The following is a 138353-nucleotide window of genomic DNA, read 5'->3' on the forward strand; positions in this document are numbered from 1 at the left end:
TGGCCTTGAACTCACAGTCTTTCTGCATCACACTCCGGGGTAGCCGGAGATTACAGGTATATACTACTCCGCCCGAAACCATATATACTCTGAGGAGAGGCACCTCTCTGTGTTTGGATATGTCTAGGAATCTAATTCTGGGTGTGTGCTCGGGTCTGTATGGACATGAGTATCTATGGGTGCAGTGGAGTGAGCACACACAGGGGTTGTGTGCACGTGTCAGAGTGAAGAGATCTGTGAGTACAGCTCATTCATTCACGGTGACGGCCGGCCCAGTCAGAGCGTGCTCCCTAGGTTTGGTTGTTCGTCTTGTCATTGTTTTATTTTTCTGTTTGTTTGTTTTCTTTTGTTTGACACAGGGTTCCTCTCTGTAGCCCTGACTGTCCTGGAACTTGCTCTGCAGTGCAGATTGGTCTCGAACTCACAGAGATCCCCTGCTTCTGCCTCCGAGTGCTGGGATTAAAGGCATGTACCGCCACTGCCTGGCTGGTTTGGTCGGGTTTTTTTTGTTTGTTTGTTTTTGTTTTTGTTTTGTTTTGTTTTGTTTTAAAGATTTATTTATTTATGTATTTATTTGTGTATTTATTTATTATATATAAGTACACTGTGGTTGTCCTCAGACACACCAGAAGAGGTAGGTCATCAGATCCCATTACAGATGGTTGTGAGCCACCATGTGTTTGCTGGGAATTGAACTCAGGACCTCTGGAAGAGCAGTCGGTGCTCTTAACCGCTGAGCTGTCTCTCCAACCCCTAGTTGTTCTTATGAGCACCTCTGGGATGCTATAGAAAGGTCTCTGGGGGGGGGGGTTGGGGGTTTAGCTCAGTGGTAGAGCACTTGCCTAGCAAGCGCAAGGTCCTGGGTTCGGTCCCCAGCTCTGAAAAAAAAAAAAAAAAAAAGAAAGGTCTCTGGGGCTGGAGAGATGGTTTAGCAGTTAAGAGCACTGACTGCTCTTCCAGAGGTCCTGAGTTCAATTCCCAGAAACCACATGGCGGCTCACAACCATCTGTAATGTGACCGGATTGTCCTCTTCTGGTGTGTCTGAAGACAGCTACAGTGTACTTATATAAAATAAAATAAATAAATCTTTAAAAGAAAGAAAGAAAGAAAGATCGATCTCTGGATATCACTCTCTCAGGTTCCTGCATCATCAACTCTGAGAGCCCGGGTGCAGGGGGACACAAGTGGGTGAAGGCTGGGCATGGCTCGGGGTGTGAACATTTGTGCTGTTCAGGATTGGTGGTCATGGTCTCCACTCTACTGCCAATGAGCTATGTGATGCCAGGCAGCTTGTGTTGTTCCTGTACCCTGGGTTTCCCTTCAGCGGCTGAGGTGAGGTGTGAACACTGCCCCCTGTAACGTTCTGTGAACCTGACTGCTATAAGTATGTTCCTTCCTTTTCCTGCCCAGAGCCTGGCAGTACTCCATTAGCAACCCTGACTGTGCCTGTCCAACCCTCCTGACAGAGCTTCTGAAAGCCCCACCTCCTCCTGCACTTCCTGCCTGCTGAGCTCAGCGCCTCGCCTTGCAGGCCCCACCGCTGCCACCACACATCTGGGCTCAGGCTCCGTGAGGGGACCACAGTGGGCGCCTGCGTGGTTAGCATTTCCACTGACTCAGCATCTCCAGGGGTGGAGGTGGGAAATCCCAGGCTCATCCCGGGTTAGATGGGGCCACAGGTCTATGGCTACAATACCTACTCCAAGGGGAAGCCCATCCTCACGGACGGAGGGTCTTAAGCTGCTTCCTTTCTAACCCCAACATACCCTACAGCCCTTTGCTTCCTCCTCTGAAGTTCATCCGAACTCAATTGTTTTTGCCCCTTTAGACCCTGAATATAAAGCAAACCTTTCCATCCCTTAATGCCCACCCCCACTCCCTACAGACCCTGTCCTCTGCTACGGATCCCAATAATGAAAATAGCAGCAAATCTCTCTCCTCTCATGTGCCAGACCTCGGCTAAGCATTCTCACAGATGTTGATGACTCTCCTTTAACAAAGCTACAGATGCAGCTGCCGCATCTCACCTCGCAGATGTGCAAATGGGATTAGAGATAAGAAGTAGATTTGAACCAGGCCTGCTGTGTTCAGATGCCCAGGAGGCCGAGACTGGAGGACGGTCTCAGTAAGCAGAGGCAAGGGGGATCTCTGAGTTCAAAGCCGGCCTGGTCTACACAGGGAGTTCCAAGACAGCCGGGGCTACATAGTTGAGAACCTATCTTTATAAAAGAAAGTTCTAGGTCTGCTTCTGCTATGGGCCAGCCTGAGCAACTTAGTGAGATGTGGTCTGGTTTTTGTTTTGTTTTGAGGCAAGGTTTCTCTGTGTAGCCGTGGCTGTCCTAGAACTCACTCTGTAGAGCAGGCTGGCCTCAACTCATAGCGATCCACTTGGCCCTGCCTCCTGAGTGCTGGGATTAAAGGCCACAGGCCTCCACCACCAGGCATGTGTGTGTACACCTGCACAAATTTACATATCGCACACACATACACACACATACATAAACACACACACACACACACACACACACACACACACACCACCACCACCACCACCACCACCACCACCACCACCACCACCACCACCACATTTTCTGGAAGTGTGGCTCAGTGGAAGAGCATTAGCCTAGAATATACAAACTCTAGGTTCAATATCTATTTTTTAAAAAAATGTTGGAGGGCCATGGAGGGATGGCTCAGAGGGTAAAGGTGCTTACCACCAAGACGGACAATCTTAGTTTGAGTCCCTCAAAACCCATGCTGTGGAAGGAGATAAGTAACTCCATGAATTGTTCTCTGAGTTCCACACATTCACCGCGGCATTTACAACTATGCCTGTGTACACGCCCCGCACACATGCATACAAACAAATTAAGTTTCTTAAAAGTCTACTTAAAGTTATAAAGCTGGAGCAGGGAGCAGGGAGCAGAGAGAGGGAGCAGGGATCTGAGCCTTTCCAGCCTCCTGGAGTGCAAGAGGACTCACTGATTCTACTTCTGTAGAAACGAGGACAGAGCAGAAGGAGTTAATTTAGCACAGGGTTGGGGAGTGGTGTTCTATCCCCTCCTCCCAGTGCAGACAGAGGTTCTACAGCCTAGGAATGCTAGGCCCAGGCACTGGAAAAAGCTGACCACTGAGGCTTGGTCAGTAGCCACGTCGCGGGCTCCACGACTATGGAGGAGGGTCCCTAGCTCTCTCCAGCTTTCTGGGGTCTCAGCCAAGGAAATAGGGGGGTGGGGACACGAACGAGGTCCCGTAAACCCCAGGCCTGATTCTGGGCGCGCCTAGCCTGGCCTCCCTCCCGCCAGCCAGCCGCAGGCGCCCCTTCCAGGGCAGCTCTGGGCACGCAAGGTCCCGCCTTGCCCCGCTCACCCGCGGGCTCACCTGGCTGGGGAAGCGGGACGGGCGGGCCCGGGCGCAGGGCCAGGCCAGGAGTGCGGCGGTGCAGTCCAGTGGCCAGCGCCTCCGCAGCCGCCGAGCCCTCGCGGCCTCCCTCCTCCTCCAGCCTGGCGGGCTGGCCCAGCTGTGTTCCATTAGCCTCTTGGCAGGCCCCCAGCCCCTTGGAACCGCCCTCTTCCCTCTCCAGGAGCGCCCGGCAGTCCCGGCAGGCGTGCGCTGCGGTGCGGCACTCAGTCTAGAGAACTCGGGACGCGGAAAAGCTGGGGACACCGCAGACTGGCAGGGAGAGATCGAGGATTCCCCTATGGGTCTGGACCCCTGGCCCTGCTTCCCATAGCTGGCGGCCTTGGGGCTGCCAGGATTGCTCAGTGAAAGGCTCCCCGGGCCGTTGGTAAGTGGGCCAGCACTGGACTGCTTCTTCCTCTGAGCTGAAAGGGCATTTTCTGCTACTGACTTGCTATGTGATCTTCAAGTGGCAAACCCTCTCTGAGGGCTTCAGTGCTCTGCTCTACGGTGGGGCGGTCTGGAAACGTCATGCTGGTCCTGCTGTCTCTGCCTCCATCTGTGTCTGTGTGGAGGGGGGCGGGGTCTCCTTGGAAGCATCTTTCTAGCTTATCCAACTATGGCCCTCCACTCAGTCTGAGGCCTGGGAGTGGGAGCCAGAAGCGAACATGTTGAGCACATCTATGTTGACGCCTCCACACGCACCCACATGCACCCACATGCTGCTTATAACCGGCTACCTTTCCATTGGCTGTCAGGAAAGGATGGTCAGGCTGGGACTGGAGAGTGGGAGATGCATACCCCTAGGATGGAGATGACTGGGGTGGGGGCACAGATCCATCCCAAGGAGGAGGGAAGAAGAACCCACTCCCATGTGTGTGTGTGTGTGTGTGTGTGTGTGTGTGTGTGTGTGTGTGTGTGTGTGAAGGGAGCTTTTATTCTGTATCCAGCCATAAGGGAGACAAGTTAGCATGGCACTGTAGAAAATCGGACTTGCAGTGCTCACAGGCTGGCTCTGGACAGCGATGTGTATGTAAACTCTGGGCTCATCAGTTCTCATGTCTCTTAGCATGCCTGTCTGCAGCTAGGTTTGAGTGCAGAGTCCCGGCACCTATGTGCCTGTGCGCCTACGTGTATTGTGCCGACACACATGGCTCCGTGTACTCGTGATCTGCCTGTCCTGGAAGGGGCCAGATGATATATGGCTCTGCTGGCCACTTGCTGAGCCTGCATTGATTTATCTGTGCCCATCCATCAGGGTTTAATAAAACGAAAAGACGAGCATCCATCAGCGGGAAAGGTTGGCAACAAGGTCCTGAGCCTGGGTGACCTGCTCTCCCGCCCCTGTGCACTCAAGGGGAAACTTTCTTGGCCCCTACAGAGCCCTGTGATCCCTGCCAAGAGACTCCGTCCAGTCTTCAGCCCCTGACCTTGTGGGTGCCTGGCAGGGCTACCTGTGCTTAGCTGAGCTCAGGGCTCCAGGTCCTGGGCCACTGTGCGCCAGGGCAGAACGCAGCCGTCAGAGCTCCGGGGTTCGTCCGAGCATTTTGATAAATTGCCCATGCTCAAGGCCCCTCTCTCTCCCTGCCTCTGTGGTCTTTTAGAACCCTCTAGACCTCTTCTCAACCCAGCGCCAAAGCTCTCCACACAGCCAGAAGCTGCCTGGAACTTGCTTCTGTGTTTCAGTCATTCTTCCTCCCAGGCTGGTGGGTGTCTGGGGCATACCGGTGGTTAAATATTTCCTTTATTACCACTGCCCAGATTCTCACCCCAGGCCTGTGTGGGGCCCCTGAGAGGAACTGAGGCCAAGCCCTTACCCCTGCAGTGCCTGGTGTGTGGGCCCCATAGAAGGCTGTCACTTACCCACACTATTGGGCACACTGAAGCTATCCCCCCCCCTCCATGTCCATGTCTCTGTTTTGTCAGGTGCTGAGGCTGTAGCTGATCTCTCTGGACCAACATGTTGGTATCCTGGGCTCCCGGCCTATGGGTGCTTGGGCTCTGGGCCACCTTCAGCCATGGAACAAATATAGGTGAGTTGACACAGACCTACATCTGGCTCGCTGAGGTGCTGGGGTCTTTACACATGTGACCATGTATAGCTTAGTCATGTGGCACTTATGGGTAAGTGTGGGGGAGGAGCTCAGGTTAGCTCAGGTGGTGTTTGCATACTTGAGCCTGTGTGAGTGAGCTGGTGTGTGTGTGTGTGTGTGTATGTGTGTGTGTGTGTGTGTGTGTGTGTGTGTGTGTATCTCTAGTTTTGCAACTTGAGAAGCTCTGTACATGCATTTGCATGTATGTACTCTTGGGTCTCTGGGCAGTGGGGAGCTCTCCCTCCTCAGCACATCCTTGTATTTCTTGCTAATTAGCAAGATGGGAAAGAGCAGGAACTATACTCTCTCTACAAAAGGCAACACTTCCACTTCCCTGAAGCTGCCCAGCCTCTCTGTTCTTTCTCACGGTAACGGCTCCATCCTCCAGCCAGAGGCTCCTCCTTTGCATCAGCCTGGGTCTCTGATCACTGCCCACCCCGAGGCTCAGCCTCTGGACAGGGAGAGGGTGCAGCTTTCCAGGGCCCAAAGCCAAGGGAAATTGACCAGGCAATCTGCCTGGCCTTGCTGGGTGCCCTCTGGGCTCGGCGGTAGCTGCACCACCTAGCCAGGAAGGAGCCGGACTGCTAGGGCCCATGTCCAGGTATCCAGGGTGTGTAGGACTGCTAGTGTATGTACATGTATGTGTGTGTGTGTACACCCGTGTGTGTCTGTGTATGTGTGTACATGTTTTTCTGTGTGTGTGTGTGTGTGTGTGTGTGTGTGTGTGTGTGTATACGTGTTTTTCTGTGTGTATGTTGAGAGTTTTTCCCTCCTCTCCCTCACTGGGTCCCCTAGAGGGCCTCGGGCAGAGAATTTCAACATCTGTAAGGAATCTGGGCCCATTGCCAAGGGTGAGTCACCCATTGCCTTGGAGATGCTCAAGACAGTGATGGTCTTTCCGGCCAGACTTGGGGGTGGAGATTCCTGTGGGTCACTGTGCCCAGGGACACGGAGCTCTATCTTTCAACTGGGCTGGGCAGGGAGTTGGAAGGTGACTTGATCGACTTGGTCCAGCTTTCCCATCAGCTTTGCTGGGAGGGCCGTTTGATCTTAGCTCCTGTCTGTTTGACGTAACACCCCCATCAACATTTCTGGGGACACAGCCTCAGGGAGAAGCCACTAAGCTGTCCCTTTGGGACTTTAAACTTGTGCCCTGGTTCAAAAGCTGGCACCACTTTAATACGCTTTGCCTGGAGCCTAAGCTTGGTGGTGTCCTTGACCTGTGAGCCCCTCAGTCTCTCCGGTTCTTTTTGTCCTGTCACTAGCTGGGTATGCAGGGGTGGAGGGGAAGCCATTGGAATTTCTACTTTGAATGTGGGGCGTAGAACACCACCCATTGCCTAGTGCACGTGGCAGCCCCGGGGGCACGGGTATGCATAGTTCATGCGAGTGTAGTCATGTATACACTGTGCGTGTAACACCAAGGTGCCCAAAGCTCACTTCCTCTGTCCCTACCCAGGCATAATACTAGGAGGAACGTGTACATGTGCACGGCTCCCCACTGTCTGGGCTCTGAACCACCTAACATTTCTTGTTTCTTTCACTACCTGTCACGGCTCCTGCCCCAACTGGGGGCACTGGGAGACCTGGCTCCCGGGGCTCTGGACACGTTCTGCTGTTGATTCACTCAGTGGCTTTGGGGCAGTCACAGATCTCAGCCCTCCCTGCTATGTGTGGGGGGGTCTTCCTGTGTAGCCACAGATCTCAGCCCTCCCTGCTATGTGCGGGGGGGGGGGGCTTCCTGTGTAGCCAGGGTCAGAGGCCAAGTGTGAGCATAGCCTCAAGGCAGACTAGGTTAAAGGTGCAGAAGGAAAACTATGGACATGTCCCCTCCTGAGATCCCCAGGAGCCCTGCTGGGCAGTCACCCTCCTGCGTTCCTAATGCTAGGGGCCAACTCTGTCCCAGGTGAGCGCTGCCCAACTTCACAGGAAGAAGGACTCAAGCTGGAACACAGCAGTGACCCGTCAACCAACATGACTGGTGAGTGCGGCCCCTTGCCAGCCCTGACCCACTTCCTGGAGTCTCCCGTGCCCCTTACCTGCTTCTCCTCTGATGTCCCGAAGGCTTCAACCTAATCCGCAGGCTGAACCTTATGAAGACATCCGCCATCAAAAAGATCCGCAACCCCAAGGGGCCTCTCATCTTGCGACTGGGGGCTGCCCCACTGACCCAAGCAACTCGGTAAAGGACTCTGGGAGGCCGCTGGAGTTCATACTGACCACAGCCATAACCCCCTGCGACTCTGGGTGTGAGGTCCAAGGCCAGGGCCTCTCTAGAGGCTGTTTTGGGCACTTCCCTGCCAAAAGTCTGCCTATTGTCCTCCATTGGGCTTGCAGGGTTGGCTTTGTGTGTGTGTGCGGTGTCTGGAAACCCAGCCTGGCTCTCGCTGGTAATGGCAAAGCCATGTTTAAATCTCACGGTCACCATGAGAACCCCAGGGTGGTATCAAGAGCCTGTGTCTATGTAAGTCTGGCTCCTGCTGGCCAATGTCTCCTTGTAGCTGTGTTCATACAGAACCCTTGGTCTTTTTCTCAGCATTATTCCTTCACGCCAGGCCTGTGCAGCCCAGGCTGGTTTCTTCAGGAGCCCCCTTTGCCAAAGTTGGAATGTAATGCTGAGATAGAAAAAGATTTAAGTTATTTATTATGCGTACGTGTTGTGCCTGCATGTTATGTCTGTGCGCCACATGCATGCACTGCCTATAGAGGCCAGAAGGGGGCATTAGATCTCCTGAGGCTCCAGTTACAGATGGTTACAAGATGCTCTGTGGGTGCTGGTGATCGAACCCTGGTTTTCAGGCTCTTAATGACCGAGCCATCTCTCCAGTCCTCTGAGATGATAATTCAATTCTGTTCATGCTCCTCTGCCCCACTGGACCCCAGGAGACTTCACGGGGACAAGCTTTCCCACCACTGGCTTTCCCAGCAGGCGGCCAACCCTTAGCACCCAGAAGGTGCTCAGTGAATATGCTAGGATGAATGTGTGTATGTTTGGGGCGTGAGAACTCAGCAGGCTCATCAATCCTCAGAGTGCCCTCTCTTCTCCACTATAGACGAGTGTTCCCTCGGGGCCTCCCCGAGGAGTTTGCCCTGGTCCTGACGGTCCTTCTGAAGAAACACACCTTCCGGAATACATGGTACTTATTCCAAGTGACTGACGCAAATGGGTACCCACAGGTGAGTCCACCCCTTCCTTCCCCCAGTCCTCGGGCAATGGTTCTATTAGTCTAACTCAGCTTCTATTCGAACTTGTGGTTCCTGGGCTTCTCTGCTCCATCGAGAGACCGCCTACCCCCAGCGCCCGACACACGCTCTCAGAATGCCCTCCGCTGTGACCCAGCTAGCTTTCTCCCCTCCTGTGAGACGAGCTTGAGGCCCCAGCTTGGCCAAGCTATGTCTCTGGAGTTCTGAATCTCTGTCCTTTCTCTTTTCCAATTTGTCACAGGTCTCCTTGGAAGTCAACAGCCAGGAGCGGACTCTAGAGCTCCGGGCACAGGGCCAAGATGGTGACTTTGTGTCCTGCATCTTCCCAGTGCCTCAGCTCTTCGATCTGCGTTGGCACAAGCTGATGCTGAGCGTGGCAAGCCGTGTGGCCTCTGTGCATGTGGACTGCGTCTCGGCTTCCTCCCAGCCTCTGGGGCCCCGGCAGCCCATCCGGCCTGGGGGACATGTGTTTCTGGGCTTGGACGCTGAGCAGGGCAAGCCGGTTTCAGTGAGTACTGGGTCCTAGTTTCTGCTCCCGCCTCTCAGGGAGCCTTGAGCTCCTGAGGGTGTACTTCAGAGGCCTCATTTGGAGCCATCGCCTTTCTAGGTAGCCTAACCAAGCTAACCCGACATTCGAAGCCCTCTGCCATCTGGGTTCTATAGGTCTCCAGCATATTCCTCTCATCTCTCTACTGAGCACTGTGGTCAAGTCTGATGGTCGCCTACTAAATTTGCATATTTGCACCTTTGCTCATGCTTTCCCCTTTACTTGCAATGCTTTTCCTTGTACATTCATTTGCAGGATGGGCTCAGTTTGAATGGAGCCCCCTCTTCCTGACTACCTCTTCCATCTTCCTCTGGGAATATAGTCTCCCCCTCCCCTCCCTTCCCTCTCCCTCCCCCCTCTCCCTCTCCCTCCTCCCCCTCCCTCTCCCCTCCCCATCCCTCTCCCCTCCTCCTTCTCTCTCTCTCCACCTCTCTCTTTCCACCTCTCTCTCTACCTCTCCCTCCCTCCCCTCCTCCTCCTCCTCCTTCTCTCTCCCTCTCCCTCTCCCTCTCCCTTTCCCCTTCCCTCCCTCTCCTTCTCCCTCTCCCTTTCCTTCTCCCTCTCCCTCCTTCTCTCTCTTCCTCTCCACCTCTCTCTCTCTCCACCTCTCTCTTTCCCTCCCCTCCCCTCCCCACCTCCTCCTGCTCCTCCTTCTCTCTCTCTCTCTCTCTCTCTCTCTCTCTCTCCATCTCTTTCCATTCCTTCCCTCCCTCCCTCCCTCCTCTCTCTACTTTTGGCAACAGCTCTATTCTTGATGGCCTCCCCCCCGACCAACCTGGAAAGACCCTAAAGTCCAATCCTGGGGCGAAGACGTCTTTGAGCTTCTTTGGGGACCGTGGAAGAACTATTTGATCATCTGAAATAAGATGAACTTGTGTGTCCCCTGCAGTTTGACCTTCAGCAGGCGCACATCTACTGTGACCCGGAGCTGGTGCTGGAGGAAGGCTGCTGTGAGATCTTACCGGGAGGGGTGAGTAGCTGGCTCCTAGCACACGCTGTGCTGGAGAGGGGGCAGCCTGCACAGGGATGGCAGAGGTCTGAGGATGCATCTGCCTCTGTACTGACCCCGACTGCTTTTCTCCCATATTGAGCAGTGTCCCCCAGAGACCTCCAAGTCACGCCGGGACACCCAGAGTAATGAGCTCATTGAGATCAATCCTCAGACCGAGGGCAAGGTCTACACCCGCTGCTTCTGCTTGGAAGAACCTCATAACAGCAAGGTGGGTGAGCAGGGGAGACGCAGGGGAGACTGTTCCACCCCTAACCTGGCTGAGGCCTGCACCAGGTTCAGCTGAGCATGTGCCTAGGCTGGGGGAAGACCCCTGAAGATGGACTCACTGTAGGTCTTACCTGATGGAACTCAGGGAGACAGAGAGAGGACCCATAGGGTAACCCTGTGCCTTCTACTTGTTGTCACTGAGCATTATTCTGCTGTATTCCTCACTCTGGCTAGACCATCCTGTGGTGGGCAGGACCCCATTTGCAGTTTCTCTTATACATGGATATCTGGGCCAGGATGCACTGGATTCTGGGCTCCCTCATTTTCCCAGCACCATGGCCAGCTGCCCTGTCCACGCTCAGGTTCTTAGGAGATGGCAGGGACACTTCCTCCTTCCCTCAGCCCCACCCTCAGGCTGGGCAGTGTCCCTGCCTACCCAGGCAGTGTGCCCAGCCTTTGGCTGCAGAAACACAAGATCCCATTGATTCAATGCCTGTTTTCTATGTCATCACATGGGAGGGGGGGAAGGGGTAGCCATGGGGCAGCCTCAGGGGCCTGAGCAAACCCTTCATGATCTGGGAGGTGCCAGATGCCAAACTGAGGGGGTTCCTGGCATCCGTGTGCTCTGCCTGGATGCCCCACTCCAGCATGGACCCCAGAACTGTCTTTCTGTCTGCCCAGGTGGACGCACAGCTGATGGGAAGAAGCAGCCAGAAGGCAGAAAGGGGGACAAAGGTAGAGACAGTGGCTGAGGGGGTGAGCCCACGGTTACCCTCCGTCTGCCCTGCATTCCCTCTATAAAACCCCTGGAAAAGATGCTGTACTCCCACTCTCTTCCTGCCCAGACAGAGCTCGGCTTCTGGTGCCAGCTCTGAGAAGGAAAGAGATTGGACGGGACACAGTACTGGGCATTCTCTCTCTAGAGAGCTGGCTTCTGCCTGCTCTTATGCAGGGGTGAGGAGGGGGTGGGGTTAAAGCAATGTTTGGTCCCAGGCTCCTCTTCTACCCCCATGCCTCCTTTTCCTCAGGCCCACCAGGAGACTGGAGCCAGCGAGGTGAGCCTTTTGTCTGGGTTGGTCTCTAGGACTGTGGGGAGGGAGGTGTCAATGCTAACTCTTTGGATAAAGGTTTGCAGCATGGAGCCTAAAGTGTAGGGGTGATGGATAACTGTGAAGCACCCAACATCCCTAAGGGTCCAACTCTAGGCCTTGTCTGCCCTGGATTGTTGGGTGGAAGTCCAGGAAGCCATTCCTGCTGATTTAGAGGTCAATGGCCGTGGTCATCTTGGGGAAAACCTAAGTCTTTGCTGTGAAACCCTTCTTCAGTGACAGACTGTGTAGCCTTGGGCTTCTAGCTGTTTTACTGTTTCTGTCTCACTTTCTTTTGTTCCTTTTGAAGAGGTGGTGTTTGGGCCTTGAGGGTGTGTGTGTGTGTGTGTGTGTGTGTGTGTGTGTGTGTGTGTGACACTTGTGCTGGGCAGGGCTAATCTCAGAGGCTCAGAGTTGATCTGCGGGTCTGTTCTTTCTTTTCAGTGTCCGCCCTGTGCCCGCAGCGCCCGGGAGAGCAATGTGAGTGAATGAAGGAGCACAGCCAGTCTGGGAGTGGGTGTTGCCTGGAGTGGACTGGAGCTTCCTGGTAGAGGACAAGGGGGCTTTGTTCAATTTCCCATCACTCCCCTGCCTGTTTCCCAGAGCCGTGCTTGTCCCCACCCTTAAGCCCACCGAGCCAGGGCTGCCTTCTAGGCATTGAAATCTCAATGGAGTGTTGTGATCCAGAGTGGTGGCTTGCTTAGGGGATGGGGTGGGGTGGAGTACAGGACTCAAGACCTTGGTTGCTGGTTTCAGCTGTGCAGTTGCCCTCCAGGTCTTAGATCCACTTTGATTGGAAGGTACCATATGCCACCTTGGGGACTTAGAGCAGGGGAGGAACAGCCCAGTGCCACACAGCTCAGAGCCTGGGCATTCTCCTGTCCTCCTCGAAAGCTAGCCTAGCCCAGCCTTCCCACTGGGAGTTGGGAGGACAGGGTTCCATGAGCCGTTTGGTACCTACTGTGCCCCTTCTGTAGGCAGCAAGAGTTACCTTGTTTTCAGCTGTTGAGCTTCATCTATTCATAAAGGGCATGAACCCCCTAATTCTGGGGGGACTTAGAAGTACCCACACTTCTTCCTGCCTGCCTGCCTCTCATTCTCCCATCAAATCCCAGATGTGCTGGGGTTGCCATGGCAACCGAGTGACCATGTTAGCCTAACAATTTGAGGTGGGGCTGGCCAAAAGCAGGCAGGTTGGAGAAAGTCGACCCCTATGTTGGCTTTATTGCCTTGAAAAGCAGAGTACAGCATGCTAATTGGCCAAGGAGGCAGAGTTGGGGGTGGGACTCTGGCCCTGCCATCATGCTGTGTGAACCCAGCTGACTTGCTTGCTCTCTCTGGGCAGCTGGTTGCTCCCTAAAGTTAATATTCTCTTCCTTCTTCTGTTCCCTTAGGTCACACTTGGTCCCCCTGGCCTCAAGGTAAGACCTAGAAGAGAACAGAATTCTCATCTTCCTTGGTGACCTTGGTCCTTCCCACCTTGTGAGCCTCTATAGTACTGTGTTTATAGCAGGACTACTCCAGTGTGCTTAAGCACGTGTTGGAACCAGTGGGTTGTGTGTATAGGGTCCAGAGCTACCCTCTGCTGAGACCCTCTGTGTACCAGGTCTTGTGCCCTGTGACCCATCCTAAAAGGCAAGTGCTCCCCTTGAGCGTCAGGGGAGACTGAGGACTCATTGTGTCAGTCATAGGTTGGAGTGATCGTGTGTGGGTGTACCTGTATGTTCTGGAACACATGTCTGTGCCCATGTGACCACAGGCTGAATGTTGAACCCATATACACCTGCGGGCCTCATGGGCCCCAAGCTTGTGAGTGACGGGTGGGCATGGCTCATGTAGGCGAATGCCGTGCTTCCTTTGCCCGCTGTGAGCGTGCGGGCTCTGCCGGTTGTGGTGCCTACGGCACCCCCTGTCTGCTTTGCTTCTGTCTGGAGACGGCCATTGCATCCATTCTACCTTTATTGGTGAAGAATCAGGGAGGTGACCTGACTCTGCCCCGAGTCCTGTGGTAGCAAGCACAAGGCTTGAGCTCAGGAGACCTGACAATTAGCTGTCATGGGTTTATGTCATCCCGAGGGTCTATGCAGCATGTTCACGTGCCGAGGACATGCTGTGTGTTTGCTAATGTGAATGCCTGTGGGTGTGGGGGAGGGGATACTCCCTGTGTGAGACCCCTTCCCATGCGCCATGTGTGATAAGTGCACGGTGGGGGAGGGGGTAGGAGGAGGGAGTGTGTGTGTGAATGTGTGAGAGTGTGTGTGTGTGTGTGTGTGTGTGTGTGTGTGTGTGTGTGTGCGTGCACTTGCATATTAGGTGGGTGGAGGCAACCAGGAGTGGGGAGCACTTTTTGGAGGCTCCCTTGAGGCACAGTCATCATTCTGGTTTTACCCACAGGGAGGGAAAGGTGACCAAGGCCTGACTGGACCATCAGGCCCCAAGGGAGAGAAGGGAGCACGGGTAAGTGCCCTAACCAGCTCCCGATCAGGGCCTCTCCCGCCTAGCCAGGGCTTGGTGGGATGTAAGCTCGCACCCCCTCATCTCAACGGGGAGTCTGGCCACTTGGACAGGGTGCTGGTGGGGCTAATGTGCAAAAGCTTAATATTCTAGGGACACCTGGGCCTTTCCTAGCAGCAGGTTTTTGTTGACTCCCCCAGAAGGTCCTAGCCCTGACCCGTTCCTTACTCACAGGGCAATGACTGTGTTCGAATCTCCCCAGATGGCCCACTTCAGGTAAGATTGACTTCGAGGGCAGGCTTGTTTCAAGGCTCAGGCAGGGCCATTCTGGTCATTTGACCCCTTCTCCTTTGTCAGTGTGCAGAAGGTCCGAAAGGAGAGAAGGGAGAATCAGGAGACTTGGTAAGCCTGGGACCCGCCACAGGGCAGGATGCATCCTGGGCTAGGCCTCATCATTCATTTGTGTCCCCTCCTCATCTTAGGGACCCTCAGGACTCCCGGGCCCAACAGGCCAGAAGGTAAATAGGCTTATGTTTGGAGGGGTAGGTTACCCGGTGGCCGTACATTCAAGAGGAGGGAAGTAGCTGAGGCCTTCCTGCAGGATGGTGACAGTTGGCAGAATTGACTGCCCTTCCCCAGCCCTTCTAACCTCCTGCCCTGTCCAGATACCCACCACATCTAGAAGGAAATGTCCCCACGCTTGTTGTATGAGTGGCCTGGCTGGTTTGGAAGTTCTTTCTGTTGTCTGCCCTCCTGTGGAAAGAAGAGGCAGAGTCAGGGAGGGAGACTCTGGAAGGCCCTTGCCCCTCCCCCACAGAAACTGTGAGGTTTCTTTTCCTCAGTCCAGCTCCCCCTCTCTTCCTTCTCCAGGGCCAGAAAGGGGAGAAGGGCGATGGAGGCCTCAAAGGACTGCCGGGAAAGCCGGGGCGAGATGTATGTTGCTGGGAACCCTCCCCCTAGGGCCCAGAATGCTAGACTTCTAACTCAGATCCACCCTCCTCCTCCTGGCCAAGGAAGCGAGGCACTGTGTCCCCAGGAGGCACTGTGTCCCAGGAGGCACAGCAAAGGGGTTCAGGTGCTGAACCCGGGCCTCTTGACTTTCAACCTTTGACCTCGTTGGTCTCAGGGCACCAGGTTGGGGTCTGGCATTGGGGGAGGGCAGGTGAGGGGGTACAGGAGGATAATTACCGCTGTCTCAGGGGGGCAGGTGCCAGGATCCTGGTCGTCCCTACCTCAGCCCTCTTTCCCACAGGGTCGGCCAGGAGAGATCTGTGTCATTGGGCCCAAAGGGCAGAAAGTGAGTTGCAGGCCTGGGTGTGGGAAGGGCGTTCAGTAGGGGTAAGGTGGTGCCTCTCTCATACCTATTTATGTGTGTGTGTGCCAGGGAGACCCTGGCTTTGTTGGGCCTGAGGGATTGGCAGGAGAGCCTGGGCCCCCTGGCCTACCCGGACCACCTGGGATAGGACTGCCTGGGACTCCTGTAAGTGTCCCCTCACCTGTCCTGCCACCCTCTCCTGAGACCTTTGTTCCCCCCAGGGTGGGGCTGAGTTGGGGATAAGACCCAGTACCAGGAGTGCAGTTTGGAGGGTGACTTAAGACAAAAGCACTCAGAGGGGTGGATGGGGAGGAGAACAGCCATATAGAAGGGGAGGGGAAGGGGCTAGGGGGCTGATGGACAGTGAACTGGGAAAGGGAATAACATTTGAAATTTAAATAAGAAATACCCAAGTTAATAAAAATGGAAGAAAAAAGAGACAAAACCACTCACCATGCTATAGAGAGAAAACTTGTATCACCCCGTTTCTGCCATCAGGGAGATCCAGGTGGCCCACCAGGCCCTAAAGGAGCAAAGGTAGGCGCAGGAGTGTTGTGGACATGGTGGGGAGGGATGTGTGATTATGCAGCGTGCATGTCAGGAGGTGACCAGGCACTGGGCTGAGAGAGGCCCAGTTCAACCAGGGTTTATGGGGTAGGGGACTGTCTCTACTCCAGTACTAGCTGGAGTGGGGACCTTGGTGAGCAGCTAGTACTGGAACTGTCTGTATGTCTGTCTGTCTGTCTGTATGTATGTATGTATGTATGTATGTATGTATGTATGTCACCTCCTCCTTATTGTACTAGGGAAGGGTACTCAGAGCCCTTGTCATCTCTTATCTTTTTCCAGAGCTAGGCACGCAGGAAGACAGGCGTTAGGAAGAGAGGGTTTATCCAGTGAGTGGTCCTGACAGAGATGGGAGGCTAAGCTGAGGGTCAGAATGAAGGGACAGATGGGCAGAGGTCACATCAGTGGGAGTCTCCCCTTTAACCCGTCTGATTACAGGGCAGCTCTGGAATACCAGGAAAGGAAGGCCCAGGAGGGAAGCCGGTGAGTGACCACAAACAGGGGAGGGCCTTCTTGCTCACCATGCTCAGATCTGTTCCTCCAAAGCCTCCATGGTGAAGGGCTTGGGTCCTCAGCTCCTTCCCGCCATAGCAATCCCTGTGCCTGGTATTAATGCCCCATGCTTTTTTTCACTTTCCCAATAGGGGAAGCCAGGAGTACCCGGGACTAAGGGAGAAAAGGTAGGCTCCATGTCTGGTGGCCCTAGGTTGGGGTGGGAGCAGGTTCTACTCTGAGTAGCAGGGACACTCTGCCCCCACCTCAGGTGACACTTATTACTGTGGAAGGAAGGTTTGTGATCAGATCAGGAGCTTACCTGGGGGGTCAGCCAGATCTAGACCCTACCTCAGGCATCTGCATGGTCTATGAGCATGGAGCGTCATTTAGCTTCTCTCTCAGCCCAAGTCTCATATCTGTCAATGGAACACATGTATCTCACCTGGCTTGCTTTGAGGACATAGTTTCAGGATGTTGGGGACTCCTTTCCTGAATGAATGAATCACTTGGACAGGCAGCCCCTGCAGTTGTCCTGCTGTCTGTCCACTTTGATGATGGGAAACACCAAAAACGGGTGTGACAGGAAAGGCTTTGTCTTTCCTGAGGACTCAGCCCCACCCTAACCACTTGTGGTTCTTGTCTTCTGCTAGGGTGACCCCTGTGAAGTGTGTCCAACGCTGCCCGAAGGGTTCCAGAACTTTGTGGGGCTCCCTGGAAAGCCAGGGCCTAAAGGAGAACCAGGTGATCCTGCTCCAGCCAGGGTGAGTGCCCAAGTGGCCACTGAGAAACATACACAAGACAGACCCCGAGGAAATGGGTGCTTCTCAGTACCACCAAGATTAGACCCAGAGTTGCCTAGATGGGATTTGAACCATAGAGCTTGGGGTGGGGCTAGAGTGTCATCCCAGGTTTCCATGGCAACCTCCCAGCACTTTCCCCCCCAAGAGACTCTACAGTATCTTTTGGACTAGATAGGGTAGAACCATCTCACTGTGAGTGAAGGTTGGCTGGGTTCGGGTATTGGGTAGAGAAAATGAAAGAAAGTAGTCAGGGCAAGGGTTAAGGTCCTCAGCCTCCTCACCTGACTCCTTCATATACCCTGTCTTTCAGGAGGGCCTAGGAACTGTTGGACTGAAAGGTGACCGGGTGTGTAAAGAACTTTCTAATGTGGACATTTAGGTTAAATTTATTTCCCTTTTTGTTATATGGGTTGATGGGCACTGCCTCTGGGATGCTGGCTTTGAATCCCTCAGGAATGGGGCAGTTTAAAGAAAATGTATGTGGTGTGTCACACTGCTATCCTTAAATACAGCTAGAGCATTTGGGCTGTCCCAATATGTCTCATCTTAGCCCACAAATCATTTCTTTTCCTTGCAGGGAGATCCAGGCATCCAAGGAATGAAAGGAGAGAAGGTGAGGGGCCCCTGTGCCCTGGTCCTCGCCTTCCGTCCACCTGAGAGAATTTTGATTGCTCTCTTCCTTCCCTAGGGGGAACCCTGCTCATCCTGCAGTTCAGGTGTTGGGGCCCAGCATCTTGGGCCCTCCACTGGGGTCAATGAAGACATGGGCTCCCCTGTCCATGGTTTACCTGGCCTTCCGGTGAGTGATCTGCCCTGGGCATATTGGTCCTGGCTCTTTGGGTCCCATGTTTTGGGGCAGGGACCAAGAGGAAGCCATGAAGCAGCCTACATCCTGGTGTTTTCCTCCATCCCTGTGCTAGCAACCGCCTAGCAGTCCCTCGTTCCTTTCTCTTGTTGATTGGATGCTGGGAGCTTGGAGGGGTGTCAGGCAAAGGTGCCATAACTCCATCTTGGGGTTTTGTTTCGTTTTAAGGGCAAACCTGGAATTCCCGGGCCAAGAGGCATGAAAGGAGAGAAGGTGAGGCCTGGGCTAGACATCAGGGGCACAGGCAAGGCAGGGGGAGACAGCCCTGGAAGGCAAGCGAGGCAGGGGTCAAACTGCAGCTTCACAGAGAGAGCCATCCACCAGGGCTTCCCCGAGCAGAGGCAAGGAATTTAGATCCAAGAACCTCATGTTCTCCCAGAGAATTCCTTGGTGTTGTATTCTTAATTTAATAATAATCTAAAACGATTAGGCACATCCAAGACTACCTTAAAGCAAAATAATATTTAACTCTCCTTTTCTACTTATCACGTGCCAGGCACTGTTCCAAGCCTTGTGCATGCTTTAATCTCGTTTCATCCTCCCAAGCTTTAGTGGAGTACATTTCTCTACTCTTCCCATTGTCTGGGTGAGGAAAAGGAGACATTCAAAAGGCCCAGAGACGGGGCTGGGGATTTAGCTCAGTGGTAGAGCGCTTACCTAGGAAGCGCAAGGCCCTGGGTTCGGTCCCCAGCTCCGAAAAAAAGAACCAAAAAAAAAAAAAAAGGCCCAGAGACTCTCCCAATGCCTCGTGGGTATTTGAGCATGGGGAAGTCTGGCCCCAGAGTCAATGATCTCCACCGGCCTGTTGGCTAGATTCTGATGCCGGTGTTCACATTTGTGTTCGTGATTGTGCCGGAGACAGAAGCATTGGATCTCTAATAGAGGCTTGCTCAGATGAGGGGCTCTGTGGATGTGAGAGTGCCCAAGTGGGAGACACATTGGGGTGTGTTCAGACTCACAAGGTATTTCTCAAATGGAGTTGTAGTTCCCCTCCCAACGCCTGCTCTCCTTCCGCTCGTGTGTAGTATGTGCGTGTGTGTGCCTATGTGTTCGTGCATGTTACTGAGAGTGAACCAGGATCTAGCGTATGCTTTGCAAGCACTCTACACCGAGTGACATCCCCTGCTCCAAAGAGACCTGAGGAACCCTTACTTTACTCTTTATTATGAGAGAGGGTCTCACTAAGTTGCCCAGGCTGGCTTTGAACTCACAATGTACCTCAGACAGGCCTTGACCTGTGATCCTCTTACCTATCCCTCCTTTTTTTTTTTTTTCCTTTTTTTCGGAGCTGGGGACCGAACTCAGGGCCTTGCGCTTGCTAGGCAAGCGCTCTGCCACTGAGCTAAATCCCCAACCCTCTATCCCTCCTTAAGTAGCTGTCTTAGAGGCCCATGCCACCAAGCGTGACCAGCCTTTCCCATCGCAGCAAATAGCATAACCCGAATCCCCAAAGCCGCCATCGTCCTTCACTCCTCCTTTCCCCACATCATTTCCCCCTTTGTCCAGCCCAGATGCAACTCCTGATGGTTCTGCCCACGTCTCCCTCGGCTCTCCCTGCTTCTCTCCATGTGTGCCACTGGGTCTCCATGGTCTCACTCCCGATGACAGTGACCTCCTCTGGCTTGCATGTGTCTACTGAGGCCCTTCGACAACCCATTTATCACGGAGCAGTTAGTGTGCCTTTGTAGAGAGAACTGTAATGACAGAACTTCCTGCTTACATGCCTTCTGGGACTTGACTCCGTGCCACAGTCCTGCTGGCTCTCATTCTGACCATCCTCCCTCCTCTCTGTGCCTTCCTTTGCTCTAGCCATCAGACCCTCCTTCCACTCTGGAATATGTGGCGACTGTTCCCACCTCCAGACTTCACCCCCATAGAAACACAGAGGGCTTCCTCCCACCACCTTTCAATGGCTGGCCTCATTAACTTCTTTCGGATGATCGTGGTCCTACTTCTGACCACCCAGTATAAATGGCATCCCTTCTTGTCTACATCATTACCTCATTTCCTTCATAGCACTCATCACCGCTTAAGGTTACTCTTTTAAAAGCTCCAGCCATAAAGTGTTTGCCTTGCAAGTGTGAGGACCCGAATTCCCGGCAACCACCTAAAAATTCAACCCTGAAGTCAGCCAACTGAATCGATGGGCTTTGGGGTCAGTGAGGAAAGGGGCGGGAGAGACGGTTCAGTGGTCAAGAGCACTGGCTGCTGTTCCTAGAGGACCCTGGTTCAATTCCCAGCATGCGCATGGCAGCTCATAACTGTTTGTAACTCCAGTTCCAAGGGATCTGACACCCTTACACAGGCATACATTCAGGCACATAAAATAAAAATATAATTTTAAAAAAGCATTTGGAGAGTGATTGAGGAAGATGGCTGATGTCAACACACGTGCACGAGCATACACACACACACGTGAATACACGCACACACACAGAGCTGAGAATATACTTCAGTTGGTAGAGTGCTTGCCTGGCTTAAAGCCCTGAGCTGGATCCCCAGCACAACATAAACTGGGCATGGCGATGCACACCTGAGGCAGGAGGGTCAGAAGTTCAAGGGTCAGAACTTGAACTACATAGCATAGGGTTACTTTTTCTTTTGATAAAAAAGCTTTTCAATTCCCAGCAACCACATGGTGGCTCACAACCATCTGTAAAGAGATCCGATGCCCTCTTCCGGTGTGTCTGAAGACAGCTACAGTGTATTTATATATAATAAATGAATAAATCTTAAAAAAAAAAAGAGGAAACAGGGAAGGCCTGCAGGTACCTAGGCGGACCTTTGGGGTGTCCACTGGCAAGGGAAAGTGAGACTCTGGGACTGGGACTCCTCCCAACTCCCCAGGGAGGCCCTGAACAGTCACAAGCTAAGTTTCTAAAACCAGCTCCCATCCCAGAAGCCCAGGCCCAGCCTCACGCTAGCCAGGCTGAGATCACAGAGTCTTTTCTCCAAGAGCTGTTCATCAAATGCCTTTTGGCCCTGAACACTGGGCTAGGTGCTATGAAGTGAACATCACAGACAAAAATTCCTCCTAGGCCTTGCACACTCAATAGCTTTTTAAAAAAACTGTATTATTACTTTTTAAAAAAGATTTATTGGGGTTGGGGATTTAGCTCAGTGGTAGAGCGCTTGCCTAGCAACTGCAAGGCCCTGGGTTCGGTCCCCAGCTCCAAAAAAAAAAAAAAAAAGAAAAAGAAAAAGAAAAAGAAAAAAGAAAAAAAAAGAAAAAAAAAGATTTATTTATTTAATGTATATGAGTACAGTCACTATCTTCAGACACACCAGAAGAGAACATCAGATCCCATTACAGATGGTTGTGAGCCACCAAGTGGTTGCTGAGATTTGAACTCAGGACCTCTGGAAGAGCAGTCAGTGCTCTTAACCACTGAGCCATCTCTCCAGCCCCCACCCCTGTTTCCTCTTTAACTCTGCTTTCTGCTTGGCCCTCAGGGTAGTTTTGGCGATGCTGGGCCGGCTGGAGTTGCGGTAGGTATAGGGGAACCGAGAGGCTCGGGCTGTGTCTGCACAGGCTAGGTTGGTGCTGAGCAGTGTCTTATGTGACTTCTCATGCAGGGACCACCAGGACCAGTGGGACCGGCTGGTATCAAAGGGGCAAAGGTCAGTCTGGGGCATCCCTTGCTTGTTGCCAGGGCACGCCTCTGAAGATGTCTCTGTTCTGGTCCATTCTACTCCAAATCCTGGGTCCCCTACAGTCTATGGGGTAAATCCTGGCTCTTACAGTAAGGCCTTGCTTCTGTCTTTGCTTCGTCCCCTGCTCTCCTGGGACATCCTTCCCTTGGCAGAGGGTGCCACATCAGAGCTGGCTACATCCTGCAGCTCCAGATCCCAAGCCTCAGGCCGCAGGAACCCCCTTAACCCAATATCCTTGCTCTGCAGGGGGAGCCGTGTGAGCCCTGTGCATCTTTGTCCAAGCTCCAAGATGGGGACACTCAAGTGGTTCACCTGCCCGGCCCAGCTGGAGAGAAGGGAGAGCCTGGGCCCCCGGGCTCCGGGCTGCCTGGGAAGCAGGTAAACTCTGGAGATGGTCATTGGCAGGATGCAAGAAAGCAATGGTCCCCGCAGCCTCTCTAGACTTCCTGGGTAGACGGGCAGAGTGGGATGAGATCAGCACCTCTGCGTCTAGCGCGGTCTGCTTGCATCCTGTATATAAGCTTCCGTCCTGGGACATAGCACGGCACCGCCTCAGCAGAGCTGGGTTCCAAGCTGGGTCCGATTTTTTTTTTTTTAATAAGATCTTTGACTTGGGCAAGTCACTTTTGTTCTCCATCCCTCTGGGTCCTGACCTTAGAGGTGAAGCTCAGTCATGACTTGCGCGAAGCCCTGAGCGGCGCACGAGAGACGCTGGAGAAATGGCAGAGTGGCTGTGGTATGACAGCTGCTGCTCTAATTGTGACAGCAAACACTGGCCCAGCTGAAGAATAGTCTCACAAGAGCTCTGTGGTGCAGATGTCTACACTGTGTTTTCACCCTCGTTTGACAGATGGGGAAACTGAGGCTAGATGAGGGGATAGACAAGGTAACCTGTCTAGGTCATATAGGCGGAAATATCTCCAGTGGTAGACAGGTTCCCTAGCACTGCGGCCACATCCCCTGGGTCTCCCACAGTGCTGGGTACCCAGAGGTGTTCGTCCTGAGGGAACCGGTGCTGAGACCATTTTCTCCTCAGGGTAGAGCTGGAGAGCGTGGACTCAAGGGGCAGAAGGTGAGAGAATGTGACTGGGCATTGAGGTGTGTGGGTACCTGGTCACTGTACAGGCCTCTCTGCCCCCCTCCTTCCTTCCTTCCTTAATCGAAATACTTTTAATGGAATATATTCCCCCCAACTCCTCTCAGATCCTCTCCACCTCCCCACCTATCCAGCTCCATGTGACCCTCCCAACCCCACCCTGCCTCTCTCTGAAACAAACTGCCCCCTTTCCTCGATTGCTCATACCAATCTCCACTCCCTTCTTAGCCCCCAGGCCCCAGAAGGGACTGTGATTTCCTACAGTTCTCAGGGGCACCCTGCCCGCAACTGGGCGACACCTGTCCTCCTTAAACATGACTCCTTACAGGGGGATGCTGGGAATCCAGGAGACCCTGGAACGCCAGGCATCACAGGGCAGCCTGGAATGTCTGGAGAGCCTGGGGTTCGGGGTCCTGCAGGACCAAAAGGAGAAAAGGTCGGTCGGCTAGCCCTGCGTGAGGAGGTTGTTGTGTGGGCAAACAGAAATCAAGAGGCAATTAATGAGTGGTACTACAGGGAGCCTCAGGGAACCCAGGGTACCAGATTCCTCAGGCGCTTTACTGCAGCTTGGAGTAGGGGTGGGGCTCTCAGAGAATGGGGTGGAGGGCTGGGGGCGTGGGGGTGGGGCGCTGGCTTTGCAATGCCCCCAGGCCTGGCAACCAGTCCCAGCTCACAGGCTCCCCTTATCTCTGACCAGGGCGATGGATGCACTGCCTGCCCTAGCCTGCAGGGGGCGTTGACAGATGTATCGGGACTGCCTGGGAAACCAGGTCCCAAAGGAGAGCCAGGTCCTGAAGGTGTGGGTCGGCCCGGTAAACCAGTAAGTGCCATCGGCTCAAACCTCTCACCCTTCCCTGCCTGTGTGTTCTCTATCTGCCCAACACACTAACGGTATCCATGGCTTTCCTTGTACCTTTCAGGGCCAGCCTGGTCTACCAGGAGTTCAAGGGCCTCCAGGACTGAAGGGCACTCAGGTTTGTATGGGAATGGAGCCCCACCCCCACCCCCAGGGTGCTTCTCTGGGAGGAGAAGGAGGAGGAGGGGGAGGGGGGATGAGGAGAGGGGAAGGAAGAAGAAGAAGGAGGGGTAGGAGGAGGGGAAGGAGGAAGAGGAGGAAGAGGAGGAAGAGGGGGAGGAGAAGGGGGATGGGGGGGAGGAGTAGGAGAAAGGGAGGAGGAGGGAGAGGAGGAAGAAGAGGAAGAGGAGGAGGAAGAGGAGGAAGAGGGAAGGAGGAGGGGGAGGAGGAGGGGGAAGAGGAGGGGAAGAGGAAGGAGAGGAGAAGGGGAAGGGGAGGAGGAGTAGGAGAAGGGGAGGAGGAGGGAGAGGAGGAATGAGAGGAGGAAGAGGAGGAAGAGGAGGAAGAGGGGGAGGGGGAGGGGAGGGGGAGGAGGATAGGGACTGTGGGACAAATGAGGGATTCCAGACTCACGGTGAAAGGTGAAAGTAGAGAAGGCTTCAAAGAGGTTGGGGGATGGGCTGAGAATTTCCAGCCAGGGGTTGTTTTACCTCTTCAGGGAGAGCCTGGACCTCCAGGCACCGGTGCTGAGGGACCCCAGGTGAGTGTCTTGCTTCACTCTTGCCTTCCTGCTTGCTTCCAATACTGCCATAGCTGCCAGCTCCCCAATCCAGGGCCACGAGATGCTAAGGGCACAGCTCTGTGGCCAGGGGTCACACAGCAGCCTTGGCCTGGTATCTGTATTGGTCTTTTTCTTTTTCTTTTCTTTTTTTAAATGGAGATAGGCTCTCTCTACATAGCCCTGTCTATCCTGGAACTCACTATGTAGACCAGGCTGCCCTTGAACTCACACAGATCTGCCAGTGCCTCTGCCTCCTGAGTGTTGGGATTAAAGAAAGGCGTATGCCACCATGTCTGCCGGAGCTTGTCTTTGCCCTTATTGCCTTAACCCTTGAGTCTTCTTGGGGAGCTCTCTTGAGTTGGGGTCGGCAGGCACCCTCCCAGATCTGCCAGGGACACAGGTACAAGGGGCAGGCCTTTGGCCACTGTGCCTCAGACTGCCCATTCTGACTTGCAGGGGGAGCCTGGAACCCCAGGTTTGCCTGGCATTCAGGTAGGTCTCCTAGGCCTGGAGGTGGCTGACAGGGGAAGGGGCCATTTTACAGAAGAGATAACCAGATGTGTTTCCATCTGCAGGGGCCCCCCGGACCTCGGGGACCACCTGGCTCAACCGGCGAACACGGTGCCCAGGTGAGTCTCTTCCGCTGTGGTTGTTGGCACCGCAGCATAGGACCTGAGGCTAAGTGACGCCGGTCAGAGGGCTGCCTGAGATCCACACGTACAGCTCACTGCTGGCTTCAGATCGTGCCTCAGCACCCTGTCCACTCCCCACAGGGACCTCCAGGGCCCAAAGGAGCCACAGGACCCATGGGACCTCCTGGTGCTAGTATCTCTGGGCCTCCGGTAAGAGCCTTTCCTAAACAGCCTCTGAGGAAGCTGTTCTTGGGCCCATGACACTGCTGCTGGGGACAGGGCACCGAGCTGAGGCTCCTGTCTCAGCAGCCTGGGGTGGGAGGAGGCAAGCCTTCTGGGCTGTCCTCAGGGAAGGACTTTAAATGATAATATCATAATATATCTCCACCATGTTGTTTCCTTTACTTTCCTCCTCTCTCTCTCTCTCTCTCTCTCTCTCTCTCTCTCTCTCTCTCTCTCTCTGTGTGTGTTTAGGTGCTAGGTACTGAACCCCAGTCCTCTGGAAGAGCAGTAAGTGCTCTTAACTGCTGAGTCATCTCTTAGTATTTTATATATATATATATATATATATATATATATATATATATATATACACACACACACCACACATATATGTATGTATATATATATATATATATATATATATATATATATATATATATATATAAAGAGTCCCCACATCCACTTAAAAAGTCAGATGTGGCCAGGTATGGGGGCAAATGCCTTTAATTCCATCATTCAGGAGACAGGGGCAGCTGGAGCTCTTCAAGTTCAAGGCCAGCTTAGTCTACATAGCCTGTTTCAGGACAGCCAGAGTTATATAGAGAAATCCTGTCTCAAAAACAACCAATTCAGGAGATAGAGGCAGGTGGATCTCTGAGTTCCAGGCTAGCCTGATCTACAGAGTAAGTTCTAGGACAGCTGGAGCTGCATAGAGTCATCCTGCTCAAAAACCCTCTATTACCATCACCAATAACAACAAGCAACGGTCAGATGTGACTGCATGCGCCTGTAACCCCAATCCTGTAATCCCTAGGGCTCACTGGCCAGGCAGCCTAGACTAACTGGAAAGTCCCAGATACCCAAGAGAGACCATCTCTCTCTCTTTCTCTTCTCTCTCTCTTTTTTAAAATGTTTATTTATTTATTATATATAAGTGCACTGTAGCACACACCAGAAGAGGGCATCGGATCCCACTACAGATGGTTGTGAGCCACCATGTGGTTGCTGGGATTTGAACTCAGGACCTCTGGAAGAACAGTCAGTGCTCTTAACCATTGAGCCATCTCTTAAAAACAAACAAACAAACAAACAAACAAACAAACATAAGCCAAGGTAGATGGTTCCTGTGGAACGACAGTCAAAGTTGACTTATGACCTCTCCACATGCATGCACACATACGTGCATACCCATATACATACCTGCAGATGTGCAGATGTGCACGCGCTCACACACAGTGCGCGCGCACACACACACACACACACACACACACACACACAGAGCATTTTCCTTTATTTTTATTTTATGCGTATGAATGTTTTGCTCACGTATGCCTCTGGTGCCTGCAGAGGTCAGAAGGGGGCGTCAGATCCCTGGGGTCTACAGTTGCTAATGGTCCTGAACTACCATGTAGGTGCCGGCACTCTGACCTGGGTCCTTTGCAAGAGCAATAAGTGCTTTTAACTGCTGAGCCTTCTCTCCAGCCCAGTATTTTACTTTTCAGGTCCGCTGTAGTAATTATCCGTATTACCAGAGCACATTCACTCGAGGCGCGCCGAATCAATCTCCATGATTAGCATTTCATCTTCTGATCATTGCTTTGTGTCCAGAGCCCTCAGCCACTCTGCTGTTTGTAAACTGGGGTCACCTTCCTGTTCTGTAGAAGTCTAGAAATTGTTTATCCAAACTAATAGAAATCTGGTTACCATTATCCAGCTGCCTCGGTTTCTCCCTTCCCCTCAGCCTCTAGGAATCACCGCCACACACACACACACACACACACACACACACACACACACACACACACACACCGCTCTGCTTGGAGATCCACAGTTTTAGCTTCTGAATAAAGAGAATATGGTCATACCAATTTTTGGAGCAATGGCCTGCTGAGGCCCTGTGTCCAGTCAGCTCTGAGCCTACAGAAGGGGCGCTGTTGTGATGATTTTTATTGTTTCTAGAGACAGGGACTGACACTCTAAGCCAGAGTTTCCTGGATCTCACTGTGTAGCCCAGGCTCATACTGAACTTTTGGCAACCCTCCTTTCTCAGCGTCCTAAGTGCTGGGGTTGCAGGTATGAGCTGGGATTTTTCATATCCATACCCAAGGAGAGCGAAGGCCAGAGAGCAGATGCTGGAGCTGGGAATTTGAAGCCCACCCCTTTCTGTAAAACCCCGGACCATCCACTGAGTGTCTAAAGGGATGGAAATGCTCTATTCTACTCTGTCCAAGACAATGACTCCCGTGCTTAACAGACCATTGAGCAAATTGCATAGATTAAGTAATAATAAGTGTATTTTCTCATTTTAGTCATCAAAGACCTGTCTAGTAGTCAGCTTCTGCTCCACGTGAACCAACTAGAATTTTACAAAATGATAATTTTAGCCAGAGTCAAAGAAATGCCACCTTTCAGCCAGCCCGTGCCATGCTGGGCCATGGGCAAATGTATAATTTTCCTGAGCTTTTGGTAACGCTGGGAAGGCCCACTGAGCCTTATCCTTTCCCTTTCCTTTGTAGATCCCTAGAGAAATTGTTGTTTGAGTTTGGAGGGCATTGATAGATTCTGCCTGGGGGTGTGCCAAAGCCTGCGGGGTGCAGGGATTTGTCCCAACCTATATGGACCGGTCGGCTGTGCCCAACAGAACTAGACAGTCAGAATCCCTGCCTGTCCCAGGGAGCCCCAGGGTAAAGGTGGAGTTGGAGAATTGTCCCAGGGAGGCTTTGAGCCCGGAATGTAAAGGTAGACTTGTCCTCCAGGAAGGCAGTCACGGGGATGTCTGCAGCAAAGCCACCCCTCTCGGGGCCACAGCACATCTGTGTGTTTGCTCGAGCTTGGTTCCAAATCAGAAGTATTGACAGACCTCTCCTGTTCCACCTCGCCCAGGAGGTCTCCTGGTCTGCCCCACACTCACTAGCTGTGTGTCACCCTCACCAACTGTGTGTCACCCTCACCAACTGTGTGTCACACTCATTGTGTGTCACACTCACTCATTGTGTCATACCAGCTGTGTGTCACACTCACTAATTGTGTCATACCAGCTGTGTGTCACACTCATTGTGTCATACCAGCTGTGTGTCACACTCACTGTGTCACACTCACTAATTGTGTCATACTAGCTGTGTGTCACACTCATTGTGTCATACCAGCTATATGTTACACTCACCAGCTGTGTGTTACACTCACCAGCTGTGTGTCACACTCACCAGCTATGTATCACACTCACTAGTTGTGTGACTTTAGGCATGTGACAGTGTCTCAGAGTTGATAAAGCAAGCTCTGAACTTCCGCTCTCCCATTTCGGGTCACAGCGATAGGGAGAATGTGTGCAAAGAGAAAAAGCAGCGAGTGGGGACACTGGGCCTACAGATCTGGGACCAGGTTTGTGTGCTTGGTCATGTGATCTGAAATTTCTTCTAGCCTCAGTTTCCTCATCTGCAAAACAGAATACCACTGCCCTGCAAGGGCCGGTCTTGGGGGTCCCATTCACTGATCTCTGGTAGTTGCAGACCTATTACGGGGGAGGGTCACACCCTTTCCTCCCTCCCTCCAGCCTCCTCTCCTCAACTCCTGACCAGGATCTCTCCCCTGGAATATGGGCACCAGGGAGCCTGGGGCTACCTCTGTTTGTGCTGTTGTTTGTGTTTAGGCCAAATGACCAAATGACCACTGCCACACAGCCTCACCTGCTGACTCTGGGCCCTTTCCCTTTGGGGCCATGAGGGGCTGAGAGGACAGACTGGACTTCAGGAGCATCACCGAGTACAGTGCCCGGGTAGCAGGGTTCTGTGGCTGGACCCACTTCCCGCTCCCACCCACTCACCTCTGTGTATTTTTTCTCTGCAGGGCCAAAAGGGATCACGAGGAGAGAAAGTAAGTCTCAGGGCCCGGGCTGCTGCTTTCGGGGAATGGGTTCCTAGAGTTCCATAGCCCTATAGTAGCTGTTCAGGGTGGAGGCTGGGTGGAGTCGTCTTGCTGTTCACAAGCTTCCTGATTCCAGGAACTGTGGGTACTCCCTGACTTCATGTAGATGACGATGACTCAGAATTCAACCATGATCCCAGGAGACCAGAGAACACCAAGGCCCCTTTAGCGGACGGCTGTCCTTTCACAGGGAAGCTGTGTCAGAAGATGAGGCAAGGCAGAGGGATGGGGGACCAGGACAGAGGGTACCTTGGACAGTAGGGCTGCTCAGAATGGAGCTGTGAGTACTACAGTGAGATTATGTGGGTAGCAGCTGATGGTGACTTAAGCAGATGACCACTACACACCGTACACGTTCAGTCCCCTGGCACTCTGCCGAGTCAAAGCTCTGACCATCCACACTGGGCAGCTAGGAGCCTCTGGGTTACCCGAAGAAATGACATAGGAGGCTGACCCAGACCTCTCTGTCCCTAAAGCCCATGCCACCTCCCAGGTGAGGTTTTCAGAGGACTCTTGTCTTTGCCACTCAAACCAAGGCTCTTGTCTTGCCAGGGTGAACCGGGAGAGTGTTCCTGTCCTTCTCGAGGAGAGCCCATCTTCTCCGGCATGCCGGTGAGTGGGGCTGAACTTCTTTTCTTGCCTTCCCTGCCCTGTTTTATGTCCCAGCCAGCCCCGTTCCCATGCAGCTCTGCTTGGTGTAGACGTTGCCTATAACCTCTCCCCTTCTTTTGCTGCCCCAACTCCTACCCAGGGTGCTCCGGGACTGTGGATGGGCAGCTCCTCGCAGCCGGGCCCGCAGGTCTGTGTGGCTTGTGTCCTTTGTCTGGCCTCCTGTCGCGGCTTTCCCGCCCTGACACTACTGCCGTCCATGGTGGCAGAGAGCTCTCTCCCCCCCCCCCAACCCTGATTTTTGTCTTCTCTCCCACAGGGTCCCCCAGGTGTCCCCGGACCACCAGGTCCCCCCGGAATGCCTGGATTGCAGGTAAAAGTACTAGGGACTAGAAGAGCGTTTGGAGATTTGGAGCGAGGGCAGGGACCAAGCAGTGGTTGGGTCTCCACCGTGCTGGACCCCGGTGCACTGTTTCCTCTACTCACACACGTGTGCTGTGCTTTCTTAGTGCCATGGCTTCCTAGCACGGTGTGGGGGGCTCACAGACCCCTGGTTTCGGCTCGTTGACGCCCAGCCTCATTTTGAGGAATGTCCTATTGTGTTTTAGACCAGGCACCCCACTAATAGGATCCAAGCCCAGGCCTGGCAGGAGCCCAGGCTCCAAGGCCAAGCTTTATGCTGATTGGTTCAGAGTGCACTGCTGGAACAGCAGTCAGTATGTGCCGGTGGGACGTGCATTTCTGCCTATGTGATCATTTCCATGCACTGTTTTAGATGCTGGGATATAGGGGTGGACCAAGCATTAGTATCCCTGCGAGAGAGACAGACAATAAGTAATAATAATAATAATAATAATAATAATAATGTAATAACAATAATAATAATAAGAGGACGATAACACTAGGTGTCTGGGAATGGATGGTGGGAAAACAGGGAGCCATTTGTGAAAAATATTAAAGAAAAACAAGGGAAGATGACCTAGTCAATAAAGTGCTCGCCATATGACTATAAAGACCTGAATCAGGTCCCTAGCATCCATGTAAAAAGCCAGGCATGACATCCTGTGCCTGTAACCCCAGTGCTGGAGAAGCAGAGAAAAGTGGATCCCTGCTGGGGGCTTCCTGGTCAGCCTGACTAACAGAATTGGTAAGCTTCAGCTTCAGCAAGAAACCCTGTCCCCAAAATTAAGGTGGGAAGCTGGTGAGATGGGTCCACCAATAAAGGCGCTCACATGCGGGCCTGCTGACCTGTCTCCCATCCCCAGATCCCACAAGGTACGAGAGAAGGAAATCCTCAGTTGTCTTCTGACTTCTACACACTTGCTGTGGCATTGTGTGCCTGTGTGCCTGTACACACACACACACACACACACACACACACACACACACACACGGAGGCATGCATTCACATACACAGCACACATGCACACACTCACTCATGCACATACACACACACAAACACATACGTGCACACACAGATTAAATTAAAATAAGGTGGAGAGCAACTGAGGAAGAGACCCAGTGTTAACATCTGGTCTTAACTTGCACATGTGTGCCCATACATGTACATGACTTGCACACACACGTGCACGTAGGCATGAACATGTACACACATGCAAATAAAAGGTGACGTTTGAATCAAAATATAAAGGAAATGCAAGTGGACCTGTTGAGGAGAAAGCACCCCCGGGCAGGAGCACCCCTGGGGAGGAGCACCCCTGGGGAGGAGCACCCCTGAGGAGGAGCACTCCTGAGGAGGAGGATCCCTGAGGAGGAGCACCCCTGAGAAGGAGCACCCCTGGGGAGGAGCACCCCTGGGGAGGAGCACCCCCGGGGAGGAGCATCCCCGGGCAGGAGCACCCCCGGGGAGGAGCACCCCCGGGGAGGAGCACCCCCGGGGAGGAGCACCCCCGAGGAGGAGCACCCCTGGGGAGGAGCACCCCCGGGGAGGAGCACCCCCAGGCAGGAGCACCCCCGGGCAGGAGCACCCCCGGGCAGGAGCACGCCTAGCAGGGAAAGCAGTAGGTGCAGAGGCCTATCAATGATAATGTCCACGATGTCCTCAGGAACACAGAGGCCAGAGATAGTAAGGAAAGAATATCAGGAGGGGCTGAGATCTGTGTCACACTTCCGTCCTCAGAGCTAGGCAGCCTCAGTTTGAGTCTCCTTTCTGCCATGTGCTCTGTGACACTGGGCAAGTTACTTAGCCTCGTCTCCATTCCTTTATCTATGAAATATAGATAATTATAGCACCTGCCTCAGTGGGCTCCTTGTGGGTATTAAATAAGCTTTTGTGTGTAATGCATGTGACATCTTCCCTGGCACACCGTAAATGCCCCGAAGGGTTAGCTATCCCTACAATGTTTACAACTATTACAACCATTCTCGTTCTGTTGGGGCTTTATGTCAACCCCAAGAGGAAGATGGTACTGCTGCCCCTATGTCACACCTGGGACAGCTTAAGCTCTGAGAGGTGCCGTGTCTTGTCCCAGGTCACCCGGCCAGGTATTATAGCTCAGGGCTTTCCCTAGTGGAGCACTTCCTCCTCTCTTCCTCTGCATTTCAGGACAGTCCCTGGGGGAGGGGCTTCCTCCCCAGGGCCCAGAGCCCACACCACGCACTTGGCAGTCCCCGTGCCTGATGAGAAGTGTCCAGGCTTCCCATGCAGTGCCAGCAGCATTCAGTGATCTGTCAGCAGTGGGCATGGAGTTCGCTTGGGGAGGCTGAGTCATTTCAAAGTGACCCATTAACCAGGGGGAGCGGACATAGCGTGAACTGTGCCAAGCCACACTGGGGGAACAAGGAATGGAGAAAGCGCTGAGTGTAATCCCAGGACCCGGAATCCTATCTGATGCCAGTGCCCGCGACCAACCCGGGGCTGCCACAAACAGGCACCTGCCCTGTGCCAGGCTTCCCTGTGCAGGGCGGTGGGGTCGGAGATGGCTGACACTTATTTGCTCGAGACTGCGTTGTCCCGGTGCCTTCATACGGCATTCATCTTGATCCGTTTTCCAGATGAGGTGCCTGAGACACAGAGGCTAAAAATGTGCCCAAGATCTTTAATAACTGGCAGGTAGCAGTCAAACTCGGCTGCATACCCTACTTGTACAGGAGAACATGGATATGTAATTCTATCAGGCTAAGAAAGGATCACACCCTCAGGCTGGAGCCAGCAGCGCAGCACCGAGAGTGGAGCGGTGTAGTAACTGCTGGGGTGTGGCTCGGTTGGCCGGATGCTTGTCTAGTATACAAGAAGCCCTGGGTTGGATCCCCAGTGCCCCATAAAATGATCGAGGTGGCACATGCCTGTAATCCCAGCCCTCAGGCAGTACAGGCAGTGGGATCGGAAGTTCAAAACCGTCCTCAGCTACATAGTGAGTGTAAGGCGTGCATGAGACCAATTATCTGAACAAAAATATTCCAAGCATTACCCACATGTCAGGTACTGTGGACTAGAGGAGGCTGGGCGGTGACCCCGCAGTGGAAGCACCTGCAGTGGATAGGAGGGGGGGCTACTCAGGGGCAGCTGACCTGTTCCAGTGCCGGAAGCTGGGTCTTGAAGGGGAGGTCAGATCTCAGAGCAGGCCCAGGAAATCCCGTCCCAGGAAGAGCAGGCTGGGCAGCGATGCGTTCATTCAACACATATCTAATGTGCTGCTGCTCCTCATGGGGTGCTAGGGATTCGAAATCGAACGCCTTCCCTGCATCAGCAGAGTATCTAATATGCAAATGTGCGTTGTGAACATGCAAGAGAGCCAGAGGCTGGGTGGCAAACCCTTAGCAGGAGAGTCCCGGTACATCCTACCTCTGGGCTGTGCTGTGTCTCTCACAGCACGGTCTCCTGAAGCCGTCTGTACATGATGACTGTCTTACAGAGAAGGAAACGGAGGCACAGAGGGTGGTGAGGACTTGCACCTAGATGGTTCAGTTGGCAAGCATCCAATACTGCCGGGACACCTTTAAGGGATGGGGCACGCTTAGTGGACAAAGGAGGTTGGGAGCCGGTGGCCCTCTCTCGGACTCTCATATGTCTCACTCAACCTACGAGCTTCTCCCAGGCCCTTCATTTCCAGTAAACTCCGATGGTGATTAATGAGAGAGTATGGGGAAGTGACTTAGGATAGCCCACAGCAGTCACCCTATAGAAGACCCTCTGCCCAGCTTCTGACCTGCCGCACAAGGAAATGCTCCCAGAGGAACTACTTTTGAGTAGGGGAACTACTCTGTGCCTCCTTGGCTCCCCGCAGTCCCCAGCCGTGGGAGACCTTGAGGCTGAGGGTAGCCAGAGCTGCCACCCATGCAAGAGCCTGTGACAGGTGGCAGGGCTGTGAGCCCCAGCAAGGAGATCACTAGGCTGGAAGAAGAGTCCGATCTCTTGTTTCTTTTCTGCCTCAGGGAGTGCCTGGACACAACGGTTTGCCAGGACAGCCTGGGCTCACTGCCGAGCTGGTGGGTATCAGCCAGGACGCACTGGCCATCGTCCTTCTTGTCCTTCCCGGGGATGAGCTGGCCAGGCGCTGGGGGTGGGGGGTGTCCTCCTTCACTCCCGGATCTTGAGGCTGGCTGCTCCTCTACGCCGTATGAGCTTCCCCTCCTGACCAGCTAGAACCTGCTTCTGTCTCTTGCAGGGATCCTTACCCATCGAGCAGCATCTCCTCAAGGTAAGAGGGCACAGAGAGGCCTCTGGCAGGTGTCACCAAAGGGGATTCCCACAGCAGGTGCTCAGTTGTCTGCCACCACCAGTAGCAGGCTGAGCCTGCTGTCTCTCGTCCCTCGCTGTGGGGGAAAGTGCTTTCTAAGCAGCTGTCTAAGAGGGCCTGGCTGGAATCCTCTAGGCAACCTTTGCTGAACGAATGCTTAAAGGAAGGCCACAAATGCCCAGCCGCCGAGGAGAGTCGAACTGTAGTCCTGCTAAAGGGCTGTGGTCTGGTCTGGCTGACTGAGTTCTCAGGAGCCCCAAGCTTCCTGTAGAGCCTCCTCTTGCCCTTTCTTAGGCACCTCCAGAAATGACATGAGCTGGGCCATTCATTCCTGCAGGCTGACTTCAAGTTCCTGGGGCTCTCTCAAGAGCACAGCACCCTCAGGATACCTTTGCCCATGAATCCTCCTCTAACGGCTCTCTTGGGCACAGGCTTGTCAGAGTCGTAGACAATATGTCACTCCACTGAGCTTTGGTCAGGGCACAGTATAAGGGCTGCCTGCCCTGCCCCTCTTTGAACCATGGGTGTTTCCAGAAGCCACTGGTGGAGGTGGTTGGGTTAACCTAGCAGCAGCCCTGAGCTGTGGCACAGTGAGGTTGTGGGAAGGAGACTCCAGCTCTTCTCTCCTGGTCTCAGGGTCCTGCCCTCCAGGCAGTGATGGCGTGACTCCAACCCCAGATGGATCACACTTCTAACATCTTACATGTTGGCTTTGTGATCTAGGGCTCCACAAAAGGTCAAACGCAGGAACTGAACTCAGCCTGTAATAGAGGTCAGATGACAGCCAGGGGAGTGGGCCAGGAGACAGTGGCCACCATGTCCACAGCCCAGAGAAAGTGATGACTCTAGATAGAAAGGCAGGGACCAATCCAGGTTTACCTGGACAGATCACTGCCTCATTTGAATATCAGCTTACTTATATCTACTATGTTTTTTTTAAAGATTTTTTTTATTTATATAAGTACACTGTCACTGTCTTCAGACGCACCAGAAGAGAACATCAGATCCCATTACAGATGGTTGTGAGCCACCATGTGGTTGCTGGGAATTGAACTCAGGACCTCTGGAAGAGCAGCCAGTACTCCTAATTGCTGAGCCATCTCTCCAGCCCTCTGCTATGCGTTTAACATAAGCGGCTCACTGTGCCCTGGTGACTGAATGCACCAAGGCCCACTATAATCTGTGGCCTTAGGGGTGCTGTGGAAGTGGTCATTAGTATTAAGTGTTGCTACGAACTGCAAAAGTGAGCTTGAGGCTCCTGCCCTGGGTCCCAGCACCACCCCTGACAGGGAAGCTCCAGGCTCCCAACTGGAACAAGAGACTAGCTTCACTAGTTTTGATGGAGAGGACCAATCGCTTCCATCAGTCTCTCAGAGAGTCTATGACCAAACAAGGCAGAGCCTGATCCAGAGGAGGCCTTTCCTACAAGAAGGACAGTTCAGACCCAGGGACCTGTGGAGCTTGTGACAGTTGGTGAGCTGCAGGCCTGCCCCAGGAATATCCACAGAGGGCCTGCCCCTCCTGTGGCGGTCTCCTGGTGTGCCCAGGCAGAGGTGCTGGCACTGAGGGCCAGCCTTTTCATCCTAGATCCTTGGGGCTTGTCCTCGCCGCGGGTGCAGGTTGCAGGAACAGGCGGGACAGATGGTCCCTCTGCGGGTCCCTCAGCCTCCTCCCACACGCCTGTCTGGAAAGCGCTCTGGCTTGGCCCTACCTGAGCCTCTTCCTGGAGGAGACTCAGAGCCAATGGCTGTGATCGGGTCCCCTGAGGACATTGCAAAGCTGCTGCAGGGGTGTGGCTGGGGAGGGAGTGTGTGAGGGTGAAGGACTGCTGGGCAGGGTGTCTGAGCCCTGCATTCTGTGAGGGCATTCCCCAGGATGCTTTTCCTGTCCATCTGACCGTCTTCTGCCCTTCCCACTTTCCTCATCAGAGCATCTGTGGTGACTGTGCCCAGGGCCAGGCAGCCCATTCAGCCTCCCTTCTGGTGAAAGGAGAAAAGGGGGACCAGGGTGTCCCTGGTGTGCCGGGTTTCAACGACTGTGCCAGGGTAGGAACTGGGCAGAGGCAGACTGGTACAGGAGGGCTCCCTGGTGTAGGAGGGCTCCCTGGTGCAGGCCCTGCCATCACCATCTGGTAGACACTGGGCTGGGATAGCTGGCAAGCCTGGTGTGGTATCGTGTGCGTGCCAGAGGCCTCCTGACCAGCCTTACCTAACAGAGCCTCTCTTGTCTACTACAGTGCTTCATAGAGAGGGAGCGCCCGAGAGCTGAGGAGGCCAGGGTGAGTGGATCCTTGCTTCCCCTCATCCCTCCCTCCTGCCCTGACCTCCTTCTTTCCTCAAATTCATACACACCATGTCCGTCCCCACCCTCAGGGAGACAACAGTGAGGGAGAACCTGGCTGTCCTGGGAGCCCTGGCCTGCCTGGTCCTCCAGGGATGCCTGGCCAAAGAGGAGAAGAGGTAAGACTGAAGAGCAAGCCTTCACCCAGGTAGGGTCTCAGAGACATGGGGTCCATGTATGCCCGGAACACTCCCTACTCCTCTGGGTTCCCCATGACCTGGAGTCCCCCACCTCTCAGCCTCTCTTGGTTCCCCGGCATGCTGGTTCCTGGCTGCTTCCCCTCTTGGCACCCCTCTTCTCCAGGCCTGCTTCCCCACTCAGCAGTTAGATCACGTGTTAGCTTCTCAGTGAGGCCTTCATGTACTACCCTTTCTAAAATGGAAGCTCCCCAAGCTCCCACACCCCTGTACACCCCCCCAAGCTCCTATACCCCATGCACCCCCAAAACTACCACTGCCCACATACTCCAAGCTCCACACCCTGTGCGCCCCCTCTCAAGCTCCCACACCCCACGCATCCCCAAGCCTCTTTGCCTTCATTGCCCTCCTCGACGGCCAACACTGGGCGTATCTACTTCCTTCAGGAACATTCCACAGGTATGAACTGAGCACCGACTATGCGGCAGCCGTGTTCCATTTGTAACTGTTCACCTCGCCTCTAGGACATAAGTGCCATGAAGCGGGGATTTTAATGTTTTGTTTATGGCTATGTTTCCAGCCCCTGGGCTTGTGCCCGGGCACATAATAGCTGCTCAATAAATGTTTGTTGGATGACTGAATGAACTGAATGAAAGACCATTTTAGCATCAGCTAAGTGGTTCTGCTTCGACATCAGCAATTCTCTATGTGCAACTGCAGGGAGTCGGAAAGAGGTGCAGAAACATGGCTATCACAAAACCTCCTCCTCCTCTTCATCTACTTCCTTTGGTCTCTTCCACAGGGTCCACCTGGCATGAGGGGCTCTCCTGGTCTTCCAGGCCCTGTTGTAAGTATCTCTGGTATCCTGGTCTGTTTGAACAGGTCTCAGAAACTCCTAACCCACACACCACTCTGTAGCCAGGCAGGGACACCCACTGCCCTTACCTTCCCCTCATGAGAGCATTTTTTGGGGCTGTGGTCTCCTCCAACTTGGAATACCCTGAGGCACCCTGCTCTGCCCTCAGGGGCATGCGTTTGTGTCCCTCCTCCTCCCTGTTGCATTTAGTACCACACTAGGGACCCAGGTAGCCCCACAGCCAGCATGGTATCTAGTGCACAGCCAGATCTCTCCACTCACCTTAACACTCGTTCCTCCAAGGGTCTGGGATGGTGCCCTTCATAGCTCGGGGGCAGGGGGTCTCTAGGAAGTCTATAAGCACCAGGCTGGGGGTCTCTATCCAGAACCCACAGGGATGTTAGGGAAGCGGGAAAGATGTGACTAGAGAGATGAAAAGGGACAGTAATATGTTCTCTGGAGAAGAAAAATGGAGGCCATGGGGCTACTCGCCTGAGGGGCCTTGGTAGTCAGGTGGTGGGGCAGGGGTGCAAAACCAAAATGAAGCCATGGGGAGCCCTGGGAAGGGTTTCCTGGCTGGGAGGCTGCTGCTATCTCTGCCTGTGGAGGATCCTGCTTAGGGTCACAGTGGCCACCTTCTGCTAAGGTTCCTTCTCCGTGACCTCAAAAAAAAAACTCCCCGCCAAAGCTCCCCAGAGTGACTGCTCTTGTGAGATGTGACCTGCCTGTTTCTCCCACCAGGGCCCCCCAGGTTTTCCTGGTGCTGTTGGCTCCCCCGGATTGCCTGTAAGAACCTAGCAGCACTCCGTCCCCTTTCCTGCCAGCCAGGTCTCTGTGGCTTCTGCTTGTCCCCCCTCCTGTTGTGCCACCTCCTCTACCCATTCCGTGTCCTGGTGTGCTGGTCATTGTCCCCCACCCCCACCCCCTGCAGGCATGGTAGCTAACGACACAGGGTCCCTTAAGTCTCCAGATTTGGCTCTCTGGTCTCTGACTTCTTTCTACGCTCCCTCAGCCGCTCCAGCACTCTTTTTCTCCTACCTTCATACCCTCCATTTTCCTTTTCCTTTCCCTCCAAGCCCACACGTCACTTCCCCTCTGCCCCCCAAAGCCTCTTTTACCTTCTGGCTGGAAGTTGGTGCCTCTAGAAAGGGAGCCACTTTATCTCTCCCGTCTCGCTCCTGCCTCCTGCTTCCCACCACGCTGTGTGGATTGAAGATTTGCTGAAAGTAGTCCTTGGGGCCCTGCCAGGCACCTGGCTCTGTGCCCAGCAGAGACGCCAAAGCTTTAGGGCTTCGCACTGCAGGCTGGCACAGGTCAGCCGCCCTGCTGCCTGGTAGGGCTGTCCAGAGGCGCTCTGGGGATTCACGGGCAGCTCTGTGTGCACCCTTCCCTGCAGCGAGAGGAAACCCAGGGCCTCCTCTTCGTCCCTCTTCCTTGGCTCCATGCCGAGTCTGCTCCAAGGCTGGGCATGTGGTGCCAGCCTGCTGGGTTTCTGGTGTTAGGGCCCTGCCCCACTGTGCCTAAGGCCTCAGGCTGATCCTTCTGCCAGGTGTCGTTAACTGCTCTGTCTTGTCACAGTCATTGTCACAGGTGTGTTTAAATCATAAACCCCCTCCCCATCCTCATTGTTGCTCTCTCCTGGGTCATGGAAGCTAAACCCCTTGTTTGTTGGATTTGTGTTTCCCGGGCTGCCTCCTGCCCTCCCAGGAGTGGTGGTTGAGGCCAGGGGCCAGGCATCCCCGCCCCCTGCCTTTGTCACATTTCCATCTGTTCCCACGTCTTCATCCCTGGCCGGACCATGTCTGTTTCTGCTTGCTTGGGTGAAGGGGCCATCTGTCTGTCTAGCCATCTGTCTTGTGTCATGGAGAGGTTTGGGTAGCACTTCTAGCAGGTACGAGGGAGAAGGGGGTGGCCGAGATGTCTTCAGTGTGGGAGCTGTGGAGGTCAGGGCGAGGAATGAGGGGCTTTGATCGAAACCCATGTCCCCATTCCCTGTTACTGAGTGACATGGAATTGTTCTGGAGAGAGCCCTCTTGTGCCTGTCCCTTGTATCCCTAAAGATGGTGATTTGCACTTGGGTGGGAACTGGGACAGGTAAGTGACATGGTGACACAGAACATCCTTTGCGGGGACACCTATCCTGATGGCCACCCGAAGGAGCACGCATGTCCCTAAAGGTGCATCCCAGACGGCCTCCACAGTGGGACACAGCAGCGTTGGTGACAGGGGTACCCTGTCTGCTGCTCACTGGAATTGTGTGTCTCTGCTGCTGCCTCTCTGGAAGCCATGCCCCTGAGAGGCATCCATATGTTTGGACTGTACCCTGGGTACACCACAGACAGTCACTCTGCCAGGGGCACTGGTTGCCACTTGTGACCTTCGTGCAGAATGGAAAGAGAGGCACATGGCAGGGAAGAGCCTGGGCTAGGTAGGGATTAACCTCCTCTGCGGTTTCTCATGGTTTCTCTCTCTAAGGGTCTTCAAGGGGAGCGAGGCCCCACAGGCCTGACTGGAGACAAGGGAGAACCGGTAAGAAGAGGAGCCTGGTGGAGTTAGCTTGAGGGGCGGCCACTGAGTAGAAGTAGGGAGGTGCCTTCTTTTGAAATCCTCAGCCCCAATCTAGAAGGGCTGAGGGCTACAAAAGAAAGGGCTTCACAGCCCTTGGATCTGAGAAACTGGGTGTCCGTACACCGCTACACCCTGGGAGGAGCACATACAGCTCCAGTTCCTGTATCCCATTGCCCAGGAACCTCTCCTTCCCTCAGCCCGTAGCGCTGGTGAGCCCTCTATGTATGCCTGCTCCTCCCCACCTCACTCTGAGCTTCTTTTTCTGCTCTGCTCCCAGGGCTCCGGTGAGCCTGGGGCTTGTCACCTAGTGGAGAGGACCTGGGTTTGGGAAATGGCCCAGAGTGGGAACTGTGCACAGGTGGGCGGGCACCTGTTGGACGGCAGAGCCAGGTGTTCTGGCTTGGGTCACAGAACTGCTGAGGGCTGGCCCATCATCATGTCTTTCTTTCTTTGTAGGGTCCCCCAGGACAGCCTGGCTACCCGGGTGCCATGGGTCCCCCAGGACTGCCTGTGAGTAAGAGAGCTCTGGTTCTGGGGGTACAGGAGGAGAGCAGGGAATGACTGGTGGCGAGGACAGGGCCAAGCAGGGTGCCCCTCAACTGGGTTCCTGAAGAACATACAGTCTCTGCCAGGCCATCCATGTAGACCCTTACCCCACTTTGGCTCCTTTGGTAATATGGCTGCCCCCACCATTTTGATGGAGGGAAGGACGGAGACACTCTCGGAACACACTTTGAGTCCCAGGTTTGGGAAGAACTGAGATTTGCTTCCCAGGGGGTTTTGGGAGAGAGAGGGAGACACCCTTGCAAAAGCCTCAGGGTGGGTGTGTCCCACTTTCCAGCATCGGCCACAGTGGCAGGTGGGAGGCTCTACTGGCCACCGTCTCTTCTCTCTAGTCCCCTGTTTTGGTGCCCTCAGCCTTCAGGTGCCAGTCTGGGTACCGGCCTCAGCCCCATGTCTTGCATTAACACCACCAAAGGCAGCCACAGAGCTAATTCTGCTGTTGCTCCTCAGGGCATCAAGGGAGAAAGAGGATATGCTGGCCCTGCGGGAGAGAAGGGGGAGTCGGTAAGCTGCAGCTGCAGTGGGTGTGGGTGTAAGGAGAGCTTCAAACGGGGTGTCCCCACCCCGCCACCTTCATCAACTGGACTGGAGATCTTCCCACGAGGAGGAGCCCGCGACCCCTGCTGCCCCTGCCCGAGTCACTCCAGCTGGGGCTCTGCACAGGCTGGTGGCTGTGGCTGTGGAGGCGGAGGCTGTGAGGAGATCCCAGCAGGCTTCTTGCAGAGAAGGCGACTGAGGAGGGGAAGGGGGGGCCCAGTCAGCTGGCAGAATTCCCCTCTCCTGCCAGATCAGGGCCAGGGGCTTCTTTTTTCTATTGAGGCCACCTTCATGGGGGTCCTACGCTGAAGGAAGGAGCTGAGGACTGCTAGCATGTGAGGTCACAGGCTCCTGGGTGACATCATTCTCCCAGAGTCCTTTAACCAGCTGGGGAGTTAGTGGTGGGGGAGCCTGGGCTGGAGCCTGTGTCTCTCTGGTGAGGAACCTCACCCCTCATACCCGGGACCTGCCAAGCAGAACTGGAGCCTTAACTCTCCCTCTCACAAACGTCAGCAAGGCCCCATGGGACTCTGCCAACCCTGCCACCCTCTACTCTGCCACTGAATGGTCTCCTAGGCATGCTGGGTGCTGCGAGTCCCTGGTGGGGGGTGGACTGGGCAAAGGCCCTATGAGACTTGCCCTGTAGCATGAAGCAGATAAAACATGGGTGGATGGATGGATGGGGGAGGGGAGAGAGCGCGAGAGAGAGCGAGAGCGAGAGAGAGAGAGAAGAACGATGAGAGTGGAGAGTCCTGAGCAGAGTGGGGGTGGGGACTGGGGGGCTGGGGTGGTCTGAGGATGCTGTAGAAGAGGGAGAGGGGGTCCCCAAGGAGGAACAGGGGAGAAAGGAGCTGTGCTGTGCCCATAAAGAGCTGGAGGTGATGGGTGGGTCCTGGCAGGAGCAGCTTCGGTTCCCTAAGGGTTCCGGTGATGAACGGTGGGCATCGCAGGCAGGGGAATAGTAATGCACAAGCCTGAGGGTGTGACCCCATAGAGCATGTTCAGAGAACAGCAGTCTGCACAGAGCAAAGCCCAGCAGAGGAGGAGGCTGGGAGAAGGGTGGAAAGCAGGAAAGGGTGGTTGGTGACAGACTACAGGATGCCTGTAAATCCAGCATGAGTGGAAGGCGTACACCTCATTCATTAGACAGAGGGGAGCCATGGCAGGCAGGCTTTTGTGTCAGAGCCAGGCAGAAGAGAGAGAGATTAGCTGATATTTGTTGGCCAGATTGGCTAGGCCAGGAGGTAGCAGGATTAGTTAGCAGCTGGTTCCAGAGAACTGAAGGGCCTGGTGGAGAGGACACTCCCACCTCAGGCTCCGCCTACCCTGGGTCCTCATTCCTCATGTTTCTGAGTGATTGGTTCTGTTCCTTTGGGTCCCCAGGGCCCACCAGGATCTGAAGGCCTTCCAGGTCCCCAAGGTCCAGCGGTGAGTGTGAGCAGGGCATGGAGGGCGGGGGTGTCCTGGTCCCTCCCTGTGGCCTGAGGACAGGAAGATCGGGTTCCATCTGCATTTTTATCTTTGGTGGCAGGGTCCCCGAGGAGAGCGAGGTCCCCAAGGGAGCTCGGGAGAGAAGGGTGATCAGGTAAGCATTGTCTGGGATGTTGTGGGGGGGCGTGGCCCAGAGCCTCGCCTGCTGGCCATCTGGACAGACAGAAGGACATAGCTTGTAGACTTGAGGCTACCCTGACCTGTTCCTCTTTCCACCTGAGTGTGCAGGCAGAGGACTGACCTCCTCACTTCTTCCCCTAGGGATTTCAAGGCCAGCCAGGTTTCCCTGGCCCACCGGTGAGTAAAGACCCAAGCAGCTCCCTGCATGGTGGGCCCACTGGGAGAAGCAGGGCCTGCCGGATGAAGATGAACCTGGGACAGGGAGGCAGGAGGTGGGACAAACAGTCTCGGTGGCTATGATAGATTTCAGGTGCCAGACCTTAGGAGAAAGGTCTGATGGATAGCCACAGAGAGAGGCAGCTAGATGGAACCCACCCGGAAGGAAGGGGAAAGGAGCCCTACTTTCATTCCTGCCCACTTCTTCGTTGATGCAGGGTCCCCCGGGATTCCCAGGCAAAGCTGGAGCTCCTGGCCCACCTGGCCCCCAAGCAGAGAAGGTAAGCCGAACCCCACATCTGTCAATGTCGCAGATTGGAGCCACGCAGCTCCCGTGTGACTCTGTGCTCACCAACAGATGGCTCTGTGGCTGGTCCCATACCCTCTCATAATCCTCTATACCGCCTGCCCCCTTGAATAGCCTGGGCTCCCGTTTGCCAGGAGACTGGTACAAGCAAGATGGGGACAGAGGCACAGGAATGGTAGAGACAGATAACTAGACTGTGACAGGCCAGCTTCAGCCAGCTTTATTTCTCAAGGGAAGAAGGACAAGGAGCCAGGGGATGGATGAACTGCAGCCCTTGAATGGAGGCATACCTGGAGGAGGGGAGTGCCTCACCCTGTAGGCTGTCTCCAAGGACCCAGAAGACACAGGGTCACCTGTAATTTTGTGATAATCTAGGGAAGCAGCCTTGGAGTGCCGCAGGGTGGACCCCAAAACCACATAGATAAGCGAGACTCATAGCCCTGCTGTGGTTTGGAGATGACATCCCTGTTTGGCAGAAGCTGGGGCTCCCTGTGTACTGGGTAGGAGCTGTAGGAGACCCCAAGCTTGATTTCTAAGCACTGGATGGAGGAGAGGTTTACAGGGAGCTGTTATGGTCTGTAGTTTCTGGGAGCCTCTTTTTTCTGAAGCCACACACCACCCTCTCACTGTACAAGTGAGAAAAAACCAGTTGGGAGACCCAAGAGGTGGGAGCCACTCAGGGCACACACAGAGTCTTAGCACACAGAATCTTAGCATCAGAGATGCGTGTCCAACTGTGAGAGACAAGTCCCTCTGCCGCCTCCCCAAGCTAGCACCCATCAGACGTAGGTGGCTGTCAGCTTCCTCTCGTGCCTTCCTTCCCAGGAGGTGTTAGCCAAGCCCTGCTTAGACAGGTCATTGCAGAGAATCCCAAACTGCGGTAAGGAAGCGCTTCATCCCAACTCTCAGCCGGGCTGACATTGGCTGGAACTATGCTGGCCCCTCCTGGCAGATGGTGGTATTGCAATGCCTCTGACTTTCTGCCCTGTAGCTGTGTCCGTTTTCTTTCTGCAGCCCCCACCCCCATCGGGGCGGAGCTTCTCCTCTGCCCTAGGGAAATTGTAACCTTTCCTTCCTTCCAGTCCTCACGCCTATTCTCATCACTGCCCTACTTTGGGTGGCTATATGGCTGTGTTTGCAGGTCGTTTTACAGTCCCCGAGCCTTTTATTAGACAAAAGTTCATGTGCAACCTCATCGAAACTGACACAAGTGAGGAGGCTCTGGATAAGACCTAGAAGAAAATTCTGGAATCTTGCCCTCTGGGCCAGAAACCTACTCTATGCTCCCAGTGTCAAGACTTTCCCCAACAACTCCAAGGATACTGAGAAGCAATTTCAAAGCCACCTGTCTGTTTCTTGACTGTGGGCCACATGTTACTAGGGGCCCCTGCCAGTCCGGTGCCCACCTCCCCAGCCTCATCTCCCAATCCACCTACCTTAAGGGCCCTGACACCCAGGTCAGGCAGGCATGGGACCACTTTCAAATCTCTCCCTCTGTCCTAGGTTCCCTTTTGCTTCCCTCCTGCCACGTCCCAGACCTCCTTCAGAGTCCACCATTGGCAACACTCCTGTGACATTTTCCCTAAGCCCTGGCCGTCATGGGCCTCCACTCCCGATCCCTGAGCTCTGCAGCTCCATCCTTGCAACGCTGAGGTGGTGTGGCATTGCCAATTACTCCAGCAAGCCATGGCCCTCGGGGGACCACGAGACCCCGGAGTACAGACGTCTACACCTTTTCCACCTCAGGGCATCAAAGCCCACATACATGGCATGCTATTGGAGCGATATCAATTAAACACACACACACACACACACACACACACACACACACGTACCAGCCTCTGGGACAACCCTGAGAAGGGGCTGGTTTAAGCAAGCTCTCTCTCCCCATAAAGCCATGAGGGAAAGGGAGCCTTAGCCGACGAGGACATAGGCTCTGAGGAAGACAGCGTGTGGAATACATCAGTTAGCCAGGGTGGAACCAGAGCCAGAGCCAAGTGTCCTGACTCCCAGGGACCCTGGGCACCTGTGGCCCTGATTTTATTGGGTGCTTCTGTTTCAGGGCAGTGAAGGGATGCGAGGTCCCTCAGGCTTGCCTGGTTCCCCTGGACCACCAGGCCCTCCTGGGATTCAGGTGAGTTTGTCCCCTCTGGTCCCAATGGTATGTGGGACAGAGAACCGGTGAGTATGCATGTTGTGGTAACAGTGTGAGTAGGGTAAGAGGTGGAGAGAGCCCTGGGGCTGGGTCCTACTCCAGAGCAGCATTTAGCAACGCCTTTCTCTTGTGTGCAGGGCCCTGCTGGACTGGATGGACTGGATGGGAAAGACGGCAAACCGGGCCTGAGGGTAAGATGGGGCTGGAACAGGAGGCAGGAGCCCTCTCCTCCTGAGGAGGCAAGCTGAGGAGACAGTCACCCTTTGGTCAGGGTATCTGACTCTCCTCTCATGCCGCTCCTCCTCCCAGCTGGCATCAGACCCCGCTGGTCTCTCGCTTCTCCTGATAGACCTAGCCAGGCTAAGTGAATTGGTCTCACCAAATTCAGGATGGTAACAGATATACCACTTAGATCTCCAAACCCGGATAGCTGGAGAAAGTAGACTGTATTCTGGAGAGAATAAGGCTGTAGCTATGTAGGCCTGAGCAGGCCCTGGCTCCTTGGTTGAGTTTTGTCTGGGCAATCAGAGACATGGGAACAAGGCCAAGGGGATGGGGTGGGGGAGGCTATCAAGGTTATTTCCCATCCTTAACCAAAAGAGACAAAACCAGGGCCCACAGAGTGACTGGGACCTGTTCACAGGGCCCAGCCAGTCAGAGGCTGAGTCAGGCTGAGAATTTTCCCTCTGCCCCATCTAAGGTTCCCAGTGAATCCTAGAACCGGAGAAGCAGAGTGGGGTGGAGAGTGAGCTGGGTCAAGACCGAATGAGACCTCCTCAATGCTCCCTTTTCTTTTCCTAGGGGGACCCAGGTCCCGCTGGCCCTCCTGGACTCATGGGACCTCCAGTAAGTTGAGCTGAAGGAAGGAACTGGGGGCTCTGAGCCCCCTCCAGCTCTTCTCAGAGCCTCCATATCCTGCTATAGAGGCCATTGATTTAGCCTGAGCAGGAAAGTGTGGCGGCTTCTCACATCTCCCTGCTTTTCCTTCCAGGGTTTCAAAGGGAAAACAGGGCATCCTGGTCTCCCTGGACCTAAGGTAAGGAGGACTTTTGCTCAACAGGCTTCCCTATTCTCTTCAGGCCCAATACCTGAGACATGGCGGCCCACCCTGGGTTTAGACTGCCACCCGACCGCTGGCTGAGATGCTACTCCAGCATCCTGGCTTCCTGGGGCCACTAGCACCCAGCAGACTGGGTCAGGATGCTGATACCCACCAGCGAAGGGTATCAGAGGCCTCCGGCCAAAGCCAAGACAAGATGGCAAAGCCCCCTTGATCCAGGGTCAGCGTGGGGTGTGGATACTAAGCTATACTACCACCTCTCTCTTTTAGGGTGACTGTGGAAAACCAGGTCCTCCTGGCAGCAGTGGCCGGCCAGGTGCAGAGGTAAGGACTGTGGTTCTGTGGTCACACAGCCTTGGGCTCCACTATGTTTGAGATATAGCCTCTCTCCTGCATTAGAGTGGCCACCTTCTCTCCTCGGCCTTCTGGTGTGAAATTTTGCCCCACGCTGCACATCTTGACAGTTATAACTGGTCCCCTCCCTCAGCGCACAACTGGACAAGCCCCCAAAAGGCAGGCCTGGCCTTTAAGCCCTGGAAGGCTAGAGAGAGTCTAAAGTTTAGAGCTCTGCCCAGCCCTCTGAATCCACCAGAAGCTCTGCTCCTCTCTCTCCTAAAAGCAGCCACAGGTGTGCAGGTCAGTCCGTTTCTGTGTCACCTCTTTCTTTCTAATCCTATAGGGTGAGCCCGGTGCCATGGGACCCCAGGGACGACCAGGACCTCCAGGGCATCTTGTGAGTTAAACTGTTTTTGTCTCTGCTTCTATGAACTGCGATGCCCCCCGGGGGCTGTGGTAAGCTGGTGGTGGCCACAGGAGCCCTAACCATGTGAGGTGTGAGGGCTTCAGACTCATCTAATTAAGTGGCTTTTGTTTCCAACACTTTTTGGGTTTTCTGGGCACATTAACATTTGCTTACCAGACACAAGTCAGTCAGTCAGTAATTAGCGGTCAACATCTGCTCCAAACCAGGGCCAGAGCACAGAGCCAGAGAGTCAAGGGTCCTTGTCCCACAGGACCTCCCTGCAGGCACAGGAAACAAGTGAATGAGGGGTTCAAGGGATGAAGCAATGTTACAGGGAAGAACTTGGGGTGGGGGTGGGGCACGCTCAGGGCAGTGTTTCTCAACCTGTGGGTCATGACCGCTAGTAGGGGGTCATATATCAAATATCCTGCCTATCAGATATTTATGTTCCAATTCATAACAGCAGCAAAATTACAACTGTGGGCTAAAAATGAAAATCATTTCATGGTTTGGGGTCACCACAGCCTGTGGAACTACATTAAAGGGTCACACACGGGGGGAGGGGGATGTTTGCCCGGAAACCGGGAAAGGGAATAACACTCGAAATGTATATAAGAAATACTCAAGTTAATTAAAAAAAAAAATCCCATAGCTCAAAAAAAAAAAAAAAAAAAAAAGGGTCACACACACACACCCCTCCAGCATTAGGGAGGTTGAGAACCACTCACTGCCTTAGCGGGTCCCTTACTGCACTGGGGCCTCAATGAAGGGAGGGGTCAGCTGTTGAGTAGCCAGGGAGAAGAGTCCCAGGCGGAAGGGACACTGACACATAGAACCAAAATCAGCCGGGAGCTGACGTCTGAGGGACCTCAAGAAATCCATCACGCTGGGCATGGGGATGGCTTGAGAAGTGCACGTGGGACCAGAAACGCTAAGCTTGGAAAAGGACACCTCATGGAGAGGTTCAGGAGCCTGGAGCAGGCACACCCAGAGAAGGGCTGGGCAGTGGTGGGTGGGTGGAAGAGAGAGGGGACAGAGGGCTCAGGGCATCTGGGATGTGTTTGCGGGAGCTTGCGCCCTTGGTCTGAAGGGGCTGAGTGGGAGAAAGAGAGAAGCCCAGAAGATCGTCTGGGGCAGCTGGTGGCATTTTTACTGTTAGGGCGAATTGGAGAGAGCATTTATTAAACAATATTGCATTTCCCATCCACTTCTCTCACCAGTGACAGTGTGACGGCTCCAAGCTGATAGGGCTCCGGAGAAAGCGAGTCCGCTGTGTGCTAGTATAGCAGGGCTGTATGGTGTTCAGGAGGCATTTGGGAACATTCAAAGTACTTCACGACAAATAAAAAACAAGGCGGGGGGACGCTCAGGTCCCCGTTTTTATGTATCTCAAGGAGTTCAGAGAACCTGTTCTGGGGAGCTCAGATCCCCAGTAGAGACTCATGGGGGCTGTGGATGAGGACCTACTGGGTTCCTCCTATTCCCATTCTGTTCAGCCCAGGCCCCCTGCTCTGTGCTGGTCCCAGCGATGACTACTCCCACCCCGGAAGTCTTACAGGAGCCCTGGCCCAGAATGTTCTGGGAAGGGGTGTATTGGGATGGGCTCTGTGAAAGACCCCCTGGTAGAAATGGGGTAGAAAGATGAGAAGGGAAGGACCGGTTTCCGGGAGAGAAGGAAGCTAATGCAGTGTAGGAATATTACCGCTGCCTAACCACCCTCTCCTCTCCTTAGGGGCCACAGGGGCCTCCAGGCCAGCCAGGTCCACCTGGGCTCTCCACCATGGTGAGTGGCTCTCTACCACTTACTCTAAGGAAGATATTGACGCTTCTGCTATGGGCTCCTTCCAGACCAAGCCAAAGGGATGAAGAGATGACTTGTTTTCACTCCCTTCCCTTCCTCACCCATCTGTCCTAAAGATCTCTCTTCTGGGATGAGGCAAAGGGCTGGAGAAGTAGCTCAAGGCCATCCTAGGGCCGTGTCACAGCATGCACAGGCATACTATCTGTTCCTGTGGGGCTGGCCCCTGCAACATGGTGAGGGGATCTGGCTTTATGGCCTCTGCTTCTCCTTCTCTCTAGTAATCTTCATCCTGTTTTTTAGGGCCTGAAAGGAGATCGGGGATCCCCTGGAGAAAGGGGCTTGGCCGGCCTCCCAGGCCAGCCTGGCACACCCGGACACCCCGGCCCTCCGGTAAGACTTCACATTGTATAGTCCAGCCCAGGGGAAAGGATCCTTTGGCTCTGCATAGCAACTCCTGAGGTGTTAGAGAAGGAGAGAGGGTGTTAACATAGCAGGGTGTTAGCATCTGGGGATTGTATTGTAACCAGGAGGAGGAGCCTGGCAAGCTGGCACTGAGCCAGCTGCACAGAAGGGCACTTCTGAGGACACACCATCAGCCGGATGCAGGTCCCTTCACGAGGTGTCAGAGAAGCCTTGGTCCATGTGTTGCCCCTGCCCCTGCCCCAGCTGAGCTTGTCAGCAACTACAGAAAGTCTTTGAAAATATCAAGAACCAGAAATACAGAGCTATTACTGTAACTTTCTGAGCTCCTCAGAAGCCAGGCTTGGTCTCAGACCGTTTCACATTCAGAGCGATGCTGTATTGGTCACTGACTGTGCTGAAGTGAGCCTTAGCTTACGTTGGAGGTGTGTTTTGTCTTAATGTGTTCTGCAACAAAGTTTGGAGGGACAGTTGTCCCTGGGCTCTCAGATGAGGAAGTGAGGGTTCAGGGTGGCTGGGTTGATCGCTCTGAATCACGCAGCTAATAAAGGGGAGAGCTGAGATTGATCTCCAGCTTGCTCCATTGCAGATGTTGTACTCCTCAGTCAACCTGCGAGGCATCCCCTCTGTAGATCTAGATGGGCAAACCACAGTGGGTGGAGCTGATTGCTGTCCTCAGGGAAGCAAAGTTTCTGGGAAGCCAAGGAAGGGGACTCGGGTCTCCATGACGGGTTTCCCACCAAACAGACACAGTAGCAAGCTAGGGCTGGTCGTCCCAGATGTGGTGGATAACTCCAGTCATGTGCACATGGTCACTGGGCTCATTTCCCATAGGGCCAGGGGTCAGCACTCCTGCTCACCCTGAACTCCACTCACTGTCCCTGTCTTAGTTAGGGTTTTACTGCTGTGAACAGACACCATGACCAAAACAACTCTTATAGGGACAACATTTCATTGGGGCTACTTACAGGCTCAGAGGTTCAGTCCATTATCACCAAGGCAGGAACTTGGCAGCATCCAGGCAGGCCTGGTGCAGGCAGAGCTGAGAGTTCTACATCTTCATCTGAAGGCTGCGAGCAGGATACTGACCTCCAGGCAACTAGGATGAGGGTCTTAAAGCCCACACCCACAGTGACACACCTACTCCAACAGGGCCACACCTCCTAGTAGTGCCACTCCCTTGGGCCAAGCATGTACAAGTCATCACAGTCCCTGAGGATGCTCTCCCTTCCAGGCTTCCTCTCCCTCTGCAGACTCAGGAGCTGCCAAGGCCCTAGATGTGGCTACCCCTTGTCCAGATTTCTCTTCTCTAGAAGCCCATCAGAAAGTCCTGGGCCAGGGCTCAGGACTGGACAGCTTCTGTTGTGGTGTCATGGGGAAGGGAAGGGAAGGGAAGGGAAGGGAAGGGAAGGGAAGGGAAGGGAAGGGAAGGGAAGGGAAGGGAAGGGAAGGGAAGGGAAGGGAAGAAGAAGGGAAGAAGAGGGGAAGGAAGAAAGGAAGGAGGGAAGGCCAGCTTGTCCTGGCCAGTCTCACTGAGGACAGAGGCCCACAGTTCATGTGGTCCTTCAACAAACATTTAACGCACTCAGAGCCAGGAAATGCATAGATTTCTCAAGAAAAGGCACCTTGCTCTAACTCAGGCAGGCGGGGCTGGGGATGGGGGTGGGAACTGCAGGATCAGGGCTCCTCTGGTGGCGCCACCGAGAGTAGGGCAGGGTGTGTGGCCTGAGAGGCTGTGTTGGGTGACAGCTCATCATGTTTCTAATGCTTTCTGCTTCCTAGGGTGAACCTGGTTCGGATGGTGCAGCTGGCAAAGAGGTACTGTGCTCCTTCTCCCTGTCCCTTGGGGACACTCCTTGGTCCTCACTGAGTTCTGTTCCTCATCCCCTCAGTGAGCACACCACGTGGGCACAGACCACAGAAACTATACCCACAGTTTCTACAGCAAGGAACTCAATCACAGGTCGATTGGAAATATTCAGGGAAAATTTGCAGGTGTACCGAATATACAGAAACTTTTATTTTGGTTTTGTGAGACTTTTTACCCAGGCTGGCCTGGAACTTGATCGCCCAAACTGGCCTCAAACTTATGGTCCTCTTGTTTTAGCCTCCCTAGATCACAGGTGTGTACCACTGCTCCTGGCTTGATTTCTTCCTCCTCCTCCTCTTCCTGTTCTTCCTCTTCTTCCCCCCTCTTCCTCCTCCTCTTCCTCCTCCTCCTCTTCTTCCTCCTCCTCTTCCTCTTCCTCCTCCTCCCCTTCTTCCTCCCCTTCCTCCTCTTCATCCTTTTCCTCTTCTTCCTCTTCCTCCTCTTCCCCATCCTCCCCTTCCTCCTCCCCTTCCTCCTCTTCATCCTTTTCCTCCTCCTCTTCATCTTTTCCTCCTCCTCTTCCTCTCCTCCTCCTCTTCCTCTCCTCCTCCTCTTCCTCTTCCTCCTCCTCCTCTTCCTCCCCTTCCTCTTCCTCTCGTTATTCCCTTAGCAGCACAGCAGGACAGCTCTGTAGCACTTACATTGTGGTAACTATTTCTACGTAATTAGAGATGATGTAAACCACACAGACAGGTGCATTGAGGATATAGCCAAGTATCACACCATTTTGCAAATGGGACCAGAGACACACTTGGGGATCCATAGGAATCCTGGAACCAATCCCCTACAGATCCAAGTGCCAATTACACGCAACAAGCTGATATCTCGTGTTGGTCTAATGGAATTAAGAGACCCGACTTCTAGTCAGAAAGAGACAGTAACAACGACAACTCCAAACAAAAGCTCCCTGGGCCCAGCTCCTGCCAGGCCCTCTGCTATTTCAGACTGGCCTCCCCATTCTGAGGTCTTGTCACATCTGTGATGAGGGACCAGGCCAACACTATCAAACAAGGCCATGCCCCAGGGGACATCAGCCTCCCTCCCAGCTGTCAGTCCCTCTGATTGGTAGGGAAGCTGTCATCCTTTCTCACACAGCCCAGCAGGACACAACCGGGATCTCTGGGTGGGAGAAGGTGGTTTTCCCAATGCACCTCCTCCACCCCACCCTAGGGAGCCTCAGTGAAGCTGCCCAGCCAGACCATGAACTTCCGGTTCTTTTATAGGGACCTCCAGGAAAGCAGGGACTCTATGGACCCCCCGGCCCAAAGGTGAGGGGGCACTGGCTGGGTTTGGGAAGAGGTATTTGGGAACTCCAAGCTGCAACTTAGCCACAAAGGAGGCAGGCCTAGGGTGGCCAATGGGCAGGAAAGAGGGTGTGACCTCACCTGGGACTGTCCCATCTATGGCATGGAAATCTTTTTAATCCCCTACTCGCCCACTCTGGCTCACTCCAGGGCCCCTCTGTGTTGGTCTGGGGTAACCAGAAACCCTCCTACAACGACACTCCCTGTGCTTAGTCACCATGACACTGGAGTGCAGCAAATTTTGAGGAAGACTGGATACAGTGCTTCGAGACCCCAGGAAGTGAGGGAGGAAGACTGCACAAGGGGCAGGAATGTTTCCAGAGGACAGTAGAGGGGGACTCACTGGGGTGCCAAGGCTGGGGAGGGGCATTCCAGACAGCAGATTCAAGCAACATGGTGGAACCAGAGTGACAGGTAGCTAGAGCTGAGGAGACGAGGCTGAGGAAGGTATGAGGAAGACATTGTAATTGGTCTTGAATGAGTCAGGGGTACTTCCTACTGAGGGCATGTGGGAGCCAGGGGCATTTCCCAGCATTCCCAGTGATGCAAGCACTGCCTTCCAGAAGCACTGCTCTGGGAGTGCCGAGGCAGGGGGACCTGCATCATTGTGATTGTAGCCCCGGGGGAGATGCTGGGCACTTGGGGAAGGGGCAGGTTGCTGATACATTGTGACATAGACTTGGAAACAGTTGGTAATAGTGTACTGTGACCTGTCCTAGGGTGACCCAGGACCTGCAGGACAGAAAGGCCAAGCAGGAGAAAAGGGAAGATCTGGCATGCCTGGGGGCCCTGGCAAGAGTGGCTCCATGGGACCGATTGGACCACCGGGTCCTGCGGGAGAGAGAGGCCACCCTGGGTCCCCAGGGCCTGCTGGGAACCCTGGATTGCCTGGTTTGCCAGGCTCTATGGTAAGGGGAGGCCCGCAACCATGGATGGACACCATCCCATAGTACAGGCCCACAATTATTTTAGCAACTCCTTCCGACATTCTGCAGGAAAGAACTTGACTATGGGTGACTCCTAGTTCTTCATGGGAAAGCGGGGAGCTACAGGCGTCCCTCCCACCCCAAACTGTATTTTAGCGTAAGACGTGTATTATTTCGGGCTGGTAGCACGTTGTATTAAGACCCAGCAAGAGGGGGCGGTTGGGGATTTAGCTCAGTGGTAGAGCGCTTGCCTAGCAAGCTCAAGGCCCTGGGTTTGGTCCCCAGCTCCGGGAAAAAAAAAAAGAAAAAAGAGAAAAGAGAAAGACCCAGCAAGAGGCTCTGAGGACCTTTGCCCTCTTCACCTTCCTTTATTTCTGGAAATCAAGTCTATTCACTGGGTAAGTGCCAAGTCTGGACGTCTGACTGAGGCCAGGTTTCTTCTTTTTCCTCAGGGAGACATGGTGAATTATGATGATATCAAGAGGTTTATCAGACAAGAGATCATTAAACTGTTTGATGGTAATTGGCAGCCGGCTGGGTGGCGGTGGGTAATGCTCGCCCTTCCCATTTACTTCCTCACCCAGCCCTGCCTGCAGTTTCCTTGAAGCTTTGTGTCCTCCCCTTCCCACCCCCACACATTACAGACAGCCGGGTTGACAGTCATATGCCCACCTATCCATCAGACCTTCCTTGTCACCTGCTCTGCTTAGAGATAAATCGGTTGTCTTCTGCCCCCGATCCCCACTTGAGCAAAGGAGGTTAAGAAATGAGCCTGTGTGGAGGGAGCTCTGGGAGGAGGGGGAGCAGCGGGCTTGTGTGCTGTGGACTGGGGGGACATGGATGCCGGACATCTGCTTGGCAAAGGGACCAGTCCAGACCAGGTTCAGAAGCCAGGGATGATGGTTAGAGGAAAGAGATGCCAAATCAGATCTGTGCATCTGAAAGATCTACGTGGGAAGGCACACGCAGGCTATGGTACAAGACCTCCTTCAGGAGAACAGCCTGTATCCTCTGTCCTGATGCTCCACCAAAGGCTGTCCCATGCTGGTGGCATATCTGCAGCATCTGCAGCTGCTCTGAGTACCTAGTGACCTGGCCTTTGTCTCTGCTTGCAGAGAGGATGGCTTACTACACCTCTAGGATGCAGTTCCCCATGGAGGTGGCAGCAGCTCCAGGCCGGCCAGGGCCTCCAGGGAAGGATGGCGCCCCAGGGCGGCCAGGTGCTCCAGGGTCACCTGGGCTCCCTGGTCAGATAGGCCGAGAAGGACGCCAGGGTTTGCCAGGAATGAGAGGTAGCTCTACCCTCTGGGTCTCCAGGGAGTCGGGCATGTGCATCTCTCTGAGGGTTGACTGTTGTGAATGTGGTGGTGCGTGCGTGCGTGCGTGCGTGTATGAATGTGTGTGTGGTGTGTGTGTGTGAATGTGTGTGTGGTGTGTGTGAATGTGTGTGTGTATGAATGTGTGTGTGAATGTGTGTGTGTGGTGTGTGTGGTGTGTGTGTGAATGTGTGTGTGTGGTATGTGTGTGGTGTGTGTGAATGTGTGTGTGTATGAATGTGTGTGTGTGAATGTGTGTGGTGTGTGTGTGGTGTGTGTGAATGTGTGTGTGAATGTGTGTGTGTGTGGTGTGTGTGGTGTGTGTGAATGTGTGTGTGTGAATGTGTGTGTGTGGTGTGTGTGTGTGGTGTGTGTGTGTGAATGTGTGTGTGAATGTGTGTGTGTGTGTGAATGTGTGTATGTGTGTGGTGTGTGTGAATGTGTGTGTGTGAATGTGTGTATGTGTGAATGTGTGTGTGTGGTGTGTGTGAATGTGTGTGTGTGAATGTGTGTATGTGTGAATGTGTGTGTGTGGTGTGTGTGAATGTGTGTGTGTGAATGTGTGTATGTGTGAATGTGTGTGTGTGTGTGCGCGCGCGCACATGTGTGTGTGTGTGTGTGTGTATGTGTGTGTGTGAATGTGTGTGTGTGGTGTGTGTGGTGTGTGTGTGAATGTGTGTGTGTGGTATGTGTGTGGTGTGTATGAATGTGTGTGTGTATGAATGTGTGTGTGAATGTGTGTGGTGTGTGTGTGGTGTGTGTGAATGTGTGTGTGAATGTGTGTGTGTGTGGTGTGTGTGGTGTGTGTGAATGTGTGTGTGTGAATGTGTGTGTGTGGTGTGTGGTGTGTGTGTGTGGTGTGTGTGAATGTGTGTGTGTGAATGTGTGTATGTGTGTGGTGTGTGTGAATGTGTGTGTGTGAATGTGTGTATGTGTGAATGTGTGTGTGTGGTGTGTGTGAATGTGTGTGTGTGAATGTGTGTATGTGTGAATGTGTGTGTGTGTGCGCGCGCGCACATGTGTGTGTGTGAATGTGTGTGTGTATGTGTGTGTGTGAATGTGAATGTGTGTGTATGCTTAGCAATCCACATGGCTGTCATTTTTCTGCTTAGAGACAGGACTTAATTTTATTTCTTTTGTCTCAGGATTGCCTGGTACCAAAGGTGATAAGGGAGACATTGGTGTTGGCATTGCAGGAGAAAATGGTCTCCCTGGCCCTCCAGGTAGGAGATTCCAGTCTTGGAGAGCACAAATCCAGAGCCCCCCACCCAATACACACACTTTATGACAACATAATCAGACAGAACACCAAACAATGCCACCCTAATTACTACTTACAGAAATGCTCTCAATTCAAGATACTGGGCTGGGCCTGACAGGGAGGGAGAGAGGCCGAGTCCCCACCTCTGCCCTAAGCTAGGCATGCATGATGTGGTATGGTGGGGACTACATGCACAGGGACCAGAACCCCAGGTCCAAAGCTTGTTTGGCATCCTACTGGTCCTGTGATATTGATGAGGTCACAGAACCCTCAGCATCAGAACGTTGAGGGTAGTCGAATCCTGATGACCTAGCTCTGAGGCCAGCTTCACTCCTTACCCCCCGGCCCCCCAGATATTATTCACGTGTGGCTTTTGGGAAATGGTACAGGCTCAGAAAACTGTTTTTTGGATGCAAGGACGTGTGTATTAGAAGCTCTCGACTCCTTTCCTGGTACAAAGATGCTCCCTATAAATCTAGCCAGAGGTGTGACTGTCCTTGCAAAACCAATGCAGGAAGCAGGCAGGTCTCGAGAAACCATCCTTCAACCTGGCAAACAAGCAAGGATGAAGGTGTCACTTGTCACAACCATTGTCTCTTCTTGTCATCTGGGTCTCCTGATTTCCCTCCTTTGGCTCTTCCCTCTTTAGGTCCTCAAGGGCCTCCAGGTTATGGCAAGATGGGTGCAACCGGGCCAATGGGCCAGCAAGGCATTCCTGGGATCCCTGGCCCCCCGGGGCCCATGGGCCAGCCAGGGAAGGCAGGCCACTGCAACCCCTCAGACTGTTTTGGGGCCATGCCAATGGAGCAGCAGTACCCGCCCATAAAAAGCATGAAGGGGCCTTTTGGTTGAAGCTCCTGCTCGCACTGAGAGGAAGGACTCTACTAGGAATAAATGGCCAAAGCTTACAGGACTCTGACAGGTTGTGAATGTTTGTACTATTCTTGTGTTTGTTGTTTTGTTGTTGTTGCTGTTAATATTTTTTTTAACAATAAAGAAAGAAAACTATCTGTAACCCCACTTCCATGGGGTTCCCCTGGTGCTGCAGCTGTATCTTGTCTGTCATTTGGTCCCAGGGTTATGAAAGGGTGGGTCCCTCAAGGCCTTGTCCCTCAAGGCCCTGCAAGCCCAAGGTTTGTGTTGGGGTACACATAGGCTATCTCTCCATTTGCCCTCTTGCTCAGCCTCGAACCAAAAGCAGGTTTGGAGACTGTGTCCCACTCAGAAAGGCTGTTCCCTATCTGCTTCCTGACTGAACCCCATTCTTCTTTGTGTGACCTAAAGCCGAGCTTGCACCTGGGGAGATGCCACCCACCCAGAGCTGAGGTGGGCTCACCTTCCTGGACACCCTTCGATACACGTAGGCACTTCTTGGCGCACCAGTAATTCACGACTAGAAAACCCACACAGACTCGGGGAGGGGGCGGGGGGCTAGCCTCAGCCCCTGCCTAGGCAGCCAGGAGATGGATGCTTCTCTGGGGAAGGAGATGGAACCTCCAGCCCACGCCCGGCTCTGTCACCAGCTTCCCAGCTTCAGGCAGAGACTTTAGACTTCAAACAGTGCTTGTTATTCAGACGCGCATTTATGCCCACCTCAGGCTGGGCCTTCAGAAATAGCTGGGGTTAGATCATTGAGAAGGGGTCTTAGGTAAGCCATGATTAGATCTAAGCCTGTGGTCCACCAAGTCCACTGGGGGGTTTCCATCTGCTGTGCCCTCCATATGTAAAAAGGGCAGGAAGAAAAGAAAAAGACAATGGATTGAATATTATAGGAACACGCTGTCTCGAGCGTCTTTCTTCTCTGCTCCTCAGATCACTGGTCCTGATGGGCCCGCTGCCCTGGGAGGACGCAACAGGGCAAATCCAGGGGGACTTCCAAAGAAAGTCTATTTTACTGGCTCTGGCTTTCTGGAGGGTTTATTCAAGTTGGAAAAACTTCAAAGGATCACAGAGCAGGCTCAGAAATGTACTCAAAGTCTAGATGTTTATCCAAAGTGCCTGAAGCCTTCAAGCTGCCTGTCACATCTCTCCAGAGCTGGCATTTCAGCAAACTTTTGAACATTCCCTTCTCTGGTTTGGGTACCAGCCTCTGGGTGGCTCTTCAGAACCTTTGCCTTGTTTTTTTTCCTGCCTGAGACAGAGAGGTGTGCCCGTGGCCAGACTATGCTCCCGGGCCCGCCAAGTGCCTCCCACGCTGTTTTTAGATATTCAGGGAGAGTGGGTTTTCTTTGCATCTCTCCTCAGCAGCTCAGTTAACTCTGGTTCTAACAGAAACCATTAAAAGGCAAACACATCCTTGGTGGCGCACTGAAGTCAGGCTTTGGACAGTGGATGGGGACAGATGTTAAAGCACTCCTCTTGGAAGGCAGGCTTCCACTCAGCTCAGCCTATGAGGCAAACTGCTGATGGGTCCCTGTGACCAGGAGCCTGTTGGCTCACCTAGAAAGAAAGAGAAGCAAGGACCAGCTGTTGAATCAAGCAGGTTGGCTCTGAAGGGCAGAGGGGGAGACTGGTTTGGGAGACGTCAAACGAGCAACCTTGGAGGGTTGCTGGGGAGTCAACTCTTGGAAATAGTGGCTTCCTTCGCTTTCTTCCTCAGTCAAATCCATGCTGCTCTCTGGGGATTCTAGGACAGGCTACGGTGAAGCTTTCGAGATTTGAGTGCCTATCTCCCTGGAGTTTGAAATTGCCGTATTTTCTTGGACCATGAAGAACCAGATGGGAAGCCGAGTTTTATAGTCTCTTCTGTGGTCAGCAGAAAAATAAAATCTGTGCATCCTGCTAGTCAGCTCAGGAGCAGGGGAAGCTGCAGGGAAAAGGAGGAGGGGCACAGCCACGGTCCTCAGGCAGCTTCTCACACCCACCCTCCTCTTCTCTCCACTCCTCAGTCTGTCCCAGAGTTTCACAGCAACCCAGAGATCCTTCAGATTGACAAAGTCTGACTTGAGGTCCATTTCCTCTTCCTAGTTTGTGCCAGGAGCTGCACTAGGCTCTGGGGAACCTGAAACAAACTAGACAGATATGGGCCCAGCCACCACGACAACAGAGACAAGTAGTTTATTAAGCGATTACAACAGAGTTGGCTGGTGGGACAGTACCAGGTGGCCGGGGAGGTTCATCGCTGCGGGACCTGACTGTCTAGACAGTTCATCCGGGCACAGGGAACAGCATGTGCCTAGGCCCAGAGATGATTGAGCCCAGCAGGGGGAGAGGAGGGGACACACACAGTGGGGACACAGTGCTTGAGTGTGAGCACCGGTCACACAGTGGGTAGCTGCTGGTGAGTTTTAAACAAAGGTTTGCCTGATGGGGAGTTTGCCAATTGCAGTGTGAAGAATGGACTGGAGAGCCCTTAATTTGAGAAGCCCAAGGCTATTGCATATTTATTCTGCAGAGAGGGAGGGGGAGAGAGGGGGGAGCCATGTTGGATGCCTTTGGAGCTGAAATCTTCCCTTTGTCATAATATTTTCCTTCCACCACACTTAACACAATTCAGCCGCATTCTCCTACACACGAGGTCTGTTAGCCCCTCACAAGAGAGGCTCTTTCTTCCCTTCCGAACTGTTCCCATGGTGCCATAACTTAAGGGGTCAGGGGGCCAAACACATATGTATGCTGTTGCTCTACAAAAACAAACAAAACCCCTGCAAACCTCCCTCCAGTCCACAGAATCCAAAAGGGAATCCAAACTTCAAACCTGGACCTAGTTGGAATCAAAGAGGATTCCATAATGAGGGGGGTGTTGGTACTCCTTCTCAGATTGCCACTTGGGAGCTTGGCACCCAGGCAGGTGACATTGGGGAAAACAGGTCTTCCTCTAGGGGAGGAAGAATTTCCCAGTGGCGAGACCCTCCTTCCATTACCCAGCTCTGCTTCACTTCTGATGGGCAAGCACTCTTCTGAGACCTCCTCCAGAGAGCTCTAAGAAAGGCCGCAAACCAGGCTTTCTCTCCTTCCTGCAGAGCGGAGACAATAACAGGAACGCCACACCCACTTCTGTCTGCCTCAGGTGGTTAAGGTTTGGAACCAAGCTGGTTGTTTTTCGGTCTTTGAAAGATCTCTTTCATCTGCCCCTCCAAAATAAACACACCAGCCTCCCCCCCCAACCCTCCACTATTTGGCTTTGGTTGGTGTCTGGCTGCTTGAGAGAAGACTTGGGTGCACCCTTCTGATCCCTGAATAATGCAGACCTCCAACTGTGAGTTCTCCTGAGCCCTTTATGGAATAAAAGAATGCAAAGAATTTTCTTGAGGTGGACGAGATGGTGAGCTCAGTGGTTGCTGGCCACACGGATGACTTGGTTCTGTCCCTGGGACCCACATGGTAGAAGGAGAGAACTGACTCCCTGAAGTTGTCCTAAGACCCGCGCGCGCACACACACACACACACACACACACACACTAAAATGCAATAATAAGAGTACTATCATAGGTGGTGAGTCATCAGGCACTTAAGGAACCCAGACTAAAGTGCCAGTGGAATGAAGGCGGTGAGTCATATGACCTCACGAAGCAGGCTGGGTGTCACGGTAAATATTCTGGACCTTCAGCCCCATACCTCAGAACCTCGACCTTTTTGAAATTTCACGGTTCAATCCCACCAACGGTTTCTGGAAGACACGATTGGCGGAGACCTGTGTTAGTGAAAGCACCAGTTCTTCACTGGAAATGTGGCATCTCCACTTTTATTTTAGCTTCCTTTTGGGACTTCAAACTTTCAGTCTGGGGCCAGGATGGCTCAGCGAGGAATCACACGTGCCACCAAGCCCGATGGCCCGAGTTTGATCTTTCCAGTCCTGGTGGAAGAACTGACTGTCCTCTGACCTCCACATGCACATGACAACTGCACATGTGTGAGTGAACACACGCACACCATAAAATAAATACAACGTAATAAAAACCTTTGAGTCAAATTCCTGCTCATCGCTGCAGGGAGACATGTTATTTAAGGAATGTTCTGCAGAACTGGTAATCTTCCCCACTCAAGACCAAAGCCAGCAAGGTAAGGGTGACTGAGGTGTCTTCAAGATTTGAAGAGAGGCTATAACAACTGTCACAGAAGACAAAAACTTAGGAAACTGGGAGAGGAGGCGCATACTCCAAGAGGCTGTCATCAAATGAGAACACTTCAGCCAACCATCTTCTGCTTTGGAACTTTAAATGGACCACAGAACTAAAAGGTGAATAGACAACAGTAAATATTCCAACGTGCCCTCCCTTCCTTGCCCATGTTAACGGAAGCTAACTCACAGACACAGTTAGCTATTGCTTGTCTCAAACCGGGTTCTTCTGAACAGTGTCTTTGACTGCAAAATTAAAGAAACTGTAATAGATGTATGTGGCTGCTCTTCCTTGACCGGCCAGAAGAAGGGGGTTTGAACCTAAGGCTTATCTCATTCTGGGGCACTCACACTTCCACTCGCAGGGCTTGAAGGAAGCAGTGTGTCTGCTTTGCCCCTCCCCCACAAGTTTATTTTTCATTTCATTCACTTGGGTGTTTGCCTGTATGCCTGTGCACCCCATGGATGCAGTGCCTTTGGAAGCCAGAAGAGGGCATTGGGTTACCAGAGTTACTCAAACCAGAGTTACAGACAGCTGTGAGCCACTGTGTGGGTGCTGGGAACTGAACCCAGCTCCTGTGGAAGAGCAGAAAGTGCTCTTACCACTGAGCCACCTCATGCTTCACCCCTTCGTGCAAAGTGCGCTGCCCTTCCCTTGTGTTCTGCTTCCCTCAGAAGCTCCCCAACCTCTGGTCTTTCTGGAAAGGAGCTCTAGAAAATGTCTGACTTGAGGCTACCTCATCGAAGGAGTTGGGGTGGTTTTCAGGTTATCTAGTAAGCTGCCAACTGCCAGCTTTTTGGTTTTAGTGTTTAGACGGAGCCTCACTATGTAGCCCAGGAGAGCTTCAGATTTTAAATCTTCCTGGAAAAAGGTGTTACACATCTATAACCTAAGCACTTGGAAAGAGGAGGCAGGAGAGTCAAGAATCCAAGGTCAGCCTTGACTACATCACAACGAAGGCAGCCTGGGCTGTATGAGACCCTAAATGAGGAACCAAAGAAAAGGCCAGATCACCCTCTTACCTCATCCTCCCAAGGGCTGGAGGATGAGGCTCTTTTAAAAATATATGTTCTTAGGGGTTTGGGATTTAGCTCAGTGGTAGAGTGCTTGCCTAGCAAGCGCAAGGCCCTGGGTTCGGTCCCCAGCTCCGAAAAAAAGAAAAAAAATATATGTTCTTTGTTTGTTTTTCAGGAATGGTTTCTTTGTGTAGCCTTGGCTGTCCTGGAACTAACTCTGTAGACCAGGCTGGCCTATAACTCAGAGAGCTGCCTGCCTCTGCCTCCCCAGTGCTGGGATTGAAGGTGAGCACCACCACCACCTGGCTGCCACCTCGCTTTTACACTGCTCTGCTCTAGACCATGAGAGTGGCGCCTACAAATCTCTAATCATTGCCTTAAGCTTGAAGGGACCAACGACTGATTAACTCCATCTTGTCTTCCTGACTTGCCCTGAGTCATGCTCTCTGGCAGTTACCATGGACTCCAGGACTCGAAGGTTCGACTGATAAACATCGTGGGTTTGTAGCCAAAACTCTGCCTTGAGCGGCGGCACCTTTGCTGTTCTGCAGAAGGTTCTGTATAAACTCCCCTGGGATAATGATTACCCAGCCACAGCTGGAGCAAGGCTGCTTGGCCATGTGGCTTTTGCCACCCACCGTTGTTGCTTACATAAACTCAGAGTTCCTCCGTGAATAGAGGAAAGAGGGGGCTGGCTCCTCTTTCTCACCATGACTCCTGTGTGAAATCAACTTCTTTCCTGCGTCAACCACTTTTTCTGTCTTGTCTTTTGGGGTGAGTGGCCAGGCATGATTTATTGAGTCCCCCCACTCCCAGGCCGTACTTCTGGCCTAGAACTCAATATGACATTCATAATAGCATTGAGTTGTTAAAATATTTGGAGCTTGGCCTGAAATCCTGGCTTCTCTATAAATACTTTTTATATTTATTTATTAAACGTGCACAACTGTTTTACTTGTGTCTATGAATATGTACCACATGTGCAGGGTGCTCTTGGAGGTCAGGGGTCAACTCATCTCCCTGAAGCTGAAGTTATGAATAGTGTGAGCCGTCATGTGGAATGCTGGTAACCGTACTGGGATCCTTTGCAAGAGCAATGAGTGCTATTGAGCCATCTCTCCAGAAAGATCCAGACTTTTGTAGACATAGATCTTGCTATGGAGCAGGTTAGCCTTGAACTAGCCATCCTCTTGCCTCAGCCTCCCACATATTGAGACGTCAGCCATGCACCATCATGCCCCAGATCGCCATTTATCTTTTTTATAATAGGGACGTCATGTAGTGTCTCCAGTCCTCTGCTCTTCTATAAATTGATAATAACATTTACCTCAAAGACTGGGCTGTAGTTGAACAATAGGCAGGACTTAGCACAATGTCTCATAGCTAGTAGGCATGCAATGCATGTTGATGATAGCAATAACCATTAAAACTTGATTGATGCCAGGCTCTCCTCTAGGTAGTGAGTACAAACAGAAGAGGTGGAGAGATGGCTCAGCAGGTAAGAGAGTTTGCTGCTTTTCCAGAGGACCCAAGTTCAGTTCTCAGCACCCAGGTCAGTTGACTCCCAACTGCCTGAAAGTCTGTCTCCAAGAGATCTGACGCCCTCTACTGGCCTCCACAGGCACCTGCATTCACACACACACACACACACACAAAGGGAAACATGTAAGCACACGTAACTATGAATAAATCTTTACAAAGGAACAGGAAAAACCTGCAATAAACATGTATATTTTATGATGTGCATCTAAATCCTAAAAGGGGACATTTTATGACAAAACGAAATACAGTGGTACTCCTGATGACCAGGATGTACTTGAAAGACAAGGTGTCTTAGATGTGATGTTAAGGATGCCACTGCTACAAGGTAGTATTTCAAATGAGACCTGGATGATAAGAAAGAAAGAACAGGGAAATGAAGGGGAGAGCGATCTAAATGAAGAGCAGATCCAAAAGTCGCAGGTGGAATGAGCTCGCTTTGTTTTGGGGTGGTGGTCAAGCCAGCATGGCTGGAGTGAACTGAGAAGCACAGCAATGGCGTCAGTGAGGCTGGGGCTAGATCCTGAGGGTCAATAAAGTCATAAGGATGAGTTTAGATTGTATTGAGAATGGTGGAGAACCCTCAGAGGAGTTTGGAGAACAACAATATCTAATTCATATTTTAAGGCAACCATTCAGGCTTCTCAGTGGAGAAGGGAGCATTGGAGTTCAATTAAAGGACATTGGTGGGGAGGCCAGACTACAGAGCGGTCTGGTAGCAATGATAGTTGTGACATGGAGGAAAACCAGATGTGTGTGTGTGTGTGTGTGTGTGTGTGTGTGTAACACACACACACATATATATTTAATGAAAGCAAATGTAGGGGATATGTGGGGAGAGACACAGGATGATCCTGGGTCTTTGGCATGAGTAACTGTGCAGCTTTTGAAGCAGAAGGGATGAGTTTTGTGGAAATGATCAGAAAATTCTTACGCTGGGCTAGACTGTGACACAGTGGCAGAACTGTGGGAAGGGGACTGAGAGGAGTGGTTAATGAGCTGGGAGCAATGAAGGGGTTAAAGGGAGGGTGTCACAGAAGGACTGGATGTGAGAGACCATTGGTCTTTATGAAAGGGTGGCGTAACCCAAAACCTGAGCGTGAGAGGCTGTGATTAGTTCATTTCTAAATTAGCATTGTTTTAACTCGGATTGGAGAAAACTGTGACTCAGGTTAACTCACTTCCTCAGATCATATAACTAGAAACCATTTAAAAAAGAAGACGAACAACAGGATCTGCTCACTAATGCGAGTGCTGAAGGGGGAAAGTGAGCATAGAAATAAGACAGTGGGCTACTGACTGGGTAAGGCTAAGCCAGATCACTAAGGGCCTGGAGCATTAGAGTGAAAATGCTTGTCTTCTTCTGCAGGTATGGATGAGGGATGTAACACGATCAGTACTGGGGGTTTGGAAAGAGCCTGGCTGGGTAACAGCTCAGAACTCTTTTTTATTTAAAAAGTATAGTGTTTTGGCGCCGTAGATACTGGGGACACAATTATAAATAAGCCAGACACAGTTCTTTGTCCACATGAGAGTTTCTGTCATTGTTTGCGGCAGGGCCTCATTATGCAGCCCTGGCTAGCCTGGAACTGTCTATGTAGATATGCTTGCTTCTGCCTGCTGAGACTAAAGGCATGTGTCACCATGCCCAGTCACATGGGACTGTAACTAATCAAATAAGCATGCAAACAAGTTTAGAACCTAAGCCCGGATGTTTGGTAATTTAGGAGCTGGGATTTGACCTACAGAGGGGTCTCTTGTTGAGACCTAGCCATCTACTAACACTGGTTCTAGGCCCTATTCTGCTGTGAACTCACTGTGAATTTAGGCAAATAAGTCATTGCCTTTCTGAGCCTCAGTTTCCCCATTTATAAAGAAAGAAGCGCCATGTCATCTTAATTTTCCTTCTACTTTGGCGGTATGACCTTTCTCCACCGTCCAAAGATCTGTTTAGCATCCAAGTTCTAAATGGCACCTGCATTCCAGGAGAGGGTTAGTTCCCAGTAGCCATGGCAATCGCCTAGGAGTTAAAAATAAAGCGATCACAAAAAGTGACGTAACTAACATGCGTCCGACTTGCCAGGTTATAATATGGCCACCGCAGAAACAACGGCCCTAGTCTCTCCATTAGATAACCAGATCTGACTAGGTCCGAGGTCTGCTCCAGGTCAAGAAAAACAAAACCAAACGCGCCACTACCGCCAACAACACTTCCGTACACTCCTACCGGACCCTCCATCTCTCCTGTTCCCCTGTTAGGTACCCACCCACCGCCTGTGACTTCCGTTTGTTAACCGGTAGATTGACAGCCTGGATGTCCAATTACAAGCGGAACTGACCCAAAGCCCAACGAGAGATGTTGAGAACAGGAAGTTCAGCCCACCACAATTGTATGACGTCATAACCGCCATGGCCAGCTATCCAGACGGGCAGGTGAGTTATAGGCCCCTGCGTCAATATCTGGGCTTTGTCTATAAATCCAATACCGCCCTTCTTTTTTGGCTCTTTCTCCCCACTTGATCCGCGCCCTTCCCACGCAGAGGTTCACCTGAACAATGCCCTGCGTGAGCGAGAAACGAGGACCAGTCCGTCGCGCTCGTTTTACGTCACCGAGGACCACTCAAGGGGTTGTCTGTCTTGCGCAAGCCTTGCTTTGGGGGTTTTGCACAGAATAGATCCGGGCTGGACTAGACCTGGATGCACATCTCAGGTCTCCAGTGGGGCGGAGTCCTCTGTGCTCTGGAGGCGTTTAAAGCTCTGTTTCCCTAGGAGTCTTTCTGGGCGTAGGCTAAAAACAGTTTTCCCGACTCACTCAGCACGTACTGCGACAGAATAATCAGGACAAACAGTGGTAGGTGGTGCCAGAAGTTAGATTACACCACTCACGGTAGTCCAGAGTCTTATTTCACAGGTAGGAAAAGTGAAACCCAGAGAAGATACGGAGTTTATCTAAGTTACCAGGTAGTTTGGCAGCAGAGCCAAGGTCATAACCTGGGTTGTCTGCAAATGCTTTTTCCTTACTTTCTAGTCTGCCTTGAACCAGCCGGGAACATTATTGCAGTGTGATTTTTATGGCCAGAATTAGGTGACAGTGTGGTGAAGTGGCTAAATACAGTTTTGAATTAAAAGTGGAACCATGTCTTTGCCGCGTTAGTTTTAAGTCGTTTTTCTGAACCAGTTTCCTCTTATAAAATGGATCAGTAGTAAAGTCCACCCCTCACAGAGTTATTAGGAAGAACGATGTGACTCTCGTAAGCCTATGCTATGCTATACAGGAAAGTGTAACATCAGTTTGTAGGGTTTTTCAAAGCAGACCCCACACTTCGAAATAATTTGGACCAAAGAATTGCCCTGATCACAGAGTAGTTTTAAGAGATTAATCTCATGTAAAGAAAGTGGAAGGCAAAAATCAAATGGGATATTTTCTTTCTTTTTTTAGAAAAAGAATTATTTATTATATATAAGTACACTGTAGCTGTCTTCAGACACACCAGAAGAGGGCATTGGATCTCATTACAGATGGTTATGAGCTACCATGTGGTTGCTGGGATTTGAACTCAGGACCTCTGGAAGAGCAGTCAGTGCTCTTAACCATCTCTCCCTCTCTCCAGCCCCGAAATGGGATATTTTCAAGCTTTGATTGACCATAGTCACAGACCAAAAGATGTTTAAAGCCCTGTGCAGTTCTTACAGCATTTCTTAAATTTTTTGTGTGTGTTGGGGGTGGTGGTGGCTACACATACACACACGAACGGGAACGGGTCTTGGGAAATCAAACATCTTGGACCTGGTAACAAGCTCCTTTGTCCACAGTGTCATCTTGCTGGCCCCTACACAGCAGTTGGGCCCCCATTGTGCCCATATGAAGACCCTGTAGGCACGCAGGGCCTACTCTCTTGACTTACACCTGTGGAGCAAACCCAGAGAGGCTTAAAGGTCACACCTAGCAAGGGAGGGTGAGGCCGGGGTTAGAGCTTTGGATTCCTTTTCTTGCACTCTCAGCAGAAGTGAGTAAAGAGGCCAGGGTGGGCTCAGAGTAGAAAGAAGCGCCACAGCCATGCTTCCCAGACCCCGTTCCACTTGCTGGCTTCTGTGAGATGCTAGTGGTTGCTGTTAATAGAGGAGGATTCTGTGGTTAGGCAAGCTTGGGAACTGCTCTGTTAATACAGCAAGGTGATGTTCACTATAAACCTTCCAGAAAGGCATAGAATATGTCTTAGCCAGGGAACTCCATTGGTTTGCATTATGTCTGCTCATTTTTTTGTGTGTTGGTGTTCCAGAGGAGCTCAGGTTGGGAAAACATTCCCATAGTACATATTTTTAGTGGCTGGTTTGTATCAGAATTACCCGAGAGCTTGTTTAAAGGACAGATTTGGGTCCTGTCTAAGATCTCTGAGCTTAGATGGCACAGATCCCACCCCCAATTGTGAGAGGGGGGTGTGTGCTTACCTGTGGGGGGTGTTGAGCATCTGGAAACCAAAGGCTGACAGTTGAGTAGCTGCTTCAGTTGTTCCCCAACTTATGTTTTGAGGCAACCTCTCACTAAACAGGGAACTCACTGAGCTCCATTACCTGGCCAGTGAGCTCGAGAGATTCCAGGGATCCTCACTGCCTCCGTCTTCCTGGGCATGCTTGGCCACATCTGGCTTTTTACTGAGGTGCTGACATCCATGCAAGTAGGTCATCTTGCTTGCATGGCAAACAGTATACCAATGGAGCTATCCTCCTGGCCCCAGTAATCTACGTTTTAAGTTCTGGGAATGATTCATATACACTAGAAGCAGTGGCAGACAGACCAGCTCTCCCCACTTAATAAGTGTTACATGCCCTTGGATTCATCCTTTAAGGGCTTGGGGCTTTAAGTCCCTTACCACGGAAAGAGAGAACTAGGACCCGTGGAAAGGGTACAGGAAGGGTGGGATGCAGCAGAGTATGGAGGGAGTTAGCTCTGCATGTCACTGGTGCATGGGCTGTGGCACAGTGGGACACTCGCTGCTATGCTGCCTGGGCGTGTTTAGGGCAGAATACTGAAAGGGAGCACTAGGAGAAAATGTCTGGAATAGAAGAAGAAAGGTAGCTTTTATCCCCACCTTCTATTGTCCGCCTCCTCATCCCAGGTGTTCTAAGAAAGGAAACCTGGTTGTTTGAAATCATGCAAAGGCTCAGGCAGTGCTACCTCCCTTCCACCCACTGGATAGTTCTGGAGGATTACAGCCGTTGGTGGGAGTCTCGGGTCCTGTAATTTTCCATTGCCTCCAGCCCAGGGTGCTCAAGAGCTGCCTTGGTGTTGGAGTAGCAAGAGTCAAGTACTGTTTGTTTCGGGGGGGGGGGGGGGGAGCCTGCTTGATGGAACTCAGTGCTTAAGAGTTTGGTTTCTGAGCCAGAGGGATTGTTTTGCATATCCCTACTTGGCCAACTTGCTTACAGAAATTTGTTGTAAAGACCCGAAGCTCAGTTTCCTGTTCTGTAGAATGGGGTCGTAGCAGTACCCACACCAGACTCACCAGAAGTGAGATAAGTGTCAAGTGGACATGTAGTAAATACTCTGCTTGAGAGAGGAGTGCAGAAATGTAGGCTGTTAAGTAGGAGTGCGTTTAAGGTGCTCGGGGCATACAGCAGGGCCAGCCCAGGGGTGGGGCAGGAACTATAAGCTGGGGGAAGACAAGAGTTCTAGTCCAGCCAAGGAAATGATTTTACAAAGACCAGGAAGCAAGACCGTACATTCCATAGTACATTTTTCTTACTGCCTTGTTTGTATCAGAATGCCTGAGCATGTGTTTAGAGAATAAGAAAGTCCAGCATTTGGGGAGCAGTTTTAAGATTAGTCTGGTTTTAATAATGAGGGGCCAGGAGACAAGAAAACAAGACCAGAAATAAAAGCAAGGGCCAAATCCCAAAGGGTCTTGTATGTCATTTTGAGGGGACTGATTGCCTCCCAAGAGTATTGAGGGAGGGGAGCTGGTGAAGGGTTTATAACATTTTTTGTCTCTCAGAGCTCTAACTATGGGGCCTTGAAAGCAGAGGTGGAAACGGGAGAGGATGAGGCAAGGGGGTAGGTTTCAGAGCTATAGAAACCCTCTTGACGAAATAGGACGATGACCTGGTAAAGGCTGCTGTGATAAGCTGTTGGAAGGAAGAGCTGAAAGAACACGTTTAATTCAAGTGACAGAGAAAGGAAGGAAAGGCCCTTGAGAGGTCGTCAAGGCTTTGATTTGTATGACTTGGTGGCAGGAGGTACTTGGAGATCAGAACAAAGCATACGGAGGGAGGGAAGGTCAGGAGGCTGTTGGGTATGTGGGTCTGCAGCTCATGGGGGATGAAACTGGAGAGAGATTTTGGAGTGTCAGCACAGAGGTGGTAATTAAAGTCTTGGGACAGCTCTTGGCTTGCTGTTCATTGGTTGCATGTCTCTGTCCTTTAAATATTTTAGGAGGCCCTGCTGGTGATTGCCAGACCATTTCTTGTGTCTTGTGGCTGTTTACTCTTAGCTCAGGCTCCTTCCTCTCCCATCAGGCACTTGAAAGGTAGCTCTGAGCAGGCAACCTCTTCCTTTCCTCATAAGGAGTCAGTATGTACCTGCTTTGATACCTTCGAGCCTCTCAAAGGCTTGGAGGTAGAAGAAGGAGCCCTTGTTGCTAAAAGCATGCAGGAATTTCTGAATCGGGAGGGTCTGAGCTCTCTTGTCACCTGCTGGAGTGCAATAGAGACCATTACTGTGAGGTTGAACTGAACTAGCTTGAGGTCTTGGTGCCACAGTGGAAAACGAATGGGATCTGGGGGGTCCTCTTTCCTGGGTGCTGAAAGATCACCTCCAGCCTTTCCCACTACCTGTGTCCAGTGGAAAGCCTGGAGACCTGGCATGTTAAGTTTAGCACAGCTCCTGGCACAGACGTGCTGGGCCCTCATGTGTGCAGGTGCTGTTTTGAGTCCATTTCTCATCTTAGCTGCATGATAAACTATACTAAACGTTGGGCATCTTCATTTTCTCTAAGGTGGGGTGCACACTTAGCTCTCAGGATCAGGGAACCAGCAAAAGCTGATTACCTTGCAGAGCCTCAAACCCCGAAAATTACCAAACATAGCCTATTTTCATCAGCTAGGACCTAGAGATAATTTTTCTGTGATGCTTCAGAAACCATGGTTACTAAACTCTTCTTGTCTTTTGCCCCCCACCCCCAGTTTATTTTTATGGGTCTGAAATGCCGCTGGAAAATGTCTGCAAAGGCTTGGGAGGGGAGCATGGAGTCAAAGATCTGGCTCTCATTTCTGGTTCAGACCTTAACTTGCAATTCGGTGACCCTGGGACCAACCCAAAGCCTTACACAAGCTTCCTCCCCAGCCTGTTGTGTCTTAGTTGATGGCTCTGCCTGGTTCATCATGTGCAAGCTGAACCCTGAGTCATTCTAGACATTTGGCTTCACCCCACCCCACCCCCTTCTCTTGCCTAATCCAATTAGTTGCCAAGTCATGTCTAGTCTACCTCTGAAATAGCTTCAGAATCCACCCGCTCTTTCCATCCCCGCGTCTGCTGTCTGGTTTCTGCCCCGCCTGCCCAGCACCCGGGCTGCTGTCCCTGACCCCAGCTCATCCTCCAAACACACATTGGCCGAGTCTCCAAACAAGGCTCACAGCACATCCCTCCTCCACTGGAAACCCTTCTGTGGTGCTCTGCCTTCTGCAGCGCAGCTCTGCAGAGTGCTGATTTGTTCACACGTGTATGGAGGTGTGCACATACCAGGCACTGTGCTGGGACTGCGGATGGTGGTGGTGGTGGTGGTGGTGATGGTGATGATGATGATGATGATGATGGTGGTGGTAGTAATGGTGGTAGTGGTGGTGGTGATAGTGGTGGTGGTGGTAGTGATGGTGGTGGTAGTGATGGTGGTGGTGGTGGTGGTGATGATGATGAAAGAAGCCCTGCCTGCCCTAGGGAACTTTCTGCTGGGTGAGGGAGACTTTGGGCAGGCACAGATAGCTCACCCACCTACTGAGACAGCAGAGTGGTGCTTGGTCAGGGAGGGTGTGAAGAACCTTCCTTTCTGGGTTCATGATGTGCTCTTGCCATTCCCTGCCCACACCATGCTCACTCATAAGTCTGCTTTGTCTGTCTGTGTGTACAGTGTCCCTCTGTCTGCCTGTGTGTACAGTGTCCCTCTGTCTTCTTTTGGTAGAGAATACCTCTGCGATAGATTAATTAATAAAAATAGATAAGTAATGCACATGCTTGCTTTTTATTTGGTTTGTGCTCTTCCAAACTGATGTAGGGATGGGACATGGGACACTCTGAGCCTCCAGAGCCCCTAGCTAGTAGTGCACAGAGGTGGACAAGAGAGGGAGTGTGTCCCTCTTCCAGGGACCTAGCTTCTGCCCCCGCTCCACATAGTCTAAGTGTGACTTCTCTGAATTCAGGTTTCCTTTCCTCTAGAGGGGCACTGTCATAGTTACTGCTTGCCAAGATCTAGTTCCACCAGGCTTCACAGGACGAGCCTCACTTCATTCCTGTAGCAGGCACTGTTAGCTGTTCTCCTGAGGTTTAGTGAAGGTGAGTCTCAGTGTGCTGATACCTTTTCCTAAAAATACCTCTTTCATTCAAAGAGAATGGACATTTTCCAGAACTAGCAGAGAAGTTAATATCCCTTGAGAGCAATAAAGCCTGGGTACTCTATCTGCTGTCCTACTATGTACTCAGCCTGTGTAAGGTTAACCTGCCTTTAAGAGAACTACATAACCAACCTTACCTGTCTTGGATTCCCCACGCAGTCAGCTTTTACAACCCAAGCTAAATGCAGGGCTTCATGGTTAGTTCTACACCCCATGCCCCTGACCCAGGCAATGCTGTGCACCACAGCCATTTGCAGCTGCAGTGCAAGGTTTTAAGCACTGTTCTGGGTCAGTGAAGTAACTTCTTCCTTGTAAAATCCTGCTAAAGTCTCTGTAGAAAAGTGTGCCTTAAGAACTGCAGGGTGATGTGAGCCTTTAATCCCAGCACTCAGGAGGCAGAGACAGACAGGATCTCTGAGTTTGAAGCCAGCCTGGTCTACAGAGTGAGTTCCAAGGCAGCCAGGCTACACAGAGAAACCCTGTCTCAAAACAAAACAAAAATGTCCTTCATTCCCTTCCTGAACCATTTTTTTTTTCTGTGCTGTTCAGTAAATAAAGGGCAAAGACCCCTATTTGAGTCCAACAGAAAACACTGGGAGAAGTGGGGACATCACAGTTGGGCTTTTGGTCCACTCAATCCAACAAGAATTGCCCCGTTCTCATTCCTTATTTGGTGAGGTGGTGGCGGCGGCGGCGGCGGTGGTGGTTCTGTTATTTGTTTTGAGGCAAGGCTTTTCTATATAGCCCTGGCTGTCCTGGAAGTCTCTGTAGACCAGGCTGGCCTCAAACTCACAGAGATCCCATCTGCCTCCTGCTCCTACGTGCTGGGATTCCAGGTGCATGTGTGCCCCCATACCTTACTCCTTACTGTGATAGTGATGAGGTGTGTGCCCCCAGTGTGACTGATTGGTCTAAACTCACATGAGCATCCGAAGAGCCCTAGGAAAAAGGGATTCTTAATTTTGGACAACTTGGTCCCCCAAACAGACAAGAGACAAATGGAATCTCCCCAAAGCTCCTTCCTTGTCTGCCTGCAGGATGGACAGATCCCAAGGACAAGGGAATAGGGCGTCTTAGATCGGCTAGGTTGGCAGGCAGGTCCCAGGCAGCACAGACACACCTGTGCTTACTCCTTTCTTTCTCTCTCATCTGCCCAGTGTGGCTCCACTTCTCAGTCAGTCACAGGAGCAAGCAGACTTTCCCAAAAGCCTGCTGCCTCTGTCTTCTCTCTCTGGCTCTCAGACAGCTCTTACTGTGGGGAATTTTGTCTCCTGAAACTCACAGGCATACAGAGCAATTGAAAACTTTACTTAAAGGGTTTGGAGCTAAAATGTCACTAAGACAGATTTATAAACTATAAGATATACTGTCTCTGCTATCCTAACCATAGGATACTCCTATGATTCAGAAGTCTTGGGAAAGAGTCGGTGACCAATTACATTGCTCTGTACAACTGGTTCAGCTAAAACATTTGATCCTTTGGAACCAGGTTGGGTTAGCCATACAGCTTTCCAAAAGAAAAAGAGGTGTCCCAGGGATGTCTCCTAGTGAATCTTTTACATCTTCACTGCCTCTGCCAACTGGTAATATCCACTGGTAATTATCCAGAACGACTTCAGATGGACCATAAAGAAGCATTATTTAGTGCCTGGAATAATCCTGTCTTCTGTACTTCCCAAAAGTCTGTTAAATGGAGGCTTTCACATGATCTTTGTGCTGCTGATGCTTGTCTTCCTTCCTTGATGCCACCCCACTAGAGTTCCCTCAGAACCACTGTGTTATAGTTACTGATTTGAAATACTGCCTTTTTTTTTTCACTGTTTCATCACACCCTGATATGAGTTTTCAGTGCCTACTGTGGTAAGCAGGCACCTATCTCACTTCCCATGAAAAGTACTTTGCCCAGCTGCCATTAGTAGGTATGCAATACCTACCGTGAATTCACCTATTAGACAAAACTGGCCTGATACATATCTCACTATGTGGGTGATATTCTAGTATGCCAGATCTGGCATGGCTACAGAAGGGATGGTGTGAAGTGAATCCTGCCCCTGGAATAGGGCCAACTGGATATGAGTCTTCTCAAGTGCTGACAGTTGCTGTAGGAGTAAGGCATATGTACGTATTTTACTTAATGTTCCTCCTTCAGGGAATGTTCCCTGCCAAAGTTATTGGGGAATCTTCTCCCTGCCAAGGTTAATGACTCCATAAGAATCTGAAACAGCACAAATCCCAGAGGCAATACTGTGTCTCATGTTCCCCAGCAAAATGATAATGCTATGACCTTCAGGATAGACCTTAAGGCTGTGGGAAAGAACTCTGAAAACATGAGTTCAAGAATACATAAGTTAGTGTGAGAACTTACAGGATTTCTCAACTGTGCAGGAAGCAGTGTGAATTGTATGAGGGGCTTCATGGAGCTGAAAGAACAGAGACAGCTGCACTAATGAGTCAGTTCAGAAGATGTTAAGAAAGGAGACATGATTTGTTGGTAGAGGAAAAAACCCTGGATAACAAGAGAAAAAGAAATAGTTAAAAACAAGGCCCAGATAGATGGTTGTATGATATTAGTGGTAAAATGGTGGTCTTCTCAGAAGATTGACAAGTTAGTATAGCAAGTTACACAGATCTTTCTTTTCATTTGCCTAAACATCCAGTACTACATTTTCTAAACACTCAGAGGATTCTATTTCTTACTAGTTATAGAACAAGTCCTACTGAACAGACAGACTTGATCTTTACAGACAGGTCCTCTAATGGTATAGCAGCTACAATTAAAAATGGAAAGTCCTTTTCAAAAAGGGTTGACTTTAAGTCAGCTCAAAAGGTTGAGGTAGCAGCTGTAATCTGGGCTTTTGAAATGAGTGAAAACTCCCCTATTAATGTTTATATAGAGTTATAATATGTGGCTAGGCTGTTTGCACATGTTGAAACAGATGTAATTAATGTAGATAAAAGTCAGATTAATGTGTTACTACAACACCTGCAAGACTTGGTCCAAAATAGGAATTTTTCTTATTTTATACCTCATATAAGGTCACATACTAATCTCCCTGTCTCTTGTCAGAAGAGAATCAGAATGCTGATTCCCTGACACAAATAATTATTCCTGTAGTTTAGATCCTGTACAACAGGCCCAAGCCTCTCACACTTTACATCATCAGAATTCCCAGGTGCTGAGATAGCAGGTCAGCTAACCCAGGAAGCTGCAAGGCAGAATGTAAGAAAATGTCCAGCTGCCCCACCATCATGTTACTTTACCCATGGACTGAATCCTTGAGGTCTAAAGCCTGGCTCTTTATGGCAAATGGTCTGACTTATGTTCCTTCCTTTGGAAGACTTACATATGTTCATGTCTTTGGGGATACCCGTTCCCATGTAATTATGGCTTCTGCCAGGACAGGAAGGCTGTTAAGGATGGGATACAACATAGGCACTATTGCTTTTCTTAACCTTGGATTTCCTCTGTATATAAAGACAGATTATATTCCTGCTTATACAGGCAGAGCCTTAAGCTGGCTGTGTAACCTTCTGTATTACTCATACTATGGGAATTCCCTATAATCCGAAAGGACAGGCAGTTGTCAAGAGATCCCATCAGATGCTAAAATCTCAACTTATAAAATTGCAGGAAGGAGAATTCAAATACTATTCTCCATCACATTTTGAATCATGCCCATTTACTTTAAATTATCTCAAAAATTTAAAGGCCTAAAGCCCTATGAAACACCCATTGGTCTGTAAGGTCAGGGACACCCTGCCTATGGTAAAATGGAGAGACTTGTTAAGGTAAGAATGGAAAGGCCTGGGTGTCCTTTTGACATCTCATCGAGGCTATGCTTGTGTTTTTCCCAAAGATGCTAAAACCTAGTCTGAGTCCCTAATAGACTCAGCAGACCCTGAACTGTGCCTGCCCACTTCAAGGCCAGGAGGCAACACCAGAGAGAGAAGAGACAGATGGCTCTGCTTCCTGTGAAGATGCAATTTCACAAGCAGTCATCAAAAATGATGCAGATAGAAATCCCTGACTCTTCTGATAAAACGAAGGAGATCCTGGAAGTTCTCAGTCATGTCCTGCTGGCTGGCGGGGAAAGACCCACTCCTCGGGAGAGACCCACTTGCTCCGAGTGCAGCATCTGCATGCGATAATATCATTCCACCTTGGGTTCAAATCTTTGACCCCAAGTTCAGAAGCTCCATGGCAGCTAATCACCTGCCCTCTACTGCTCAAAATCCGATTTTGGCTATGCTTGCTTCTCCTTTGGTGTGGGAGGCAGGGTGCCTTGTATTTGCTGTTTGCTTGTCTCTTCCCATTGGCAGGGCTCAGCCTTCAGCTGCTTATTGAGCTTATTTTCCTGCTGCCGATGGTTCATCCCACTTCCTGGCCGTATGCTCTTATTAAGGTCACCACTTTGTACCAGTGTGCTGGGTGTGTGTGTTCGGGGGGCCGGGGTCTAGTTCTTAACTAGAAAGACAAATGATAATTTTACTTAGGACAGCCAGTCTGACTCCTTGCCAGTTTGATTTTCCACTGGGATGGCTGTGCAGAGAAGCTTTCTCTTCAAGAACATTCATTGATTGCTGATTCTCCCTCTCTGCCGGTCCAGACAAGAGGTGATGGTGCCCATCAAGATAGCAGGGATGTGTGTTTTTTTGCTTTTTTTTTTTTTTTGGAGCTGAGGACCGAACCCAGGGCCTTGCACTTGCTAGGCAAGTGCTCTACCACTGGGCTAAATCCCCAACCCGGGATGTGTGTTTTTTAAAACTATTCCTGCCAAAGCTTTATAATGTCACTTATTACTATACAGGAACTTATCCTCTTCCCCTAAGCTTCTCCTTGTCAGCCAACTGAGGATTTAGAATCTGTTGGGAAAGAGTTCCTAAGGAAAGATATCCTCTATGGTTTGGTTTTGGCTTTAAGGCTAAAACTGTACATTACTTCCCTTATAATATAACAGCTTTTAAGCTCCTGGGTTGGTTTGTCCGCAGTCCAGAGCACAATTATAAGACTCAACTGGATGGTAGTAAATACACTAATGAAAAGCCTTCCTTGTCCAAAGACATAGCCAGTGAGTGCCTGGTATCCTCCAGGCAGGGCCTTACCCACGGTGCAGCTACATTTGCTCAGGAGAGATTACCCTTCTCAACCAGATTTGTTTAGGCTGTTTGCTGCCACACATAAGCTAACTCTTTGCTTCCTCAAGGTGCCAATAAGCAAACCTCAGCCCCGAGTCACAGCACCTTTCTCTACTATCAAGGAATGGGAAACCTGAAGCTCGTGCAGTCAGTCCACAGCTCCTATCTATTAGATGCGCAGACTTTTATCCAAAGATGTCTACGTTATACTTAGACAACCTCCATATGTTTTATTGCTTGTTAATGTTACTGGCTCGTGGTTCTCCAACCCTGGGATAGAGGCTTTGCATAAGGATAATTTGGCTCTCAAGGGGTCGAAAAGATTTGTTGCAGCCTTGATATTGGGGACCACAGCTTTAATAGGTGTGATTTCTAGGTTTGCCTTATCCACTGCATCCTTGGTTAAAGAGATTCACACAGCACATCATGTAGAACAATTACCCAAAAATGTGTCAGTACTCAGGATTCAGGAGAATATTGGCAAGGAACTTCAGGATAGGCTTAGTGCTCTAGAGGAAGCAGTTCTGTTTATGGGAAATCAAATTTAAAATTTTAAGATCAGGCTCTCAATGCAAAGCCATTCACTGTTCATTGGTCTGTGTAACACCCTTGGGATCTAGTTCCTCTGAACATGACTGGTCTAAAATTCAGTCTCACTTAAAGGGTGTTTGGAACAATTCTAGTTTGGCTTTGGATACAGACTCCCTATATAATGAGATCATGGATATTAGTAAATCTAGAGTGGGACCCACTTCTATTAAGGAAGTGTCTGCAGCCTTTTTCTCTGCTGTCCATGAGTTTACTTCTTCATCTTCCTGGACAACTTTGCTGATGATTGGAGGAATCAAAGTTAGTTTATTCTTACTGGTTTTGTTTCACATTCTAATCTACATCAAGCAAGTTAAGTACTTAATAACCACACTCATAATCAGTGTTCACACTCTTGAATTGAAACGGGAAAGGGGAGATACCAGGTCTGGCATGGATGCAGAAGGGACGGTGTGACATGGTTCCTGTCCCAGGAGCAGGGCCAAGTGGACATGGGTTTTCTCAAGTACTGACAGTTACTGTAGGAATAAGGCTTCTTTGCATGATAATGTATATATTTTACTTCATGTTCCTCCTTCAGGGAATGTTCCCTGCCAAGATTAATGACGCCATAACAATCTGAAACAGCACAAATCCCAGAAGCAATACTGTGTCTTATGTTCCCCAGCAAAATGATAATGCTGTGACCTTCAGGATAGACCTTAAGGCTGTGGGAAAGAACTCTGAAAACATGAGTTCAAGAATACATGAGTTAGGGGTTGGGGATTTAGCTCAGTGATAAAGCACTTGCCTAGCAAGCGGAAGGCCCTGGGTTCGGTCCTCAGCTCCAAAAAAAAAAAAAAAAAAAGAATACAAAGAATACATAAGTTAGTGTAAGGACTGTTCTTTACAGGATTTCTCAACTGTGTAGAATATAAGGATGCAGTGTGAATTGTATGAGGGGCTTCATGGACCTGAAAGAACAGAGACAGCTACAGTAATGAGTCAGTCCAGAAGATGTTAAGGAAGGAGACATGTTTTGATGAATAGAGGAAAAAACCTGAATAATGAGAGAAAGTAATAGTTAAAAACAAGGCTCAAATAGATGGTTATATATTAGTGGTAAGATGCTTGTCTTCTCCACAGAAGTCATCAACAACCAAATTTGATCCAGATATTCTACTAAAAATTATAAAAAGAAACCTTAATGCTGGTTGCGTCAGCACAAACAACTCACTAAACTAAATACAAAATATATGGCTCAAGTAATAAAAGGGCACCAGGAAGTGAAAGAACTGAATCCTGTGTCCGAGAAGGTAGATTTACAGAGTGGTGACATCAGGGCAAGATCTCGCCACGCTAACTTATTGTTTGTGTTTACAGTTGAACAAGGAATAGTTTGGGCTTTTATTCTGGAATAAACTAACATCCAGAAATAGAGCACACTTGTGATCCAGATCTTGAGGTTGGAAAACAGGCTTTTGGTTTGGATCATAAGGAACAGTGGCCCAGGCATGGTGGTGCACACTTTTAATCCAGGAAACAAGAGCAAGCAGGTCTCTGAGTTCAAGTCCAGCTTGGGACAGAGCAAGTTCTAGAAAAGCTTAGGTCCAGGCATGGTGGTACACGCCTTTAATCCCAGCATTCAGGAGACAGAACCATTCAGATCTCTAAGTTCAAGGTCTATCTACAGAGCAAGTTCTAGGTCAGCCAAGCTTAGACAGTGAAAGAGTTGGGAAGCAGAAAGCTAACTCTCACATAAAAATTGTCTCTATGTCTAGAGTTGGCAATCATAAACATTGCGCCCAGTGAACCACATAGGACTTGCTATGTTTTTTTTTTTTTTTCTTTTTTTCGGAGCTGGGGACCGAACCCAGGGCCTTGCGTTTGCTAGGCAAGTGCTCTACCACTGAGCTAAATCCCCAACCCCTTGCTATGTTTTAAAAATGTATACTTGCTGTCTTTTTCTAAGTGTCAAGGGACTAAGGTCATAAAATGCTATTTAGTGGGATAATCAAAACCTGGGATAAATGATTGAACTGATAAACAACCCCTAAGGGAGTAGCTTATATGATCAAAAAGATGGGGCTTTGGCTGCATGAGGAGATATCTCTAGCAGAGCACAGAGCTGTCGGCCTGCACCCATCATTGACTCCATTCACCCCTTCCTCAGGTCCCTCTCCCAAGTCCAGGCTGGCCTTTGGCACCACTAGCCTACCCTATTAAAGATATAAATCTGGTTTTAAAGAATTTACAAACTTCAATACAAACCTTTGTTCATTTATAGCTTGCCCGAGCCAAGTCTGGCTAGATGTTCCATTACAGCTAACGGTTTGAGTCCTGGAACAAGGACAGCTCTTCTGAAGATGCTTAGATTCACCCTTCTCTGTCTGTCTTAAACGCTCCCATTTCCCTCGCAGTCATGAACTGTGGTTTCTTTCTACTATACCTAACTTTTTCTCTCCCAAAACAACAGAGTGACTCTTATTTTTTTAATTATTATTTTTATTTTATGTGCATTGGCATTTTGTCTGTATGAGGGTGTCAGATCTTAGAGTTATAGACAGTTGCGTGTAGGTTGATGTATTATGCAAGTGAGGGCTGGCACAGGTTAGATCAAGGCCATGACTGGACAGTAAAAGAATAAGACAGGGACAAAGTTTTTGTAGGGAGAGAAGGAGAAGAAGGAGAGGGAGAATGAATCAAGATGGAGATAGGGAAGGATGACCCAGATCCGGATGGTCCTGAATTGCCCAGTAGCTGGGATGGATTTCTGTAGGCAAATTTATCTTATCTATGTGGGCAGCTTATATCCTTAATCAATTGGTTGTGAGTTTATTGTGTGGATGTATTGTAGATTGAGATTTTAACATATAAATCTAATTGTTAGACTACAAGTTTTTAGACCTTTGATTTACTGAACTACAGGGGATGTGAACAAAGTTCCCAGGGGGCAGAGAGAAAACCTGTCTCAGTTGTAGAAGCCATGCTAGGCCATACAATGCCTAAGGCTAGCGTGGTGTGACTAGAAGGGCCCACGGAACACAATGTGTGTGTCAGGCATGGTAACAACCTGCCCAGGGGACAGCGTGAGATGGAACTGGTAGCCGCTCATCTTTTATGTAATTCTTACCGCAATAATTATGAGCTGCCATGTGGGTACTGGGAATTGAACCCGTGTCTGCCGGAAGAGGAAGCAGTCAGTGCTCTTAACTAACCACTGAGCCATCTCTCCAGCAGAGGGACTCTTCCTTAACTGCACGGACCCAGAGCTATCCAACTCACTGGACAAGCCCTTGATATTTTTATCCTTCTGGATCTGAAAATAATTTCAGTTTCCTTTCACAAGCCTCAGAAGAAGTTAATTTTTTTGGTGGGGGGGGGGTCATGGCTTGAATATTCCTGGCCCAGGGTGTGGTACTATTAGGAGGCGTGACCTTGTTGGAGCAGGTGTGTCACTGTGGGTGTGGGCTTTAAAACCCCAGTCCTAGCTGCCTGGAAGTCAGTGTTCTGCTAGCCTTCAGATGAAGGTGTAGAGCTCTCAGGTCCTCCTGCACCATGCCTGCCTGGACACTGCCATGCTCCTGCCTTGATGATAATGGACTGAACCTCTGAGCCTGTAAGCCAGCCCCAATTATTCTTTTTAAAAGAGTTGCTTTGGTCGTGGTGTCTGTTCACAGCAGTAAAACCTTAACTAAGGCGGGGTGGGGGAGTGGGTCAAAACTCCTTTCATGCTCTCCTATAAAGACTCTATAGAGTTCTGTTATTTCATGTGTACTTTCTCCAAAAAGTACACATCCTGTCTCTAATACACTGTTTTTTGTTAGGGTATCACAAAAGACAGAGGGAGAGAGAGAGTGGAGGATTCATACTTGGGTTATATCTTGTTTAACCACTCCAAGAGGAAGTCATTTCATCTCCTTCCTCAATGCATTAGTGAGGAGAGTTAGTGGGGGCCAAACCGGAACTGTGTGGTGTTTGGTCATTGTCCCTAATGCCCTGGGGATAGACTCCATGTCTGCTCAAAGACACGAGGATAGGGAATATCCATGCATTGTCAGCTAACAAGGTAAGGAAGGGCTGCTGTGCAGGGTCCATGCTGTGCTTACGTCACTGGTGACTGATGAGGGCCAGGCTGTGGGGCAGAGACCTGACTTGTGCTTTGAGTTCCTGCGAGTAGAGGTGGAAGTCCCAAAGGCTGAGCATTCTGCTTGACTCTTCACCTGTTCGGATGAGCATTTACTGAGCATCCACTGTATACTGAAAGGTAGGGATAAAGCCACAAGCCAGGTGTGATGCCAGACCTTGTAGGACCTTTGATGTGCAGGAACGAGGAAGTCAGGAGGACAAAATTCCACCCTAGACTCTGTATGCCCTTGGCATGACCTCGAGTGACTGGTCGCTTCCCTGGAAGCCTCAAGGCCACCTGAGCAAAGAGCTGAAAGTCCAACGTCACCTGTAGAATCAGTCATAAGGACGACTGTGTGGGTGCTCTGTAGCTGTAAAGTGCTGTGCTGTCGTTTCATTTGTCATCCTGCTCCTGTCTGTTCTTCCTACAGAGTTACCCAGGAGCTGCAGGACAGGTACCTGGACCACACCCCGGTGGCTACTATCCTGGACCTCCCCATGGTGGGGGCCAGTATGGCAGTGGATTCCCCCCTGGTGGTTACGGAGCTCCTGCCCCTGGAGGACCCTATGGCTACCCCAGTGCTGGAGGAACCCCCTCTGGAACTCCAGGCGGACCATATGGCGGTGGACCTCCAGGAGGCCCCTATGGTGGTGGACCTCCAGGAGGCCCCTATGGTCAGGCACATCCAAGTCCCTATGGTACCCAGCCGCCTGGACCTTATGGACAGGGTAAGTAGAATCTCCAGCTCCATATCCCAGTCCTGGAACCCAGACCTGGTCTAAGCTTTCCACGTCCCATCCTTATCCTTCCTGTAGATGTGCAAGTATCCCGGCCTCTGGCACCACAGCCCCTCCCTTCCTGCTCCGTCCGCACTGGCAGAATGTGAAGTTCATCAGTTAGCTTTTTAGGGCTGACATCTCCAATATCCTCTTGGCTTTCAGCAAGCATTTCTGTTGCTTGTTCACTCTCACAAGTGTGTCAGCGGCTAAGCTTCTGCTTCAGTGTCTTCATTCTGGGATCAGGGCTAACGGAGCATCCCATTTGGGGGACATGTTGTCCTTAGGGTAGAGAAAAAGAGCAAGAAGCTAGCAGGGCTGGGGACCTCATAAGACTCTTCTCAGAAGGACTCCTGTTCTTTTCCCTGAAGCATATGCCACTGTCAGGTTGACCCCAGGAGGAGATGGTGCCCCTCTCATGGGGAGATCCTTAGGCTAACAGGCAGTGGGTGGGGCGTACAGTGCTTAGACTGGGAAGGGGGCTCAGCAGATAACCTGGCCACAGCAATGTTGTCCACAAGAGAAGAAACTCCATTACTGAGGGAGGGGGACTGACCTCATCTGTAGGAAGGAAAGATGGTGTCATCGATGAAAGCTTAGCTTTAAAGGTCAGACACTTGCTGACCTGACCAGGTGGCCTTTTTAAACCTCAGTGAAATAGGGACAGTGCTACAGCCCACCTCTCAGGCTGTGTTAAATGTGAAGCATCAGCTTACTTAGTACTGGGCATAGCATCTGGGTTTAATGGACGGACGGACGGCATTCTGTGAGAGGACTCGTTATATGGCTGAATAGTATTGGCATTTACTGGGATGGTAGCTGTGGAAAATAAGGGGAAGGAAGACGAAGTGGGCAGAGATTGAAGAGCAGGGGTTGCCGGGGAGGGGGTGCTGTCCTTGCTTTTCCAGGACTCACTTTAGCGAGCTCCTTCCCAGAGTGGCTATTCTCAGGAGGCTAAACACCAACCAGGCAGCCTGGAACTGCCTGGGCCCTGTGAGAAGGGGCTCCAGGGAATGTTGTGCTTAGGAAGCAAGCCGAGCTGAGTGGATGTACCCAGGCAGGTAGTCCCGAGGGAGATACCCAAACCTCTGGGGTTCTGGGCACTGCCAGCAGTGGCATTTATCTTCTCAGAGCCAAGCTCTGGCTGTTAGCTTTCAGCTCAGCAGCTCTGCACTGATTTCCATATCCTCCAAAACACTGTGTCTGAGCTCATAGAAAGTCAGAGGGCTGAGGAGCCCTGACCCAAGCAAGCCTGCTCCCCAGGGAGCAAGAGTGGTGGTAATCTCTAGGGCAGGGGAGGAAAGGCCAGACATGGGTCACATGCTCAGCCTCCCCCTTTGCTGCTTCCTCTCATTGGCTGCATTGCTCCTCTCCGGGTAGCCAGCGGCTCTGGGGAATGGCACTGATGCTCACTCACTTGCCTCAAAGCCCTGGGAAGTTCCCCTCCAGGGTAGAGGATTACTGTTGTAGAGGACAGTCCTGGCCATCAGAGGTGCTCACCTGCCATCAGCCCTTGCCTTCCCTCCAGCAGAGACTGTTCAGAGTGCCGAGCACACACCCTGAGCCTTCCCCTCCTTCCCCCTCCTCCACAGCTCCTCACCCCTTCATGTACAGCTGAAATAACCCTTCTCGGAAGCCGTCTCTCCCTCCCACTCCAGTCTTTGCTGTGGACTTAGTTTTGCTGTTGTCTCGTGTAATTTATTCCTGCCGCCGCCCTTGGACATGGTTCATATAAATATGAAAGTTGGGGTTGGGGATTTAGCTTAGTGGTAGAGTGCTAAGGCCCTGGGTTCGGTCCCCAGCTCCAAAAAAAAAAAAGGAAGTTGGCATTCAAAGAGATAACTTATTTCACCTGAAATTACACAGCTAGTAAAACCAGTCAGGACTTGAATCTAAAGCCAAGTGAGCTCTTCTGTTGAAGCACATAACGATAGTTGTCACAGAAACTAGCTGCCAGTGGTGGTGGCTGTCCTTCCCCAGTGACCCTGCTTGTTCCAGTTTGGTTTCTGTTCTGATGAACACCATGACCAAAGGCAGCTTAGAGGAAGGAAGGGTTTATTTGGTCCATCCCTGACGGCAAGTTTAAAGCAGAAACCAAGGAGGAGAGCTGGTACTGCCTAGACTTTGCCCTGCTCTATGTTCAGCTAGCTTCTCTGTTCAGCACAGGCCCACCAGGCCAGGGATGACACCGCCCACAGTGGGCTTCTCTATCAACCAGCAAGAAGACCATGTCCCACCGACATGCCCCAGGCTAGGCTTAAAGGCAATTGCTTGCCTCAAAACCAGTACCATAAATGGGCCCAGGACTTCACAGAACCTGCTGCCCATGGAATTCCAGAAAGTGAGCCCTAGTTTCAGAAAGGCAGTCTGACTTCTTTCCCACCCTGCAATTTCAAAAACATTTATCCAGAAAAAAAGAGTGTCTGGGCCTGGCTTCATGAGACCCTCCTGTCCCTACCCTCCACTGCCAAAGCTGATTCTTAGACCCTGTTTGGCAGGCGCGTTTTCCTCACCCTCAGATGCTGAGCTGCGGGGTTTGGAGGCCCTAGCCTCACAGACCAGTAAGTGTGCAAAGTCTGCTCTTGCCACTTGTGGTCACACTAAGTGTCCTTTGTTTCCCTCCACTGACTTGTTTCTTAGCTCTGGTCTGGGCGGTTCTCAGTTGAGGCCCCTCTACCTCCAGTCAACAGTAGACACTAGCTAGTGCACTGTTGTTTTAAGTGGGCAAGCCTGCCTAGGCTTCCTCTACTAAATCTTCATCTTCAGTCAGGCAACCTTTCCTCTGGCCTCTCCTGGGTCTGCCCTCCACACTGCGCATGTCTGTTTCAGATACTATCCTTCTTGTGTGAAGAAACCCCTTGTGTGGCCTGTCAACCCTGCTTCACTGGGACAGCCTGACTCTGCTTCCCTTTGTCCCTTAAGCATTTCACAGAGCTTTCTCCATGTGTTGGGGGCGGGGTGTAAATAGCCGAGAAGCTGCTGTAACAGTACACAAAGCGTTGCAGGACCGTGCTTTAGACATCAACTGCAGGAGGCATAGAGGACGGGTAGTGAGGCCTTGTGGGTAGGCATTTGAGATTTCTTTCTGTTGCTATGGCAAAACTCTGATTAGGGGAGGAAGAGGTTTACTTGAGCTTATAGGCTGTAGTCCATCATTGAGAAGTCAGGACGAGAACTAGGAAGCAGGAACCCGGAAAAACACTGTTTGCTGGCCCCCTTGCAGCCTTATACTTTCCGAGTGGTCTTAAACAAGCCAGGACCACCTACCCAGAGAATGGTGCCAGCCACACATTGGACCTCCCCTATCAGGTAACAGTTAGGACAGCCCCCGAAGGCTAGTCTGATCTGGCAATTCAACCCTTCAGTTGGACTCCTTTCTCAGATGACCCCAGGCTGTGTCAAGTTGGCGATTAAAGCTAACTAGAACACAAGGGGAAACCTGCAGCCAAAGGAGGTTCTCAGAATGGCTCGGAGCATTTCTTTGACCTGGGTCTGACTACCATGGTTCACATCCCTTTCTCCAGGTGGCGTCCCCCCCAATGTCGATCCTGAGGCCTACTCCTGGTTCCAGTCAGTGGATGCCGACCACAGTGGCTATATCTCACTCAAGGAGCTGAAGCAGGCCCTGGTCAACTCCAACTGGTCCTCATTCAATGATGAGACGTGCCTCATGATGATAAGTGAGTTCCACACGGACTTCTCAAGCAGGCTTGAGGCAGGTCAACACTGCCTGACAGTTGGCAGAGGTGTGCAGTCTGAAGAGAAGTATAGCTAAGGGGGAGCTTGGGTTCAAGATGCACTTTCCTTTCTTGGATCGTCATCAATTAGGTTGCTAAGTTACAGGCTGGTCCAGTTTCCCATTCTGCAGGTAGACCCTCTCTTCCCGGGTAAGAAACTATAGGCAAGGGGTCAGCATGGAACCAAGTCTTAGAGCTAAGCCACCAGCCCTGCAGAATCTGGATGGGACAGGGCTGAGTGGCCAGGGAGAAGGCTGGTCCTGAGACTTGGGCACAGGGCTTTGCTTCAGCCTGGGAGAAGGGCTTCCTCAGTGGTCCCTTGGCCCTCAGTCTTGAAGCCTTCCTTCCTCCTTCCCCTCCTCCCACTCAGACATGTTTGACAAGACCAAGACTGGCCGAATTGATGTCGTCGGCTTCTCAGCCTTATGGAAGTTCCTCCAGCAGTGGAAGAACCTCTTTCAGCAGTATGACCGGGACCACTCGGGATCCATCAGCTCCACAGAGCTGCAGCAAGGTGAGGGCACAGTGGGCACAGGGGCTGCGGCACAGCTCGGCCTCTCTTCATTTCTTAAAACGCTGTGAAGGGTTCCTCTGTCGGTGCCCTACCTGCCTGTACCACCCATTCCACTGTTCTGTACCTGGATGGGGCCTTGAGCCAAGCTCTGGGGTCAGACAACAGTGGTCTGCATCTGCTGGGCTTCCTGGCGGCAGGACTCCAGACACTGCTGAGTGGAACAGTCAGTCCCTCCTGCATCGGAGAGATGGAACCCTGGAGAGCAGTGCGGCTCTTTCTTGTCTCAGCATGCCGCATGGGAAGAGCTCTGTCTGAGCTCACTTCTGTTGTTGTTTGGCCAGAGGCCATTAATTTTCAACCCAAACCAGAGCCTTCTCAGAGCTGCAGTGGGTGAGAGGACTCTGTAGGTCACACCCAAAGCCTGGGTCAGATAGCTAATGTGGCTACAAGCACCCAGTGGGAAGGGGGCTGCCCAGAGAGTCCAGGCCATGCATTTCATTCAGACCGAAATCTGTGGTTGGGATGAGCACGCCATGCCTGCCCCTGCTAGAAGGGAAGGGTGGTCAGTACTGATCGCTCCCTCGCCAGCTTCTTTCATGGATGTTGGTGAAGTCATAGCCACAACAGAATCATGTCTGCCATGCCCCAGGCACTGATGTGCATTGCACTGGGTTCCTGACAGCCATCTTGCTGGGGGCTCGGTCCTGTTTGCCACTCCACACAGACTGGGGAAGGATCCCTTCTGCTTTCCCTTTTATAAGCGGCAAAACTGAAGCGGAGTTCCTTGCTCAGGGGCTCCCACTCCAGGGAGCTCAGATGGCTTCTAGGCAGACAAGGAATGCAGAAGAGGCAGGAGGCATCGCAGTGGAGACAGGAAGTGGCATGCAGACTGTGGCCTCATAGGGGGATGTGTGCGAGCAAGGCACTGTGCCAAGTGTCTTCATGATTGCCTTTAATCCTTATTAGAGCACAGGTTAAGTATCATTCCTGCATGAATGGCAGTAAGGGGCTAGTGAGGTAAGCAGGGGACCAAGACCCGCTTGCCTCCAGAACAGCTGTGCTCAGTAGCCCCCTCTGATGTCAGCTCATTCAGGGGTGGTGAGTGGTGTACACTTCCTTCTCTAGAACAAATGCACCAGATGGTCACAGGTAGACCACTGGCTTCTCTGGACTCTCACGAACCTTGAGAGTGAAGAGATGGGAGGTGGGGCCCATCCAGAGAAAGCGCCTGTGCTCCTGACATCTGACTGGCTTCCCAAGACCTCTCTGTCTTCATGTTTCTGAGCTGCTCCCCGAGGTCCCCTGATTTGCTGTGCTGTAGTGCTCCAGTTCCTATGAAGGGCTCACATCAGGCCTCTTCTTGTGCCCTTCCTCTCCAGCGCTGTCCCAGATGGGCTACAACCTGAGCCCTCAGTTCACGCAGCTCCTGGTTTCCCGATACTGTACGCGCTCTGCCATTCCCGCCATGCAGCTGGACTGCTTCATCAAGGTGTGTACCCAGCTTCAGGTGTTGACTGAGGCCTTCCGGGAGAAGGATACGGCTGTACAGGGCAACATCCGGCTCAGCTTTGAGGACTTTGTCACCATGACGGCTTCAAGGATGCTATGACCCAGCCTGCCTAAAGGGTGTGGAGCACACCAGGGGATGTGGGCCTCTCCTTTCCTCCTCTCCTAGCAAAAAGTGTTTCCTGGCCTGAGCTAGGAAGGACAGAGGTTGGCTATCCTGGGCTGTGGAGTGGCATGGCCCTGGAGTAGGGGCCCTAGAGTAGCAATGGGTTAGTGTCTGGTCAGCTGTCCTGGCCTCTGGCCTTCCCCCCTTCTCCCTGATGCCAGTGCTAAGTGCTCCTTGGCTGGCCTACCTGTCATCTCTCACTGACCACCAGGTCAGAAGAGCCCAGTTTCTGCACAGTGGAGTCAGACTGAGCGGGAGGGAGATTTGCTGGGACCAGAGCCTGGGATTCTTCAGCTCCCTCAAGCCTTGTATCTTAACATTAATTTTCCTGAAGCTTTGCCTGAGCAAGAAGCTTGGGCATTCTGCCATCTTGGCCATATCTGATGAGGCTCATGACCTCCAAAACTCGGACCCCTCGCTGGCCTGCCACGTTCTACTCAGCTTCCCTCCCCAGGGGCATTGTCACATCCTACTGCCAATGTTGTTTCTAATTTGCTTTTTTTTTCTTTCCCATTTGGGGCCAAAAGTCCAGGAAACTGTAAGAGTCAATAAAAGACTGCAGTCCCATGTTTCCCACCGTGATGCCTTGGCTATGTGTTCATCCAGCCATCCACTCCCTCACTGTGGAGGCCTCCACTGCTTACCAAGCCATGCGAACGAAGCCGTGTTAGGGGCCTTAGTGACCGTCTTGTTTGCCAAAGTGAAGTCTAGGATCTTCCCAAAAGGCTGCCTGTGTTTCTTAGCTTTAAGGCTGCCATTCTGGGCTGAAAGCAGCCACCTCAGACCTCTCACAGTATGGTCCTTTTATTATCTTAGGCCTGAGTTTTATCTCCCAGACAAACTCCATTTATGAAGTCATAACTCTCCCCCTACTTTTATTAAGCACAGACACCAGTACCTGCCAGTTGCATTTCTAGATCAGCATGATACCCAGTGTGCACTGTGTCTGTAATGAGCTGACAGAATTTCAATCAAAGCTGAAGGCACCAGACATTCTAGTTTGCTAGAGGGGCCGCATCACAGATGATGGTGTGATTATCCTCTGGCTTTGGAAGATGGAGATAAACTCTGAGGTGCAGAGGCCTTCAGCAGGGCGGTCCTCCCTGCAGGGTGGGGGTGGACAGTGGCTGGGACTGTTTTCCAGGTCACAGAGGCCAGCAGGCTTGTCAGGCTCAGCCATTCAGCTCTGGGCTGCTGTGTCTCTGGAGTCCCAGAATCAATAGTCCAGATCCTAGAGGCCAGCCCCTGTCATTTCTGGAGGAGGCCCCCTTCTTAGGCCCCCAAGGACTCCAGCCTCCATTTGCCAATTCCAGTAACCAAAAGAAGAGGGGGATGGGGAGTTGCAGGTTGCCTGTTTTATCTCCAACTGGCAGAAGTGACTTCCTATTCTAACCTACAGCTTTGAAAGCACCATCTGCTGGCCCTAGTTTGCTTTTGGGCTGGCCAGAGCAAACTCCCTCCTTTCTGCATGCCATTCTTCTGGACAGTGGAGCCTACTACCAAATCTCCCCAACCCCACCCCAACTTCTCTCAGCCACCAGGTAGCCCTCGGCTGTCTGCCATTCCCAGCCCAGGTTCTCTTATATACCACGTAACCCTGAGCTTGTCAGATGCTACTCCCCGAGCATCACTCCTTGGCATCTTGGCTACTTCCCCAGGGTGTGCTCAAGTTCGGCAGAACTCCCCAAGGAGAGGTGTAAAGCCCACGCTGGTGCTGGCTTCTGCCCCTACAGGAAGCCGCTGTCAACCCTGCTCCTGCAGATCCACATGTCCACTGGAAATCTTTATTTTTTTTATGTGGTGCCGTGGATGGAACCCAGTGCCTCACGTGTTAGACAAGTTCTCTGCCAGCTGGCTACACCCAAACCCATCCTTAGAGTGGTGTCAGTCACAACCTACTTTTTCCCTGAGAGCCCAAGACTGTAGGATCCAGCCCTCCTGCACTTGTCCCAAGCACACTGTACCTCTAGACTTGCCTTACACATTTGAGTAGGATTCCAAGACCAGTGGGAGCAGAGAGGTCAGGACTGCTTCCCCCTGCTGGCCAGCTATGGCTGATGAATCTGTAAATCAGAGGGGCTATTTAACACACAGACCTGATCTGGACAAAAGGACAAGCCTACAGTGGGCCATGACGTCAGGTACTCCTGGGCTGAGCCCCAAGGCCCTGCCTCACTTCCTGACTGGTGATCTGTTAACACCTGCTGGTGTGCTCACCCCCAGTGGCCTCAGCCAGATGTCCCCTGCTCCTCAGAGCAGAGTGGCGCTCCAGACTGAGCTCACCTTCTGCTCTGGCAACAAGTACTGGGGCCTTTTGGGAACCTTGTAATCAGCTCAGTGGAAACCGGAGCTTGGCTGGCTGCGTTCATGGCGCACTCTTTGTATTCTGTGAAGTCATAGAAAATAAACGAAGCCCTGATTTCCAAGAAGGTTACAAACAGTAAATCTGTCGACCCACTACCTACCCACCTACCTCCTTACCTTCCAGTTCAGAGGCCATCGGGCAAGGAACAGAAAATGTGTCAGAGATGGGAGTCCTGGGTACCAGAGGCTGGGCCCTGCCAGAGGCAGCATGACCCCCAGTCAGTTCCTCTGGGGTGGGGGCAGGGTTTCGCAGATAATCCCATTCCAGAGCCGTCTCCTTGTGCCATCCCCCTGCTGCCCCACCTCCCACTGCTAACCTGAGCAGCACAGATTTTGTGTAATGACAAAGAAAGGGAACATTCGGTACCAGGCTTTTAATTACAGTTGCCACGGGCTGTTGGCCTCCATGCCGAACGGCCGCATGGAGAGTGTTTAAGCACTCCACAATGCCAACGAGATCCAGCCTGTGCTGTGTGCAGTCCACACCTGGAGAGGGTGGACCTAGCTTCAGAGCTCACTGAGAAGGGCTGAACGCAAATTAGTTCACAGGGACACATTGGTGCAGCTGGCCATGTGCAGTCCGGACTTCTGGTGGCCTTCAGGCCAGGTGGATATGCCTGTGGGGACCCTTGGAGCGGACTCCAGCCAGGGAGGGCCTATAATTGAGTAGGAGACAGGTCTTTGGGGAGAAAGCCAAGCTCTGATAGGGTGAAGTGACACTGTAGGGTAGGGCCATACGAGACAGGGACAGTAACCACGTCCACAGCACTAGACGGTTTACAACGCTCTCTGCTCTCTTGAGCATGCTTAAGCCCCTATCAACTCAGCTTAGGGGATGCAACCTCAAGAGAGGGAATGACTCTGGCGGAGTCACTCAGGCAGAAAGCTAGGACTGGAGTTGAGGGATCGGACTGAGCAGCAGCAGTCTTTCCATGAGTGTGGGGGTGGGGTGAGCCCCAGGCAAAGGATCAAGCCTCCCAGAGCCTGGCCAGCCCCACTCAGGACAGCACTGTAGTGACTGTGGTCAGCACAACATGCTCAGAGACTTTGGAGACAGAACACCGGCTCTGCAAGGACAAGGACTTGTGTCTGGCAGAGGAGCTGGGACCCAGACCAGGCAGGCAGCAGGAGAATGCAGCCTTGAACTGCTCCCGAAATTTGCCTTGGTTGGGAGACAAAAGACACAGCCATAAGAGGGACAAATGCAGCAGGAAGGGAGTTTGAGCTTAAGGAGCACCCACAGGACTCCAGCTAAAGCTGCTTGGTGGAGCTGAGAGGGAGGGATAGAGAGGGAGGGAGAACCCAAGGCTACCTCAGCCCTGCCAGCCAGAGAGGGTGAAAGGGCCCCAAGCCGGTTCCTGGAGCAAAATGCAATTGTCTTGATTCCTTGACTGCACTCTGGCAGGAACCTGGCTCAAGTTGTGTCTGCCTCAGGAGCTCCTGTGTGTGTGTGTGTGTGTGTGTGTGTGTGTGTGTGTGTGTGTGTGTGTGTGTGTGTAAGGAGCTCAGAGTTCACACTGTCACTGGAGCACACCTCTGTGTCTCTGTGTGTGTGTGTGTGTGTGTGTGTGTGTGTGTGTGTGTGTGAGAGAGAGAGAGAGAGAGAGAGAGAGTGTGTGTGTGTGTATGTGCCTCTGTGGGCGGGGCACACCTGTGTGTGTGTGTGTGTGTGTGCCTCTGTGGGCAGGGCACATTGTGTGTGTGTGTGTGTGTGTGTGTATGTGAGAGAGAGTGTGCATGTGTGTGTAGGTGCCTCTGTGGGCAGGGCACACCTGTGTGTGTGTGTGTGTGTGTGCTTATGTGTGTGTGTGACGGTGGGGGGGCTCAGAGTTCACACTATTGCTGGCCTCAGGAGCTCACCTGTGTGTGTGTGTGTGTGTGTGTGTGTGTGTGTAGGGAGCTCAGAGTTTACACTGTCACTGGAGCACACCTGTGTGTGTGTGTGTGTGTGTGTGTGCCTGCCTCTGTGGGCGGGGCACACCTGTGTATGTGTGTGTGTGTGTGTGAGAGAGAGAGAGAGAGTGTGTGTGTGTGTGTGCCTCTGTGGGTGGGGCACACCTGTGTGTGTGCGTGTGTGTGTGTGTGTGTGTGTGTGTGTGTGTGTGTGACGGTGGGGAGGGCTCAGAGTTCACACTGTTGCTGGCTTCAGGAGCTCACCTGTGTGTGTGTGTGTGTGTGTGTGTGTGTGTGTGTGTGTAGGGAGCTCAAAGTTTACACTGTCGCTGACCTCCCACGGCCATGCCCAGTGGTGTGGAGATGAAAGCAACAGGCCTTGCAGGTGACAGTCACACTGCACCAGGGGCTGTGCCAGTCCCTCAGACTCCACCCACATCCCCCACGCCCGCCCGGGGCGGGGACATCCTCACACCTTTTGAGACTGTTTCGCATCACAGATGAGAGGAGCAGAAGACTGGTTTGCCCAAGGCCACCCAGCTAGAGGTTGAACCTGGGCTTCTAACCCCAAGCCCGCCTCGCCAAGGTGGAATAAAGGAGGGACTGCACAGCGCTGTGCCCAGCTCATGTGTTTATGTCGAGGGACAGAGGTTTTCTGGAACTGTGTTATCGACCTGCCATTGTCTAGAATCCAGCTCAGGGAAGAGCACAGAGTAGTTACTCTGCAAACACAGCCCAGGCCAGGCATATGCAGCTAGGTGGCTGCCTGTTCCTTCCTCCTCAGTAATATTCCTCTCTTCTGTCCTGTTCTGAGCTGGGAAGCTGCCAGGCAGCCTGACTGAGTAATTCCTGAGTCCCAGTGAGAGTTAACGCTAGTGATCTCTGACCCTTCTTCAAATGCCCTATTTTTGAAAAATTTGTGTCCATGCTTGGGCAGTCATCTTGACGGCTGCTCCAAAGCCCTGTTCTCAATCTGAGGTCCGATGTGTCACTTCTGCTAAGCCAAAAGTAGGGGGCCCACTGAGACAGGATGGGGATAGGGAACAGGACATGGTGGGAATAGGTTCCAAGGGGCCTGGACTCCCAGAAGAGAGTGGAAGTTTGCTTTGAGGCTCATGGATCCAGGAGTAGTCAAGCCACTCTACCCTGTGTCTATGCTGATGACTACCCCTGTCCTTGGCTAGACTATATGATTTCCCCTCAGTCAGGGCCTCCAGGGTCCCCTTCCCTTAGGTCTGGTCCCCTCTAGGAACATAGATTGCTATGTCTGCACCAGCCAGAGAGGAACTAGGAGGAAGCCCCACTGAGCATGATCTCTGGGTGGGCCCAGGCCCCGGCCTTCTTCACAGGCACTGGTGTGCAGGAATGTCAAACACCATCCTGGGTACATCTATGGGTCAGAGCTCAGATCATGGCTCCTGGAGGGGTGGGGAGGTGATGTATTTGAATCTCCCCTGTGAGTGAAGGGTTCCCACAGACAGCTTGAGAGCAGGTGCATCCTCCCCTCCCAGCCTGGGATGGACCATGGGACCACAGCCACCCTCAGTCATCACGCCCATAGTCCACTTACCACTGAGGAAGTTGTAGATGATAGGGTTGGCCGCACTGTTGGCGTACACCAGCCAGTGGGAGAAGGTGAAGCAGGCGTAGACAGCTTCCCGGTCGCTGGCTTGGCGAAACATCCCAAACACTCTAGTGCCAGGGAGAAGGATGGTGAGAAGCGGGATAGGTGGGCACGCGGTAGGTAGGGGGTGCCCACAGAACTCCAGTTAGAAGATGTCCCCACTGCTCGCTACAGTCCCCATAGGGCACTTGGTCTGAGATCTTGACCACTAGTTTTGGTACCCAAGCATGGATTATGACTAGAATGGGCATTGGGACAGCGACCACTGATCTGCTCAGACTCCAGCTATCTGGTCCCCTGGAGCCACTCCATTCACCTAAGACAAACAGCACATCCTGGACAGCGTCCGTTTTTTCAGTTAAAGCAGTAAAGCTTAGAGAAGTACATACCCAAATCACACAAGACTGGGTGTGGCCAAACCCAGACTGACCCTGTCCAGTCCTCCATGACCTTCCACTGACAACTCATGACTCCTCATCTTCTGTGTCCTTGTGTCCTTCTGCCTAAACCGCTATCCTCCAGCCCCTTGAAGCTTGACCCTGACTTTGAACTCACGATCCTCTTGCCTTGGCTTGCTAAGTGCTGAGATTGCAGACAGGCACCTCCCAGCTTCTCAGAGAAGCCTTAACAACAGCAACCACGACAACAACAATGTATCTGAGACAAACCCAAACCCAGCAGCCTGTTACCACTCTGCTTTCCTTTGGAATTTCATTTTCCTTCAGGGCCCTCACTGGCTGCTACGCACTGCTTTTTCTATCGATTTGCCGTCTTTCTTGCTGGAATGCAGCCTCTATGAAGACGGGGCTCCTGTCTGTCATTTGTACCCAGTCATCCTAGAACTTGATAGCACAGAGGAAGGATTTTCTAGCCCTTGGAGCTGAACCTGATATTCCCGTGCAGAGAGAGAGAAGATGGAGAAACAGGAGAGTTGCCTGTCCCAGGCTGGAGAGATGTGCAGTGAGCGGTTGTCTCTCTCAGGCCCCGAAGTTCCCCCCCTACCCCCGTGCTCCCCATGTGTCCTCACCTTTTAAGGACATTGAGGACACTGATGGGCAGATAACAGAGTGCAAAAACCAGCAGAACCACCATCAGCATCTTGGCAGTCTTCCTCCGAGCTCGCATCTGCTTCACCTCGGCCAGGAAGGCTCGGGCCCGGGGTTGGGGCTCTGTACACAGGCCCTGGTGCTGAGCTTCCAGTTGCTCTGAGGGTCGCTTCCAGTTCCGCACCAAGGCCGATGTGGTACCCGGGATCTATCCAACACACACACACACACACACACACACACACACACACACACACACACAGGAGGGAAAGGTGGATGTCACTCCTAGGGTCTGGTGAGCAAGGCGGGGACATACAAGGAGACTGCCACACTGTGGGATTTGAACACCTTCCTAGCTGCTCTCCCATCTTCCTGAGATCTGCAGCTACAACTTTGGGACAGGGTGAAAAGCTGAGTCATGAAGAGATGTCCACGCCACAGTGTGGGGAGGCCTGGGAATCAGGAGGGCCTCGGAAAAGGCCTGGACACCAGCTCTCCACCTAGGTAAATGCCTTGCAACCACCCCACAACCAAGGGGCCTGGAACCAGAATGCAAGACATTAGAGTTCAGAGAGCGCACAGACATTCGTGAGCTGATTCTCTGCTGGCCAGCTGAGTGCTTGGGGGGCAGGGGGCACATTGTGTTGCTTCTCTGGGTCTGTTTTCTCACATATTTAGGGGAGAAGGGAATAAGATATGGTGGTTAAAGCTGGCTCTATAATCCTAGTTACACCGGAGACTGAAGCAGGAGAATTATTAAGTTCAGTCTAGTCAGGCCAACTTAGCAAGACCCTGCCTCAACATTTAAAAAAAAAAAAAAAAAGGAAGGAGGGAACTTGGATCAGGGAGCAAAGCTCTGGGCATATTCTTCAGTGCTGGAACACTTGTCTAGCATATGCCAAGGCCCTGGAAGTTAATTGATTAATTAAAAGAGGCTGGAAGTCATTTTGGGGCCTCCAGCTCCCTATGTCCCTGAGCCTGGCCTTGCTATAGTCGCAGCGTAGGATAATATGTTCCAATGTCAGGGACCATCTACTCCCTCAGAAAAAAAACAAAACCAAACCAAACCTTCCCCTTCCCAGCGCAGACAGCGACAGCAGACGAGCCTCACCTGGGGGCCCCAGAGCTTGCGGAAGATCTGGAAATAGGCCATGCCCATGAGGCCCAGCGGGGCCAGGTAGGTGACAAAGAAGAAGCAGCTGTGGTAGATCTTAGGGTAGAGTTCATCTGTAGGAAGGAAGATGCAAGGGGTCACAGTCTCCCCTGGGGGTCACAGTCTGTCTCAGCAATGCCACCGTGTCCCCACATAACCAAAGCAAGACCTGGGGGCAACCGAATTTCACCTTAGGCACTCTGGGAGGGAGAGAGCCTAGAACTGCCCAGTCTAGCGGAGCCATCTTAAAGGGATCCCTAACTGATGCCCACACTAGAGGACATACCTGCCCTGGGGGTACCCACCTTGAAAATCCCCAGCCCTGGGGGTATACACCCCCCCCAGAGGTGCCCATTACCTGCCCAGCGCTCATCACAGACAGAGAAGAGCCGTGTGCGATTGGCTAGCTCGGGCAGAACACTGCTGCATTCCATGACAGCGGCCTGGGGCACCATGACAGCCAGCGACACAGCCCAGATGCCCAGGATGGAGCCACGGGCACGGCGAGCTGTGCTCTTGAACAGCAGAGGGTGGCAGATGGCATACCAGCGGTCCAGGGCGATGAAGCTGAGAGTCAGCACTGCCACTGACACCGACACGGCCTGCCCCATGGGGACACAACATCAGAGGCGTGGGGCGGAGGGAACAGTTCACAGCCCAGAGCTACCAATGCAGCCAATTATGACTCCACCCCTTTGTGCTGTGTGATTTGGGCAAGTCACTCACCCTCTCTGAGCCTCATCTGCAGAATGGGAATATAGCATGTATCTGGCAGGATGCTGGTGAGAATAAATGAAACCATGTATGGAAAATGTCCAGTTGGAGACCTGATACACACGATGAGACTCTTCCTATTTTTTTCTAAATAATCTATTCATTTTTTTTGTGTACCCTGATGTTTTGCCTGCATGTATGTCAGTGTGAGGGAGTCGGATTCCCTGGAACAGGAGTTACAGACAGTTGTGAGATGCCATGTGGCTGCTGGGAATTGAACTCAAGACCTCTAAGAAGAGCAGTCAGTGCTCTTAACCCCTGAGCTACCTCTCCATCCCCTCCTTTCTCTACTTTTACGACCTGTGAGGTAGGTGCTGTGCTGCAGGTGAGGAGAGGAGACACATGATTTCCTCCACAGAGGGGATCCTCTGAGTAGAAAACCTTAAAGCAGTGAGAAGTCCATGGGACATCTCTGTCACCCTGGAAGGTCACCCCTGTGCTTTTGGGAAAGCTCTCTTGGTCCACGAGGCACAGATGAATCTGCTGGTAGCATAGGCAGGTGTTGCCTCCAGGGTTTCCCAGGATTCAGGAAGAGGACCAAGGGCTACTGAGAGGCCATGGTGGTCTCTGGTCAACCCTCCTCCCATTCCACTGATGCTATCTGGGCGTCCTGGTGTCCAGTGTTGGGGATGGAGACTAAAGAGAGAATTCTGTTTAACTCTCTTGGTCCCCACTGGGGTCAGGGAGCAGTCCTGGTGAGGGCAGTTCTGTCTCTGTGGGCTCCCGTCTCCTCTATGCATGTGCTGTGGACCTAGAAGTAACTGTGTGTGTGTGTGTGTGTGTGTGTGTGTGTGTGTGTGTGTGTGCGCGCGCGCGCGCAGAGATACACATGGCCAAGTTTGTACCTGTCTCCAGGAGGGGAAGTCTGTGTGTGTGCGGGGCTGTGTCTGTGTTCCCAAGTGTCAAGCCTGGTGGCCTGAGTGACCCCATGAGAGTCCCAAGCCCCCGTGACTTGACTAAAAGGCAAGACTTAAGGTTACTGAGAGCCACCAAGGTCATAGGTTTTGGACAGATGTGGTAGCGGGTGCTGAGAGCCATGGGAGAGCTAACCTGGAGATAGGGGATGACCTTGCACAAGGCATGGCCGAAGAGCCATGATTCGGTGATGTCCACTAACAGGCTGGCAGGCAGGCAGATGGCAGTCACCAGCACATCTGCCAGGGACAGGTTGACAATGAAGTAGTTGGTGACTGTCCTCATGTGGTGGTTCCGCCACACAGCCAGGCAGACTGCAAGGAGCAGCAAGGTGAGGTAAAGCCAGTTAGCAGAGCCACACCCATTCAGGCTCTGCTGGGAGGCCAAGGCCCCACCCCGACCTCACCAGCAGGAATGGGTATGAAGAAGAGAAGGCCCAGGATTCCCTCTACTCCTCAGAAGACAGACACCTACCCAGAGTGTTGCCCACCAAGGCTATGAGAAACACGGCCACGTAGGCCGCGATGAGAACCCACTCGTACTGCTTCGGATAGAGATAATCGCGCCACAGGTAGCGGAGGAACTCGTCCTCATAGTCTGGAGGCAGGTGGAAGGGTTCCCCACTGCTAGTGGGGACTCCGGGCTGGGCCCCAGGCGTGGCTGAGGGTTCCATGAGCCACTTCAGCTGAGGAGCATCCTGGGCTCTGTGGAGGAAGAGAAACTCCCACAAGCCCTCAGCCCACTCCTTTCAAAGGCCCTGGTCTTGCACTCAGGTCTTTATGGTCCCAGAACAAACTTCCTGAAGGAGAGAAGGAAGGAAGGGAAGGAAGGAAGGAAGGAAGGAAGGAAGGAAGGAAGGAAGGAAGGAAGGAAGGGAGAAAAGAAAGAGGGAAGGAAGGAGGGAACATCAGAGACTTCGTTTACCTTCTTTCTCTTTATTCTTAGTCATAGGATGGGAATGGTGGAATTAGTCACCTTACCTCCCTCATTCAGCCTCGGTTTCCCCACCCAATGGTCTAAGGGAGTGTTAAAGGTACCTACCTTTCAGTGTCACGATGAGGAGTATTGAGCTCTAAGATTTGGGAACTACTTCACCCAGAGCCTGGTACACCCAGATGCCGGCCCTCCAGTCAGTGTCCCGTGTCATTACTAGTGAGCCCTGCTGTGTGGATGGAGAGACCGGAGGCTAAGAGGTTGAGTCCCTTGTTCAAGGTCACGAAGCCAATCCAGGTCTGTCTGAGTTCTCCAGCCATCAAAGATTTAGGAAGGAAACCCATTCCCAATGGCAAATATTCTCTCTTGAGTCAGTCTTGGTGAAGGGTTGGGAAAGGGTTCAGGGAGATACTGAAGACCTAGGTCCCGCCCACTAGACCTGCCAGATCGTCCTCAGTGCGCGTACACGCGCGGGAGCGTACACACCCGCGAACAGGAGTGAGGGTAGGCTCCTTCCTAGGAGAGAGGAAAGATCCTCACGCCAAGAAATGGGCTTCTCAAGACCCCCTTGCTAATTCTCCTGGAATCCCCGGGACCGCGATGCTCCCCGACGACCGCCAGGGGTCGCTGAGTTGGTGCGCAGGCCGCTCTCCATTCATAAATCCAGCCTGGCTCAGGCCGCTCCCTCCTCCCATGCTCAGACCCCTTCTTCCCTCGGCTGGATAGGGACAACCCCAGACTGGTGTAGGAGGATGGACAGTCCCCCTGAAAGCCCTAGGGGAAGGGGCAGAGACACTGGCCTACCGATTTCCCAGCGGGACCTCCTTGCTCCTTAGGGAGTCTGGGAGGATTCCCAGAAGGGGCAGCAAGTGCGCTAAAGGGTACGCGGGAGCCGCCCGAAGGTGAGCGGAGTGGGTGGGTGGTGGCGCAGTCTCCTAGCACCCAGGTCACTCCTCCTCCCCAGAGACTCCAGTTCCCTCCATCACCTGCCGCTGCTCCTCTGGAATCCCCAGGTCAGTCCTGGGGGTCCCCTACCCCCCCGCACCTGTTGGCTCCGGGCCCGGGGCATCCTCGGTTGCTCGTATCTGGACCTCGCTCGCGGGACTTCGCCTTAGGGCAGAGCTGGAGACGCGGCGGGGTAGCCCCCTCCTGAGGAGGCGCTGTCCGCTCGGTGGCTGCGTGGTCCCGTCTCTGTTGCCCGCGGTAGCTCGGGAGGGCTCGGAAGGTCTGCGCGCCGCGGGGAGGGGAGCGGAGTGGGAGGCTGGGAGGAGAGGGGAGGGAGCCCCGGCCTGTCTGCCTCGAGGTCACCCAGCTGGAGCCCCGCCTTGTACTTCACGCTTCCATCCACCTCCATTCACGCGTCCGCTGGCTCATTCATATCCTGAGCATCCTTTCGACACTTACGCTCCCGCCACCTCGCATTCAGCGCGCACCTGAGGTGGGGGGCCCACAGAGCAGGGATGGACCCCATCTCTACTTGCTGCCTCACCTGACCGATTAGGGGGGGTGACACAGGTGGGTGGCACAAGGGTAAGAGGATGCCAGTGCCACCTCCAAGCAAGCTCAGGACGCCTAGAGCAGCTAGTGTCCAAAGACGTCAGAAAGCCCTGATCTCTCCCGGTTCTCTCTGCCCCCAAATCCTTCTTGTTCGCACTTATTTTTCCCCCCTCCTAAAGCACGGACGTGAGGTAGAGGCAGAAGAAGGGAAGCTGGAGGCGTTCGTTAATTCAATATTTACCAAGCTCTGTGGCTAGCAACGAACCTATAATACGGCCGCCATTTCCACAGGATACGCAATGCACGATCTCATTTAATCCCCCATGTCAGCCTGGTAAGATAGTTATTATTGTCCCCATTTTACAGATAAGTCCTTGGATATACACAGCTCAGGGTTTTGCCCAAGGTCAGAGGTGGAGCTGAGGTTCGAACCTGTGTTCCACACTCAGCTTTCCCTCCCTCCAGTTCCTGCAAAGGATGTAGGCTTCCGGAAGTAAGGCATTTCCCTATAGTGTCCACAAAGCCAGGAGAGATCTAGGGGGCTGAGAGTCACAACAGGGCAGGAGAGCTCACCCAGGGCTTCCTACAGCACGAACACCATCTCTGAACCACGAAGCATGACCAAGCCCTCAGGCTAAGGTGGAGAGTGTAGGAGGTGTCTCTAAGGTTGACAATAGCAGGTGCACATAATTGGGTGGGGTCTCCTGGGAATCCTAGCAGGTGGGTGGGGATTTTGTCCACCTCTTGCCTCAAGACAGGGTCATCCAAGCAACTCTCTTTGCTCTCACATCCCTTCCTTCCTGGGAAGGAACCACCATCTTCCCTTTGCAGCCAGACTCTCTTCCAAGGCACTGGGGATTCAACCAGGGAGTCTGTCAAGAGACAACTAGGGCATCACCCTTGTGGGTCTGGTGACCTCCACTCTGGAAGAATGGAAGTGGCTGGACCCAAGGCAGAAACTCTGTCCTTGGGTCGCTGTGGTGTGCAAGAATGTGGGTCATAGATCTCTAGGATTCTAAAACTGTCATGTCTGCTCTGAGTGCTGCCTCAGGCAGGGGATGGATGAAGGACTCCAGAGAAGAGGGACTGTGGTGTGCGTGTGCGTGTGCGTGTGCGTGAGTGAGTGTGTGTGTGTGTGTGTGAGAGAGAGAGAGAGAGAGAGAGAGAGAGAGAGAGAGGGAGAGAGAGAGAGCGAACGCTTGTGTATTCACGAAGAGTGGTTAGGTTGTGTCTAAAGACTCTAGACCATGGCTATGGGTATTTGTGTGTCTCTGTATGAGAGCGGGATTTTGGATGATGACTGGCTTCCCCTGGGTAAGATATGTCTGTGTGGGTCTTGATTTGTCCCTGTGTTTTGGTATCTGTGTCTAAGGACTGTGTGTGTGTGTGTGTGTGTGTGTGGTGTGTGGTGTGTGCACGTGTACAAGTGCATGCACACACACACATCAGTTGTGTAGGGCGGTTCCTGTCTGGATCTCAATGTGCATCTGTGGTTTTGACCAGCATTGGCCTCTCGGTGTGTCTCCCTGTGAGTGTGGGAATGTGTGTGTGGGCATGCCTTTGTGTCTACAGCTCTGTAAGTGTGTGGATGTGGAACTTGGGAGTCTGCTCCCATGGTGATGATTCATCCTTCTACATTCTGCCTGCATGCCCCCCCTTACCACACACACACACACACACACCAATCTGGAGCTTCGACCATTTGCTATGTAGGGGTCCCAGAGGAGGCTGCAGCATGTGGGGGATGGGAGGCAGATCATGCAAGGACATTCAAGTAGCAGCTGCTGCAGGCAAGGTGCAGTCGGGGCTGTGGAAGGTGCAGAACCCTGCGTGGGCGGTGGGCAGCCTAGACTCTGCACTGATTCTGCAGCTCAGAGCTGTGGATTCCAAGCCTCCTAGACACTCTAGGTTGGAGTGAACCAACAGCCTCCATTGTCTCAAGTCAGTGTACACAGGGGAGGGGGAGTGCCTTTGTCTATGTGTGTGGAGGGAAACTGGCTGCTATTCCTTTAAACCACTGAGAACATGCAGTGTCTTGGCATCTTGGTTCCAGTCCCCAGCCCTACTGACCAGGAATCCCCAGTTGCCCCTTTCTACCCCTTTATTCCTCTGTACCCCAGAGATGGCTGCTCTCTCAGACGAGAGTCATGAGGGACTCCTGAAGGTGACAGATCTCTGTTCACCTAGCTGACCCTGATCAGCAGGAGACTATAGGACCCAGGACTCTCTGGTCCTGAGTTGGGTACCCCAGTTCAGCTACAGGTGCCTGGAGAAACATGGGCGAGAAAGGCCTTGAATGTCTGCTTAGGAGACTCCTGAGATGGGCACACTCTGGAAGACTGGCAGGAGCTGCTGTTGTTTAGCTCTTGGGCACGATGGTACTAGCTTCTGGGAGCTCCTGGCAAAATGGCAATGCCCAAGAAGGAACAAAGGACTCCAGTCTTTCCATCTTCGGACTGGGCCCACAAACCCTGGTGCCTCCTCTGCTCAGGGAAGGCCAGCCTGAAGCCTTGGCTTCGCTTGTGCTGTCTGTCAAACTGTGTCCACCTGACCTTTTTCCTGGAACCAGCCAGCCCCAGCCTTGTTGATCTAATCCTAAGCCTCCGAGCCACAGGTCCCTGTCACATCTATCTTCAAGTGTCAGCCCAGGCACTGTCCTAAGGTGCTGCTTCGCCCTCCCTCCCTCCCTCCCCCTCCTCCAATGCCAATTCGACTTACAGTAACCTCTGTCTGGCTAGGACTAGAGCCATTGAACAGTAATTGGTTTTGCAATTTGTGGATGCCTCAGGCCTGACTGTCGATGGGCAGTTATGGCCAGGGGGCAGAGTTGTTGTTTAGAAGGCTCTAAGTCAGGAAACAGAGTGTAGTTTGGGGTGCAGAGCTCTACTGTGCTCTGGGAAGGGGGTTCCAAGGTCAGGGAGTAGGGAAGTCACTGAGGTAGCTGTGAAGTTTTTGGTCCCTGGGTTCAATGGCAATGACTTCTAGGGAAGGTTAGTCAAATATTCATGCCCCAGAGTGGTACCCAGACGCCTCATCCCTTCAGCATCAACGTAGGATATCCTTATCCCCTGGAGGAAGAGCTCCATTGTGTCAGACCTGGAGGCCTGGAGGGATCAATGTGCACCAAGAGCGGAGGCATACTAGGTCTGGAATCAGGACCCTCAGACACTTAGCATCTTCCACACAGGGGTGGGGCAGGAGAAGGGGCTCTGTCACCCAGCTACTCACTCAAGAAACCCTGAGGGCCATGCCGCAGCAGAGCAGACCCTGCAGCTTAGGCTGGGGAGGGAGGTGGGGTCATAGAGGTGGTCGGGAGGACTCAAATGCAAGGGAGGTTATTGTAAGGAGACAGACGCTGGTGGAATGAGTTTAGGAAACATAATGTGAGCCCAGGAAGAAAGCCTACCCTTATAGTCAAGGGGTTGTTGAGAGGAGATCAGGGGCACAGGCTCTGGGGCCAGAAAGGCCTGGCTTAGCTGCCAGCTCAGTGCTCTCTGATAGGTACTCCTGAAGAGTCACTTCTGTGTCCCTAGAACTCTGTAATGGTTTAGATAATACCTCAAAAGGGCGCTAATCTGATATAGAGTTGAGCAGTTGGGAGTATGTGCAAGGCTTTGGGTTCTATCGCTAACACCGATCAAGGGGATGTAGGGTTAAGGTGGTCAAATTTGAGGTCTGGAGTCTGAGGATGTAGCTCAGAGGCGGAGTCCTTGCTTATCATGCACAAGACCCTGAGGGGTTAAAGTGGAAACTTCAGGGTTCTTCAGGAAATTGGTTGGATGGTGTTTCGCTGGTGCAAACACACGAAGGAACATTTAGCTGAAGCAGAACAGGTGAAAGGCTGAGGCAGACTCACGAAGGAGTGTTTCACTGAAGCAGACAAATGGAAAGTTGTTCTTCTGTTGAAGCAAGCATGTGAAAGGACATGTGATGCAGGATTCTTCGTTAACCACACGCATGTATTGGTCCGCCTTACATTGCATAGTTGAGCTGCATTTGTCAGGACGCCATAGAGAGAACCACACCAAAAAACTTGTGGTGGTGTGCTGCAGTTTCTTGCCACCTTCACAGACTCGGGCTGATTGGCAGAGGCATGTGCTCAGGCAAGACCCATGGAGAACGGGTGATGTTTGGAAAGAGTATAAAAAGGGCTTATCAGACAGTGGCAGGCTGAGCTAGGCTGACTTATTGAACTAGCTGTGCAACGCTTGTTGGTCTTGTGTCTTCGCTGATCTTCGCTTCCTGAGAGAGGCACAGCTGAGAACCTCTTCTGGTGTTCCTCCCAGTTCCTCCTGCTGACTCAAGCCAAGTCTGAAGCCTGGCTGTCTCTGCTAGATCAAGTTACCACTGTTGCTAGTCAAACTGGACTGCTGGTGTGGTCGTGAAGTGTTTGTGAGGGGATCGAGCTGCTGCAGCTGACCTGGGAATTGAACTGACGATTTCCAGACAAAACAGATAGGTGTTGCTCCAAAGAACCTTTTTAACAGGTCCACCCCCCCCCATTTCCTCTCTTTTCCATTATCTCTAGTGGATGGTGGGCTACAAGGGAGATTAAAGCGTTTAAGAACCATCATCAAAAATAGGATTTGAAAAATTAAAGTTACAGGGGTTCTATACCAACGCTTTATAGACAAAAACAAAACCCAAGACTTCACTATCCCTAGAATCAGACCATGAGTCCCGCAGTCAGGAAAACTCTGCAGATGCGACTACATTATAAAGCCCTTGAGGTGGGAAGATTATGCTGAATACCCAGGTGGCATCTAAGAGTGAATTAGGAGCCTCAGACAGGGCTGATGAAGAAGGAGGCCCTGGCTGAGTGTGGAAAGTGACCACAGCTGCACCCCAAGGACAGTCTGTGAATCTGGAAAAGTGAGGGAGTCACTCCCCAGAGCCTGTCATAGGAGTACAGCCCTGCCTCTCCCTTGGTCTTCCTCCTTGAGAATTCATCAAGATGTGGGCCCTCAGCACTGGAGATCAGCTTACATTGTTGCTGTACTGTGCAAGTGCACATGTACACACACACATACACACACACATACACACACATACACACACATACACACACATACACACACATACACACACATACACACACATACACACACATACACACACATACACACATACACACATACACATATACACACATACATACACACACACATACACACGCACGCACGCATGCACGCTGCTGGTTAAAATCAAACACCAGTAGCCTTTTCCATAGGGAGGCTTGTGGAAGGACTTCCTGAGACCAGGCAGGTGTGGAGTGTGTAGGGGTAGACATCAGCAAGGTGAGGAACGACAACCTTGGGTACATGATCTCTCAATATCAGCCTTACAGTTTAAAACCACAGCGGTCATGGGGGAAGAATTAACCCTGTCAGACAGGCTTCTGCTTAACTTGTGGTTTGGTGTTGCATATATTTTGAGCATAGGTTAGTGCCTGGGGACTGTGAGGGCTCCAAATTATTAAATGACATTAATATTAATATCTTAGGATTTTGTCTGATTTAATGAAACACTATGACCAAAGGGACTTGGGGAGAAAAGCTTTTCTATGGCTTATACCTCCCAAGTCACCGTCCATTGAGGGAAACCAAGACAGGCACTCAAACTGATCAGGAATCTGGAGGCAGGAGCTGGTGGGGAGGTCATGGAGGAGTCATGCTGTTTACTGGCTTCTTCCTCCTGCTTTTATTGTAGAACCCAGAACCACCAGTCCAGTTGTGTCGCCTCCCACAGTGGTCTGGACTCTCCCCGCACTGACCAGTAATTAAGAAAATGCCCCAGGGTTGGGGATTTAGCTCAGTGGTAGAGCGCTTGCCTAGGAAGCGCAAGGCCCTGGGTTCGGTCCCCAGCTCCGAAAAAAAAAAAAAAAAAGAAAGAAAGAAAAGAAAAGAAAATGCCCCACAGGACTGTTTTCAGCCCCACAGCCTGGAGACATTTTCTCAGCTGAGGCTCCCTCCTCTCAGATGACTATAGTTTGTCTTGTGTCAAGTTGACATAAAGCTAGTCAGCACAATTAGTGAACAGCAGTCGTCGTGACTGTGTATGGGTGTGGTTATTCTGACCCAGAAAAACAGAAGGAACAAAACCAAGAAATAAATGGCTTGTTTCCCTGGGGTGGTCTAGGTGGGAAAGGTCAGAAGAGGTAGGGGGTGGGCAGGAGTCAGAACAATTGACTAACCAGGTATTTGAGAAAAATCTTAAACAGGAGAGAAAGACAAAAATTATTGCAGAAACAACTTGGGCTGAATAGGAATTTGCAGGTTTGTGCTTTTGGTTTTGTGTTTGTTCTTTGAGTGAGATGTTGAGGGGTTTGGATGAGAATGGCTCACATATTCAAATATTTGGTCCACAGGTGGTGGAACTGTTCAGGAAGGATAGGAGGTGTGGCCTTGTAGGGGGAGGTACAGCACAGGGGTGGGTGGGGCTTTAAGGTTTCAAACATCAATGCTATTCATCCCTAGTGTCTCTGCCTCATGCTCATTGCTCGAGGTGTGAGTTCTCAGCTATAGTGCCGTGCCTGCCAGCCTGCCAGCCTGCTGCCATGGTAACCATGGACTCATCCTCTAAAATGTAGGCATCCAATAAATGTTTCCTTACAGGTTGTCTTGACCGTGGTATTTTGCCATGGCCATAGGGAAGAAAGTAAGACAGCAATGGTGAGCAAGAGTGAGGGAGGAAGAGAGGAGGTGGTCCAGCCTGGGACAGCATGAACAGAGGTGAGGAACAGGGATGGTTCAAGGCGACCAAAGCAACATTTTGTTTGGCCCAGGTGTTCCCAAAAGGAACAACATAGAAAGATGAATCAGGCTGTACCCCAGTACTCAGGACGAAGAGGTAGGCAGATCTCTGTGAGTTCAAGGCCTGCCTGTTGTTGTACATGGGGAGTTCCAGGCCAGCCACGGGTACATAGAGAAACAAGATATATATATATATATATATATATATATATATATATATATATATATATATGTGTGTGTGTGTGTGTGTGTGTGTGTGTGTATAGAGAGAGAGAGACAGAGAGACAGAGAAACAGAGAGAGACAGAGATAGAGACAGAGATATAGACAGAGAGACAGAGAGAGACAGAGATAGACAGAGATAGAGAGACAAAGAGACAGAGACAGAAAGACACAGGGAGACAGAGACAGAAAGCTACAGAGAGACAGAGACAGACAAAGAGAGACAGAGAGACAGAGACAGAGATAGAGAGACAGAGAGACAGACAGAAAGACACAGGGAGACAGAGACAGAAAGCTACAGAGAGACAGAGACAGACAAAGAGAGACAGAGAGACAGAGACAGAGATAGAGAGACAGAGAGACAGAGACAGAAAGCTAGAGAGACAGAGACAGAGATAGAGAGACAGACAGAGACAGAAAGCTACAGAGAGACAGAGACAGAGACATAGAGAGACAGAGACACAGAGAGAGATAGAGAGAGAGACAGAGACACGGGAACAGGGAGTGGGGGGGTGGCTTAAGGCCTGGCCTCCAGCATGGACTGAAGAGTTTGGATTCTGCCCCACGGTAGAGGCAGTACAGTCTCTGCCAGGCTTCAGCAGGGTGTGGAACTTCAGGACTTTTGAAATGAACCAAGAACACACTCTCTTCTTTCAAAATAAATTGTTTGGGGAAAGTAAGTTTAACTGCGTAGAGTTGTTAGGGATGATCCTCGAATTCGAGCATAGCTACTGTAACAGATGACATCGGTGTCGAAAGACGACAGCTTGTCTCTCTCTGTAGGCCATCGGGACTGGCGAGGCAGCTCTGCCGTTACCAGGACACCAGCACTCAGCTAGGATAGAGGGGAGTCGGATTGTGTGCAGAGAGCCCGGAGCCACACTGGATTTAAATCATGGATCAGCTTCTTTCCTGCTGTGTGACTCTGACGCACTACTTCGCTTCCCTGTGCTTGGGTTTCGTCGTCTTTAAATGGGAACAGCATTGTACCAAACTGTGGCAAAAGAATAATGTCCCCCCTTGGGTGTCTACATCCTGATTGCTAGAATCTACAGCAGATGGGATTTGCAGAAATGATTAGGCACTCACAAAGCCTTTCGGTTTGATCCCAAGGGCTACTGCATAAACTGGGCTTGGTGACGCATACCTGCAACGCCAGCACCTGGAAGGTAGAGGTTGGACCATCGGAAGTTCAAAGTCATCCTCAGCTACATAGCAAGTTCAAGGGCAACCTGGGCTACATGAGAGCCCAGTTTTAAAACAGTTTTTGTTTTTATTTGAGACAAGGTTTCTATTTATAAACCAGGCTGGCCCGGAACTCACAGAGATGTGCCTATCCCTGCCTCTGCCCCATCTCGAGTGCGGCCTGGTAGAGGGGCGTGGGTGTTATTTTAGATGGCCTTGGTGAGCCTAATGCAATCCTAAGGGCCCTTCGAGGGGAAGACTGGAAATCTGACTAGTCAGGTTTTGCTGTTGGAAGCACATGGATGTAGAGATCCCGGGGAAAGTACTGTGAGCTGGGGAAGGCAAGTGATGTTTCCCGAGCCTGAAGAAGGAAGGGTTCCCAGCTAACAGTGTTTTTAGACATCTGCCCTCCAGGCAGGTCCATTTTAAAACCGCAGCACAGGGCAGCAAGATGGCTCCGTGGGTAAAGGTCCCTTCCACCAAGCCTGATAGCCTGAGGTCAGTTCTCAGGTGCACACAGGTGCCTACATGCACGCACAGTGAACAGATGCAGCCGGAGCCCGAGCTTGCTGTCCTTTGTTGTAGTAGCCATAGGGAAGGAAGACACACCAGCAGGTTAGGTGAGTTAAAATGTGCAGAGGCCTCAGGAAAGTGCCTGACATGTAGTCAGTGTGTGTGTGCACGTGCACGTGTGTGTGCGTGCCTGCGTGCATGCACATGTGTGCGTGTGCGAGTGCCTGTGTGTGTGCATGTGTGTGTGTGCATGCGCGTGTGTGTGTATGTGTGTGAGCGTGCAAGTACGCATGCATGCACATGTGTGTGTTGTCCACTGTAACTTATAGCAAGACTCAGCCTGGGCCAGAGAAGGCTTGTCACACTCCTCTTCAAAGTAATGAAAAGGAGTGTCATTTCTCCATATATCCAGGTAACCTGAATTTGATTACCTGAAGGAATGTGGCTGTAAGGGATGCTGGGAAATGTGTGTTTTCTCCAGAGAGACATTTCAGCTGATGATGCGCTGGCTTAAGTGTTTTATGACTCAGGAAATCAGGCAATTACTGAAGAGCTACAGTGTCCGGGCTGGTGACAACCTTCCAGTGGTGACTTCCTCCCGAGTTTGGTTACACACACGTCCCCACCCTTCTTTCTGGTGATGCTCATTTCATTTTGCTTCATTGTGGTGCTGGGTGTGGATCCCAAGGCCCCTCAGACACTAACCAAGTGTGCTCCCCCTGGAGCAGGTCCTCCGCACCATTAGTTTTATGAAGTATTTCTGGACTCCCGGGTGTCTAAAATGAGCCACCGTTCATCACTTTCCTGTCCACCCCATTCGCACCTCTACGTCTGCGTCTGGTTCTGTATCCACACTTAACACATCTAACCTTGGATTTCAATTATTGACAGTCAGTACGGCATTTTAGGAACAGTCATGGAGCTGAGCAGCACGTCGGGACCTACGATCTTCCCGTGTAAGTGCCATTCGAAGGGACACGCTCGAGGCACTGAGTTCACGCGTACTCTCCCACTTTCTCTCCCAAACCCTACTTGGTTGTTCCTTTCCTACTTCCGCTGTGCGTCCTCATGCAGCTTCCTGCTCTCTCAGAGATCCTAATTGTATTTCTCTTTTCTTCTTCAGAAAAGAAACATTTGCCCTTTTAAATCGAGACACTGAGACGTTCCCACGTCTTAATTGCAGTATTTGTTGTACGACGCCCACTTCTGTCTTGAAGACTTTCTTCTCTAGATCCCCAGACTTCCTGTTCTAAATTTTGACGGATGGCCCTGAGGACCTCTGGTATTTCGAGTTGTTGACTCTTGGGTCAATTCCAACTTTGGAAACCTAGGAAGTCTCTCATTCTTGGATTGTCTGCTTTGCTACCTACCTCTTCAAATAGCATTTAAAGATGCATACATGGAAGGAAGGCCGCCCGAATCTTTGTGTGCGAGCAAATGGCTTTACACACCCTTAGCTGCCCAAGTCGGGGAGGATCCATAGCAGACGAGGGCATAGGGCACCAGCTTGCACAGAGCACACAGGTAAGTGCCCAGGTTACCACGTGGGTCAAGGTGAAGAGGGACTCGTTGTAGATACCAACATCCACCCTAGGAGCACCACCATCATGAGAAAAGACCCTGGTATAAGGGGGTCTGTCTCATCTTAGAACATGTCCGTGTCCCTGTCTGTGTATGTGCGTTTTTTTCTCTTGTGTTTAGGGTGGGGGAAGTTGGAGGCTCATATTTACTTAATAGGTGCCAAACAGACTTTGACAAGACAATCTCCCAAACTTTTCTCTTTACAAAATTGTTTATTGTGTGGGCACGTGTGCATGTCTGTGTGTCAGCATGCTTTTGCCACAGGGTCCGTGCCATCAGAGGACAACTTTGGGGAGTCAGGGCTCTCCTTCCAATGTGTGGATCCTGGGGGTTGAACTCCGGTCTTTATGCTTGGCAGCAAGCACCTTTATTCTCTGAACTATTTCATCAGCCCCAGACTGTGTTTATCCTCATACCGTGTCTTAGCATTGGCCACGTCTTTCTTGCTCCTTTCCCATTGTATTATTTTTCTTTAAGATTAACTGTCCCATTCCTCCTATGATCTGGACATCTGATGTTATACTGAAGCTACATCTTCATAGCTGTTCTCTCTCTCTCTCTCTCTCTCTCTCTCTCTCTCTCTCTCTCTCTCTCTCTCTCCTATCTCATATAGGCTAGGCCAGTTATGCACCTGAAGATGACTGAATTCCTGATCTTCTTGGCTCCACCTCTGAAAGTCTAGAATACTTGGCTATAGCTATATCCTCTGTCCGTCCATCCGTCTGTCTGTCTGTCATCTCTCTCTCTGAGAGGTACTTGCTCATATGTACACACAGATATGCGGGTGTATGTGGAGGCGGCCATCTTTTTCTGCTGCCTTCCAGCTTAGTTTCTGAGACAGGGAATTCACCTGTCCAGCTACATCAGCTGCCAGGAAGCCCCGGCCATAATCCCATTTGTGTCTTCCCAGCTGGGGATTTACAAGCATACACTGCTCTGTCTGGTTTTGCTTTTTGTTTTTTGTGTTTTTTTTTAACATGGCTTATGGGAATCCAAACTCAAGTCCTCATACATATGTGGCAAGAACCTTACCAACGAGCCATCTCCCATGTCCCCAGTATGTATGTAGTTAGAATATATGTATGTATGTATGTATGTATGTATGTATGAATATATATACATGTATATGTATTTTTATGTGTATGGGTGTCTTGCCTGCATATATGTCTGTGTTTCTTGAGACTTCAGTAGCACAGAGGCTAGAAGATGGGGTCACATCCACTGGATCTGGAGTTACCAATGGTTGTGAGGCACCATGTGGGTTCTAGGAATGGAACACGGGTCCTCTGGAAGAGACAAATGTATTTCAGTGCTGGGACATCTCTCCAGCCCCGCCCCCACCCTCCCCTTTTTGAAACAAAGTGCCATGTACCCCACGTGGGCCTTAAATTCCCTATGCTGGTAAGGATGACGCTGAACTTCTGATCTTCCTATCTGCACTGGGATTAGAACTGTGGGTCAGTACCTCCTGCACGCTCCGCAGGTCCTCCGCCGCCTAAGCTATAACCTGTATCTTTCAGTCCACACCGAAATCATAATCCAACTCTCTGAAGAGCAGAGTTCGTGCATCTTGCAGGAAAGGCTACCCTCATGCCGTTCCTGTGAGGGAATAGCTCTGGTTGTGTACTGTGTCGATCGGGTTGTCTTCTGATCAGTTGCCTGACGACGTGGCAGATTTTCTTCGTGCCTTCTGGCTTGAGGTCCACAGACCATCGTCTTTAAATAGCCCTTCCCTCACCCAGATTCTGACACACTGGAAAATACAGCGAATGAGCAATGACAGAAGACAGGATGTCTCTGTTGTTATCACTGTTCTAAAGCGGGAGACCTAGCTGACAGTGAGGGAGAGAACACTGCGGGAGCCTCAGTCACAGGCTCGACCTGTTCTCTCCTGTACTGAGCCATGATCTCCCTCTCCCCTCTTCCACCCACTCTGGCTGTTCTGGTGTGTCTGTGGTGTCAGGGAAGTGATTTTAGGAGCCAAGAAGCCTCCTGGGAGAGAGTCCTCCCACAGACCAGGCAGAAGGACACTGGGAACTTGATCTGTTGGCAAATCTTGTCATCAGAAAGGAAAGGTTTGGGGGAATTGCACGTAGCTATGACAACGGAATGCCACAGACTCGGGTACATATTCAGGTAGGTAGGAGAGAGTCCATATCTTACACAAATTGCTTCAAATGACAGAAAACGAGGGGAAAGCACTTGCCATGTTTTATGTGGGGACTGAAACCTGGATATCCAACCAGGATGATGACCTCGTGGGACAAGAATGTATGTAGGTCAGTCTCAATGACGGTGACAGATGCAAACTATTACAAATGCTTAAGGACCAGGTTGTACTTCTTCTGCGGGTTTGAGAAAGTTTAACATTAGAAATGGTCACATTTAAGCTATGACATCAACAGAATAACAGACAAACCTACTCTGCTTCCATGAGGGAGGTGGGGGGAGCATTTGGGAAGAAAAATTGGATAAAATTAGGCATCTGGGTATCGTGGCTTAGTTGGTAGAGTGTTTACTTAATATGAAGCCCTGAACGGGACCCCCAGTATCAGCATCATTATAAAACTCGGTATGGCGGACCCCCTCCCCCATGGAATCCCAGCACTGAGCTAGGACAGGAGGACCAGACGTTCAAGATCAAACTTGTCTACCGAGCTACTTTAAAGTTAACTGCGGCAGCCGAGACCCCGTCTCAAGTACTCAGCTATCACAAGTTCTCAATCATATGACCTACGGAGAAAGCCAATGGGAAGCCAGGTGGCGGCGGTGACACCTTAATCCCAGTACTCGGGAGGCAGAAGCAGGTGATCTCTGAGTTCAAAGCCAGTTGGCTCTACAGATCAAGGTCCAGTCCAGCCAGGGCTGCACGGAGAAACCCTGTCTTGGAAGAAAAAGAAAAGGAAAGAAATGAAAGGGGGGTCTACAACAGGAACCCCATTAAAATAAAAGAGGGTATTGAGAGGTGGCACAGGCAAGGGCACTGTCAGCTCCACCAGAGGACCCGGGTTTGATTCCCAGCATTAAAATGTGGCCATAGCTGGTGGTAACTCCGGGGCTCTCTGGTGCCCTCTTCTGGTCTCTGAGGGTATCAAGCATGCGTGTGGTGCCTGGACAGCAAAACACTCATAGCGTAAAACGATACAAAATAAAGGATGAAAAAATTTTAAATAAAAATTGCTGAGAGTTGGGGTTGGGGATTTAGCTCAGCGGTAGAGCGCTTGCCTAGCGAGCACAAGGCCCTGGGTTCGATCCCCAGCTCCGAAAAAAAGAAAAAAAAATTGCTGAGAGTTTAATTCCAAACCTCAGGAGGCAGAGACAGGCAGATCTCTGACTTTGAAGGCCAGCCTGGTCTACAGAGCAAGTTCCAAAGTAGCCAGGGCTACACAGAGAAACCCTGTCTATGAATGAATGAATGAATGAATGAATGAATGAATGAATGAATGAATAGTTTATGGATGTGGCTCGGTGATAGAACACTTTAGCAAGCACGCCTGGGCTCCGTTCTCAATACTGTAGAGGGAAACTGTGCTCAGGGACTTAAAACCACTGCCAGGGGTGCTGGCACATACTTGAAATCTCATCACTCAGCCAACGATGCAGGAAATTTAGGAGTTCAGGGCCATCCAGAGCTGCACAGACTGGGCTACATGAGACTCTGCCTCAGAAACTAAAACAATTTATAAATAAGAATTTCAGGTGGGGTATGTCGCCATTAAGCTGGACACGGGAGCCTTGTAAGGATGGAATCCAGAAATCCAGCCCCACTCAGAAGCGGCTGACACACCCTTGTGCCTTTTGTGCTATTGTATTTCGTGGAAGAAACGGCATGCTCCCAGCCAGCTAGTTCTGAGAGAAGAATGTTGACACCAGGTTCTGCCTTGCTCGGCTGGCTCGTTTCCGACTGGATTTTCTTCACTTTCTCTCTTTCCTCCCTGAGAGTTTAGAATCGTTCCTCTCTGTCACCAGCCATCCTTGGGTCTCCTCTTCAGAGTGTGGGCCCACATCTAGAGCAGTTGTAGAATGCCTTTGAACTCTGACCATGGCCTCCTACCTCTAGTGTTAATTGTTTTCCAGATGTTTAGTCTTAATTAGATTTGTTTTTGTTGTCCCAGGACTAAACTCGGGATCTGGCATAAGCTAGGCAATCGCCCCACTGCTGACTACCCCAGCCCACCCATTTTGATTGTTATTTTGAGACAGAGCCCATTGAGTGGCTCAGGCTAGCCTTGAACTTACAACGCTCCCACTTCAGCCTCAGGAGCAAGGTGACACCACATAGCCTTGTTTTGTTGTTTCAAACGGTGTCCCTATGTAGCTCAGGCTGCCTCAGTCAACTCAAGATCTTCCTGTTTCAGGCCCCCATGTGCTAGAATCACCATTCTCCTTTAAAACAGCCTTTAAATGCTTTCTGTCAAGTCTGAACTTGCACGACTCTCCCAAGTTTAGTAATCCATTGTTCTCCATCTCCTCCTTCCGGCTGCTTCTTCTGATTATAATTCCTGGGGTTTGGTTCTCTTAATCTGATGTCTTGCCAAGGCCTGAAGACCCCAGAATATATTCTAGTGGGTTTTTGTTGTTGTTGTTTTTGTTTCTTGGGTTTTTTCGTTTTTTTGTTTTGTTTTGTTTTAGCAACATAGGTAATGTCCCTAATTATCTGCATCTTCAGACTCCCAGGAGCCTGCCTTCTGCACTTGTGATTTGCTTGTTTTATTAAGGTTTTAAGAACAGGCTCAAGTCTCAGCTGCAGCCTCCATCTCTGCTCTCTCTCTCTCTCTCTCTCTCTCTCTCTCTCTCTCTCCCTCTCCCTCTCCCTCTCCCTCTCCCTCTCCCTCTCCCTCTCCCTCTCCCTCTCCTTTTCCCTCTCTGGGTTTCCTGATCAGCTCTTCCCAGTGTCTCAAGTTGGTAGCTTAATTCATTCGTTGCCAATTCTTTGTGTTTTTTAATAAACACGGGGAAGGCTATAATTTTTCCTCCAAGTTCCACTTTAGCTTATTGTCATTCCGTTTTAAGTACCTTGCAGCTTCCATTATAATATCCGCTTTTCCCCATGCATTATTTGGAAATGAGTTTGTAAGTCACCACACATATTGAATTTTCTTCAGCGAACATTTCAGGGGTGATTTCTAACTTTGTTGTATTGGGATTAGAAAACGCGGCCAGATGGTATCGATTCCTTCTTTTACTGTTCCTTTATTGTGTTTGCAGCACTGGGCACTGAACCCAGAACATGCTAAGCAGGGCTGAACAGTCATTCTGCCTCCGAACTACACCCTTGGCCCCATGTTAGTAATTTGAAAAAATTTTTTTTTCTTTTTTTCGGAGCTGGGGACCGAACCCAGGGCCTTGCGCATCCTAGGTAAGCGCTCTACCACTGAGCTAAATCCCCAGCCCCTGAAAATTTTTTTAACTTCTTTTATTTCTAAGTATCCAGTCTTGTTTAGTTGTTCAGTTGGTTTGGCTTATTAAGATGATCTTCCCATTCAGGCTGACCTTGAACTCACCACCTCCTGTTAGCGACATTAGCCTCCAAGCTGGGCTCCAAGTATCAATATTTATTATTATTATTATATAATTCATGGAGTGCATAAATGATGGGTTTTCTGCTGGTGCAAATGACCCCGATAGTTCGAGCACCTTCCTTGCAGGCTTCACACCTTTGCACTCCCCACTACACTACCGAGTGCTACTTGACACACTGGTGGTTTTGTTTCATGTGTTTGTTTTACATTCTAAGGGCGTTGATCTTGCCTGCATGCATGTCTATGGAAAGGTGTCAGATTTCCTAGATCCGGAGTTACAGACAGTTGTGAGCTACCACAACTGTGGTAATGGGAATCAAACCTAGGTCCTTTGGAAGAACAGACCGTGCTCCTAACCACCGAGCCATCTCTCCAGTCCTTGACTCATCAGCCTTAAGAAAGCCCAAAGTGGCGTTTCCACTTTGGAGATTCCTGACTTTCTCCTTGTGGTTCTGCCAGATCTGCTTTCGATGTCTCAGCGAGCTAGGTTAGCGCTGCCAGGAACATATCAACTCATGACCGTTACAGCTTCTTGGCAGGCGTTTCCTAGAGGGTTTATGCTATGGGTTAGACGATTGCTACCAAAGGCCTGAAAGGAAACAGTGGTTTAAATGGGAAAGTAATTTATTTCCTGGGACCGCAGAGATGGCTCAGCTGTTGAGAGAGCATAGCATGAGGTCAGGATCCCAGCACCCAGTCAAAGCTGGGTGTGCCCCTGTGCAGGCCAGCAACCCTAGCACAGAGGGAGGTGGAGTCAGAAGATGCTTGCCGTCTGCTGGCTCCAGCCTAGTGAACATATATGAGCTCCAGGTTCATGGAGAGATCGTGCCTCAAAGAAACAAGGTGGACAGTGATACAGGATGATACACAATGTCTTCTGGGTGCTGTAGGTACGAATATCTACATAAACACACGTGTACACATACACATATACACACAACACACACTCATGTACACCTAGACCTCTCCCCCATAGACACACACATACACATGTAACACACACAACACACACATGTACATATACACATCTCCCCCATACATACACACACAACACATACATGTACGCATACACCTCTCTCCATATGTATACACACATTCACACACACACGAACACGCACGCACAGAATTTATTTCTTGTTCTATTTATTGGTCCACAGACATAGTCCCCTGCCCTCCAGCTTCCTGTGAGATCTGAGATTTAGTCATGGGGGAGTTCAGCAGGAAGTGAGCAAGAGGGCAGGGAGATTGTGAAATGTTCCTTCCCCAGCTCCTTGAGCAGGTGAACTCTTGCTTGCACTGTCCTTTCAGAGTCCAATGACATCATGTTCCCTCTGCCCTGCAGCTCTACACTAAGTGGCTACTGTTAGTCTCAGAGCCCTGCGTCCCCGGCGCAACTCCGACACCCTGCTTTGTTGAGATGTTTTGAAATAAATTCTGCCCCAATTCTCCTAATTAGACCTCACCATCTGTTTCCTGTAGAGGCCCTTGAGTGATACAGGCTGGTGTGGTGTTTTTTAAAAGTCTGTAGCTTTGAATGACTTCGGGTAAATATGTAGTCTCTGACAACCTGGACATGGACCTCACCACTCTCTGCTCCAAACCCCCAAGCTCGTCCTTGTTCTCAGCCTGATCCCAAGGCATCTGAGGCTGAGACCCTCACCTAGAGAACCCACCACATCCTGGTCTCCAGAGCTCCATCCAGCAATGAGGAAAAGAACTGCTCAAAGCCCTTCCCTGTGTCCATCAGAACCAAGGCCCTACAATGGCCACTGTTCTGCTGGCCTGGAATGTCTCTTACTCCTCCATATCCTGGTGACTTACCTTTGTCACAGATGCTATAGATGGGCCTCTGCAGCTTTTCAGGCTCCAGATTAAGCCTGACCCCCCTCGGTAAGTTGATCCATCTCTGTTCTCATTCTTCATTGTTATGGTTGGTTAGCCCAGGCTAGCCTGAAACTCATTCTATGGTGGAGGATGGCCTTGGACACCTGATCCTCCCATTGAGCACTGGGGCTACATGCAGGAGCATGTCACCATACTGGGCTTGACTTTCCTTCTTTAGGTCTCCTCATCCTTCAGTAGAGCCCCAGTCTAGGGCCACTCCCATGCAGGGACAGCAGAGATGCTGCTCCTACCTTATTGGCTGGGAACTTGGAGTGAAAAGTGAGCTCGAGTACAGCTGGAGCTGCAGCACGGGCCTGCCTGGACTTCAGAAGTTTTCTGGGGACACAGAGGGGACAAGGATGAGGACATTGAACAGTGCCATAGGAGGAAGAACCCTCAGGACCAAACACAGACCCTCTCTGGTCAGGCTGGAGCACAACATCTTAGCAAGCGCAACAGAATGATATCTTGGCTATGTTCTGCCTTTAGTGCTCACACAGGCTGAGACTCATTGTCAGTCCTGCCCCTTCCTGTTTTCCTGTGTGTCAGTGCCCTGGCCTCTCTGAGCGGCTATGACTCAACCAGGAAGACGTGTGAAGCATGGTGAACAGTCTGTACTCCGTTCTGGAACCCTGAACAGGTGACTTCTGCACTGCCCCCCTCTGCTGTGGCAGTGAGGAGTGGACTTAGCTGCCAAAAGGCACTGCTTTGGGATCACATGCCCCTGGCTTTCTGGTATGAGTTGTAGTATTTCCTCTCTCCTGCTGTCTTACAAAACAGTGCCGTTTGGGCTGAAGAGATGGCTCAGCAGTTATGAGACTGACTGCTCTTCCAGAGGACCTCAGTTCAAATCTTGGTCCCCTCATAACTCTAATTCCAAGTATCTGATACCCTCTTCTGGTCTCTGCTCTCACCAGGCACATATGTGGTACAAAGACACACATGCATGCAAAATACATACACATAAAATTTTTTAAAAAATTAAATTAAATTAAAAAAAAACCAGGGTCCTGGAAAGATGGCTTAGTGGTTAGGAGCACTGGCTGCTCTTCCAGAGGACCCAGGTTCAATTCCCAGCATCTACATGGCAGCTCACAACTGTGACCCCAGTTCCAGGATTTCTGATCCCCTCACACAGCCATGCACAAACATAAAATAAAAATAAATTATGTTTAAAAAAGGAAAAGAAAATAGTACTGCTGCCTTACTTTAAATATGAATCTTAAATGCAGAGATGGTGTCCTGGAAACTATCAGGAAAAGGGCTGTAGGAGGGCAGTTCTCCTGTGGTAGGGGAAGTTGGTACATGTAGCCAAGAATGGTTAACAGGTGTGTGCGGGAGAGTGGGAGGGGGTGCTTCTTGGAGGAGGGGCTGTTTCAGCTCCCTGCAGCCCCAGCTCAATCAAGGCCACCACCCTTTCTACAAGTAGCACGGTGGGTAGAGCATCCCCGAGGCACAGGTTTCAGGCTTTGGAATCTGCACAGCTGGAGACCAAAGCACCTGCTTGGTCCGAGCTGAACCACAGCTGCCTTTCTACAAGTAGCACGGTGGGTAGAGCATCCCCGAGGCACAGGTTTCAGGCTTTGGAATCTGCACAGCTGGAGACCAAAGCACCTGCTTGGTCCGAGCTGAACCACAGCTGTTTACAGCTGGGAGCCAAAGCACCTGCTTGGTCCGTTATTGGGGTGGGATGTCGTTCAGGCTTTGAAGTGTGACAAATGAGATTTCCCTACTATAGAAATAAAAAGCTTGGGCTGACTCAGTTTCCCCTACCTGCACACTCCCAGCAGAGCGACCAACACAGGACTCTGTAATCTCAAAGCTGGAGGGGTAGGCTGAAGAGATGGGTCAGTGGTTAAGAGAATTTGTTGCTCTTGCAAGAGAATCCAAGTTTGATTCTTAGCACCCACATGGCGGCTCAGAACCATCTGTAACTCCAGTCCCAGGGAATCCAATGCCTTCTTCTGACCCCCACAGGGACCAGGCATACATATGGTACACATACATACAAACATACACACACATGGTACACACACATATACATGTATACATGCATACATACATACAAGCAAAGCACTCATGCACACAAGATAACAAAATATTATTTTTAAAATAAATTATTTAATCATTAATTTAAATAAATTATTATTTTAAAATAAAAATTTTAAAGGTGTGGGGGCTTTGCCTACCACCAGAGAAAGCTGATCTTCAGGAGAAATACCCTTTGGGTGTTCTCCGATTTGTTCGACCTGACACCTACAGAAAGTGTCCCCTTGAGGGCACGGCATTCCACTTTAGATGTTTATGACCAATCCCACTGCAATCTCTGTGCTTCTGTGTTCCTTGTATCTTTGTGGTTTTGTTTCTTTGTTGCTGTTTTTTGAAACAAAGTCTTATGTAGCCCCAGCTGGCTTTGAACTCACTACTAGCCAAGAATGACCTTGAATTCCTAACCCTTCATTCTCCATGACCCAACATTCATCTGTGCTTTAGATGGGCAGGCTCAGAGGCAGGGTTCCTACGACCCCATCCCTAAGTTCAGTTAATTTGCTTACGAGGTCCATGCAGCAGAACCTGCTGGCACACATCAGCATGCAGAAGTCTGAAGCAGGAGACCAAGTCAGTCTTCCTATCAGGGCTGTCACCAACGGCTGGAACGTAGCTCAGTGGTAGAGTACTTGGGTAGTACGCCAACCTCCTCTCCCCCAGCAAGAACAGAACTTGGAACACAGTGTGTATGCACGCGTGTGTGTGCGCGTTTGTGTGCATGTGAGTGTGTGCATGTGTGTGTGTGGTTGTGTGTGCATGTGTGCACACGTACGTGCAGCAGAAGTTGGCACCAGGTATCTTCGTCAACTGCTGTCCATCTTACTTTTTGAGGCAGGGTGTCTTGCCGAACCTGGAGATCATGGATTCAGCCAAGCTGGCTGGCCTGTGAGCTCTAGAACTTACCTATCTCTGCTTCTTCAATGCTAGTTCTCAGCTGTTTGTGTGGGAGCTGAGGGTTTGAACTCCAGTCCCTGTGCTAGCACGGAAAGCCCTTTATTGACAGAGCCATCTCCCCAGTCCAGGGAAACACCTTGAGCAAACTATTACAAATATCGTCACAGCAGACAGGAACGAGGAGACGCTCAAGGTGAGGCATGTAAGAAAGAAGCTCTCGGAGGGGAGCTGACTGGATCTCTGACCTTTCAGGTTTCTAGAGCCTTCACTGCGTATCTGATGCTGTGAGATTACGTGCTGAGAGCCAGCCGGACCTGATTGCCTGTTTGTTCTTGGCCTCTCTGTGTCGCACGTCTTGCTCCAGAGTTTGAGGCAGGAATGAGAGTCTTATGACCTTCTTTTGGATAAGGGTAGGTTAAAGAATTCCTTTAGGGCTAGCCCCAAGACCAGGAGGTGGGGAAAAAATTCAAATGCCTTGCGGGAAGAGATTGGTTTCTGTGACTAGCCAGTAGGACAGGGGTCATAGACCAGGACAAAACAGGATGTGTCACAATATCACATCTATTCCTTCTGAGCTCTGTGGCCTTGGCACATCACTTCACCGTCCCCTATTTCCACCCCTGCCTCAGTTTCCTCCGCGTACAGAAAGGACCAATAGTCCTATCTATAGCACACATGTCCTCAGGAAGGTATGGTGGACATTCTATAGCCTGATAACCACCTCACCTCACGGCGGAGGATCACGGAGAAGAAAGTGGACGGACGCTCCCGATAAAGCCTCTCTCTCTCTCTCTCTCTCTCTCTCTCTCTCTCTCTCAGCACAGTGATTTCACCATGTGGACCCATCATGGGCCTGGGGGATTGTCTGGGAGAAACTGAGGCAGGAATCATCAGGCAGGAATCATCTCTCTGAATTGAACTTCAAGTTCAGCAGAAGTCAGCGTGGTCCACTCCTGGCAATGTTTGCCAAGCCACATTCTCCTGAGTCTCCATTTCATCTCCCATCGAGTTATGGCATCACAAGAGTCGTTCATGACTGTTGTGGACACACTCTGCCCTTTGTGCAGTACTCCAGGGGACAATAGACTTCTCTGTCCCTGGAGCTCTCCCCTGATCGTGGTGATTCTCTAAGGGTCTGTGACCTGGTCCTTTGTGCTATGTGATGGGACTATCAGCAGACACTGGGCTAGAGCTAAACGAATCCAAAGAGAATGGCTTTGGGCTAGAGGCTCAGGAATGGTCCCTGGCCCCTTGCTCTTCTTCTTGGAAGACTGTTCTAAAGAGAAAGGAGAGGGGTTGGGGATTTAGCTCAGTGGTAGAGTTCTTGCCTAGCAAGCGCAAGGCCCTGGGTTTGGTCCCCAGCTCCGAAAAAAAAAGAAAAAAAAAAAAACTTAGAAAGGAGAAGGCAGCTAATTGCAAAATGGCTCAGCAGGTAAAGGTGCTTGCTGATCGCCACCAAACCTGCTAATATGAATTCCAGGACCCACACAGGAACAAGGAATCAAGTCTCACAGGATGTCCTCTGCCCTGCATATGGGGACACACACACACACACACACACACACACACACACACACACACACACACAGTTAGATAAATGTAAATTAAAAGCTAGAGGGAAAGAGAGAGAATGAGAATCATCCAATAGTATTGGGATGTTGGTTCCTGGAGTCCCTCACTGGTTGGCTTTGGATTTCAAGAGCTATGCTTCCTCCCCAGCATGGACAGGACCCGGAGAGCTAATGAGCCAGTGCTTAGTCCCAAGGACTGGCCCGCACTGCAGCTCAGGCCACACGAATTCCTTTCCCTAAATGGGCACGGGGCAGGGATAGGGTTTGGCAAGTTATCAGGGGGGTACGGAGCTTCCCTTCCCTTGAAGAGACAGAGCCTTACAAAGGATGCTGGGATTAGAGTCAGGTGCCCCGAACCCTGCCAAGTCCCTCAGGAGACCAGAATGAAACCCAAGCACCATACTGGGAGCTGCAGAGGTTAGAGATGAGATCTTAGAGATCTTGTTCCATGTGTCGTTGGTGTTGTCAGAAAGTGCATCCTCCGTGTCTGGCAGCTTATATCAGATGTGACCCAGAAGGGGACTCAGATGTGACCCAGAAGGGGGCAGTCAGGACAGGTGTTGCTGAAGAGGGAAGAGGAGGGACATGTAAGCTAGGTTTTCAAGGATGAGCAAGAATGTTCCAGGCACATAAAGAGACTGGGAAAGGCTGTTGGACTCTTGATACTCTGTGTATATGCAGTGTGTACTCGTGTGTGTGTGTGTGTGTGTGTGTGTGTGTGTGTGTGCGCGCGCGCGTGCATATCTCTATGCACATGTGTATGTGTGTTTACATGTGTGTGGTGTGTGTGGCCAGAGGCTGACATAGGGTGTGTTACTCCAGCACTCCCCACTTTCTGGAGGCAAGGACTCGTGCTGAGCCCTAAGCTCAGAAACTCAATGATTTCCCTAATGCTAGCCAGTTAGCCCTCTGGGATCCCTGTCTCTGCCTGCACCCCTGGAGAGCTGGGGTCCCAGGCAGGCCATCATGCTTCCTGGCTCTTATGTGGGTGCCTGGCATCAGAGTTCCAGTCTTTTTTTTTTTTTTAAGATTTATTTTATTTATATGAGTACACTGTAGCTGTCTTCAGACACACCAGAAGAGAGCATCGGATCCCATTTCAGATGGTTGTGAGCCACCATGTGGTTGCTGGGAATTGAACTCAGGACCGCTGGAAGAGCAGACAGTGCTCTTAACCGCTGAGCCAACTCTCCAGCCCCCAGAGTTCCAGTCTTTATGTTTGTGTGGTAAGGGCTTTATGAACTAAGCCATCTTCCCCAGCCTCTCTACCCATCTTAGCTACAAATTAGTCCAGACCTAATTTGGTCTGAGGATTGAGACCACACCCACCCCGATTGGATCCTGCCTCCCCACCACCCTTCCTCCCCGACTTACTAAGCTCAAGGCCGTCACTAACCTCCACTCTCTGTTTAAATGCAAAAGAAACTCTAAAATTTATTTAGAGTGCGTGTGTGTGTGTGTGTGTGTGTGTGTGTGTGTGTGTGTGTGTGTTGTATATGCCACAAGTGTGTGGGTGCCCAACGTAAGAAGAGGATATTGGGTCCTCTGGAGCTAGAGTTACAGGTGGTTGCGAGCTGCTCTAACGAGGATGCTGGGAACAGAACCCGGGCGTCTGCGAGAGCACGAGTCACTTCGCTCTTAAGTACTAAGCCATCTACCCAGCCCCAGAAACTGTTTATTTTAAAGACTTAAATGAGGTAATATATGTAAAATATCCCAAACAGCCTGTTTGCAGACATCTGTGGGCAAAGCACTCAGCAAATGTATAGCTCATTATGAGAATCTTTTACATGGTCACGTCCGAGTCCTTCGAGTGATTGTGGCTGTTACTCTTTCCTGAGCTTCGAAGCTCGGTTAGTCAAGCATTCACAGAGCACACGTGCAGGCACAGCTCAAGGTTTGATCCTCAACACCTCATCAACTGGGTAGGAGGAAGTTGCGGTCATTCTTAGCAATAGAGAGAGTTTGAGGCCAGCCCGGGCTTTGTGAGACCCTGATCAAAACCAAAAATTCTAAGCACTGAGCAGTCTGTCCGTCCACTGTTTTCTTACGTCAGACAAACCTGACGTAAGTTACACCCAGCTATGTGGATCAGATACAGACTTTTTAGACTCTTTGTTTAAAGAGTGTTGGCCAGAACAGAGAGGGTGTGATTAGCCTCAGAATACACAGTGAAGGGTGGGGGATGGGGTTGGAAGGGATTCTTTAGACTTAAGGACAGAGGTCCAGGGGGCATGGGGTGGGGGTGGGGGACAAGGCTTGCCTCAGCGTAGCAATACACCCATCAGTAGTGCAGAGAACAGGGGTAACTTTGGACTGGTGGGCACAGGACACCTGGCGAGGTCTCCCTCATCCATACCTCCAGCCCCCACGCCCTCCTGCAGTTCAAAAGAGGTTCAAGTAGGGCTGGGTCGAATTCTCAGGGGTTCGTGGGGCACAACCAGAGCCTCAGCCTGCAGACCAGGCCACATCCGATTTCCCTCTCGGGTCCCCTTTCCTTCCCTACCCCCCCCCCCCCCCGCGGTTTCCGCCAAAAGGACCTTTGGCAGAAATTTCCAGCCTCTCCCCGGACAGGGGTTTTTCCATCGGGGTGCCTCTTGGGCTGCGGCTGCAGACAGGAGGACAAGGCCTGCTCGCCCCCTTGGGACTCCCGACTTGTGCTGTTCCAAGGTTGCCCTGGGCCTTGAGTTCAGCTAACCGGCCAGGGCCAGGGTTCGGGACGTCCTAGCAAACAGGAAATGAGACAAAGGCAACCGCTTATCGGGCTGCCCCGCAGCATTCCTTTCAGGTGATGCCTGGAAGACCTGGGCCTGGGCCTGCCAGGACCCCTATGAGGACCTCGTGGGTGATTCGGGGACTCCTTTCCCCGTCCTCCAGACAGCTCCATGCGTCAAAACTCAGAGGGACCCAAGGCTCGTTTTTTTGAAAAGGAAAGGGGCGGGGTGAAAGAGCAAACTAGAAAGTCAGAAGGGTGCAGTGGTGCTTGACGCTGATTTTAGTATTTGGGAGGAGAGGCAGGAGGATCTGTTCAAAGTCAATATCCACAGAGAGTTCATGGGGTACTTGCCTGGGGTACTTGCTACGTGAGACCCTACCCGTGGAAGAACAAGGACCCAACTCACTATCCAGGCCTGGCCTCCCTCTAGGGCCTAGTCTTGGGGCTTCTAGTGCAGACACACAGGCAAGTATTCAGTGAAAGGACAGGCAGAGAAGAGCTGTGGGAGGTGGTGTCTAACCCGTGTGTTGGACGGGTGTTTTCCCTTGCTCAGCAGCACCCTGTCAGTCAGTCAACCTTTATAGGTACCATGTGAATAAAAAATCCAGGACCTGGCTCTGAAGTAAGAGTAGGGCAGAGGTAAGTGGCAGGAGAGGGGTCTGGACTGGGGACCAGACAGTGACTGTAGTCTGTGTCTTGAAATATGATGGGGTGTGGGTGCCTGGCAGGCCCATGCTAAGGTGTTCTCTGAGAAGCCACTCCATGCAGCAGACCTGGTATAAACGAGGTTTATTTGGGGGAAGGGAGGGGAGTGCAGGCCTGGAGAAGGGGCAGAGGCACAGAGGGAGCAGAGCCATGCGGGCAGAGAAGTGGGGACGGAGAAGGAAGGAAAGGACAGACAGAAAATGGGGGTGGGGGTGAACCAGGCAGGGAGATGTGGGAACAGAGAGGACGAGAGAGAGCCATCTGGCGTGGCCACGGAGAACAGTTCTTTTACATTTTTGTCACCCATACCTGCTGGTCACAGTTAGTAGCCTCAATGGCTAGGTCCCTGGGAGGACCCCAGAGAAATCTCCTATAAACCAGGGTACAAACTCATCATTTGAGGAGCAGAGAGGACCTGGGGCTGTCATATTCTGACAGTTTCACATAGGCCAGGCTGGCCTTGAATTTGCTCTGTGGCCTCATGTATCCACCAAGTACTGTGATTGCAGGTGTGTACCACTGAGGCACAGGGTAGGAGGCTGGTCACGCAGGTCCCTGGGTCCTTGAAATTGGGCTGGGACTGGGGACAGGAGAACAGCTCTGATCATAGGAGACCCTGACAGAAAGAGGAGAGAGGTTAAGAAGGACAAGAGAAGGGGGGGAGGGGAGGGAAAGGAAGGGGGAGAGGAGGGAAGGGGAAGAGGAAGGGAAGGGAGAAGGGAGGAATGGGGAGGGGAAGGGAAGGGGAAAAGGGGAGAGGCGGGAAGGGGGAGGGGAGGGAAGGGTTGCCTACCACCATCTATTAGGCACTGGGAACCTGGGGATGTACAGTAGAGAGAGGGCTGTCAGGCAGGCCAGTATGTCTCAGGAGTAGGGAAAGGCCAGGGTCAGTCTCTGCCTACTGGATTACTTCTGTTAATTGTAAGGCTGAGCCACACTTTCTCATTTTGTGTGTGTGTGTGTGTGTGTGTGTGTGTGTGTGTGTGTGTGTGTGTGTGTGTGTGTGACTGCAGTGCTGACTCAGCATCTGAGAGGTCCAAGCCAGGGCAGACATTCTCCGGAGGTCAAAGGTCATGCCATCCATGTCCCTGCTGCAAGTGCCTGGGCACTGAGGATTGTAATGGGAGGGACACTAAGATTTCTTGTTTACCCACCCCTGCCTGCCACCCAGTGATATGCACTTCTCTCCCACCTCTCCCCTTCCCTTTCTGTCAGGGTCTCACACACCCCAAGGCTGTCCTCAAGTTTGCTACCTCATCCAATGATAACCTAGAACTCAGATCCCTGTGCTTCCACCACCCAAGCGCTGGGAGTGCAAGCTTGTACCCTTGTTCTTAGCTTTCAGGCAGTCCTTTCTGTTGTCTAACCACAGGCCACCCCAACTCTGATGTGATTTTTTTCACCTTGAAGACTCCCAGACACTGCAATTATCAATACTTTGGTTTTATTTTAATGAAAAGAAAAATAAATATTTTTAAAGAGTAAGAAAGCAGTGTTGAGGATGGAAAGGTCCAGCCAGAACGGAGGCCAGGGGGATGGGCAGAATCCACCAAGGAGAATGAAAAAATAAGAATGAGGTTGGGTAGGAGGATGAAGAGGTTGGGGTGTCTTAGCTCCCATGGTCTTGGGCTGGCTGACCAGGGGCCTGGGAATTTTACTCCCTGCAGTTTCCAAGCCGGGCCCTTTCCAGTTCCGGCTGTGATGTCTGAGGGTTCCCTCCAGCCTCACTGTTGCTCCCTGAGGGACATTAGCTCCCAGGTGGGGTTCTGCGTTTGTGTGGATCTGAGTCTGAGGGGATTAGCACCTGGTCCCAAGGCCTCATCGGCGTGGCCCCCAAGGCCTCTTCTGTGGCTGTGGATCCCACCTAGCTTAGTGGCCGAGACTCAGTGGTGCCCCATGTCCTCCATTCCTACTCGGCCCCAGACGCCCAGCACGAAGGTCTCGATGTCACACTCGTTGGTGCCACGCACGATTCGGAAGTGGCCCCTCTCACCCCACCATGGGCCCCACGAGTTGGCAGCAGTCTGGGGGTGAAGAGGAGAGAGGCATGAGGCAAAGGGAGGGCAAGGATCCAGAAGGCAAGGGATTTGGGACTCACACCAGAGACTCACCCAGTACTTGATCGTCCTTCCGTCTGGCAGTGTCTCTTCTCCCCACCTAGCAGCAAAGCAAGAGGGAGAGGGGATGGGGTCTCAACACCTGGAACATGTCACCCCCAAGCCACCCCTGTTGCTTCTGAAATCTGAGCATAGCTAGGGACATGCCGAGTGTCCACCCCTCCCTGCATGGTCTGTCACTCAGTGGTTGGCCAGAGTTTTGTTGTTTTTTGTTTTTTTTTTTCTTTTTTCTTTTTTCTTTTTTTCGGAGCTGGGGACCGGAACCCAGGGCCTTGCACTCAAGCGCTCTACCAGTGAGCTAAATCCCCAACCCCCAGAGTTTTGTTTTTTGAGACAATGTTTCACACAGCCCAAACTAGCAGTGACGTTACTATACACATGAAGGTGGGTTTTTAACTCCTGATCCTTTTGCCTACATCCCAGTGCTGAGATTCCAGATGTGTGCACCCCCCTGTTAACTCTTGAATCCTCGATTTCAAGGGGGACAGTTTCACTGTTCCCAGACCCCCTTCAAAGCTCCCCACAGTCCATGCACCCCTGCAAGCAGCCCCTCCTCTCTGTGTCTGTTTCCTCTTTGGCAATGGGATGAGGGAGGAGCAGCCTCAGCTTGGCAGAGAACACAAAGATTTTCAAAGAATTCCCAATGTAAACGCCGCTGCTCCTAGTCCCATGTGCCCTCAGGAACCTCACCCTGTGATCTTGACAGAGTGAGTCCCGTGTCGGCGGTACTGCTCTGGCCTCCCCTGGCTTACAGGTGTGTGGCTGTAGATGCCTCGCTGGTACAAGAAGAAGTCTTCGTGTACTTCCATAAGCGCTGTGGGCAGAGGCAAAGACGGGGCTCAGCCTGGACACCTGAGCATCCAGACACCAGAGCCTCTCGTTAGACACTGACTTAACCAGGGGCTTCCTGCACAGGCCCTCCACGCCTCTTACAACTGCACTTGATACCTAAGCTGTAGAGACCTCTTAGGCCCTCCATCCAAACTCCAGCAGGAAGTTTCTGGAACCAGAGAGAGCCTGGGGTTGTTTACCTTGAACAGGGCCATTTTCCATTAGCTCCTTCATGATCTCCTTCTCCTGGGGAGGGAGGTTCATCAGTGTAAGATTTAGCAAACCAAACCCCCAACTCTTGCTTCTGCGCCCTCCCCAGGTTTAGACTTACATCGGAGGCCAGGCGGTAGACAGGCGTGACCTGGTAGATGTCATTGGAATCAACATGACTATTGGGGCAGCGAGAAGTGGCCTGGCGCTTGCCCCGCCCCATGGCGCGGCTGTGCATCATGCATCGAGGAGTGGGGCTGGCCTCGTCGTTCTGCTCACGGCCGGAGAATGGGTAACAGTTATCAGACACCACCCTAGAAAAGGAAGCAGGAGCCATAATGTGGTGGTGACACCACAACGCCCAGGCTCTGTAGGGTGCTTCGCCTTCTTCCAACCCGCAACCCCTGTAGCGTACCCTCGGCACCGCAGGAACCACCAAGCACCATCGAGACGCCCACCTCGGCAGCCCTTCTGGTGGTGGGTATCACAGGATAGCAGGTTCTGCGGTGAGAGGATGGGTGTCATGTGTCCCAAAGAATGGATGGACACTCGGTCAGATGCGACAGCTAGTGGGGAAGGTAGAAAGGGCTGTGAGAAGCCAGGCTGGGGCCCTCCTCTCTGGCGCCAGCTCCTGCCCCTGGACACAGCTGCCCCCTGGACACAGCTGCCCCCTGGATACAGCTGCCCCCTGGACACACCTGCCCCTGGACACACCTGCCCCCTGGACACACCTGCCCCCTGGACACACCTGCCCCCTGGACACACCTGCCCTCTGGACACACCTGCTGTGGAGAAGGCCCAGGAACCCGCACAGTTGCCCTGGTCCAGCGGCTCATGGATCAGGTTGGGCCACTTCTCGGAAGCCTCAAAGGCAGTGGGTAGCACTTCTCCTTGTCCCAGCACCGTCTGTAAAACAGTGATGATTCCGCTTGCTTCCTAGCTTGGCCCTGCGGTCCCTCTAACATAACGCCTCTAGCTTTCGGATCTGCTGTTGCCCTGCTTCTGGGAGGAGAGTGGCATGCCCGTTCCTTCCGACTTGAACTTGAGTAGAATCATCAATACTGTTCAGGGTCCCCCCAAACACCACATGGGTAATGAGGCACAGTGGCCAGGGCCACCACTTCTCACTCTCTTCTGCTGCTACTTTCCTCTGTACCTTTCTGATCAGCCCCACCCTCCTTCCTGCCCCAGCAGTGGTGGCCTCCAAGCCCCAAAGGACAGGGGCGGGAAGAAACAGTAAGGTCCCGTGACCAGGCAGGCAGCCAAGACAAACGGCAGAAAATAGCAGGCAGCCCTAGGGAGAAAGGCAGGGCCAGGGGCTGGTCACCCTGGCCTTGAGCAGAAGTCCCCTGGCCTCTGTCTGCTTTGATGGACAGTACAGCCCCACCCACGCCTGCCTCCTGGGAGTCTTTACCTGCCCCCACTCTCCCTAAGACTGGCAGGGTCTGGTGGAAAAACAGAAGCCCCCTCCTCCCTAGGGGCATCACTGAGTCGGCATTTTTTCCGAGAATTGTTGCTTTCTGGCCAGAGCTGTCTGTCCCTTTTTTCCTAAAATACCAAAGTGACCCCCAGCCCTTGGGTCTTGGCCTAGCTGTACTGGACCCAACAACATTTTTCCCAGGCTGAGGAGGCAGGACGGGCTGCTGCAAGCACCAGAAGGTTTAGAGGCACAGTCCCACCAGAGAAGGCAGTGATATGCCCAAGGACACACAGCCTCATCCTGGAGGATAGGCCCTTGGCAGGACAAGAAGAGGTCCACCATCCCCATGCATTAAGCCACTGGAAGATAGATGGTGGGGATGTGGGCAAGAACGGACTTACATAAATCTCATTCATATTCATGACAGAGGAAGATGGGCGGATTGTGCCCAGCCGGTATCGAATGCCCTCATCCAGGGTCATGCCCCAGAAGGCACTGTGGTTCCCAGCCTGCCACCTGGAGGAGAGAAGGGACGTCACAGACCTGTCAAGGCCAGAAGCCCTAGAACTATGAATGATGACTAAAACGGAAACTGGTCAATCTCAGCGTGTGCACCTAACACAATGACCATGTCTGATGATCATACAAGTGGACATGTATGTACCCCCCTGTGCCCTCTGATGCCCAGGGCCTCTCACCCGTAGTTGCCCCGGTTGATGGCTTTAATCATGGCTGGGTCCACTAGACATGGCTCCTGGTCACATTCCCACTGCCCTTTCTCATGGCAGGTGCTGGAAAGGAAACAAAAATTATGACTAGGGGCTGGGGGCTTGTGGAGCCCCAGAGGTCCAAACAGGCCTGGGATTGTGAGCCAGTCACTAGAGTGGACCCCCTGAATGATCCCACCCAGCCTGGTGGCTTTGTAAGTCAAGTTCATCTCTGCTGCCCAGGAACTCACGGTTCCCTCAACATTACCATCGTGGGGGCCTAACAACAGGTTCTACTTAACGTGGGTCAAAGTGAGTTCCAGGTCTTGTTACTTCCTGCAGCGCAGACTCAAAGCCCGGAGTCACCTTTGACCCCTCACGTGTTGATCCACTGCACTCCAGATGCACGTCTGTCCAGCCACCTTTCCCCTGATCACTGCCGCTACAGTCTCCCAGTTTCAGCCTCTGCCCCACTCCACCCCACGTTCCTGAAGTAGATGTTTCAATTGGTGGCCATGGCCATCCTGCTAGGTCTAAGTCACGTCACGGCTCTGCTCCAACCCTCCACTGGCTCCGCACCACAGAAAGAGAGCCAGAGTCCTTCACGGCAACAAGCGCTGTGATCTGTTCTCCCGTCCCGTCTGACCCCTGTTCCTCCCAGGCCTGGACTCTAGCCATCGTGGATATGCACACCTGCCAAACTCCTGCCCAGGGCCTTTGAGCGGCTCTCCCCAGCACACCTTTCCTGGTTCCCACTCCTTTTATCCAAGTCCTTGTTCAAATGTCACCTCCCAGAGAAGCCTTCTCTGATCAGCTATCTTTTTATTTTCTGTACTTTTTTAAAATTTACATTTCAAATGTTGGCCCTTTCCTGCCCCACCTCCAAGAGTTCTTTACCCCATGCCTCCTCCCCTTTGCCTCTGAGAGGGTGTTTCCTCACCCCCCCACCTCACCCCTCCAGCATTCCCCTTCTCTGGGACATCAAGTCTCTACAGATTAGGCTCATCCTCTCCTACTGAGGCCAGACGAGGCAGACCTCTGCTACCTATGTGCTGGGGGTGGGGGAGGTTGGGAGGAGTGGAGGGAGAGAGCTTGGACCAGCCTATGCTCTTTGGTTGGTTATTTTTTCTTAAAGCTCAGTGGTCTCCATACTCTCTGTCCCAATCCCTGCCTCACTGTGTCCCTTAGACACCTGGTGTCCTGTTGGTGTTTATACTGTTCTCATCCCCACCCCCAATCCCATTCCCCTCCTCTTTTTCCTTACAGCATCTCTCGTGTATTAGAAGCTGGCCTTGGGCTGGAGAGATGGCTCAGTGGTTAGGAGCACTGACTGCTCTACCAAAGGTCCTGAGTTCAAATCCCAGCAACCACATGGTGGCTCACAACCATCTGTAATGGGATCCGATGCCCTCTTCTGGTGTGTCTGAAGACAGCTACAATGTGCTTATATATAATAAATAAATCTTAAAAAAAAAAAAAAAAAGAAGCTGGCCTTGAACTTACTATGTTGCCCCCAAAAAAAGCTGACCTTGAACTTGCTATGTTGCCCCCCCCCCACCTACCCAAAAGTCTTGAACTTCTGATCCTCTTGCCTCTGCACCTCCAGGTCCGGTTTTGGGTGGTGCTGAAGATTAAACCTAGGGCTTCTTTTTTTCTTTTCTTTTCTTTTCTTTTTTTCAGAGCTGGGGACTGAACCCAGGGCCTTGCGCTTGCTAGGCAAGCGCTCTACCACTGAGCCAAATCCCCAACCCAAACCTAGGACTTCTTACCTACTTGGCCAGCACTCTACCCCCTGAGCTACACCCTCAGCCCACTTATCCCCATTACAGGGGAGAACCGTGTAAGTGGCGAGCATCCAGTAAACACCACTTTTCATTGTCTTGGGACTGATCCCTGGCCTCATGGGTGTCAAGCAGATGCTCTTCCCTGGGTCACGGGCCCCAATCCTCCTTTGACCGTCTTTTGAGACAGGGTGTCACTAAGGTGTGTAGGCTGGCTTGGAAATGACTCAGGAGTTCCAGCTACCTTTGGACTCGGCATCCTCCTGTCTCAGCACCCAGCATAGCAGGGATTTTGGGCCTGCATCCTAGTTTATAGCTCTTGAGTGCATGAAAGACCAAGGCAGTACAGCCGTGTGGCTAAGACCGTGGACTGGTCCCGCCGTCCTGTTCGGTGGCCTTGGAGAGGTTATTTAAGAGCCCCACCCCCTCTGCTTAGGTTCCCAACTACAAATCGAGGACAATACCTAGTATCACTTTCCAGGGATTCCATGGCAGGCCTCGGAAGGGCTTGACCCATTGTGGGTGCTTTCGGCTTCTATTGTTCACACATCAGGAACCCTGACACACCCCCACAGCTCACATCCGGCTGACCACACCCTCTGGATGTATAATGGCATCTCAGATTAAAGCCACCCAGCCTTCCTCCAGTCTGTTCCTCCCACAATCCTCATCTCAGAACATGGTACCTAGTCAGGTGCTGGTCTAGGAGGCACGTTCTGCATCGGTGCACGCCAAAGACACACATCAGGAACCCATCCTCATGCCCCTCCTCTTCGGATGCCAAACCAACTCACTTAGCCATCCCCGCCCCAGGTGCTCTTTGGCCAGGCAGACCCATGAGTGATTTCCATTAGACTTGGGGTCTCGACACTCAGAAACTGGCACATGGCTGAGCCTTTTACAGTCTCTGATGGTTGAGGGTCCCACCAAGAAGAGCTCACCTGCCTCCTGCCTTCCCCTCAGTGGTTCCTCTCCCCGGTGCCTAAGTCCCTTGTTTATCTTATAACCCATCATAAAGCTAGGGTTCCCTCTTATTTTCCCTCCCTACGTAACACCCATGGCAGTTCGGCGTGACATTGTGTGTGTTGCTTTCCCATGTCCTTCTCTGTGAGACTACAAGCTCCCACTGGGTCAAGGCCTGTCTCCTTCCAGCTGCACCTCCTAGGCCCAACATGGTGCCTTTGACACAGTAGGTCTTCGGTAATTAGGCATCAGCTGGAGGCACGAATTCTAGGGATTCTACAATGTTTTTACAAGCTCATAACTTTGCTATTACAAGATGCTAACCAGCCTCCTTCCAGGCAACCCAGGGCATCCGCCTACAATGCCACCTTATAAGGAGCCTCAAGGGGAGCCAAGCCCCAATATGGCTGGCTCTTTAGCCCTCGAGTCTGCGGGTGGTGCTCAAGAGAGCTGGAAGGGCCTGTGGGGGTAGGGAGGCCCCCTCTTCTACCTTCCTCAACACCGCTCAATATGACCAGAGTCCCTGATGGTGATGTCCAGCCTAGAAAGCACATTGACAATCTCCCCCTCTCAGTTGGCATACTTGGGGCACTCAGCCACCAGGACCTGTCCTGAAGAGGTCAGCTAACGCTTTCCTGTCCCCTTCTCTTGAGCCCCAGGGCTGTTCAAGCAGGTCTAGACAGGACTGGTAGCAGCAGGTCCCAGCATTCCAGAAGGGCCTGGGACAGGATGGAAACATTAACCCCTTGGCAGCCACCCTATCAGAACAGCAGAATTCTGCAGACACCCCGCCCTCTGAGCACACACACACACACACCCTCCCTCACCCAGACACACGCCAGCACCCACGCATACACGCACACATGGTCCCCATTCCCACAGTGACCCCGGCACCCCTCACCCAGTGAGGCCAAGCGAACAGCTATGCGCAACACATTCCAAAAAGTTTCCTTATCCCTGGGGCCTCCCAGTCCAGGCAGAGGGAGGGATGGGGCAGGCTCAGGGCAGCAGAGACCCTTTCCAGTAAGGCATTCATAGCTCCCACCTGCTCTGCCTCCCAGCTCAGACTGAGGACGGGCTAGCCATGGCCCCCTCCTCCCCCTGCCTGGAACTGGGGGTTTGAGGGTAGGGAGAGGGCACATTCCAGGGAAGGCCCTGCTGCAGGCCACTGGCTGATGGCCAGCTCAGTCATCCCTGACCCCTCATCCCGCCCAGGTCTGCGGATACTACAGAGGTTTCCTTCCTGGCGTCCCCTTGGACTCTCCTGTGACAGCGAGCCCAGCTGGGAGGGTGGCCAGCCCAAACCGGGAGGAGTGGAGAAAAACTCCTAGCTTAGGTGTGGCCCCCAGCCAGGCCAATCCGATGGCTGACCGCTCCTAAGCTTGTGACTAGAATCTTATTGTAGGAGATGGCGTGGCCAGTTGAAAGTTTCCATATTACAGATAAAAACACTTGAGGCCTGGAGAGCAAAAAGGACTCATCCTGGGGAAATGAGTGACAGGTTTTGGTGCCAAGTCTGCCGCATGGAGCTCGAAGTGAGCCCACCCCAGTCTCTCGTACTCACCACCGATTGCAGTTTTCCCAATAGGTTCCGAAGATTGGGTAGATCCGGCCCGCATGCATGCAACCTATCAGAGGGAGAGAAGGAAAGATGAGAGAAGGTCAAATCCTCAAGGCTGAGTAGCCCAACACTTCCTGAGCTGGCGGTACATACACACCAATCCCCACCGAACGGAATCTAGAGACAAACTACATCTTAGGGCGTCCCCAAGTTCCCATAGAAACTGCCACACACAAGCTGCTCAGGGACTCCCTTTGGGTCCGTGGCATTTCACCTGGAGGCCAGCCATGACATTCCTGGTATCCTTTGTCACTCAAATGAGTTGGGACTTGCCCATGGGCACGGAAGGAGCTTTAGGAAAGAAACCGAAGCCCAGGGTAGGCAAGCAACTCCCGTAAAAAGGCACAGCATTTTGACATACAATGTGGGCATGGGAACTCCTCAGCCTAAAGCCCAGCAGGCTGTGGGAGTCTGCAGGAAGGACATCCCATAATTCTCCTACTGGGACAGGAAACAAGGCACGTGCAGGCCAGTCTCAGAGGTACAGAATCCTAAGCGAGGGTAAAATCGCCTGCCTATGTATGACAACCTGGCCGGCCTCTGTGGGCTCTATCAGCCCCAGGGTGAGTCAGCAGGCGGGGCTGCCACCTTCCCCATACTGACTGGGAGATAGGGCTGGAGCCTGTCTGCCCTGCCCTAGGGCCTAACAGGACTATTTTCAGTGTTGCTTGAAAGACTTAAGTAAGACCACAGGAGGGACTTCCAGAAGGGCAGGAAATAGAATGAGGATTTCTTTCCTACTTTTTTCAAAGCCTGGAAATGCCCTTTATCAGCCTTGTTCCTGAGCTTCGCTGGGACTGGGATTGACAAAGTGGCCCTCCTGCTGGCCATCTGGTGCCCACCTTGGACAGGAGGGAAGGGGGGTGGAATCCCGAGGCAGAAGTCCCAAAAGTCAGGGCAGCAGTCAGAGACGGTGCGGTTGCAGAAGAGGTCACAGTAACAGGTGGCTCCCAGGTAGGGCAAAGCACACTCGTCAGCACGGCCGCGGCAGCACATGTCCTGCTCTTGGCAGTATCTGCCACCGGCGTCCCGGATGCCCCGCAGGTGCAGCCCTGGCGCCAGCTCCCTGCGCCAACGACTCCGCCGGGCCTCCAGGGCAGCCTGGCCAGCCAGCAGCAGCAATAGCAGCCCTAGCGGACATCCCCACATGGTGCCTGCTGGGTCGGGGAGGACAGAGGTCAGGGGTCAGAGGTGTTGGATTCTGGAGACTCCCTCACACACATCAAGGGTGGGTCTTCCTTCACGCGTCCTGGAGCCCTCCCAGGAGGCTCAGCAAAGCGTGGCACCCTGACTTCTGAGTCTCCCGGGGGTAAAACACAGCGCTAGGTGTCAGCCCACTCACGGGACAAGGAGATATGCAACAAGCAGACCCCCTCCCAGACCTCTTTAGGGACTGTCAAGGACAAGGAAATGGGACCTTGACATTTCCAACGCGCATTCTTCTCTCCTGCCCTTGGTCCCTCTATCCCTCTGACGCATCTGAGTTGGATTGTTGGCTCTGTGTGTCTTACTAATCCCCTTTCAGCCACCTCCCGATGCGCGCCCCAACCCTTCTGTCCTCGGCGTCCCTCTGACCCGCTGCTCTGCGTCCTTCTGACCCACTCCTTTGTGTCTCTCTGACCTGAGTCCTTCTCCCTCTGTGTGCCCCCTCCTCTCTGCTCCTTCTCTACACCCTCTGCCCTCTGAACAGGGAGAGTCCCTACCTGGTGAGGGGTGTGGGCTGGACCCAGGCTGCCCTGCGCGCCTCCGCCTCC

At 51.8% G+C, this 138353-nt stretch overlaps 4 protein-coding genes and 1 long non-coding RNA gene across 26 annotated transcripts in view; 2 read left to right on the plus strand and 3 right to left on the minus strand.

Annotated features, from left to right (window-relative positions):
* Positions 1–3047: 3047 nt before the first annotated feature.
* On the plus strand, positions 3048–57496 carry Col16a1 (collagen type XVI alpha 1 chain). Of its 16 annotated transcripts, none has more exons than XM_063288120.1 (73): positions 3048–3141; positions 3585–3788; positions 5005–5106; positions 5327–5433; positions 7382–7474; positions 7558–7675; positions 8547–8670; positions 8939–9205; positions 10134–10214; positions 10339–10464; positions 11145–11198; positions 11492–11518; positions 11996–12031; positions 12946–12972; positions 13946–14008; positions 14240–14281; positions 14363–14407; positions 14488–14523; positions 14876–14938; positions 15258–15302; positions 15390–15485; positions 15819–15857; positions 16326–16370; positions 16532–16567; positions 17033–17143; positions 17493–17528; positions 17760–17795; positions 17871–17981; positions 18216–18260; positions 21501–21536; positions 21624–21668; positions 21948–22079; positions 22738–22773; positions 23126–23233; positions 23495–23617; positions 23718–23771; positions 24312–24353; positions 24831–24866; positions 24950–25003; positions 25148–25216; positions 29072–29098; positions 29702–29761; positions 29901–29948; positions 30078–30131; positions 34154–34207; positions 34387–34419; positions 36387–36503; positions 36695–36736; positions 36831–36917; positions 37738–37782; positions 38533–38577; positions 40267–40320; positions 40816–40869; positions 41374–41427; positions 42844–42888; positions 42992–43045; positions 43213–43248; positions 43506–43568; positions 45657–45728; positions 45887–45940; positions 46551–46595; positions 46741–46785; positions 47080–47133; positions 47489–47542; positions 49284–49334; positions 49653–49742; positions 51555–51590; positions 52866–52910; positions 53666–53854; positions 54325–54391; positions 54988–55164; positions 56334–56411; positions 57099–57368. In XM_063288120.1, the coding sequence occupies exons 4-73, from the start codon at positions 5361–5363 to the stop codon at positions 57299–57301; spliced, it is 4842 nt and encodes a 1613-aa protein (XP_063144190.1). In that variant the 5' UTR covers positions 3048–3141; positions 3585–3788; positions 5005–5106; positions 5327–5360; the 3' UTR covers positions 57302–57368. The 16 variants fall into 16 exon arrangements, 14 of the variants coding, with proteins under 14 accessions (XP_063144190.1, XP_063144191.1, XP_006239008.1 ...); XM_063288121.1 differs by having other exon boundaries at positions 7400–7474; XM_006238946.5 differs by lacking the exon at positions 5005–5106.
* On the minus strand, positions 32800–51995 carry LOC120102987 (uncharacterized). 3 transcript variants are annotated; one of them, XR_005505005.2, is made up of 6 exons: positions 50741–51995; positions 48769–48882; positions 47726–47829; positions 41495–41655; positions 38910–41404; positions 32800–35219 (listed from the first exon to the last, which is right to left on the minus strand). It is a non-coding gene; the product is annotated as an uncharacterized LOC120102987 (long non-coding RNA). The 3 variants fall into 3 exon arrangements; XR_010066653.1 differs by lacking the exon at positions 32800–35219 and adding an exon at positions 37248–38214; XR_005505006.2 differs by lacking the exons at positions 32800–35219; positions 48769–48882 and having other exon boundaries at positions 41089–41404; positions 50741–51420.
* Positions 57497–66461: 8965 nt separating the features above from the next.
* Positions 66462–89728, plus strand: Pef1 (penta-EF hand domain containing 1). The gene is made up of 5 exons (NM_001007651.1): positions 66462–66497; positions 82889–83186; positions 86759–86914; positions 87342–87485; positions 88865–89728. Exons 1-5 carry the CDS (start codon positions 66474–66476, stop codon positions 89092–89094), a joined length of 852 nt encoding a protein of 283 aa, NP_001007652.1. The 5' UTR covers positions 66462–66473; the 3' UTR covers positions 89095–89728.
* Positions 89729–91880: 2152 nt separating this feature from the next.
* Hcrtr1 (hypocretin receptor 1) lies at positions 91881–102335 on the minus strand. Of its 2 annotated transcripts, NM_013064.2 has the most exons (9): positions 100905–101339; positions 99968–100085; positions 99401–99725; positions 99062–99240; positions 97596–97839; positions 97196–97311; positions 96066–96292; positions 94985–95106; positions 91881–92683 (listed from the first exon to the last, which is right to left on the minus strand). In NM_013064.2, the coding sequence occupies exons 3-9, from the start codon at positions 99597–99599 to the stop codon at positions 92520–92522; spliced, it is 1251 nt and encodes a 416-aa protein (NP_037196.1). In that variant the 5' UTR covers positions 99600–99725; positions 99968–100085; positions 100905–101339; the 3' UTR covers positions 91881–92519. The 2 variants fall into 2 exon arrangements, with proteins under 2 accessions (NP_037196.1, XP_038965249.1); XM_039109321.2 differs by having other exon boundaries at positions 99968–102335.
* Positions 102336–128372: 26037 nt separating this feature from the next.
* Positions 128373–138353, minus strand: part of Tinagl1 (tubulointerstitial nephritis antigen-like 1) — a 10042-nt gene continuing 61 nt past the window's right edge. Inside the window, exons 1-12 of one of the 4 annotated variants that reach the window (XM_006238977.5) lie at positions 138303–138353; positions 137442–137756; positions 136543–136606; positions 132226–132318; positions 131929–132043; positions 130890–131013; positions 130523–130673; positions 130229–130421; positions 130098–130143; positions 129757–129880; positions 129061–129106; positions 128377–128973 (exon numbers count right to left, since the gene is read on the minus strand). The exon at positions 138303–138353 is cut by the window's right edge and continues 61 nt beyond it. In XM_006238977.5, the coding sequence (XP_006239039.1) occupies positions 128833–128973; positions 129061–129106; positions 129757–129880; positions 130098–130143; positions 130229–130421; positions 130523–130673; positions 130890–131013; positions 131929–132043; positions 132226–132318; positions 136543–136606; positions 137442–137748 (1404 nt within the window). In that variant the 5' untranslated portion in view covers positions 137749–137756; positions 138303–138353 and the 3' untranslated portion in view covers positions 128377–128832. 4 annotated transcript variants of the gene reach the window in all.

Source organism: Rattus norvegicus, chromosome 5 (assembly GCF_036323735.1).
Source record: "Rattus norvegicus strain BN/NHsdMcwi chromosome 5, GRCr8, whole genome shotgun sequence".
NCBI classification, from domain to species: Eukaryota; Metazoa; Chordata; class Mammalia; order Rodentia; family Muridae; genus Rattus; species Rattus norvegicus.

What these genes read in the sequence shown, in the direction of transcription:
- Col16a1 (XM_063288120.1), top strand. Translation starts at nt 5,361, where the DNA reads ATGTTGGTATCCTGGGCTCCCGGCCTATGGGTGCTTGGGCTCTGGGCC. An exon ending in GTGAGATCTTACCGGGAGGG is followed by an intron (nt 10,215 to 10,338) that starts GTGAGTAGCTGG and finishes CATATTGAGCAG; the next exon opens with TGTCCCCCAGAGACCTCCAA. An exon ending in CCCCAGATGGCCCACTTCAG is followed by an intron (nt 14,282 to 14,362) that starts GTAAGATTGACT and finishes CTCCTTTGTCAG; the next exon opens with TGTGCAGAAGGTCCGAAAGG.
- Pef1 (NM_001007651.1), top strand. Translation starts at nt 66,474, where the DNA reads ATGGCCAGCTATCCAGACGGGCAG. An exon ending in CCAGCTATCCAGACGGGCAG is followed by an intron (nt 66,498 to 82,888) that starts GTGAGTTATAGG and finishes TTCTTCCTACAG; the next exon opens with AGTTACCCAGGAGCTGCAGG. An exon ending in CTCCACAGAGCTGCAGCAAG is followed by an intron (nt 87,486 to 88,864) that starts GTGAGGGCACAG and finishes CTTCCTCTCCAG; the next exon opens with CGCTGTCCCAGATGGGCTAC.
- Hcrtr1 (XM_039109321.2), bottom strand. Translation starts at nt 99,599, where the DNA reads ATGGAACCCTCAGCCACGCCTGGGGCCCAGCCCGGAGTCCCCACTAGC. An exon ending in AGGTCATCCCCTATCTCCAG is followed by an intron (nt 97,840 to 99,061) that starts GTTAGCTCTCCC and finishes CCCATGGGGCAG; the next exon opens with GCCGTGTCGGTGTCAGTGGC. An exon ending in GCAAGCTCTGGGGCCCCCAG is followed by an intron (nt 96,293 to 97,195) that starts GTGAGGCTCGTC and finishes TGTGTTGGATAG; the next exon opens with ATCCCGGGTACCACATCGGC.